At 37.1% G+C, this 144,179-nt stretch overlaps 1 protein-coding gene across 2 annotated transcripts; it reads right to left on the reverse strand.

The window, feature by feature from the left end:
- Positions 1-16,096: 16,096 nt before the first annotated feature.
- Positions 16,097-86,043, reverse strand: RNF180 (ring finger protein 180). Of its 2 annotated transcripts, XM_059874201.1 has the most exons (7): positions 85,813-86,043; positions 80,713-80,851; positions 78,480-78,575; positions 73,845-74,789; positions 40,869-41,094; positions 36,839-36,964; positions 16,097-19,218 (listed from the first exon to the last, which is right to left on the reverse strand). In XM_059874201.1, the coding sequence occupies exons 2-7, from the start codon at positions 80,812-80,814 to the stop codon at positions 19,016-19,018; spliced, it is 1,698 nt and encodes a 565-aa protein (XP_059730184.1). In that variant the 5' UTR covers positions 80,815-80,851; positions 85,813-86,043; the 3' UTR covers positions 16,097-19,015. The 2 variants fall into 2 exon arrangements, with proteins under 2 accessions (XP_059730184.1, XP_059730183.1); XM_059874200.1 differs by lacking the exon at positions 85,813-86,043 and having other exon boundaries at positions 16,097-19,215; positions 80,713-85,577.
- Positions 86,044-144,179: the final 58,136 nt, after the last annotated feature.

A 144,179-nucleotide genomic window follows, 5' to 3' on the forward strand; every position in this document is an offset into this window, starting at 1 on the left:
ATTCCCCAGTCTGTCTGTACATCGAGGACTGCCCCATCCCAGGTGCAGAACCTGGTCCATGTCCTTGGTAAACTTCATATGGTTTATGACTGCCCAGCCAACATCACATCATCAAACTTAGTCTTAAGCTCAACTATGAAAATGAGATTCAGAAATCTTCCAATTTATGCAGTTTGATTCTAAAATATTACTTTAACTGCATAATATATGAAAGCAGATAATAAAAAATCAGTACCCTATCTGTTACTTGCTGACTTCTTGAGAGAATTTGTTGATAAGAGGATATGAATTATATGACATAGGAGTTATATGAATAGTATAGGAATTAATCTGAGGATATTTATTCTTGACAGCTACTCAGTAAACAGTTGGAGACTGTTATTTGGCCGCGTAAAAGAATGCAGCATCCAATAACATTCTGTTTTATAGGTGTTGGGACTTTCTAATTGAAAGGTTAACATTTATTAGGATTTCCTTTTTTATAATTTATATTACTAGTATATAATCCAATCCCTAGACCTTTATACTTGAATTACCTATGTGGTTATTGCTCTTGAGTTTCATTGTGCATTCTTACTGTGAATAAAATATTTCTTACAAAATATTACTTTAAAATAATCAAATTTCTCTGATATACAGCACTCATGCAATTCACAGTCTACCACAGGTACATTCCTGTAAGGCCTATGCCTCAAACATACTGGACTAGCATGTCAAATGCTCTATACAGAGACTATATCTCTCAGAGATATTAGATATTCTCAGAGGGGACTCTGGAGAACACAGGCTAATTTAAATTAGATCACTGGCATCCCTCACAAGGGATGCTAAAAACCACCAAGCATTACAGTAAAACTTTGAGATCTTTAGATTGACTGTGAAGTTGTCAGCAGTCCCTGATCTTAAACCTGCAGAAGTGTTTCTGTTGTTTACCACAGGTGAATTTGTTTTGAACCTTTAACTGGGAGAATAGTTAAGAAAATTGCTCAGGAAATGCTTGTGGGTGAGGATGGTTCCAAGAATGGATTTAAACACCAAGCTATAATCTGTTAATGATTTGATGTACATGACTATGAGCTGTTTTCATATATTCTCAAGTTCTGTCTAAATTCTTCAGTCTTCTCTGTAGGAGTCATTAGCATAATTAGAACCCTTTTTCCTTCCTTTTAAAGAGGAAGCATGGAACAAACAAACAAAAAAAAAGAGGTGATTTTGACTTTTCAAAGCTCATAAGTAAAATTACACGTACTCTTTGCAGGTCAGAACTGATTCCCTGCATGAGAACAAATTCCCCTAGTTCATTCATCTTCCAAGTTGTCTCTTGCCATCCAATCAATCTTTCTTCCTAAGTACAATGATGGATAAAACTATATTTTTTACATTTGGGGAAATACCTTGGGTTTATCATCTTACAGCAAGTCTTCATCACTTCTACTATCTACTATTATTACCTGCAAATCATGTATATGGGATACAATAAAAGAAATACTAGACTGGAATTCCCCCTGCTTAGATTAACTTGAGTGATGTATTTTGTGGCTTTGCTGGTTTTGCTAAATTTCTCATAAGCATGAGCGTTGGTGGCTTCAGAAGTGATGGCACTAATTTAGGGCAAAACTAATGATGCTTTGTATGGTTATTCAGATTTATTCAGGGACTAAAGAGATAATACATATTTTCATGTTTTTGTATTTCTGCTGAAATTTACAAAATCATTATCTTTTTAAAAAAATATTTCTAGAATTAAGGAATGTTTGCTGTAAATGTATATATTGAAAATCTTATTATTCATCATCTTTTAGAAGTAGTCCTTTGCTCAGCTGATAGAGAACTAGATAGTCATATCAATACTGTGAGAGTAGAAAGCAGTCTAGGAAATTCTATAGCCAACATCATACTAGAAGGTGCTTATGCTGGTATAGCAGTAACTACCCCAGATCATCATTTAAAACATTTTTGGAAATCTAAAAATCTTCTGAATATACTAATATTTAACTTTAGAAATGTGTCTTAATGATTTAGTTTGGAGTAGTTCTTCCAAAATATCTGAGTAGGAGCAAAACCAGAAGTCAGGGATTTGTAACACAAAAGGAAGCATTAAAATATAGTTTTATTAAAAGAATTCTCTGAAGAAATTGGGAATTTAAAATTAGCAAAAAAAAAGAGTAAATCTCAATGTTTTATCTATCAATATACATACTGAAAATATCAGCATGTTAACACATGAACTAATCACATAGGCTAACTGCTGCAGGTTATTATTGAAGTACAATATATATTGGTACCTAAATAAACACATGGTCTTACATTAAATAATTTAAAAATTGGTATATATAGGTTATAGTGTATTGGTGAGTCCTATAAATTAAATATCTACTTTTATGGACATTCTCTGTGTAGGTTGGTGGGGGGTTTTTTTGTTTGTTTTTCTTGTTTTATTTTTTTTCCTATTTTTAAATACCACATACAAGAGAAATCAAGCATATGGTCTCTGTACAACAAATGTTGTCAGAGTTAAGAATTCTGCTAGGTTAAAGTACAGCAATGATGTAATGAAACAAAAATCTTGGTAAAATCCTAGGTCTGGTCTTGAAAGACAGATATGCACAAATAGTTCAATTACTCAATCGAATAAGAAGCAATTTGAGAATAAATTTCTCACATTTTTGTATGCTTGAACTGAATCTGCAGGACAATTGTAACTGCCAAACATGCTTGGAGCCAAAATGCTACCAAACTATTTTAAAAGTGAAATTATCAACAAATCTTCATATACAATATTTTTTATGGTATTGCTATCTCTAATTACCTCTTCTTCTTAGCTAATTACTGTCTTTATATAATTGTTATTGTGGAATTATGATTTAGACTTTTCTACTCCATGCTTCCAGGTGTGCAAAATTTTACAAAATCAAACAACATTTTTTTTAAAAAAAAGTCATTAACTCAAGATGCTTGCCTAATTTTCTAAGGCTTTTTAGCACATAAATATGTGTATACATCTTTGTGGTATTGACTCCTACAGCTTTTTAATACACATTGCCTCTCATTTACGATAACCTCAAACCACAGCTGACTTGGTATCTTTCAAAAAGATAATGTATTATTTAGCCAAATATTTATGGAAGAAAAATATTACTAGAAATTTCATAATTATCTGTTTTGATTTTGTACATACCCTTTGTTAAAACTGAGTATAACCTGCCAAAGATTTTACAATGTATGTTCTTTTTGATATCTTCACTGTTTTAGATCCCCTGCTAAGAGTTGGAAATCTAGTGAAAAAAACTGTTGGAAGTTTTTTTAAAGTTGCTTTACAGATATTGAACTCTTGATGGAAAGTCTGTAAAGTGATCATCTAGTCTGTTTGACCTGTGTATATCAAAATTAGTTTTGTTAGATACTTAAAATATTTCACACAGTTTAATTTAATGGTGATAATGGTATAACAAAACTCGTGTTACACTTTTGCAAAGTGTGATTATTTCTTCCCTATAATAAACATTTCTAACATTATTAATAAATAATAGGAATGTAAAAATGTAGACACCTTCCATTTGGCAGTGTATTAACACAGATAATCAGTTGCATACTGCCGGCAAAAAAGGTAACAGCTACTACTTCAAAAACCCTTATAATATTGAATGTTTGGCGCAAGTTTGATGATTAGTCTTATTTTAAGAGTAATGGTTTTTTTTGCTCTGAGTCTGGCTCTTACACTATTGTTCTGAATGGTTCATTATTTGATTTATTTCTTTTTTCTACCCAGTATTTGTGGATAGGAAAACTTCTTAGCTTCCACATTTCCTCAGGTAGCAGGAATAGAATTTGAGTTCCATCCAGATAGAGAACTAGGACATAGAACAGTAGGAGACTCAGTAAAAGATCAGGGACTACCAACATTAGAAGGAGAGCTACATTTACCAACTTGTTATTAAGAAATATATGGCTAATTTAAGTTTTGATATGTTTATTATTATTATTATCATTATCATTATTATTATTATTATTATTATTATTATTATTATTATTATTATTATTACTTGTGAAGCAAGTAAAATATGATTGAGTGATAAATCATGACAATATATTGGATTATAATTTGATGTTTTCTTTTTTTTCTCTATCAGTTTTATATTTGTTGATTTCCTGACACTCCTATATGTGCCTCTAGTTTGATAAATATTCATCCTGCAGAAGACTAAAAAACATGACATTGTATTAAAATTCTCCTACTCCTTCTAGTAAAGTTCACACATGCAAGTACTATTTTTGCATATTCAAATCAAGTATAGCTATTTGTAGTCACCGTCTATCTTATTTGCAGCCAAAATGTACATGTTCAATCTGGAAGTTATTTAAGAAGGTAGCTCCAAGCAATTTCAACTTATTTTTCAAAGGAATAAATTTTAAAAATACTGAATCAAAAATTGAATACTTTTATTACTAATGCTTTTAGAACCTTACAATTTAAAGTAACTTTGAAATAGGCATTTAAATGTGTACTTTTACACAATTGTCATATATGAGAGTGTGACTACTTATTTCTCTGAGAGACTTGGGTTTTATGGTCATCTTTTAATCATCTAGTATATTGGTAATTTTAATAAAGCAAATAAAGCTATGTAATACAAAAAATAGAAAATATTTGGGCACCAGTCGATGGGAACTTCACACACTTTTTCAGAGTGTAGCTGAGAAAAGACAGAAAAGATATGTGACAGCTTTTGAGTACTCGACTCTCTAAGTCCACAGAGCCGCTATGTTAAGAATATGGTAATAATTTCTCAGATAAAATCTGCTTCACAGACTTTTCACAGTTGATCATTCTGGGGCAACCACTCCTGCATGCATGTAGAGATGTGTTCTGAAGAGATATGGAAATGGAGGAGGTAGAAAAGACTCTTAAGGAGGTTAAACCCTCTTTTGAAATCCCAGTCCCCTTGCAGGGATGTGAATTAGACATACAGAAGCTTCGGATTCAGCACATAAGGCTTTCAAGGAACAAAACCTTTCTGAAAAATTTGCCCCTTTACCCTCACAAAGAATCTGTGGCAGAATTTTTTTGCAGGATGTAGGTCTGCTGATACATCCTATCATTGTCACCATCTATATAGATTTCTTTTTTGTCTCTCAAAAACTTGTAATAAAAATCTATAAATATCTTCAGAGAGCAAAGATTCACTGCTCTATCTCCTCCAGACACCAATGGCAGAAGTTTTATTGTACCATGTCTCCCATGGTTACAAAGTTGGAATTAATTTAAAATAATTTCAATGCCAAAAAAGGTTTCAAATGGAGCTATGACCTTACTGTTTCTTGAAGAACACATTCACCTTTATGTACATGAGATTAAGGTGGGATATGGGGACTTTAAGGCCCAACTCACTTGGGGAGGTCTAAAAATTCTCACCTACAATTTTATTCTTTACAGTCATAAATACAGCTCTAAAGGAATTTCTTAGGTTTTTATTAATGGTTGAATGAAGTTGTTTCTTTCCAAGCACTGTTTACTTACAAGAAGGGATTAATGTTGATTTAAGAAATTCTTTAGATGACTGCCATACTTTAAGGTCTTCTCTGTAAGAGACTTTTGCCTCCTATTCATAAATCTTACAGACCTAAATTAATTCTTTTTATTTTTATAACAATAAACTATGCCTTTATCAAGGCAAACTCCCGAGTTTGACATGCAAAAGCTAAAATTTGGAATTTACATAAAGGCACTTTAAGGCAATGAATGAAATCCTTTCAGTTGTCCATAAGTCACATAAATCGTAAGTTTATTCAAAGACAGTGATAAAGGCAGTAGAACAGAACAGCATTTTATTCTGATAAGCACAGCAGAACAACAGCACAGCTGGAGAAATAGATAAAGGATGAAAGTCAGGCAAACAGAACCCATGCAAAATGCAAGCAGGATGCCAGCTCAGCTCTGCGAGGCTGACAAAGCGCAATTTTTACCAAAACAATTATACTGTTCTTACTCTGAAGTGGGGGTTGACAAACAGCCACCTGAAAGGACACCTGACATTGGAGACAGATTCCAAAGAACCATAGAAGAACTTCTGATAAGGGCTGCAACTATGTGAATAAAGTGATATAGACACATCAGATAAGCAGGGATAGCTGATGGATTTGTAATCAATGTGTATGGTAAGCACTCTTCACCTGACACTTGGTACACTCAGTTAGAGGAAGGATCTTCTGAGTGACTAGGCTGCAGTAAAGAATGCCTGCTTTCTAATCCTCAAAACTGTGTTAGAAAATTTCTATCTGGCTGATTTCAGTATCAACAGACAAACCTTTAGTTTCAAGAAATGAGGCATTATTCCTTGTCATCTCCATTTTTTAACTTAAATGAACAGTTTATATGTCATGTTCTAATACTGGCTACCTTGTGTCTTGCTCATTTCTCCGTGTACCCAAAAGAGTGTGTAAAAAGTGCTGTGTCTCACCCTGCAAATCTGCAATGATGCCTCTTATTTAGGATATTGTTTTGCTTCCTAGAAAGGAAATGCAGAATATGGTGCATGGTTTTAAAATGTACTGTACACTGTACAGAGAGACAGAGAAATCACTTAGTAGTAGAAGCAATAGCAAGTATGTTTTTATCTCTTCCAGAAGAGGATGGGGAAGTCTATATTCTACCTGACATTCTGTGATAAGTATGTGTTACACACACACGTTTGATCCAAAGAAGGATGTGAAAAGCAAAGACAGCTGAAACCATTTTCACAGGTCTAAATTATGTAAGCCAAGTGAATGGTCACATGAATGGTGCTTGAAAACACCAAAAAGTCTGTCTCAAAGCATTCATATAAGCTAAAATTGTCTATTTGTAATTTTGGTCAAGTAATTTTTAATTCATATCTGTAAATGTTTCAAAACTTCTTTTGGCAGCAGATGGCTTTATTTTTAGAAAGCATGAAGGAAATCAGGTCAAAGCTACAAAAGAAAACTATTAGGATTTTGCAATTGAGAGCTCTAGAAAATGTAATAATGAATTCATTGCTGATTAAAGTAGATGTCTCAAGGTTCAGTGGGAAACAGAAGCTCCTCATTTTCCCTCTAAACCTTTTCTTTTGCTGCCTTCCCTTAGGTTCATTGGCTGTGCCTCTTTATCTCTGTACTGCTATGTGAATGCCTCAATTCTCATTTTTTTCTCTTTGAAAAGCTAATGAAAAAATGTCATCTTTTTTTTTTCCCTGCTGTACCAACTCCTAGCACAAGCATCTTTTGATGGATGATAAAAGTGGCCTTCTTTTCCCTATTGATCCTCTTGCAGCAAGTCATTCTATTCACAGCCTGGGCAAAGCTAACATAGTCCACACATTCCTTTAAATAGCTCATGAGAACAGTGGGCTGGGGCTCTCTTCCTGGTACATGAATACAGGACAAGCCACCTTATTCTCCCTGTCTGAATTCCATACAGGCTCCCTTCTTATCACCACATCATATTTAAGCTCCTTTTCCTGACAGTGAAAATTAAATTACTCTTTTTCACAATTTTCTCTCTCTTCTTTCTTCTTGTCGTACTTTTCCAACTTAATTTCCTCTGTGAATTAATTAATTAATCATCATATTCACTTTGCACAATGCATGTACTGTTTTGAGTCTGTGTATCAGCAGTTTTTGAACTTTGAAAAGCTCCTGGGCACTAAATGCTCATGCCCACCCTATGCATTAGACTCAGCATGTACAGAGATCTCTAGTCTACTCACAGCATGGTATGTTAATGGTATTTCTGAAGTATCTTCTTGCTGTGGACAAGTTTTGATTGAAGGAGGATATGTTTAAGCCATTTTCCTGAAGCACTTTGGCCACTAAACTGCAGAAAAAGATTACTGTTATCTGTGATTAACGCATGCATTATTATCCATTACAGACACTACTATTCTAAGGGCTGTTAGGTGTCAAGGATCTTTGGTAAGTACAGACTTAATTAATTTTATATTACTGTTCATTCCTCTGAGTAAACAAAAAATATTTGGGTCAATGCAGACACTCAATATCCACTTTTAAAGCAGTCACTCAGAGCAGACCATATGGGCAGTTTGCATTGTCACCTGACCATGCTGCCTGCCATCTATATGGTTCCGAATGCCAAGTGGTACCGCACACAGCCAGCTATGCTGGCTCTAGTCCACATGGGGATTCCTGCACCAAAAGTGGGAAAAGCAGAGCAATTTCAGGTGCAGTATGGCTGTTGCAGCAGTACATAAAATGGCCTAGTGAGAGAGTAGATTTGTCTGTCACAGTACATTAAAAAGAAGGGGCTGATGGACAAGGTTCATTGCTGAATCAGGACTTCATCCTTATCTGTTTGGAAGACTCTCTTTTCTAGATTTGTTATTTTCTCTTTTAAGTCCTTGATTTTGTACTTTTACTGTGACTTGTTTACCGTGCAGCCGTTCAACTCACTGCTTTGCCTTTCAGGAAGAACATTACCCACAGTTGTTGTTGCATTTTGAAGATTTAAAAAAAATTAACACCATCATTACATTTTAATTAAGGTTACCTGATAATGAAACCTGTCAATTATTAATGTTTAAAACCCAAATAATTTTAATAAATTAAATTTTTTGTATTCATCCTATGTAACAGCTGTAATGTTTTTCTGACATAATGCTGATCATGATAGTGTTTTTCAAAGAGACAGTACAGAGTCTATACTAACATTCTTTTGAATAAAAAAGTATGATTGCTTTGATCTCATTGCTGATTACTGATGATGCTAACTAACAATGGAAATTTTTCTTGACTTTGTGTAATAGCTCTTGGGTTGCTTTACTGGTCTTTGTAAAAAAGCTGAGATGTGAAATAAATTCAACTTTCTTTTCAATTGGTGCAAAAGCCAGAAACCCCGTTTACTAAATAACATTGTGATTTTTATTTTGCTGCCTTAAGCAATTTGCTCTCTGCTCTATTTAAGGGTTTAGACATTTTCTCCTTTTCCTGATGAGGGTACTTATCTAAGCAGTATGTGGAAGCTAGGAGGAATCTTCCAGAAATGTCCTTCCAGCCTGTGGGTCACAGACATTCCTGAAAGCCTTTTAATGTTAAACTTTCTGTAAAGCAGTAAATGCTACCCAGGGGGTAGGGGTGTATTGTGGGTTTTTTTTAAAGTAGATAAAGAATTTAGTTAGTATCTGTACAATGCATATATAATATGGCTGCCCTTCGATTTAAATTATGGTAATAAGATAGCTTAGTTATTGTTGCAAAAAAATGTGTTAACCTGTTATATCAGCACTGTAATACTTGCATTCGTATATTCCCCAGTGTTTGTAAGAGTGCCTTTAACCTGAGAAGCCCCAAGTGATTTGCACATTGAACATCCTACTAGACTCTGCATGAAAAATGGAAGTTCTGAACAACTTGTTTTTAGAGATTAAAAACAATGAGAATCAGACCTGCAAATTACTCTGAAAATAAAACAATTCAGGAATAATAGCCAGGGAAAGAGAAGGGTATCTTGATTTATGCTATTGTTATCATTACAGAATTAGAGATAAAATAGTAGTACGGCTTGACAGTTTAATACCATTATGTCATTTTTGTAGTTTGGAATTTAAATAATAATCTACATGACAAATAAAAATTAGTTTGTGAGGCTTGATTCCTGGGTGAGTGTAATAGAAAACTATCAGATGATTTTGCAGGTCTTGCAATTGCTGTTCATGTGAAATTGCAGTATATGCATTGGACAAATCTGTGGCCATAGAGCTGTTTTATTAACTTATATGTTCTTTTAATTCCCAAGTTTTAAAAAAGATAAAAGGTGGAATCCAAATGTATAAGATGGAATCAGAGAGGGATATAATTTGACTGTAACATCAACTTCTTACACACATTCTCTGCTTGATGAGATGTAAAAGAAAATTAGCATATTCTTCCTTCCCTGAAATTTAATTCAAATTATTTTAGAACTAGTTTAACTTCTGACAGCTGAAATGCATACATTAGCCATCTAGAGCCATCTGCAAGGCAAACACATTCTTACCTCATATGTTTCTAATTGGAACGTGTTGTCTTGCAGACACCATTGGATTCCATGCTCTGATCTGGTAATGAATTCTGGAATCATGCATCTCCCCAAGGATTTATATGTCATGGATTAAGGACAGGTTTTTGCGAATTTCAGTCTTTTTCACACTTCAATTGTAAGTGTAAACAATATTTCTTGGGTAGCAGCCTGATTATATGAAGAGTTACTATACTCCAAACCAGGGGTTACTTCAGGTAGGTAGGTATTACATAGGATTTTTTTAAAGTATTACATTTCCATTTTAATTTTCCAGGATGATCAGCTAATTTTTTCTGTCAATATCTAATATCCTTCACTTTATATAGGTAATCCAGTAAAGCTACATGAGATTTCCTATCTCTACAGTCTGAATTTCATTCTCTAGCTCAGAAACAGTGGACTATATTACATGATTAGCATTTTAATACTCTTTTTTTGAATGACAGAGTAAAAAGGATTTGAAATAATTAATTTTTAATGTTTTCATCAGTATCAAATGACCTATCAAGATTCTTTTATTGGTGGCATTTACATTCTCTACTTTATTGTCTTGTTTGAGGATAAAATATTGCATATGAAGTATTTTTAAGTTATTGCCTGATTACATTTTAATGATTTAATGGAAATGTGGAAATACTTCAACTAAATGTTGAAAATGTTTGATGGAAAATGAAATAGATTGTTAATGAGTTAAAATGATATCTACTGAAAAGTCAGAATACAATTACTGCAGTTTTCTCACCCTAAAACCAAAGTGCAAATTTAAATAAGTCTTAACTAAAACAGTAGCATAATGATTTTTATCACTTGTATAACATCAATCTAGAAATCCTGGGAGCAAATGTATTTAATTTGTAAATTAGTATTGAGATGTCAAGGGCAAGAAGCTGAAGGAGTCTTTCATTACATTGTAAAGTAGAGTGGACAATAAAAATGTGGCTGAGGGACGGCAGCATTGCTGTTGAGTACAAGAGAGGTATCTGTAGTATTGAGTTCTAGAATATATTTTAAACTCAAAAACTAGTTAGATAAGTGCACACAGGACAGTGACTGCTGTTACAATATTACAGGAAGTGCTAACAGATAAATTTTAAATTTTGAACAATTGGTGGGGCCTTTTCAGTAACATTTCCTTGTATCATGAACAATCCTGAATGAAGCAGCATGCTTTCCTGACCAAGGACCAATGGGTAAAGAGCCCTTAAGAGGATCAGGTCTAGGCAGGCTGAGCCAAGACCTTGAGGGGTTTCATTTTCACAGACACAATGAGAAACCAGCTCATAAGCCACTCTTCTTTTCCTACCAGCCTCAAACAGAACTGAAAGAACAGTCAGTTGTTTTCTAGGCAGTGGCCAGTAAAATTATCTTGTGCAGTTAACACTGATCTTGAGTTTTCTAAGCCAGGCTGAAGGGCATTCATCCAGTATCTGGCATTGCTACCCAGTACTGATATCCAGTACCTCTCTGGAAGCAGTTGCTTTGCTGTCCTTTGCTTATCTGCTATTTTACACCTTCATGGTTGCTTTCTTGCAAGAAACAACCATACTCTGGCTCCTGGCATCTTTTTACAGGGACACAGAAGTTCCTTTGAAAACATCTTGAAGTTTTACTTATATCTAGTACAACAAGGTGTTCAGTTCCTCTTTGTCATGCATTTATATTTTCCTTCCATTTATATGCCACAACACTCATTAAAGGCTCTGGAATAAGTCAGATTAAGATTCCCACCTGGTTAAAGGTTCAGAATTTTGGGAGAGTGGTATGTCATGGCTTAGCAAAACCAACTGATTGAAATAGAAAAGCAGCCCCAGAGGACAGAAAGAAAAATCACAGTACATCATCTTGCCTTTTTTGGATAGATTCCATCAGTCATAGGTGAACCTAAATACCTTAAGGAACCTGGGAATATTGGGGAATCTTTTAATGTAGCAGAACAGGAAAATCAATGTGTGCCGTCAGATGCTCTGTATAACTCCTGAGGACTTGTTATAGGACTTCTTCTCAGTTGAGGACCCCAAAGTGCCAGGGGAGACTAGAGAGTACCCTGCATGGCACTCAAAGGAAATCCATTTGGTCTCCTACATAACTCTGCCCTGATGAAAGTCTTTCCTTGAGAAGCAAGCCCTGAGCTTTTTTTTCCCCCAGTGTCAGTCTGATGACTTGTCCAGAAGTGTTCCTCTGATCAAATTTGTCGGCTTTGTCAGAACATTTTCTGCAGTGTTCATCAGAGATGAAGTTTTTCATGTAGGATTTGTCTGTAATAAAATAATTTTAGTAAAACCAAATACAGGATTATACATACCCTTGGTCTTCTTTAAGGAACTTCTTTCAACAATAAAAAATCTTGTAAAAATTATGATCAAGCGAAAAGTTGAATGTCCTCAATCATACATGATTACATTTTATGATTAAACTTACACAGTATAATGGTGGAAAATACTTTCAAATAGGTCTACATTTTAGTGCCTCATCAGAAATGTAGAAATATTTCAACCAAAGAAGATGTTTGATATAAAATTAAATAGATTATTATTAAGTTATTTTTAACGAAGTAATTTTACTAAGCTAATACAGACAGTATTTATTATCCAGGATTATATCACAGTAGCAAAGAAATCCTAATAAATTTATGACTCTAGAGGTTTAGTTTAGTTTCAGTCATAGAGTAATCAAATGTAAGTAAATGTAAAATTTGAATTTGTTTTCGTAAGAAATTCTGAAAAGTCCAGAAATGCCGTCAAAATACATTTTACAGTAACACAAAGAGTTTGTGAGACACAAATACAGTTGCAGGTGTATATGAGAAACTAGATTTTTCAATGATGACTGTCATTGATTCTGCTGGGATCTAGATCACTGCAGAAATCCATCATAAATACATATATTTAAGGCTTTAGATCCCAACATAAAAAATCCTAAAGAACCCATTTTGGAGAAATGTGATCTTCAATTCTGCATCAGGTCACTTTAAAAGGAAGGTCTCCTATTGCGAATGACAAATTGAGACAGACAAAATTAGAGGTACTGTTTGAAATTTGAAGTAAAACCCTTACCTGTAAAAAACTAGATTTTAGACTTTAAGATTTAAATAATAAGTTTAGATATAAAGTTGGCATATCACTTTCTGACACTAAGATGACTAATATAGAAATAATATAACTAAACCTTCCGTGATTCTTTCCTTAGTTCTCTTCTGAGTACTGCAGAGAACTGCAACAATCACAGATTTCAATCAGTAGGAAGAAAAATAACCCCTTAAAGATCAAACTGGTTACAGAAGAGAGACTGGTTGTATTGAATCAAGATAACAGTGAAAGAAAAGAAAATTGTAATCAATTCTAGATGGATATGTACAGAAAAGTACAGAAATGGATAAAAATGTGGGCCAAGTTTTTCCAGCATTGTACTGCCTTTTGGTTTTAAGCAAAAACATTATGTTATTCTCAGACATTTCTGTTTTATTTACCCCTTATTGAGGAATTCACTTATTCTAGTCCTCAACCAGTCAATTCTTGCATGAGGACTTTACAGAATTACTCATATGAGAGAGACTTCATTCCCTTAGTCATTTCAGTGGTCCTTTACTGACATCTCACTAATAACTCTGTATCCCTTTTTGTACAGGGCAGCCCCGAACTGAACCCAGAGATGGCCTCTCTGCTGAGCAGAGTGACAGGATCATCTTCTGTGGCACCATTAGCCTTCTTGACAAAAGGATGCGCTGCTGGCTCATATTCAAGTCTACCAGAACTCCCAGGTTTTCTTGTGTAGCACTGCTTTTCCAGCTGCTTTCCTGCATGTATTGAGGTATGGGGGAGCTGTTCCCAGGTGCAAGACTGCTCTTGTTGAACAGCATGATGTTCCTGTCAGTCCATTTCTCCAGCCAGTCAAAGTTTCACTGGACAGCAGCACAACCCTCTGGTGTATTATCCCCTTCTTCCTATTTTGTCCTCTGCAGCTTGCTGAGGGTATGCTCTGCCCCAGAATCCAGGTCATCAGTGAAGGTGATGAACAGGACAGGACCCAGGTTTGTTCTCTAGGATTCACCACTAGCTACTTGCCTCCAGGAAGACTTTGTGCCACTAATCACAGCACTATGAGCTTGCACTTCAAGCCAGTTTAAATCCACCTCAGAGTTTGCTAAGGATCCTATTACTGAAAGAAGGCTTGGCCTGAACTAACATGCAAATGGGACCATATGGATTTTATTTAACAATAAATGGATTTTATTTAACAATAAAATGAGAGTGAAAGAGAGGGAGAGAGAGAGAGTGAGAGAGAAGAAAGTGAGAGAGAGAGATAGCAGAAGAAAGTCACCACCCATGGATCCAGAAGTGTCCTTTTGATCCTTCTTAACCCAGGGTGGTAGGGTTCTGAGGTCATTCAAAGCTTCTCACTATATATACATTTTTGTAAGCAAAGGAACTAATGGTCATTGGTTACACAGTTCTCTTAATCTATTGGTTAAAGGATTCCCTCACTTCTAATGCTAATTAGTCCCATGCTCAGTCTTCCTCTGGGTTGTGAGTTGGTGGCTGCCTGCCAGAATTGCATTTTACCCAGCCTGAGCTGACCTCAGCATAGCTGGTGAACTGGCTTTCTTCGTGGCTCATAGATTCAGCCATTATCATTGATACATTCTTCTACCCCAGTTTTATTTACTTCCCCCTAGGCCGGAGATAACACTCAGACAACATCTTTATCTTGTCTCATGTATTCCTCATGGTGTCTTAATTCACAGCCCAAGTTTCAGGTATACACAGAGGCATGGTGGTTGCAGATGCCAGTTGTCCCATAACCTGCTGATCAGGATCTTTGTTTGTCCAGTAATAAGCATAAGAGCAGCAGTTTCTTTACACACTTTGTCACAGTGTGAATTTTTGTCTGGATTACCCAGGATGCTAGCTAGATCTTGCAGGCTTGGAGTTAGGTCATTCTGTCACTCCATTCTGTGCTTATCTCATGTCAAAGTCTTTCTGTGGTAACTGTGTTTGAGACAGAAAACTGTGATCTTTAAGTCCTTATACTATTATTGTCTGCCTTAGAACTTTCTGGTAAATAAAAGGCATCTCTAAGGATAGATTGGTGTCTTTGTCCATATCCACAGCAATCCAATGCGTCTTTCCTCACAGCCTCTGCCTGGGTATGGGGCTGAACATCAGCAGATGCTCTTGATGTCCTATCTTCCTTTTCTGTTCATCTGTGACCTGGAATTCGCCAGAGGAGAGTGTGCATCTCATAGTTATAATTTTGTCAGGATTGCAAAGAACAAAAGATGCTGAAAACACATCCACAAAAGCAATACTATACACCATGAAGACAGTTACTTGTCAGATGATAGCTACAACAGATAATCTTACTCCCAGACTTTCATGTTATCAGCAATAATTTTCTCTAAAAATGACAAAACACACTGGTTTTTCCTTCTTTTCCATCTCAGTATCACTAAGTGAGGCTGTAGGCATGTGATAAAAACATGAGGTGTGTATGTAGAATACTGGAAAAAGCTTAACTTGGATCTGAGCTTCTGTAGGCAGGCACAAGCCATGAGAGACTCTGTTGTGCTTCACAGCAGCTGCTCCCTGAGCAGCTATTTTTTGGGATTTTTTTTTTTTTTTAAGAATTGTCTCATGAGAGAAGCAAGATGACTAAACCTTTGGCAGGTAGGAGAGCTACAAACATACCCACTGTTTGACAAAAAAGCTCACACACTTCTGAGTAGGCATGAAGGTCCTTTGCCTGTAAAAGTGATACCTGAGTCTTGTCCTGGATTTCTGCTGTCTTCAACAGCTAAATAGTCTTGACTAACAGCACCAGTACTGAGAATTCTTCATTATCAGAATATGTTAAGATCCAGACCATGTCCCCAGATGATTTCTGACAAAAGCTGCCTGGAAAGTACTGAAACAAATAAAAGGCTGCTAATATAAAAAAGTTAATCCCAGTAGTGAAAAAATCAGCAAACCTTTGCTGCTGCCCAAGCAGAAACAAAAGAGATATCACAAATGCAATGAATGAAAAGAAATAATTCCAATAAGCAAAATCTAGTGAAGTGACTGCAAAATATTAAAAACAACTCAAATTTTATTGTAAACATTTTAATACTATGGTGGTTAAGAAATACAAGCTTGCTGATCAGGATCAATTTAACCAGAAAATAGCCTACAAAGGACCTGCTCTTACTCCAAGAGAATATTAACAGCATTTTACAGCAGACTTCAAGGAAAACCAAATTTGAGCATTTAAACTGTTTCTGTATTTTTACAAAAGTATGTATCTCTAAAAACCCCAATATATGACAAAAATGTGCATCTCCACTCTATACCTCAGGTGTTTTCCTATGGAGGATCAATCTCTCAGAGTTGGAGTAGTCTTCATAATGTGCATTTTTAATAATTAATGAATAATCTTCCTCTGGAACTAATAACAACCCATATAAAATAAAACAGTATTGCTCAAGAAATAGCTTAGGCCTTGAAGAAAGGTAGAGTTAAACAATTAGACATGTCCTGCAAAATTGTGAGTCCTACTGACTTTAGAAAAATGTCTCAGTCATCAATTCTTGTTGAAAATGTACAAAAGAAGCCAGTATTAGATTTATTTTTACTCTTCTTTGTGGCCCTTTTTCAAATAAAACCATGGTAACATGCTATTAAACATGATGCAACTTTTTCTTGTATAACTAGTTAGCTTCTATATTACATTTCTTAAGTTTTAATATATTTTTGAATATTTACTAAAGGATATTGTTTTACCAGACTTCCTGGTTAAAACAATTTAAATTACATTATTACTGGAATTTTAGACTATGTCACTAAAAGTAATTTTTCATGACATTTTTTTATTTTGGGTTTTTTGAGATCAAAAGGTAGAAGCAATTTTGTCTTAACAGGGAGTTGGTCCCTCCCTTTTCTGACATATGAGCAGTAATTTCATAAGTCTAGGGAGGCAAAAATTGCAGTTAAAATGGCAGTCCTGGCATACATGTGAGATCTGTTTAAATTTATGGATAATATTTTAGCATACACACCCACACACCTGCATGGAGACAAACAGGAGCCTATGACTTATACCCCCTAGTTTTTAAAATACTTCCACCAAATGTTTTATTACAGCCTTAAAGCTTTTAAAACATTATGCTTAATGCCACTAATAATAAAGCCAGTCACTTTTAGGAAGAGACAAAGTAACTAAGTGGATTATTCTTATTACAAAAATGTATTTTTGTCAAAACCACAAGTATGTGTGATGGTGAATTTCAGTTCTTACATCTCTTTAAATTTGCATATATTAAAAAAGATGACAGATTATTTAGTCTAATCAGTGTAGTTATACTTGTAGTTTTTAATTCTACTCATATATTCCCGAAAAGATTGTTTTATGCAGCCTGTTAGAAAACAAAATATTAGTAGTTGATTTACTGCTGATTTTCAGATTAAGTGAAAATTTATGGTCCTGATCCCTTCATAGCCTATAAGAGGCTGACCATGCTGGAGCTGCTCCAGTAAAGGAATATAAGATCATTCTTAATAAAGCTCTGATTTCATTCCATCACATTTGGCAGATGGCACATTCCACAGCATATTTCTCCTTGTTCTCTGCTAGAACAGGGGAGTACACCACCTACTGAAAAACCACAGGTTTCCCACACAAATTCTGATACTAGAGGGACAATATACCTACACTCACATGCTTTTCTAGATGGAAGTACAGTGTACTTTGAAGAGTCATGCCACTAGAAATAAAAATTTCCTTGTGCTTCCTTGTACCTCCCTGAAAAGTGAAGCCCTAAACTACCTTGTGCCATTCTTCAGCACCTGATTCCCACATTCATTTCTAGTATCTCTTACTATAATAGATGTTCTTTCACTTTCACTTGAAAATACTGTGTAAAGCAGCAAGTCTGGAATTATTGTTGAACTGGCTGCTGTTTGGTACTGTAACTCATCAGTCTGTATTTAGAATAACTATAAAGTGCTTTAAAATAGTTTCACAAGAAAGGTGCAGATAAACACTGTGCCCTCTTATGTCCTTTCCGATGAGACATAAAGTCCTGGAGAGCCCATATTTAAAAGTATCCTCAGGTTTTACAGCAATTTAATAATGACTCTGATTTCTTACACTGGAGAATGCTTCTGTCTCCAGTATTTATTTGGGTCAGTGTCTCACAGCATCATCGCTGGCAGGCCAGCTGCTTGCCCTCCATTAGTCTTGCAGGATCCAAACACACTCATCTGAATGGGTAAAAAAGGCATGGTGCTGGGAATCTGCACAAAATGGTCCTCCTGTTGTGCAGAACTTGTGGTTGTTAGTTGATTCCTTTTGATTGCTATTTGCTGAAAAGATGAACTGGCAGCACACTGCAGTGTAATTTTTCTTTTTGGTTAATAGGCTCAAATTATTACAGTGGAATGATGACAGGTCTATCAGTTTTCAAAATTTTCCAGGATTTAGATCATGGCACTGAAATAGCCCTGATGAATGTCTATATAATGCATGGTACAGCACTTCTGCTCCCAAAAGATCTAAGTAAAAATGGGAAGCATCTTTATTGCTTTTATGTATAAGGAACTGAAGCACCAATGAGTGAGTGAAGTGTGTCAACGCAGAGTCAAACCCCTAAATGTCTCTATAGATTACATTCTTCTGCAGTACACAGACCTCCCCTAAAAACTGGGATTACTTCTACAGAGTAATAATTTTATAACTTAGGGGTAAATTCTTTTCCCATCAAAATTTCCCAAAGGCAAAACTCCCACTGAAGAAGTATGATGTGGATTTCACATCACATTTGTAACCAAATTCAAGTACTTTGTCACATAAAGGAGAAGTATCGAACAGCTTCACAGCATGCTTGATGCAGTCTATTCCAATTCTGAATGATAAAAATGCAGTATCAAACATTTCACCTTTTTTCAATATTTTTCTATTCACAATTTTTCTGCTCACATGACTGTGACTTTCCTTAACTGTTATTTCTACAGCCTAAAGAGGGAAAAAGAAATAACAAAGGAAACAGAAAACAATAAATCCTATTATCCAGTTGACTGAATAAATGTAGATGATCACCAAGTCCATATCAAACCGCCATCCACGGCTATCGTCCTCGAAGTCCATAAAGTCCATCCTGTGAGCAGCATGTGGGAAATGCCTCCTTGTTACAGTATTTGAGCGCCTTCGAAAACCTGCTGAAAAACAGACTAGGAGATAAAAATCTTTTTAAAAGGAACCAGATTGACTACCAAAAAACGTTAACACTCCTTCCTCCAGTTATCAGAGACAAATAGAAGCAGGAAATCTCACACCTCACTGATAAGTTTCATCACTTTGTCGGACAAGAAGCTATCTTTGGAATTGATTTTGAAGGATTTAAAAAGTAACACTGTGTTCCTTAAAAAGTAACTCTGTGTTCATGTCTAGAAAATAAAATGTTTGTTTGTTTGGATTTGGAATTCTTTACCATAATAAAGTAATGATATCTGCGTATGTTACCCAGATCTATGAACACCTCTCTTTTGGTGCCTTGTTTCACTGAGTTTGACTCAGCGATCTAGAAGTGAAAGGCTCCATATACCGTAATGAATCTCTTCAGTAATTAGTTAAGAAGGGTTCCTTAAGTCTACTCATCTGAATTCTTCAGTAATCAAAAATATCCAGACCTGTACATACATAGTCCAACAGCTGATACACACTTGAATTCCTTTTTACTAGAATCTGAGATTCTTTTTCAAAGTTAAATTAAAATAAATATTCTAAATAAATTGTGCTTGCTTTAATATGGTGTTCATTATATTTAATATAATGCATACCAGGTTAAAATTTAATTTTTAAATAACTATTTGTACACTGATAACAGATGAAAACAAGTCAAGTGGAAGTAAAAATCCTGTGTCTCCAAGATGGCCTGAGTGTGGCTGCCAAAAGGTCTGTCCTCTTCATTGTCCCCTAGACTTCTCCACGTAGCAAGAGAGGTACTGTAGAAGCATATACCTCTTCCCTGTGTCAAGGCATGAGGTTGGAGAAGAGTCTGTGCAGCTGTGTCAAACAGTAGCCTGTGGCACAAAAAAGAGACTGGGAACTGTGGTGCAAAGGCTGAAAATCTGTCCCATTCTGATAAAGGACAATTGTACTCTGGATTTTTGCTCTATTTTCACATAATGAGCAATTTTTAAGATGCATTCTGTATTCTTTAATAAATTCTGACAAGAAAAATACCTTTTGCATCTCCAGCTGGAGTGGAAGTAAACCATGTTTCTTAACCATCTGCAGATAAAAGCTGAGAGCTGTAGAGCTCCTCAAAAACTGAACAGCAACATAGAGTAGGGGTTTGAATTATGAAACAGGAGACCTGAGGGAGCATCAAACATCTTCTAATGTATATTTTTACTTCTTTAAAAAATCCTAGCATACATTATTTCAATCCCCAAATAATATGGTCCCCAAATAATTACTGCATGGGCATGTATTTGTGAAAAAATATATTTTATTTAACTTTCTTGCACATGCCTGTGTTGCTATACTCTGAACAAGAACTTCTACTGAAATCACATGAATATGCATGCACAGTGCTGGCAGAGTCTGGCAGACTGTTAGTGGGAACCTGTTACTAGATAACAAAAACAATGTTGTGTGCAAATCACACTTTTATATGCACCAAAGTGTGCAAACCAAAAAGGATTTTCAGTAAGCATTAGTAGGCACATCTGTTGCACTTTGAAACCTTCTGTTGAAGTACTAGCAAAATAGAAAATAAAACTACAAAAAATTAAAATATCCTCCCACTTTTGTAAATTGACCTACTTTTTTTAAACTTGAAAATAGAAGGTATAAGATAGAAAATTTTACTCTAAAAATGTCCCCAAATGAATAATATGCAAGCTACAATAACCATTTACATTATAAGGGCTCAATTAAAATTAAATTATGTATGAACAAGTGTTCTGAGGTTATCAGATATACCAAAGTACATAATTTTGGCACAGTCTCTTCTTTCTGCAGTGGATGAGAAGAGCTATTGAAAGACTGTGAGAAAAAATGCAAGCACAGACTGAGACCTTCCCATATGTGCCCTTGCAGTACCTGGCAGCTTAGTGCGCTAGATCTTTGGAAGCTGTTTCCAGAACAATGTGTTAAAACAGCATTGCATGTGTCTCTGCATGCTTTTGAACCAGATCTCACATTGACTCCATTTACTGCACTTTATGTCCCTTGGTGGAGTAGTTTTGGAGTAAATAAATTGTTTTCCTTTCAGGTAAAACCAGAAACAGAAGATGAGCTCTAAGAGCTCACAAGTGTTCCAGTAATATGCTTCAACCACTAATGGGCATTTAGCCCTTGGGACTGCACGTTGCCTCACATGCAAATGGGAACATCTGACCTCACAGCATCAATTTTTGTGCTCTGTTATAGCTGATATAATTGCTAATGCAAGAATGCCTCTGAGAGACAGTGAATAATCTTTCCTACAACATCTTTATCCCATTCATAATTTTACAGATCTCTTGTTTCTGTTTTCTCTAATAAGCTTTCCTAACAAAAGAACTTTTGAATTTCCTTTGTATGGAAAAAGCTTCAAAACTTCAGACTATCCTTTCCACATTATGCTTCACCCTCCTTTATTTTTCTCTGAGATGATGTAATCTAAAATTATGCAAAATTTGAGTTGTGGGATCACTACAAATCTAGACAATGATATAATGTTTTGTTATGATTCCTGTTTACCTTTTTACTGTATCTGTACATTAAATGTTTTCAAAAAAATAATCCCAGTATTATCTAAATATCTTTTTTTAAATGGCAATAGCTATCTTTCAGCACACTACAGTGAATATTATGCCTTATGGAGATGCATAATGCCTCTGTGTACACCTGCTCCACCCCCTGACTGTCCTCCTAGTAAGTGTTTTCCTTACTTGCAATCTAAAGTTTTCAAATGCCTCAATGTTCATTCTCTTGCCGCACACAACTGTGAACAGGTGGTCTGTCCTCTTGGTGGTCTCCTTATAGGTATGATAAGGCTAACTGGAAATCCTCCCCAAAGCCCACCCTTTCCCTGACCGAAGAAGTCAGTTCTTACAGCCTCTCCTTCCAGGTCAGCTTCTCCAGATCTCTGAGCATCCCAGCTAAACCTGGGTCGCTCTGCTAAACCAGCTCCAGTCTACTTCCCTGTGCAAGGGAGGAAGGCAAAACAGCAGGATTTTAGATGTGGTGCATTGAATAATAGTGGATAAAAGCTTCATCTACAGGTTTTCATACATCATACTCCTGTTCACAAAGCCCAGGATGCTGCTGGCATTCTTCACTACCAGGGCACACTTCCAGCTCACCCACAGCTTGCTCTCCATCAGGATGCCCAGGCTCTTTCCAGAGATCTGTCCCCAGTCTTTCAGTGCTCAACCTGTCTCATTGCCAAGGGCTCTTCCTTCCCAGGTGCCGGTCTCAGCATTTGTCCTTGTTGAATTTCAGAGTCCTTCCAGAATATTTCTACAGCTTGTCAAGGTATCTCTGAATGGTAGCCCTGTGCTGAGTCTATCAATCTGTCCTCAACTTTGCTGTTCTCCATAGGGCTGATGAAAATGTATTCTGTTGCTTCCTTTAGGTCACAGATCAGAAGAACTGTTAGTTGTCAATTTCATATTTACTATCATTAGCAAAGTGAATAATTTAATATCAGTATAAATTTTACCAGCTGTATATCACTTATGAATGTTTTGAACTACACAGACCACTATGTCATTCTGACAAGGTCTCAGTTTGACTTGCTATGTGCTCTTTTACACTGTATTTTCCATCTCTTTTTTGGGGCTGTTTTTCTTTTTAGGTGCCTGGCAAAAGGGTCTTTGTCTGATGCAGCACCTGCATTTCTCCAATGTCTTGTCCTCTCTGAATTGCTATTCAGCAATTCAGCAGCCCCACCACTGAGTCTACCAATTTGTTGTCACCTGCAGACTTGATGACAGCATGGAGGAAAAGAACAAAATTTCCAAATATTATATAATTTTTCAAGAATACAGGTGTTTTTATGTTGCTTTCATGCTTTGACAAATGAGGTATCATCCCAAACTTCTTGCATAAATGCCAGCTTTCTCCCATACGCACATCAAGAGGCATTATATTCTGATTATGCTAACATAATAGCTAAATTGCAAGATCTGCTAGTTAAGATGAGCTGTGAGATTTGTATTTCCAAGAAAGAAAAATCATATATTGCTAGAAAGGTTTATGAGAGAGCAGTACTTATTCTGCATGAATGACGGCAAGCATATCCCATTAACTTCTCATCTCATGCCCCAAGGTCTCAGTCTCAAGCTCTCCACTGAAACTCAAGTTCCCAAAATATCCAGTTCCTTCCCAAAACTAAGGCCATTCAATGAAATCACCATCCTTCTTAGATCCAGAGATCCACTTCTTCTGCATGAAAATCTTGACCCTCACCACCCTCTTGCCTCAGTATTTCAGCTCCATACACCTGTTGTCTCAGAAGTCTTTTTTTCTAGAGAGAGACATATAAAATTACAGACTTTTCTTTCTCCAGGGTGCATACCAGAACCTTCACGTCTCCTACACTGAAACTTCTACTATCATCTTCCAAGGCCTTTTTCACAGCAAAATCATCTTTCCAAACCTCCCTCACTATCCTGCTCTTACCTTCATCTCACTTTCTCTCTGCTTTCTTTGCATATTTGTCTGCTCTTGCCCCTTCTGATTCGACCTGTGAGCATTCGCTGCCTGCCAGCACCTTATACCCATGACTAAACTTATATGATAGCCTAAACATCTCTCCTTTTCTTTTCCATCCCCAAAATCCACCCTACTTTCTGATAGCGGTTGGGCTCTAGAAAACCTAGATGTAAAATGTACTTAAGGTGTAAAAATGTACTTTCCTTTCCTGAAACCATTTTTCATTCACTATGTTGTCTGTCTTACCAGTTATAGACTTTTGCAAAGCTTTTGGTTTTTTTGGTTAAGTGTTAAATTCTGTTGCAGTCTCAGAGAGGTAAATTGTGTTTAAGCAGTAATTTGCACATGATTAAAATGTGATTTATTGAACTCACTGTGCATATGATACAGAGAGCCTCTGCACATGAATAAATCAGTTGCATGCAGTCAATTTTGTGAGGAACACACAGAAACTGCTTTTTAAAGGTGTCAAAGACCCCTATCTAAAACAGTCTAGATAAGCAATCAGTTACTGTGGAAATCTGAAAATGCCATGTCCTGAAGCCTTTCATATGGGACACAAGATCCTATAAGGGACACACTCCTTTCCATAAGGCAGAGCTGGGAACCACTGTTCCAGCTAGATGTCTGCTTTGTGACTTTCATAAGGCATTTCACATGAAAAGGAGAACTACATGCTACAGACAAAACTATGCAGAAATCCCAATATGTGGAAGTCTCACTGATATACATATCATTTGTCAAAACAAAAGGCTTGTAAAAACTTCAGTCCTACAGAATCAAGCACCAGCCAAACAATGCTTCTTGCTGTCTGGAATTAGCAAAAGTATTTGCATTTATATCTAAGAATAATCTCCCCTCTCTTAAAACTTTATAAATCCTTCAGGGATCTGAGAAGAGCACATAACAAATGAACCAGAAATATACAAAATACAAAGGATAAAAAAATCCCAACCAAAACAATTCATAGAGGTTGCAATCACAATGACAGTTCTTAAAAATATTTATTTCATACAGCTCTCACTTCCCATATTATTTTCAAAATTATAAGTACAATTTTTTTGGTAGCTAAACTCAAAGTTTTTCTTCAGAGGTGTGTAAACAAAATAAACCCAGAATTTAAGGTTGTTAACTACAAATCAATACATAAAAGCCATACTTGAATTTAGCATTTCTTTTGATAATTTATGGTCAATCCCTTAAATTAACATCTCTCAGACCTTTAGGGCAGAGGGACAACTTGTCATTTGGGCTTTTTCCTCTGTGAAATACTGTAAATTGCATTCCATCACAATTATAATTATTTTCACTTGACAAAGAAATTTCATGGTTTTACTTTAGAGTGGAAATAAATATAAGATCTACTTCCATTCAAATACAGCTTGTCAGATTTCAGTGAGAATTATTTATAAGTGAAGTTTTTCACACATTCCAACTATTAGTTTGAATTCTAAGAAAAAATATAGCACCTCTTTACCAGTTAACAATGATGTTCAGAATACTAAGCAATCAAGGAAATAAAAAAGTCTGACAGTTACCTCTTGCTATTTTATAGCTATATAATTCAGCTTTTACAAATTAAAATATGAACCCATGAAGTTAGCTTGTATATTGTGAACAATAAGCAGATTGTGAGAAAAGAAAATGAGTAAGTTTGAAAATTATTGCCAAAAGCCATAAAGCCCCATTAAATGCATGTATACACATTTTACATTGGCTATTCTGCATAGCTAAATATGTCACTCATTTATTAAATAAGAAACATATTTACCAATTTTATGAGAATTATTCAATAGCTACTGTGTCCAGTGCCTCTCACAAATTCAAAGAAAAAATAGAACAACTCATAATTTCTGTCTTGGGCTGTTTGTTTTCCTGAAAATAACGGAATCAAGAAATGAGAGGACTGTGGGAGAGTATAATGACCTTAGAAAACATGCTCAGCCTGTGATTATTATCACAGAAAACATAATCATCTGTGATTATTCTATAATTATCAATACTCACAAATAGAAGCCACTTGGCTAGCTTAACTGCTAGGATACGTACTAAAATGGAAGTAATTAATCCACATATCACAGTGTAAAAGTCACTTGACTTTGGAAGACTTGAAGGAATTTTGGAAGATAGTCAGCAAGCAGATATTTTTTTTTAGGTAACTTGGTGAATTACCTGTTTGCTTTTTCTTCTATTCCTCAAATCATAACACATAATGCACCAAACAGAATATTATGTAACAGCTGAGGACTGATATCAAGGAATGAAGCATGGCCTCACACAAGTCATAGAGACCTAAATGCATAAGTTGCTTACATTCTAGACCATAAAATGTCTTGCTTTGATTTTAAAGGTAAGACTTGTACATGTGTATTGATGACATACGAATTACAGCTATGGTAATTTTCATACATTTGCCTTTAAGAAGGGGAGTTGTAATGACTTTTGTTCGCATTTCCTTGTAAATAAATTGTATCTTAACAGTGAATTTAACTTGTGGACAATTTCTCTCTTTGCCATGACAATGCAGACAATGAAAACCGGGGAATTTCAAACAGCAACTTGAGGTTGCTTCTGCTTCTGTAGTATGTGCATCAATAATCTAAAAGTATTCTGAATACTCTAAATCAAAGAGTTTTTTTCTTATTTTTAATCTACTTTCTGCTTCTCTTCCATTCTATCTAATCTCTTACTCATCATCAACATCATTCATCTCTCTCCTGCTGTTCCTACATTTTACCACTGAACATTTCTGTACATCATGTTGTATTTGCATCTTCCCAGATGACCAAATACTGTATTCCAGCTGCCAGAAACTTGCTAAGTTATCATCACAAAAGCCTTCCTCTTATTGCTGTTATGGCATTGGCTACCTCTAGTTTCATTCTTCCCCCACTAAGTACTCACATCTCTTTAGGCTCTGTTTGTACAGACTGCTACCTCACAATATATAGGGAGGCAAACACTATTGATATTTATAGGTAGACTTATTATATAATAAGAGATGACTGAATAAGTATAGAATAGTATAGGAATGTGCCCCCTGTTGACAGAGTAACAAAACTATCCTTTGTCCCCTCAAAAAGGAAAGAAGCCCAGAAGTTTCTCTCCTCGATTAGGTGAAAAAGCCACCTCATAGGACCTTGGGGACTTCACCTCAAACTTAAGGATAGCCAATTGGACAGTAGCCAAAAAGTCCTGCCTGGGGAATTTACTAGAAAAAGAAGAGAACAAAGAAACTAATTGCTTTGGTGAGGTGTTTTACCAGGGGCAAGAACCTCTTGCATCTGGCTCGGTTTTTCTCTCCTTGTTATTTTGCCTTCTATTAAACCATTTTTTTCCAACACTGCAACAGAAGCCATCCTGCTGATTTTATGCCTCCAAAGGTAGCTGAGCTATCTTGGGTGAGTGATAGACCTCCAAGAGCTTATGAGACCTGGCTCGAGGAGGCAACTATTACTGAATAGCATTAAAAAAATATGTCATATTGTTTCTTGTCTTTGATGTGAATGCTACTTGGCATGCTGCTTAATTCTCTCTAGATTCTTATTTTGTGACCTCCATGATTGCTTAATTCTCTCTAGATTCTTATTTTGACCTCCATGATTGCTGTATTTTTTCAAAACATAACATTTAATACTAATGGTGATTTAACAAAAAACTTCGCAGAGTTTTGTAACTACTGTTAAAACCCTTTCAGTGCTTAAGGCTTTAATGTTTTAAGCCAGTGTTAGTAATAACAGTAGATAATAGTAATGCAAATATTTTCTTTAAAATAAATTCATGAATTGGCCCTACTTCTCTTAAGACAGGGACAGTGTGACAGCAGAGATCAGAGGGAATACATGTAATAGGCGTGCCTCATCACACCCAGCTGTAAGACATGGCTCTGTGCATTTACCCAAAACATTCAGTTCATTTGCAAATCTGGCAACATGAGCCCTGTAATTTCTCTGGAGAAACTGGTGAATGACCTTTCTTGGACCCATGCCACTTTCTTAAAAAAAGGAATGTTCAGCTTTACCTAATGTCAATGCTCAAAATTCCAACTTCCCATCTGAGCAAACAAAATAAATGTTCCTCCAGATAATGAAAAATCCAAAGTACAAGACTGTATCTTTAGAAAGCTGGCACAGTTTTTCTGAACTGAAAGTTTTCTGATGCTGACAGTACTTAACCAGTCTTTAGGAAGTTAGCCACCACTTCACAAATGATCTGTCTAAAAAGGCTTCATAGTTGTTCAACATAAAATTAAAAATAAATTTTCACAAAGCACGGTTACTAAAAAGTTAACCAGGAAGAAGTTATTTGAAATAAAAAGAAAATGTTTATGAACTGTTAAAAATTCCTTCCTTTAATTCTTGATTAGATGTGTAATGGTTGTTGTAATATATGTTATTAAATAATTCATGCTTATAGAGAGAATGTATTTCATAAGATATGAAATCCAAATGAGCCTCTGACCGCAAGCAGCCCAGCCAGAAAAATACATCTGAATACACGACTTCCCCTGACGCGATCAACACCGGCTACCGCTCAGGAAACAGTGATTGTCCAGCTCTGCACAGTGAAAGGAACTGTCTTGCATATGCAGAGTTACAAAAGAAATTGGGACTCCTCTGCCTCAGGCATAAAACTATAAAACAGCTCTGCAAGAAGCGGAGCTCATGAATAGAAGGAGGTCTGATGCGATAGAGGTCAGATCTAGGTTCACCCAGCGCCGATCCCAGGCTCGATGCTGTCTCTTTGGCTGTGGACCGTATTTTGGTCATGGAAAAAAATAAAATCTTTTCATATTTTGATAAATTTGGCTTTTCAATTGATCATTTATAACAGTTGTTATCTCTGATTTTTTCTGATGTCATTTCAAACATTCACCTTTATCTACTCAGTAAGTATATTCAACAAAGCTCCTGAATTTGCTCTGCTGTTTGCACATCTCTGACTTCTTTAAGAAGGTTGGGCTGGTATGGCTCTGGAGTAATTAAAATATAATCACATTTTCATGCTTATTATTCTCACACATCACCTTGAGTACTTTCATGGTTCCTCTTTTATCCTCCATCAAATTAAAATGTCACCTTTTGTTTTCACTTTAAAGGGTGTCCACAACTCTGTATTGCCTAAAAAATGTTCCTAGCTTTTTTACAATTATGCTGTGCAAGCACCACATTCTTCCAAAAATCTCGTCAGGTTTCTGTCCAATAAATGCTCCAGGATCAAAGGGAATTTGTGTTTATGTCCAACTTTGGAATGGCACAGAGTTATCTGTCACTTGTACAGATGTATGAAGTAGTAATCACAGGCGTGTTAGGCAGGAAAAACACTGTATGTGGTTGCCTCCCTATCCACTCATTGACAGTGATGAAGCCAACTGATACACCTACCTCTGTTATCAATCCCAAACTATTATTTTTATAGCAAACAGAGTTTCTGTGAGGTATCAAATTAACAGACTGAACACCAGGCAAGCTTAACTTTTGAGTTAAGATGTATTTACACCAGCAGAGTTGAAACTCTTTAGTGGCTACATGAGCACAAACTGCTCTCCTAGGCAGTGCATTTCAGTGCTGGGGAAGAATGTACGACAAAAAAATTACTAAGCATAATAGTTAACAGCTATAGCTAACAGTAACAGCATATAATATAACCATTTTTCCCTATTCCCTATTCTTCTTGGTATAGTTGGCAAGGATTATTCCCCACTTCCACTAAAACACATTAAAAACACTTGCTAATTCCTTTCATTGGTGAAGAAAAAAAGCATCTTTGCTTTCACTTGTTCACAGAGATCTGAACTAATCACAGCAGAATTTTACACAAAATATAAATATAAAAATCAAGAGATATTTTATGTTCTGAACAAATTCTGTAATGAAAGACTACCACTTCAAAAAATTAATAATTCAAAGTTTATCTAACGGGGTTAAACTAAGATTATGTATTCTTTTCAGTTGTCTCCAGAGAGCAAATAGTAAATATTTATGTGATCCTATTTAATAAATAAAATAAAACCCTTTTATGATGGCTTAAATAAAATTGTAATGGAAGACACTATTTTATCAAACTGCAGAACATCTTATAAAACAGGCATACTTAGTAGTCCAAAGATCTTCCTACCCTATCATTCTTTCCCTGACAAGTCAAACTATGAGGAATTGGTCAGGATTGAAAAAAGTAAGAACAAGGTAAGCATATTTGCAACCCTCTTCCCTCTCAGTACCAGGGACTTGCATTTCCAGGATCTCTGCAGACAAATGTGGTATCTTTGAGTTTAACAGAAACAAGAATCTGTCATTATTTGAACTCATGCTTTGGGGTAATGATAATTTTATTTAATGTCTTTTAGTTCTTCTGCAGAGTTCTAGTTCTTTTATTATGAGACAGTGAATAACAGCAGCACACATCCACTTCTGTCATGCCTTTAGTGATCTTAATTACTGCAATCATCCCCCCTCTTTTAGTAATCTATTTCTTTGTGTGAAGTATTCTAGTCTATTTACATAATCCTCATCAGGAAACAATTTAAAACTGACTTTCTCTTTTATCTTGTCTCTACCCTTCCCACTAACAATTTTGTTCTGTGATGAAAAGAAAACAATGTAAATATTGCTGAAGAACACTAGGTACTAAGACAGTCTCCTGCCACTGTTTGCACTTGGTTTTAATTTTAATTATCCCAAATATTTCATACTGTAAGGAAATCTGACATCTTCATATCTTGTAAAAAAATATGTTGGATAATACAAGCTGCAATTTAGACCCATACAGAACCCATGATATCTATTCAGTGAGAAATATTAATTATATACTTCTATTCTTTGTTTGGCATCTTTTAACTGGCTATTCATGCTACAAAGGACTTTCCCTCTTATCCTGAACACAGCTATATTTTATCAAGCATCTTTAGAAAAGGGTCTTCTTAAAAGTTTTTAGGAATTGTAAGCTGCAGAGTCAAAACCATGATACCTCCAACTCCCCTGCAAGTTCATTTGGGTGTCCCATGGCTGTGGGCCATGGCTTCATAGGAGGTCCAAAATGTTCTTAGTTTGTCTCACTGATCAGTATGAACACTTGGCTGCCTAAGCAGAACTAAAGATGCCAATCTAACATCCATTCAGGGACTTGTCAAATAGGAAAAGGCTACAGTATACTTTTTTGCCATGGCCATTCTATCACAACCCTTGGTGTTGCATAATTACAGCTATCATTATTACTGGTACACCAGTCTTACAATATCATGGTTAAATGGAAACAAGCAATCCTGATGACACATACAAATTAGATAGAATTTGATTCCCTTCAGTGCATTGATGAACAAAAGTAACCATAATTTCTGAGTAGTATATTATTCTCCTACACAGGCTAGTGCTGGAAGCAGTCTCTAGGACTGGAACATCCTTTTCAATGAGAATGTGGCTCTGAAGGAGTCCGTAAAAAAAAGCCTCTGCAAAACAGCTTAAAAGATAAACAAGGCTATTGATACACAATGTTTTGTTCTAACACTGTCAGCAAAGTAACAGGGAAGGAAGTGGCAGCCCTGAAGCTGAAGCTTGAGACATCTCTGTAGCAATGACCTTTTTATTTTAAACCTTCTCTTCCATTTTCTTTTCCTTTCAGATTGACTTCTACTTGGCAAGGAGAGGACTTCTACTTGGAAGGAGAAGCATAAAGGCTATTTAGAGCACAGCTGCTCCATAGGACCCAAGGGGGCCTCTGGAATCAAGAAATCAGTCTTGTATTTTTTACCAGCAGGAGCTGACAGAACTTGTGGGAAAGGAAAATGGTTGCAAGAATTAGGGTCCAAGTGCTGACAAATCAGTAAAATGACCAAGTGGCCATCAGTGGAGCTGACCTAAGACACACAACCAGCAGGTTTGGATTCTGTCTTTTCTGTATAAGTGTACTGTAAGCCTAACAGATACTGAAACAACTCTTTCCAGTGAAGTGTGTCTTTTTTAGGAAGAAAATTCACTTTCTGTGAAGACTGCAGATAGCAAATGCATTTTGTGACAAATAGATGTGTGCAAATTACTTTTTTGTGATTTGACAAGCTCTACTGAAGAATCTTGTGAGGAGAGGCTGAGAGAGCTGGGCCCATTTAGTCTAGAGAGGAGAAGGCTGAGAGGGAAGATCAAGAACACATATGAATATCCCAAAAGTGGGTGCCAAGAGGATGATGCCAGATTGTTCAGTGGTATCCAGAGACTGGGAAAAGAGCAATGGCCTAAACTAAAACACAAGAAGCTCCACCTCAACATGAGGAAGAACTTTGTATTGAGAGTGGCAGACTGGAACAGGCTGCCCAGGGAGGTTGTATAGCCTCCCTCTCCAGAGACATTCAAAACCTAGCTGGATGAGTTCCTGAGTCACCTGCTCTGGCTGACCCTGATGGGATGGAAGAGAAGAACTCAAGAAGAATAGTCCAAAATAAGGATTATTCTGGGAGCCTTCTGACAGCATTACTCTTTATAGCTAAAATTAAATGCTGCACCTTCTATTTTCAGTAACACCTGTCTTGTTTTCTGTAGTATATGATAGAGATAATTCATGCTTTGTAACTGTATAAAAATTATAAAGATCCAACCATGCCTCTGACCCCCATGGCCAGAACCAGGGCCTTCCTTTCTATTCAAAAGATTTCCGGCCCAGATAAAATCATGACTATTAACGAATGAATGAGTCCTTCCTGGGCAATCATCAGTCATCTCCCAGGAATGTCCAGAACATTCACAGAAGAGCACTTGGAAGAGATTACATCGGGCAACGTCTTGGCTACAACTGAAAAGAAGACTATCCCGAGGAGCTCGGACAGCCATCCAAACCTATGGACTGACTTTTGTATGGATTGAATTTGTATAGTTCCCTTCATACATAAGTAGGAACTTACAGAAATCTTAGGTAATTTCTGCTCCAGGCAGAATAAACTGTAATAAGCTGGCTACCTGGAGCAGTTGGTGTGACACTCTGGGGAGATGCTGACATTACGTCGGTCTGTCCCAAGTTCACCCAGTGTCAAAGTCCAGGACTGACATTTTATTCTCAGTAGATCACAGTATCTGAACTTGAAAATCAGTATTACTTCATTTGGTTCTTTTAAACAAGGAAGCATTAATTTAAAACTCGTAAATTTTCTTTTTCTAACATCCTGCCTTTGTTGCCTATCAAACTGAAATCACGATAACAAGAATCTTGAATCAAGAAAGTAAATTTTAGTATTGTACCCCCATTTTAAAGACAGAGATATAATGAAATGTACCGAATGGCATTATTAAAAGTTTTCTCTAAAGGAAATTGTTCACCATTTTCTCTAGAGAATGATTACATAAAAGGACATGGCAGATGTGACCTACTGAAGTGATGGTAATTTCCATCAGGTTTTAGAAGGCTTGGAAAACACTCTATTGCAATCCTGATGCAGAAATCAATATTTTTATTAAGTACCTAAAGAGATGAGATCAGGAAAGAATCTGCACAGATTTCATAGTCTGCAACACCGGAGGAATGTTTTCGAGATTAAACATTTGAAAAGATAGAAGATAGAAATAAACATTCTATATTTAACTAGACTTTCAATTTAATTTCCATGTTTTAAATAAAAACATCAGCAACAGGAACTGTTGGAGGGGATTCCTATTAGCCTAGGAAAAATTATGATTCCAAATATTAACCAAGGGCTGTAACTCAGAGGTTTCATAATCCCCTTCAGCTGTTCTGAACGCCTACTTTTACTTTTCTTGAGCCATCTCTACAACCTTACTCTACGTGCAGGCCACCAGCATCTATCTACAATGCTATCATCATTATCCTGACTACTTTATCCTTTATCTCTACAATGTATTTTTATCTCAGATTTATGCAAAAGCTTTAGAAATAGCACTTTTAGGCACAGTGAACCAAATGTCTCAGTCATTTTTAATTTTTGCACTTGATTGCATCAAAATCACTGTCAAATTAAGTATCATATTTGCAATTTAAATTATTCTGTATCAAATTGCTGTTGGAGACCTACCCTTAGTTGGTGAACTTCCTGTGACTGTACAGCTCTTACAGAATGTAATTCCACTTTAATGGCATACAAAGGCCACACTTAAGTTATTCAATTATTATATATGATAAGAGGATCCAGTTGAGTGTGTTTGCTATTTAACTTTTCTGTTCAAACTACACTATTTATCTGGTTTAAAATCTATTTAAGGAAACCATTAATTGAGATGTTATTTCTATTGTGGAATTACAATTTTTAAAGTTGCCAGTACTGAAAAGAATAACTAATATCTTTGTTTATCTCCTATGAAACAGAAGATATTTTAGGGAAATATTTAAAATTAGCTGGTTAACTTTTCCATGTATTAAAAATCTGAACGGGAAAAGAAGAATTGTTTTCCTTCATGAACAGCATTTCCATTTTATCACTAACTTATCCTTGACCAAACACCACATAGACAGCAATACCACAAGCAATGTTTATGAAACAAGTGGGAATCCTGTTGACTATTTTATCAGAAAAAAATACAGCGCAATACAAGGGCAAACTAATCTGGAGCAACTTTCATCAGTGTAAAGCCCAGAAGTGATACAGTGCTTAGGTTTCTTTCTTTTTGAATAAGAACTGAAAAGCTATGGTTGTTTGTACTATTAAAGATAATTCTACATTCCTCATGGAAAATCTCATATGAAAGAAGACTCACATGTAGATTACCAAATATATTTGGCTTAGTGAATCAGTTCAGAAAAAAAAAGTAAGGAAAAAGAAGTGCTTGATTTATCTAGCAGTTCTGCAATGTTCATTAAGTCAAAATAGTTAACCTGATAAATTTTGTATATAAACTTCCTAAGAGCAATTTTTCTCTCCTTATGTCCCAAACTAGTTCTGAGGTCTGATTTTATCTAGCATCTCTAATGAGTGATTTACTGGCTAAGGTTTACTACTTTTATATCTGTGGTATTAAGATTATATTGTGGAAGAGGTTTTGTCACGATGAAACCTGGTATCATACAGAAAGAGCTTCCACATACACCGTGAACACTGGACCTGCTGGATATGAAGGTGAAAGAACATATGCATTTCTAACATGGCTACAGAATTTTTTCTTTGCCAATGCAATATTGTACTGCAGTATCTGACAGTGCACTCCTATATAGAGGTGGTTATTTTCATGTTCAAATTTGCAGGATTTCATTGCTTTCTAAGCACTGTAATCATATCCCTTTTCACTCCAGTCACTCCACTCATGTACCCACTCTGTTCCTCTTCCCATTCTTTATATTTGACTTCTGAAATTAACATCTTATTAGGCTATTAGGTTCTTGCTTAAAAGAAAATTAATCTAAGTACCCTCTTTATCCCTTCATATCTCAGTGGTATCAGGGTTTCCCTTTGCAATGGAATCTAATACGGTGTCAGAAGATGTTTGCTGCCACTATTCTCAGCATTTTATGCCTGTTAAGTTCTAGCAGTGTACTGAGCCAGAGAACAAAACCAGTTATGGAAACCAGATAAGGAACTTTAGGTGTTGCCTAGGACAATTTAGATATAAGCCCAAATAAACAGTCCAGGAAGAAAATACTATATATTTGCATTTTGAAAACACACAAACCTGCAGTAGTTTTTATTGAAATAGAAAGTCAGAAGAGAGACATGGCAGCAATCTTTTTATTTAGGAATGCAAAGACAGTTTCAGGCAGCTTTGTGGTTTGTGTGTCTTATTAACTAGATCTAACCATGTTCCCATTTAGTGTGGGACTTTTAGGCTACACTTTGGAGACACATTCAGAATTACCTTTGGCAAAATTTCAGGTGGCATAATACTGAAATGGTATGATGTCTCCAGATCTTTCTTTTATTTCTACTAATTTATGCTTTGTACAATGCTTAGCATTGTGAGGTATTTATGAAACATAATTTGTATAAGACTGTATAATATTATAATATTATTTTATAATTTTAATATATAAAATTATAATTTTATACATATTATTTGTATAATATGTATAAAACATAAAGGAACTATGTCACATGCATTAAATATATTAAAATAAACCAATAAGTCCAGCATTAACACCCATACTATATTAACTCCCGTTAGAGAAAACAATCATCCTAGTTTGTCCTGACAACAGTTTCTTCTCTGAGTAATACCAAAGATAATCTACCAATCCTCAAATTTCTCAAGTCTGCTATTTTTGATAGCCAGGAACATTTCTTGATATTTTCAGTATTAAATTGTGATGTTACTTGACATGATTTTATAAGTGGAGTTCCAGAATTTATCAAATTTCACCTTTACAAAGGCCTGGGTAGATTTATAAAAGGAATATAAAATGCAAGTCCTGTTTTATTTTTTCCACATACTTTTAGAAGCCATCTGCTCTTACAAACAGGAAAAGTATATCTGCTAGCTAGACTCAGCACTATGAAAAGTATATACAAGTAACTATAAAAGTAAATGTACATGAGGGCTGGTGAAGAAAGACCATTAGACTGAGGGCAGGGAAACATGGGTAAACTGAATCCTACATTAGGTGGTCTAACTTAAAATTTGTTCAGTTCATGATCAGTTAATCATGAAAATGTTTTGTGTTAAAGTAGCAACAAGAGGACTAAGTTTTCGTCATACAATAAAGAGAAAATGAAATGAAAACACCCATACTCATTACTCTATTTCGTATGCATTTTTTATGGAATATTATATATTATTCAAAACTTTTTATTTGACATCTTTCATAAAAGACTGACTCTTTTGATTTTTTTTTTTTTTTTGAGAGGTCTTTATTGACCACACTCAGAACTAGCAACTTTTCTCCTTTTCTCCTAGAGAAATTTTCTTTATTCCACTATGTAGACAGAAATTTTTCTAAGGAGGAAGCTACATAAAATTATACTGATAATGTGCACAGAATTATGGATTCAAAAACAAATTGAAAGCTACATACACAATTGTCTTTTTACAGTTTGCAATTTATCTTTAGATTCAGAGCACTGTGTATGAATCACCCATGAGAATTAAACTAATCTCTACTTTAAGAGTCATCCGTCTGTTTGCCAATGGCATGTATTAATCAAGAGTCTTATTTTCAAATATTACACTTGAGACTGAATGACGTTTAGGCAAAAATTAAAAACCTTACCTTCAAAAACTCTGAATGCTTTCTTGCAGCTTGGTAGAGGCCATTTAGCAGAATTGGATTTTTGAAAATTTTCCTTTAGATTCAAATACTCCATAGGGAAAAAAGATCTGGTAGAGTTATTCAGATCTACAATAATTAAGGGGAAAGAATACATACATCAATGCTCTAAATAAAGCATAATAATAATTAGCATAATATTTTGCATAAATTTATACAAATAAAAATGCCATATCTACTGTGTAATCCTTCTCCTGATTATAACACCTATTTTTTAAATACCATTTACCCAACCATTTCCTTACACACCAATAGTAAGTAGTAAACATTCTGCTTCTTTGGAAAAAAAAATTACAAAAGATGATGTCACAATGATAATTTCTGGCAAAATTATTTATTTAAGAAATCAAGCTATTTACCTTATGACTTTAACTTATGACTTTAACTTAAAACTATGATGATCTCTATGAATAAAAATTATATCCATAACAATGACTGTGGTATTAATTCTCAGCTTTTTGTTAAACATCACCATTTAGTAATAGTCAGTAATGCAAAGGAAGAGGAATAGCCTGAAATTTTTTTGAGATTTTAAAAAATATTTTGGATTAACAGGAAGTTAATCCTGTTAATTAATTATTTTATAAGTTTTAAAGAAAACATTTGTAGGATGATTCATGACACATTGGAGGAGTTGGCATTATGTACTAATCTCAAAAAATCAACATCTTCTCAGGGTATAATTTGGGGAAATACCTACATGATTGCAACTTAAAACTGCCAAACTAATCTATTCGTAGCAATGCAATGGAAAACTAAAACCAACAATATTTTCCTACCATAGAATTGATCTACTCATAACAAACAGGGTTGCTAAGCTAGTAGTTGACAGGAAAAACTTCAGCCCCCTCAACTGCTCATCTATTTGTGTTTCCAAATCAAAATGGCTCCAGATAAATATTAATAGTAACTGGTATCATAATTCTTTCTGTACCTTCAAAGTAAGAAAAGACATTCACAGGTTTTTTGAGAAGGCTTGTGTTTTATTACTTCATGTGGTCCAGTGTAATGGAACATACTTTTCTAATAATAAATATTTTATGAAAGGACAAAATCTTTTCCTCTGGCAAATTTAAGAAAGCTAAGCTTTTGGATCAGGCTCCAAAAAAAAGAAAAATTCCTTTGCTTCCAGTAGCTTTTTCTGTGTAAGAAGAAGACATTAACAGATTCGAAGTTAAAAATCCCATGCTAGTCTGATTCTAAAAATTATCCTTTATTTCACCATGTCACAATGCGGGTGGAATGAAGCTACACAATACCTGAAGAGCACAGAATCTTCAAATCCTCTATCTCGTTATGTGAAAATAGAGCTACTGCACATATAAACTGCTGTCACTGAAGGAAAAAGGGCCTTTTTCTCTCCAAAATGTGAAATGAACAAACTGTGTATTTTTCACTAGTGTTTTTGAAATTTTTGTGAAAGAGCTTTATATGCTACTGAACATATTTGGATTAAGTACTATTCAGATTCAGGCTTCTGATGAGACTCTGCTTGTCTCTCACAGCACAGACATAGAACATTTTATTTTCCTGCTACAGACCACAGAAATCAACACAGTTCTTTCAATTTTATTCAAATTTCAATACTGAAACCTCTGGTGAAGCATCTAATTCCTCACCAGAGTTTTCAGTAAGGCAGAGGTTTCAGAAAAGGCAGTGGTGACAAGTCTTACTGGCTTCTAAGACATCCCAGCTGTAGCATAAGAGAAGTATGTAAAGACTACAAGCAACTTTGCTTTGCTGCCTGCACAAACCTATAGCAGCAGTGACTTTAGCATAAGTTTTTAAAGGCATAATAACTCTTCTGAGTGGAAAAAAAAAAATACTATGCTTTACATTGCTCTGGCGCCATTCATCTTCTTAATGTGCTGATTTTACTAATTTCTCTAAGGATACAATATCATCATCAATACCCCTTAGTTAATTTAAAAGTTGTTCAGTATGTTATGCACTGGAAAATTGCAAAATATTTTTCTTCTTATATATAATAAAACAAAGCTAAATTACTGTACCTATTTTTAAATATATTGCTAAGTCAAGCACATATTGCTATATATTGAAGGGCAATTTACAAATAGCTGCAGATTTGTCTCATCTGAAGTAGTTAATACAAAACATATTATATACTGTTATGGTGCACTATTTATAGTAGACTCTATTTACAAATCTATGACACCATATTTCCTCCTTAGGCACATAAATCCTTTTCCTCAAAAAAGCTACATACCTATTTAATATTTTAAGAGTGCATAAGGTTGAATGGGATGTCTTGAGAACAGCCAGTCCAACCTGCTAAAGCAAGATCAGCTGCACAGGTGCCCAGAACCATGTCCAGCTTGGTTTTGATGGGTGTTTCACAGCCTCTCTGACCAGACTGCTTGATATCCTCACACGAAAAAAAGCTCTTTCTTGTGTTTAGATGGGATCTCATGCGTTTGAATTCGTGCTGAATGGCTCTTGCGCTGGCAGTGAGCACCACTCAGAAGAATCTGGCTCCTTCTTCTTTATTCCCTCCCACCAGGCATTTTCACACATTGTATGTTGGGTACTTAAAGGATACAAATAATCCTTGTAATATTTCTCTTAGACAACTGTAACATGTTGAAAAATTTTGCAAATATATTTTAGGATGCATCTTTATTCTCCTTTTGTGCTCTCCCAGTGGTAATTTTCTGCAGCAAATCTGCTAAATAGGTTTTTTAAAAATTTAAATAGCCCTAGAAAAACCTAACTCTCTATCAGTGAAACACACTTCATCTGTACATCAAATTGAAGAGAGCATCAAACATTAGGGAAATGAAATGAGAACAGCTTGAAATCTCTATACAGCAGACAGGCAGGGGGTTGAGAGTGCTCAGGCTGCAGCTTTCCGCCCATTTTCTCTGCTGCAGTGCATCAGTGCAGGGATAGTCAGTCTCTATCCCTGGCAACCAGCAGCTGCTCAGTGAATCATCTTGGGGCAATAGGTTCACCTGAAAAATGTTTCCTTCCCACCCAAATGAGTTTTTCTTTATCCCAGTCAGTTCCTCAAACTGACCTGCCACCAAATCATACAAAGTTAGGCCTGTACAAAAGCAGAGTCTGTGGACAACCAGAAACAGAAGGTGGGCAGCTCTGCTGATCAATGTGAAACCATACTTCAGTCTGCATCCCTAACCTGTCATCATCACAGCACTCACAACAGCTTAAAGAGGATCTCTGCAAGATCTCTGTAGCACCTAAAATGAAACAAACACTCCTGCATGGCTGAGTCATTTCCATTACTTTGTGAACTGTCTATACACAGTTTTAAGTGCTGTAAATGACCTAACTCCAGATACCATAGTGCAATTTTATCAATGGTACTTGAATCTACCATATAAGCTTTGGACTTAAAAGACTGACTCATGCTGTTTCAGATATTCTATCTGCAGAACTACTTACCCTCTTCTATTTCTATACCCAATCTGACACCAAACATGCCCTACCCACCATATTTTCCTACTGTTAAGAGTAAGAAACACTAGAGGTGAGGGTATAAGAGGCTAGGACAGCAGAATTTAAGAAGATTATCAAGGGTTCTGCCAGCCTTTATTTTCACTTGTGTCCAAATTTAATATCATAAATGAAAAGAGCATTTTTTTGTGTGTGCCATGAAGTGAGCAATTTTGAAAATACTTTTCCAGAAGGCTAGTTTGAGAAATGTTTATTTTGTTTGGAGCTTGTTATTATTCAGGAAGAAGAAACAAAAGAAATCTACCAGAATTCTACCAGAAAAGAAAATAATCAGAATCTCATTTCTAAAATAAAAAGTTCAAAAGCACTCATCCCAAATAGCTTCTTGACATTGAAGAGAACTTGCATGGAATGTTCTTAGGATGGGTTAAATGGAAAGAAAATCTCCTTGGACTAACATTACCAAAATTTGCTCTGAATGAATACAAGAAGGAAAAGTACAAATATTTTTTATGTGTAAAAACTTTCATTTCTATACCTGTTTGGAAAAAGACTCTGGCAATTGTAGTGCGACACAGTGGACATGGAGTGCTGGCTGGATTGTCTTTGGCAAGCATCCTTAAGCAAGGTTCACAAAATATATGGTGGCATGGATAGCACATATAAGGGTTGAAATAAACATCCAGACACACAGCACAGAGATAGCTTTCTTTATCTTCTCTGAGTTCATGCTCATCATCTGTATGCAGGTTATCATTTGCAAGCTGCAAGAAGAAAAAGAGAACACATTTTCACATTCAGCTCATAACTATTTTTGAAAAACCAATTGTCCGCAGGATCATTTTCAGTAATGGTTAAGAAGAGAGTACACGTGATATTCTTAAATTTAATACAGGTTACTTTTAAAAAGATGAAACATAAAACAGGAATGTCTGCAAAAGTCCTCTGTGGGAAAGACGAAAAATCACAAGGCAGTAAAAGAAGGAAGTAACAAAACCAAAAAGGCTGAGTAAAACTGTATTATGATCACATTTCTTCTTTTAAAATTAATTGTTGCAGTTTATATGTATCTTCATTACAAAAATGTAGAAACATAGAATGGTGTGGCTTGAACGGGACATTAGAGATCATCTAGTTCCTACCCTCCTGCCATGTGCAGGACACCTTTCTCTAGACCAGGCTGATCAGAGTTCCATCCAACCTGGCCTTGAATATTTCCAATAATGGTGCATCCATAACTTCTCTGGTCAAACTGTTCCAGTACCTCACCACCCTCACAATAAAATTTTTTTACCTAATATCAATTCTAAACTTACCCTATTGCAGACTGAAGTTATGCCTCCTCGTTCTATCACTACATGTGCTTGTAAATAGTCTCTCTCCATCTTTCTTGTAGGCTCCCTTGAGGCACTGAATGGCCACAATTATGTCACCCTTAAGCCTTCCCTTTTCCAACCAAATACTCAACAAACAAAAACAAACTTTGAACAAACCAAATACTCAGTCTTTCCTCATAAGAGAGATGCTCCATTCCTCTAATTATTTTTCTGGCCCTCATCGGAATCTGCTCCAGCAGATACATGTCCTTTCTGTGCTGGGACCCCAGAGCTGATGCAGCACTGCAGGTGGGGTCTCAGCAGAGCAGAGCAGAGGGGCAGAATCCCCTCTCCAGCCCTGCTGCCCACACTGCTCTGGATGCAGCCCAGGACACGTGTGGCTTTGTGCTGTGAGTGCCCATGGCTGGGGGATGTCCAGCCTCTCAGCCAGCAGCACCTGTAAAGTCCTTCTGGGCAGGGCTGCTCTTGATTCCTTCGTGTCTCTCAGTACTGATATCAGGACTTGCTCCAATTAGTGCACATTTCACTTGATCTTATTAAACCCTCAAGAGATTCCTGTACACCCACTTTTTTTTGTCCATGCTCCTCTGGATGATGTCCCATCCTTCAGGTGTGAAAATACCTTTACTTTGCCAAGAAAGGCAAAACAAAATAAAAATCTCTAAAAATAAACTGTGCATTGTTCTACCTTTGAAAATTAATTTGTAAAGGCCATGTTCCAGCAAGAATGAGTTCAAAACAAGCCACAACTTTATTACTACAAAGCACAATATAAACCTTAGATTAGAAAGTCTAGGAACTCCTATCATCAGCACATGTGCTCCAAATTTCCATATTTGCAGGAAGACATAGCTGGACTTTCCAAATGGTGCTCATCCCATATGAATGTAACAACTTGTGTGCATTGCCATGTTCTGGCTTTGCTCCTGTAAGATGACTAAACCTTTCCAAGTAATCTGAAGATCTGGTAATAATGGCACCCTGGGTTTTTGGCTGTCATGATTTAGGAATGGTACTCTTCAATTTAGTGCTCTCACTGAGATTCTCCAAACCATGTGCCAATCAACTCATTCCTCCTCCCTTCTCTGGAGGGCTGGAGAGGAGAATTGAAGGCACAAAAGGTGAAGATCACAGACTACGATAAGAACAAAAACTGAGAATGGCAATAAGAATATGAAAACTAAGAGCAACATTATTAAAGGCAGAGAGAATAAGAAAAAACACAGTCCTTGCTCACTGTGGAAACTCCTGACATAAATTCCCCACTGCTCCCTCTGGCTCAGAACCAGCGCCACCTGACTGCCCCCTCCAGCTTGGAATCAATATTATCCAACCACTCCCTCCAGCTCAGAACCTGCACCATGCTTACTCAACTAGAAGGAAGCCCTTCTCTTTGGAAGAGACTCTTTCTCTGACCCCAGGAATGACATGAGGTAGAACAAAATAATCCTTGAAGAGCTTAGCCATGCCACCTAAAACACTAATACATTGTGAAAGTCCCCTCCAACACTGCCACACGGGCTTGGCAGGGCTGAGTTAAGTGTTTGAACTTGATGATCTTAAAGGTCTTTTCCAACCTAAATGACTCTATGATCCTATGTAATGTCAAAAACATAATTAAAATCTAGCACAAAAACAAAACACAAGGGTTAGAAAATTTTTGCTAACTGGTTTTGATGAGAATTGTTTGGAAAGAAAATATACCTTGTGTCCAGAGGAGCTGACTGCAAGTTAAATGTCTTTCAAATAGCAATTAAGTAGCTAAGAGAGCTAGAAGCAAAACTGTTGAAGACTCGCAGGTAACAGCTGATTCTGAGACAAGTTTGTAATCATGGTAAGATGCACGGACAGCGGTATCTCAGAAACAATTGCAACTAGAAACAACAAAATTATTCTAATGCACAAACAAGATCTAGTTAGGAGTCATTTTCTTAGTGGAAGAGATGTCTTCTCTACAGCTCTGTGCCCCTTTTTGAAAGATCTATGTAGGCACATGGCATTATTCAGTACTGCAAAGCTAAAACCAGGGCAACTTCCTTATGCAAGAAGCTAATTTTTTAAACAAAAATTTAAAAAGTCTTTTCTTTTTTGGTTTGCAATTAAGTGGTGCCTATTTATATTACTAGAGCCAGGGCTTTAGTGTATGAAAACTTTACAAGCATAAACCACGTTGGTTTTCTTACAGGATTATAGTATGAACAAAATTGAGAAAGTACATGCAAACATCAAGGACAATGAAAGGTAGTCAAATAATAACACAAAAGGCTTGAAATCAAAACTTTTACTCCTAAGAAATGAAGGAAAGGTAAGAGCCTTTCATCTTCCCACATTGATTGGGAACTGCTAATACAGCTTTGACAGTAACCCCTATACAGGGGGACATCTATAGTGGGACATCTGAGGGATATTAACAAAAGAAAAGAGAGAAGTTTTATAGGCTTCTGCTTGAGAAGCCTATAAAGCGTGTTAAGTAACAAGGAGTCTAATAGAAGAGTGGTTGAGAAGGGAAAATATGGGTATTGGAGCTTGTGAGAAGTCACTGCTACTGGACTACAGGAAAGTAGTTGATTCAGTTTCACATTCAGAAAGAATACATACATCACTGAATATCTAATGCAACATGATATCTAATGTATGGTTTACGTGTAATCATGTGAAAGACCTAGACCAAGTGGTCATACACACAAGAAAAGATTTTGTATTAATGTTATCAGTAAAAGGAAGTTCAGAGTAAAACCTGGAAGTATGATTAAAACAGTGGCAAAACCAAATAAGGCACATATGTCGTTTGACAAAGATGCCCCATTAGGAAGAAAAAAACAACCTGCAAAACCATTCATTTTAAAATGACCTATTCAGAATGCTTTGTTAACTCAAAAATGCCCATAGTTGAAAGGAATGATGATGGAGGGAAAATCAGTTATTATATTTCACATGATTATCTTGCAAAGTAAACTGCCTCTAGAATGATGTGTAGCTCTAAACCAGACTTTAAGTCTTCAGTTATAAAGCAGAATTGGAATCATACACGTCAGATCTGAAAAAATGAGAAAGAATTAATATTGATACTGTTTTATGCAAAAACAGAACAAAAAGAAATAAATGCTCCTTGGTTGTTGCTGGACAAAAATATCAGTAGCTTTACATTGTTCCACAACAGCTTTAGAACCTCTTAGTCAATTGCAAACAGAACTGGCACAAGGGTTCTTATATCAAGTACATTGCTTCCTGAAAATGTCTTAAAATTGACAGGTATATTAGGTACAGGGACTGAAATGACTGTCGTTGTTATGACAAAATTTTTAAGTGTTCTTTTGCTTCAAACAGAATTTAACTAGACTTATTTCTGTAGAATAAATCAGTGATTTTTAATGGCATTTCAAAAGTAAACTCAGAAAAAAAAAAAATCCAGTATTAAAATGCAGAAAAACCCTACCAAGAAATGTTGCTAGCGATACTAGCAGAAGTTCTTCCAAATCAGGCCATGAGGTATGCCAGGGTTTGTATGCCTTTGAACACTGTTCCAGTTGACTGGTATAATGAATACAAAAGGACATATTTTTGGGTGTTTGGCAAAACTCAGCTTGAAGCATAAAAATCATAATAGAGTAGAGAGATCTATGCCTATGGCTTAAACATCTTTACAAATCAATAACTGAGTCTAAATTCCCTGCACTCTAAATTTCTCCCCATACAACATTTCAGAAAAGCTCAAAGGCAAGCCAAAAACTTCAAAGCAGAGCCAAGCTGCCCAAGCAGCTCTGAGGAGCCACCTATTGCCATGTTCTCCATTCAGAATCACAGAACTGCAGGATAGGTCAGGTTGGGAGGGACTACAGTGCTTCATTTCAACCAACTTCCATACTCCAGCAGGGAGTAGGATTGTGTCCAGACAGTTCTAGAGAGTCTCCAGTGAAGGAGACTCACAACCTCTCCAGACAACCTGCTTGCTCCCCTGCACAGTGAAGAAGCTTTTCCTCACGTTCAGGTGGAACTTCTTGTGCATCTGTTCCGGGCCATGGCTCTTGACCCATTACTCAGCACCTCTGAGAAGAGCCTGGATCCATCCTTTTGACACCCTACTGTCAGATACCTGTGTACATTGATAAGGCTCCCTCTCAGTCTTCTCTTTGAGGCTGAACAGGACCAATTCCCTAACCCTTCCTTGCAAGAGAGATGCTCTAGCTCTTTGTAATCCTCTACTGGACCCACTCCAGGAGTCCCATGTCTCTGTTGTCCTGAGGAGCCCAGAACTGGATACAGCATTCCAGGTGAGGCCTCAGCAGGGCTAAGTAAAGGGGCCGGATCACCTTCCATGACCTGGTGGCAATATTTTCCTAAGGGACCCAGGATAATCTTGGGCACTGCACTGCTGGCTCATTCAGATTTTCTCTGCTGCATTTGGGATTGATAAATTGCTCTAAGGGAGACAACTGAAATATATTTTGTTCATTATTTTTCTACAGGAATTTCTTTCTAGTCTAAGAAGCTATCAGTGGTTATTTTTGTTGGAGTTTTTGGTTTTTTGTTTTTTTTGCGGGGGTGGGGTGGATAGGTTGTTTGGGTTTTTTTGTTTGGTTGGTTGTTTTTTTATTCAGCCTCATTTAGAAGTTGCCTTAGGCATTGGAGCTGTTCATCAAGGACAAGTACAGGCTGGATGGAGTACTAAGTGATCCAGTCTAGTGAGTGGCATCCCTGTCCATGGAAAAGGGTTGGAAAGTAGATTCCAACCCAAAGCATGCTATGATCTTGAGCGATTAAGTGCATTGCAAACCAAGGCTTCTAAGGCAACTACTGAGAGACACATATACTAGAGTACTTTAAGAAAGAAAAGAATTATAAATTGCCTGAGACATAGCAAGTTAACCAATTTGTCTCAATGAAATATTTTTACTTTGTCAGGAGACAAAGGCTTATTTTATTGACGTGGGAAAAAAAGCTCAGGAAAAAAAAACAAAGGGGAAGAAAATTATCTAGTAACTTTTCTTTTCATTCGTGTCCATACCTCACAGAAAAAAGAATAATGACTATTTTAATTTATTGCTGATTAATATTGTTTTAATTAAGTTGAAACAAGCCACACAAAACTGAATGTATCTTGTGCTAGACATTGTACATAAGTATTATGCACTTATCCCTTTTCTTTCCAAGCATCTTATATAATATACTTCAGTTTCTTATTATGACAGATTTGAAATTATTTAAGCATTTTTTGTTATGCAATTTGGTTAATCTCTGCAGTTCCTTCTAAGGAGTACCAGCATTTAGGCTTTTGAAATACACATCTAAACTGGCAGCTCTACATATTATTACCTTTTTGGAAATTTCTCTAAGAAGAATCATATTTAAGGAACATCTGTAAACATAGCTTTTATGAAAATATCTTGAAGATCCCTGCAACTACTTTATAGACTTATTAATAAGGTTTTACTTCTATTAAAATAATTCAGTTATAAAGAAGAATTGAGAGATGGGCCACTGGAATAAATATTACTCAAAATTCTTTTACCACAATAATATAAACAGGATATTAATATAAAATGATAATCCTAAAAACCTTAATATTCATAATCACCCTTAACTAGTATATCAGAAATTAGTGCAAATTATCTTTGTTTTTATTTTCCATTTCATAAAACACATACATAGTTTATACAGGCATGTAAAGAAGACAATGTCAGCTTTATATTTAGTAGTAAATGAAGCTTTTCCCCCAAAAATAAACATTGAAGCACAGCTATTATTGTCACTAGATCTAAGAATAAAGCAAATATTAACAATTATTCATCTTTTACTGCAACCACTATTTCAAACAAAGAGAAGGAAAATTCATTCCCAGAGGCCTGCAGAAACTTCTGTGAATCTCACAGACCCTTGATATGATGTCTCAATGATAGATAAAAGATCTGTTGGCCGTTCTGGTGTGAATTCCATGCAGAGAAACCTTTTTTTTAACTTTTTTTTTTTTTTTTACAGAAGTTGTTGTATGTTTTACAAACATACTGGAACTGGAAGATCAAATTAGAGTCCTAAAGAAGTGAGCAAATTATTGGTTTTTGCTAGTTAGAGCAAAACAGTTGCTATCAACAGCTGAAGTCCCCCTCTCTGGTACAGTGAGTGCAACTCCTCTCTAGTATAAACCTGTAGTTGTTCTGGTTTCTGGTAAAAAGATATAGTCCTGTCAACTTACATACAAGTGAGATGAAGAATTAAAAAATATTTTGGCTTTAGTTTTAATTTTTTACCTGTAAAACCAGATTTTGTTTTCTTTTTTTTTTAATTTTAGCAAAAAGATCTGCACCCTGAAATAACAGGCAAGTACTTATTTTTTAATTCTTTCTCTAGGATTTGCATGAAAGTATACACTATTAGGGAAAATGCTCATAACCAAACGTCTGTAAAAGCGTATCTTGAACAGTGCTGCTACATTTTGGCAGCTTTGCATAAGTATAGTACAGGAAGAAAGGCATTTGAAATGCTTTTGGTCATTCAGTATAAATTTAAGGCAAATTATAGTGATGCATTACACAATCTGAAGTAACAGCACACAACAGACACTTATTGAAGAATACCAACTCATACCATTTACAAAGGTCTCTCCCCTAGCACTGTACAGCAGAAAGTGGAGTAGGCAGCATGGAAGAGTGTTGGGCAGATGTGAAGGTTCGCTCCTGTTCTAAACAGCACTTATAAACGGTTTATAACTCAATGTCACCCCATTTGTGGAATACTGCTTTCCAAAACAGTAAGATACATGTAGAGATTTTTAGTTTCGTACCAGTCTTACTACTCCTGGCATTTGCCTGCTCCAAGTTAAGGTTCTTTATACTCAAAAAGTCTACAGCAACTACAAAGATTTGTCTGCTAGCAATTAGCAAAAGATCAACATAATGAGAGTTACACAGTTTTTGGCTGCTAGTTACAGAAGACTTCTTAGCATTTGGGACAGAAAGATGAGTTTGCTGAACTGAACTCTCAGAACAAGCTTTTTCAAAAATGACTTCAAATGATTTTTAAACAAATTCCTCAGTATTATTATGTAGCCATTACCATCCTTTCAGTCATCAGCTGTGGTGGTTACATGATCACTCAAATTTTATTAATAGAATAATATGTTTCCAACATGGGTTGAAAGAAGTTCCAAAAGACTGGGGTAGAAGTCACAAAATTCTTACCTTTTATTCATCAGATAGAAGAGAATTGAGTTAGGCCGTATAATCACTATGACCAAAGGAGGTATTCAACCCAGATAAATTAACTCTTCTTTTATTTTTATTCACCGGGATGTGCATTATGGTACAACCAACTCTGAACCTTCTTTTGGACACCTGTGGAAGGTGATATCTTTCTTTCTGGGGTGGGTGACCATTGTGTGCCTTAGATTGAGCTCACCATTCACCCCAAAATCAAGAGTTATGAATCTGCAAGCATCCTCTGTTTCCACAACTGAGGTATAGTTTGTGAGATATCACATTAAAAGAAAGATTCACTTAGTGAGATGAATTGCTTTAAAATAAGTTGTCCTAAAATTAGGAACCTAAAGCCATATTTAGACAATTAAAGGACTGTCCCAGTTTTCAAAGAGTTTCCTTATCTGGCTGGAGCAACTGGGTGATCATCTTTCTTAGAACAATCAGGCCACATACTTAAAGTGTGATGGCTAAGTTTTTAAAAATCAATTTAAATATTGATTACTTAAATAGACTCCATCACTAAACAGTGTGTAGAGGGCAGCATTAAACAATCTGAAGGAAAATTAAGACAAGGAAAGAGTTTAAAAAAAATATATATGAGAAACTTAGGTAAAGGTAAAGAGATTGCATCACTGTTGCTTTTTTTTATATCTACTAAGATGACTATGGAATAATCCTAGACTCATCAGAATCAAATATTTTAATTCACTTCTTATGCAGTTCAATATGACTTGAAAAATTCATATACAGTTTTCCCTTAAAATGCAAAGAAACAAATCACCAAAATATACAAGTATCTGTTTCTACTTAGGAAAAAAATCATTAAAATTACATTAGATTTTCCATTACTACAAACTCACAAGAAGTAAAAATCTGTTTGATTTCCTGCAGAAGCTGTATTGCCCTTTGAGATTTTCTCAAAGTTGTAAAAAACATTTTTAAAAGTAAAAAATTATTTAAGGTTAAGACTCTGAGAGACATCAACAACAAGACTTTTATCTCCATTTTCATAACATAATTATCTGACTCAGTAAAACTTACTATTTGGAATCCATCTGTAGTAGACATTACAATGCTCAATTAAAACAATAAACAACCAAAATACAAAAGTGCTTCAGATGTTCTCATGCAGCGATAGTAAAAAAAATGTCCCTTTTTTTTTCATCTTTTCATGCAAAACTTGGAGACTGACACTGAAATTTTATCCTGAGCTATGGAAGAAAATAATCCAGGAGGACCTGCAGTAATAAAGTGCAGCCAAATTGTTGTCTATATTGTTTTTTTCTGACAAATAATAGCAAATAAGATGTTCAGTTTGGTTAATTGTCATCTCCTCAACTCTTAATCTTTATGATACTTTGTCAGAAAGTCTATCAGAAATATTAGTGTAAACTGTGGATCTGTATTGGCAGCAGTCAGCAATAAGCAATACATTCTCTCCTTGGTATTTTATATTCAAAGTCATCCAAATTGTGCAAAAGCTTATTTCCCTCAAATGTGACTGTTAGATGCCACAATCTGAAAGTGCTAAACGTTGATGGATGCAAAGGGGTCAGCTGTCAGTATTCTGGTACCTGAATAAATTCCCTTTCCAGATACTTAAATTAAGCTGCTGTTATCTTTTCTGTCTGATAAAGAGAGCAGAAATTATTGCTAACTTTTTATCTCATAGTACAAGTGAACATTTCTGTTTGCATGCATCTTTCTGTAATTATTAGTAATTTCATACACATGTCTGCAAACACTTCATCTCATGAAGAGTAAACTACTTTCCCTGAACAGCTATTGAACCACTGTCACTCTATTTTATGCAAGGCATAAATTTTCCTTGTTGTATAAGATATTGCACCCTATTTGATTTTCCCCAGATGTTATTTATGAAGATAGGCCATTTTAAATTTTAGGGTGACATCCTTTCTCATGAGCCTTCCTACAAAAGCCTTGAGGGGTCTAAATAATGATGTCCGAAGATTTCAATCTTTTCTCTTTGCAACAGTTTAATAGCGCAGATTTTCCTTCTAATGAAGTATCCCACAAAGTCTTTCTGAAACCGATTATGAAAATCCACCCTCCCAGAAAAAAAAAATAAAAATCAGAGTCTGTAAAGCTTTTCTTTGGAATTGCAGGATGCTGAAACAGAAAAATCAAACTGAACATCTACTATTTCACATTTCTCTGCCTGGATTAAAAAAATTAGGATACAACTACAAATATTGTTGCAACACACCAACAGAAAACTGAATTTAAGTAGCTGCTACTTACCTTTCAACAATGTTACTACAAATATGATTTGCTTTAGATGAGGGCAAACTTCTTGTTTGAGGATTAAAACTTTTCAAAAAGTAGACGAGAAAAAACCCATAAGCATAATCATAAAACCCATAAGCATATTCATAAAAGCCATAAGCATAAGCATAATAATTCTCATAACCATCATCATAAGCATGGTCATCTTCTCACGTCTAAAATGAATACTTTTGTATTTAGCTCAGCACCAGTAAACATTATCTAAAAAGCTTAACTGCTCATGCAATAAACTGCTATCTACATTCATTAAAATTCTCAAAATACAGGGATTTACTAATGTGAATGCACTACCCTAATACTTCACATATTTGACCCAACTTAGAGACATGACATAATGAATACTTGGATCTGGCTATGACAGCCAACATGCAATAATTAATCATCAAAATGCAAGGGATCTCAGAAATTTTACTGCTGACATCCTAAAAATACTTGCAAGACTGACATCAAGAAGATATAAAGGAGTTTGTAAATTTGTAGAAATACAAAGAAAGTAGAACACACGGCTTACAATGTTTTCATGTGAAGAAAAGTTCAAAATATATACAAGGGGAAAAAAAAAACCTCCAGGAAAGGTTATACAAGACATATTATTCTACATGGTGTAAAATAAACTGCAATTAATTTTTGTGGCAAAGTACTGTACTATAGTTTGATATTAGAATATCAATCCCTTTTCCGAAAAATCCAAGAGATGCCCACTACCATCAACATATTAAGTAAAGATTGTTTCATTTTTAATTATCCATACTGACATAAGCAAAGACACTACATACTTTGCATCTAGTGTAACAGTGAGGGGAAAAATGGAATTACTATAAAAATAATCTTAGGAGACTGAGGTAGAGGACAGACCTCACCCAACAGCCTCCCTAAAATTTCTAGGACTCTCTAGCAAGGTCTTAGAAACTTTCTGATGTTAGCTAATAATTTTAATCTCCTTAATGTGGGCAGCATGCTATGTCCTAGTTTAGTAGGACAGAGAAAGTATTTTCTAATGAGGAAACGTAACAGGCAAGGACAAAAGACCCAATAAAGTGAAGCACACAAATCAAACCAATGCCCTTTAATTTGATTGTGCTGGGTTGGTTGACTCCTTAATGTAAGTTTGTAGCTGACAAACTGTGAGCATTTTTAGATGTATTATTTATGTCAGTTCTTCAGGCAAAAACAGGGCATGTTTGGAGCAACAAAGCTCACTTTTACACTGTTCAAAAGCCTGCCAATCTTACAAAGAACAAAACTTGCTCAGCTACAAACTTTTCATTTTATGACTTTCACAATGCACTCCATGCAAGGGTAACACTTAGTGTTGGATCTTAAAGGACACAAGCTAAAGCCTTTAAGCAGAAGATGTAACATAAAGCCTTTGTGAAGGGTACAACCAGCACAAATTCTTAGAATGCATGACAAATTCAAATCTTCTAGCACCTAACATTCTGTTGCAAAAAAGAAGTTTTAGTACTCAGACAAACCTTCAAAAGTAATAAAATTTAACTGATGGAGACAACCTGAAAGAAAAACTCAGTGATGCGAGCTTTGTCCTGCTTAAGCCTGAGTGCAGTCTTAGTTCTTAAGTCCATCAATGTCAACTTTAGTCATTTAACCGTGATCATTTAGTGGATACGTGGTGATGAAACAGACTCAGGAACTGGAGAGGCTGCTGGGAAGAAAATGCACAGGAAAGCTAGAAGATGTGTCAAAAAATGAACCAAATGCAGAAATAAAATTTCCTTATATATAGTATAAAGATATATGGCATAGGTATATGTCTGTGCTTTGTATTTGTGGCCAAAACAGTGCTGATAGCACACCTGTGTTTTGGCTATTGCTTCATTCCTTGGGATGCCTCCTTTCCTGTTTCAAACAGGCTGACCCTGGGCTTAAAGTTGGGAGTTGATAGAGTCAAGACAGGTGACCCATACCATAGAGTGTCATGCTCAGGGAGATGAGAAGGAAGGGGTGAATGTTTGTGGTTATATTTCTCTGTGCAAGCAACCACTACATGTGCTTCCTAGGAAGCAGTCGGACATCTAACTGCTGATAGAAAGGAGTGAATAAACTCCTCTTTTTGCTTTGCTTGCACACAGAGTTTTTACCTTGCCTATTAAACTGTCACTATCTTGGTCCATGAGTGTTCTCACCCTCCTTCCATTTGCCCCCACAAGAATGGACGCCCTATCTGCCTTTGCAAGAGAGATGAGCAAGCAAGAGGCTGGGTGGGTGAGTGTTTCACTGCTGGCTGGGGTCAGCATATCACAGCCCTGAAGGAACTGAGCAGATATTACTAAGTGTTTAATTATCCATCCAAAGACTGTATCTTGACAGGAATAAAGAAGCATACATAAATAATTTTATTAAAAAACAAACAAAAAAATCTCCCCTGAAACAACAAAGAAACCAAAACAAACCAAAACAAACAAGTCACTTGTTCCATAATGATGGACAATTGTACAATAAAAATAAGAAACCATTATAATACTAGGTCAAATGATGTATAATACTAGGACAAATGATTTAAGTTTTTAATAGTTCTTCAGCCTTCAATCCCATTTCATTCATGTTGCTCCTTACATTACTGTATGTAAACTTTGAATTTGAACAGTTATTTTTTCAATGCCAGAAGAGACCAATTCATATTAAGTGCTTTAAAACATTTTGTAAAAAGATCTTGTCAAAAGCCCAAACCAATTCCATAATAAAACCCAGTGAAATCCTACTTCTATGATTTTTATAAAACCCATTACCATAAGACCCCCAAACTAAGAGGAAGGAAATAAATGACAGATAACATTGGAAAGAAGATTATGAACTTGTCCCTCGGTCTGCACTACATTCCTGCTTTCACTAGTTCAACCTGTGTTCTTCCTGGCACCAAATCTACTCACTAAGCCATTCCTGAGATTGCAAAGATAACGTATCAACACAGAATCTGATAAATTAATGCCAAAATATGATGCCTGCCTTGTCTCTGGGTGTTGTAGATTTCCAGTGACTGGTGACTTTCTGAGTGCCTAAATGTGGTACAAACAAAAATTTAAATCAAATAGTGTAAAAAAAATATCACTGCCTTGGTAGCAATGACACTTTGAAACGAAAGGACCTCAGACATCGCCCTTGACAAAGAATATGACTTTGCTCTCATTTTCCCAGAAAGAGCATTTAATTTTCTGTGTTTACAACAAAAGCACATAATCTGACAATCTAAATTATACAGTTTTTTTGTTCTGTATTTCAAAAGGACAATCTTGCAGGAGTTTAAAAGGTACAAACACTAACATCAAACAGATGCTGGTGTCTCATTTTTCTCTTTACACTCATTTATAGAACAAATACCATAATTTAGCTCTCCCCTTGTATCAAATGAGGTTACTCTATTATGGAAAAAAATATTTTATAATGGTAAAAGTTACTTTATAATGGAAAAAGTACTCTCAAATATTATTTTATAAAATGTGTAGCTGTACATATAGTAAAAATGGTCATATGGCTATCTGATACAGTTCTTTGTTCTAGAACTGCAATTCTTTCAAGAATTCGAAGGTTAACAAGATTCTTAGAAGAACTATGACTCATTTCAGTTAAAAATTACAGCAATTTTTCCAAGGCATAAAAATCCAGGAAAAATCCTCAGAGAACACAGGCTCTTCAGGTTTGAGTATAGCTGTTTTAAGTTCAGTTTTCAGTATAGCAAAACAAATGTGTGTCAGAAACTATCCTTATAGGAAGCTACTGTCTTTGCTCCTAGACAGTTAAGTGTGAATTTGTTTTACCCAATTGACAAAGGTTATTTGCCAATTAAAGCTTTAAATAAAATTACTTATTCCAAAGATATTTGCAACAGTAACCCAGCAAACAATTAATATCTTGGAACTTAAAATCTATTACCTGAATTAGAGCCTTTTAAATGCTTCTGATAATATTTATTTTTAGGTTTTGATTATACTGGTTTTGAGCATCCTGATTTATGAATATCAAAATTAGATATTCACTTAAAACTTTCAAATACAGATAACAGCTCAGTGAAAGCATATATTATAATTTATAGCATAATCAATTAAAACCTTTTTTACCTGTAAAATGAAACTAAATTAATAATTCAGACTGCTCCACATTACAACTATCAATGATCTTTACTGCATCTGAGAAAAATACTACATAAAATTATGATCTTCCAAATTGGAGATGATTTGTGGCTTGCACCAGGCATATACCTATATACAAACATGTATACTAAAGAAAATTCTCGCAATTGGGTAAGATAATCATTCAATCAGTGTTTGGATTTTTAATCATTTTTGTCTCTTGAAATACCCCAGGATTCCTAGTGCTCCAATGAAGTACCTACACTGTACTCAATAGTCTCAAAGAAAATACTGCCTGGAATATGTGACATGCTTAGTTTTGCATCAGTTCAAACTTAAATTTGAATTAGCACACCCTGGTCTTCCAGCCTCACCATAGCATGTCATTGTTCTCACACCAGTCTCTAAAAACTTCCTCCAGCTGTAATCTCACTGAACTAACTACTGGTCTTCAGAGCAGAGCCACAAAGTTGATCAGAGGGCTAGAGCACCTCTCCTTTGAGGAGAGTCTCAGACAGCTGGAGTTGTTTAGCCTGGAGAAGACAAGGCTCCAGGGAGACCTCATAGCACCTTCCAGCACCGGAAGGGACCTACAAGAAAGATGGGGAGGGACTTTTTACAAGAGCTTACTGTGACAGGATGAGGAGGAATGGCTATAAAACAAAACAGGTTTGATTTAAATAAGATATTTGGCAGAAATTGTTTACTGTGGGGGACGTGAAGCACTGGCACAGGTTGCCCAGAAAAGCTGTAGCTGTCTCATCCGTGGAAGTGCTCAAGGCCAAGTTGGATAGAGTTCTGAGCAACCTGGTCTAATGGAAAGTGCCCTGACAATGGCAGTGGCATTGGAAATATATGGCTTTTAAGGTCTTTTCTAAACCAAACCATTCTGATTCTATGATTTCCAGAACACACTCTCTTTTTCAGAGAATATTTTTAATTTTCCAAAATTCTGGCATGACACTAAAAATTTTCTACAGAGATAAAATTAGAATGCGACTGACTCTTTAAGCCTTGAAGTTCTCTGAAAAATGGCTGGACAATTTTTCTGCTATCAAATGTTAAAAATACAGTCAGTTCTCTAATTTCAATACAGTTTTAAAAATGCTTGTAGAGAGTAGTTAATTCTATAGTTAATATGGTTATGATGTACAATCATGTCCACTCAAACCAAATTTAGTACAAAGCAAGGAGCCAAAAACAAAAGTGAAAAACTGTCTTTCCTAGAATAAACTGAGGACTAAGTTCAGTCTCAGGGTTCAGACTTTGATTATCCAACATTATCAACACAAAGGTCACCCAGGCACAACTGCTAGGTAGGATGCCCCTTTTCATTGCTCTTGCATCATTAAGTGTAAATTAAAATTTATTCCCTCTAAATATTTTAGTATCTTAGGAAACACTGGATTCACCAGATACATAGTTTGTATTGTACTTTTGCTGTGTTACCATAGCCATTTTTTAACACAAAAATATGCTCAGTGCCTTGTGGAAAGAGGGCAATTGCTTGACTAGATGAGCAGGCTGTTCTTAGTGCCTAAGTAGTGCTCTCTAAGGTGATAACTGTTAAATACTTTTCATTACAGAAGTGGAACAGGCAGCTGGAACTGGGGGTTCAGATGTGTCCTTTCATAAATGAAAAAGTGCTTAAACTGATCTTAATTAAATTAGAAACAACACATTTTTCCACAATACTGGTTCTCCCTATCCCAGCTCTCCCCCCATCCCTCCTCCCCACCTCCCAGGTATAATAACATTTCTTATATAACATAGGAGGATATTTACTCTGATAGTTTATAAATTTTTAAATAATATTTTAGACTCTATTGCAGAACAAGTAGTCCTTCTCAACACTACCCCCACCCAGTAATCCCTACCATTTCTATAGCAGTATAGAAATGCTATAGAGGCAAAATACAAACTTCCTGACCATACAGGAAAGCAATTTATCACTGTATATGCCATATGATTTAAGCATAGATTGTTAAATACATTAAATATGTGAGGCTAGAAAATCTCAAAAGCAGATACAAAAGTCCATCTTCAAAATTTAGAGAGACAGAAGCTGGATCACTTTCATATTCACATTACAAAGTCAGGGTTTCAATACACAATGATAATACTCCAGCCCTCAACTTAATTCTGTTCACAGTAAATCAGTTCTGGATAATGCCTCATACACTTCCACTGAGAATAATTACATTTTTATAGACATCATAAGAAACATTCAGCAAGTGAAGATGATTTGCAGATAGGAAATAGTATGATTCCAAACAACCAAGACTTAAACACAAGAACATTTCCTATCAAGATTGTTAAGATTATGGAACAAATTAGTAGCAAAAATCAAAAGTATAAGCCATATTTTCATGTTCTAGCTTAGCTAGTATTTGTTTACCTCCAATCACACTCTTCCAACTATATTATTATGCTGGCTATCGCAAACTAGTAAACCCAACAGGATCTAATGTGGCAGAAAAAGCAATAGAGAATTATTTAGTTTTAGTTTTTTTTCTCTCTGAACCAGGGCAATATGGGTCAGATGAGACAAGAGAAGCAGCCAGTTCCGGCCAGAATTGTATGGGAGTTCCTTTTCATCCACTTTAACATGAAACCACCACCCACGCTGCCTACTCACACTACCATTTAAACTAAAAAAGCAATCAGATACTGGTGTGTTTTGGCTCTGCCATGTGGTTCTGATGGTGTTGGTATTTTGAACAAAGAACTGTGCAAGTTTCCCAGAATATAATTCATAAAACTAAATTGTAATAGCGTATCAGCAGGATGGTGAGTCATATACCTTTCATTCATGTTCATGCTTGACAAAAGCAAAACATAATTCCTGGAAATTTCAGGTTCAGTCACAAACACCCTGTGCCCATCCACCATTCTGACAGCCTCGTGTTGTTCCAACAGTCTCAAAAAATAACTAATACGAGCCCTAAAGAAGGGAACACAATGCAGCATAATACAATATCATACCTTTTATTCTTTCTTGAGCTAAAAATCTAGCTTGGTTAGCAAGTTGTCAAAAGGACTATTCTCTAAAGTAGAAGGGAGCTTGAACTCTTGGTGAGCTTCTACAACGTGTCATGGAAGATGCATCTTACACCAACAGGATCTAAATCAGGAAAGATGAGCTACTGGCATTTGATAAGAAGTTTGTACTTCAGCATAAATTTTTAGTGCAACAAAATTTAAACAAAGCACTGTTTTGTTTCTGAATAAATTTGACATTAACCACAAAAATTTTATAAACATTAACATTCTACACTTAATTAGGATGGTTGTGTCCTTAGAAAAATTCCTTAGATCAGACAAAAAAACAGGCGAAGTTCTTGTACAAACTATGGAATGGCTTCACTTCAGTTTTTACTAATATGTCTTAACTTCTTTCTTAAAAGTAAAAAGATAGAGCTAAATGAATAAAAGACATTCTCCATCCTGTGTTCCACATACACCCACAGGTTCCTGGTTTTTTCTTCAGCTTCAACATCAGTGCAAATTGATGGGCATCACCCTGTTTTCTACTTAAATTTCACTGGTGTAAGCAGTTATAGCCTCCAGTGAGCTTGTTCTTCTTCACTCCATTCCCCTTTTATTTTTTTATAGTCTAGCTTCACGACAAAGCACAGTAGAAGCAGGGAAGGTACATGCATTTGCACTCAATCTCCACTACTCCACTACCTTTGGTTGTTCCTCCACCCTCAGCTGCAGTCCCATTCATCCTAGCAAGAGAACTAAAGAAAGAGACAAGAGATAGCTAAAGAAAAAAACCCTGAATTTATTTTCTTAGGCTAAGTGGTCTCACTCTTGGATTCTAGAGGTACAGTTAGTCAATGAACTTCCAATCAGCTCTCTTGTGCCAGGTCTCTTCCCACTCCACACATAAAGGACTGCTTACAAACTAGAATGGGACACAAACAAGCACAGACAGTGACGTGAGTGACATTTGGGTCATAATGCACTAGCTGAGGGGTTTCACTGCAGAGTTTCTATACCTATGGCACTAAAATGCAACAGTTCACATTCCATACACCATGTATATGGTTGGAAAATACTGACAAAGTTTCTTATGGTATCCATTTTGAGGTATAAGAATTGTTTTCTTCCACTACACGCAAAATCCTGTTTTCTGCCTGTTTTTCCTGAAGAATTACTTGAACAATTGAATGCTGCATACAATAAATGATGATAAAAAGCACACTGAATACAAACGTACAGCAATACAGCATATACACATCACATTTGAAAAATGACAAAAGATTGATGGAAGACAAGTAGAAAAATACCCCAAGGTATTTTAAAGTTCAAATAAGAAATTGAAGATAAAATGCTGAGAAAACACATGAGAATTCAAAAAAGCAGCTGCAGTGGTCCAAAGTCTTTTGATATAATGTCGTGTACAGCATATGGAAGGATAAATAAGGTGAACTGCTGCCAAGAACACAAGTAGAATATTAGGTAGAGAAACTTAGATAAACAGATACTGTGAATTTCATCTAATCAGATCACTGGATGTATTGAGATTCAAAATGCCAAATGAAATCTGTCAAGAATTGACAAGAGAAGCAAGGGAACAATGTATTTCTATAGCTGCAACTGATGAAATAGTGGTATAGATAAAGAGAAACAGAGACTCATATAATGTTCTGCAAGAGACAATAAGATGTTCACTGCTGCTGCCCCTAACAGGTTTTACATAAATTCAATCTAGAGAAAATGCAGAACAACTGGGAGCCCATCTCAGCACTCTGGCTGAGCAACTGCATTCTACTGCATCCTTCCATTATAAAGTAAGATTATAATATACTAATAGTGGCTCAAGTTAAGCCAACGACATCCTCAAAACATTCTGTCCCCACTGTGGTGGGTCACATACTGTACTTTCCACATTTATCCCAAAAATTCAGTACTGTGCACACATTTGTATTAAACCAGTTTCCATGCACTAATCAATGTTACATTTATACTTAAGGTAAAGGGAATTGGGTTACTTTTAGAACAGAAGGAATCCAAACAAGCACATCTCCACAGTGGTTAATACTGTTCTAAATGTGGATTCTGTAGATTAACAGATTTCAATCCAGAAAGATTAATCTAGTACTAATTCTAATACATTATTTATATCCTCATAAAACAGCTTTTAGAAACCAGATCAGTCTGTTGTGCTGTGCTGCAGATGGAAAGAGAAGCATATTGTCACAGCAACTGCAAAAATGGTGTTCTGCCTTTCAGTTTAGTGGTTCCCTGATGAAGAGAATTGATTATTTAGCAGAATTATTTATGTTCAGCAATTTTTCTAATGCATAAACCCAAAATTCAGTCTGCTAATACACCAAAAACAGTACTCCTCTTTACCGTAACATAATTGATATAATCAATTCAGTCTGGATTTTGGACCCATCTCAAAAGAAGGACTACTCAATAGTACAACCTGTGCTGTTACACAGCCAAGAGGACCTACTAGGTCTGTCCATGCCTACTTTTTAAACAATCTCTTCATGTTATTTTTCTACAGCCTTGTCTGTCTTGTAGAAAGTGAGATGGAGCACCAAACCCACTTCACAAGTTTTTCTGGAAAAATGCAAGATATAAAAACCAAATGCAATTGTCTACATGCAATGCTGTCTTTTCCTCTTTGCTATTCTAGAATCCTATTTTCCAATACTGTCAATAAAACAAACAAAAAGTTCTCTAAACGATGTATTTGATATGCATCACAGTAGAGGAAGAAAAGCAAATTAATCTGACTGAAGAACAGCAGGTCCTATGCAGGAGGACATGTTGCTTCTGGATGTGCCAGTGCTGACTGGTCTGCTGCAGTGGGCCTTGATATCTGCAGATTTTTGCCTTATGAGTTGTATCTTTCCCTATTACAAAGCTCCTGTACAGCATTTCACATAGGGCATTTAGGAGTCTCCTATGTATATTTCCTAAAACTTCCTAAATATTAGCAGTTATCTGGATAAAACTTACCAAATCATAAATTGTAGCAAGAACAAAAAAAGAGGGCAGAAAACATTGAGGAAACACACAAAAAGGAAGATTGTAAATTTTTTTCCACACAAATGATCAGCCCACAGTTTTTGACTTTTTCCAGAAAAATGACGGGCACCTTCTTCCAAGAATCACAAGTGTGATTCTTCCAAGAATCATGTTTCATGCTATTAATACGTTTGTTGTTTTATTAGCAAATATTTTGCTACATCCAATTGGAGCACCGTCAGAATGCTGCAGTCATCTATTCTTTCCAATTCAGGGAGCCTACTCAATGTAACACTCCACATTGCCTGGTTTTTTCACTATTTAATGCACTTTAGTTCCTTCACCATGTCTGACCTTTTTGATGTTTTAATGAATGTTATTTGCTCTGTTTCTTATTAATTAAATAATTTCCATTACTTATTTCTTAATCTGTAAATTGCTTGGCTTGAAAACTAGTATGACAAGAAAAACAGTGGGATAAGCAGACAAATAGTTTTGTTTTTCTAGTAAAGAGCATTTCAGAGTTGCACCGTAATTCTAGTTCTCCTCTTTCTGAGACGTATTAATTTTAATCTGAAAATGGAAACTGAGATATTCTAGATTACATCTACCTTTGATTTTCTAATTTTACTTTTTTAGAAAGTCCCTAAAATTCTTGTTTCTTAGACAGTTTTGGTGTGTGTGTGTGTGTTTGGTTTTGTTTGGTAAGATTTTTTTTTTTGGTTAGTAATTTCACCAATTTCTATACATCTTTTACCAAAACATCAATTAAAATTTTTGCATTTATGGAAGAAAGTGAGAATCACCTCTCTTCACCAGTTGCTTCCTCTCAGTTTCCCTTAGGTAAAATCCCATTTTAGTTCCCAGGCTGCTAGCTAATTATTTTCAATTTGCTTCAGAATCTGTATTAGCAGGGCACTTTAAGTCTAAATCCAAAAAAAACCTCAAAAGAGTTTTTAAAAGCTATTGAACAAAATACAAATGAAAAAAAAATAATGCCATTACATTTGAGAGAAGCATCAAATTATTTATTTAGTTGAGTGTTCATAATGTCAAATATTTATTTGATTGTACATAGTTCTACTAATCATACAAGACTGATTAGTCTAAGTAGTGCAATCTCTCCTCACACTCTAGACAGAAGAAAATGAGATATACAAAATATGAAAATAAGATATCTTCAACTTTTGGACCTACAAATATTTAGGATTTATTAACCTTTTGTCAAAGTTTTAGATTTTTTTTTAATAAAGACTACAGGGAGAAAGCCTCTTCTAATGAATAAGTTTCTTCAGACTAGTAGCATTTTCAAAAATGTAAGATCTTTAATGAATCAGGACATTTACTTTCCTCATTTTCAATATGTCCAAATGTTTTCTTGCTCACACTCCAATCTCTAGCCTTTAGAAACAATACATCCTATCTCCTAATGCTCAAATGAAGGGTAAAATAACTTTTGATAGAAACTTGATTACAAATTCCTAATAAGGGAAAGTGACAAATTTCTAGCATTCTCTCATAAAGCACATGTACTCTTGACAGCAATTTAAAAGAGAAACAAACCCCCCACATTCCATCCCCCATAATTTTAAATTGTAGTAAATGTTAAGCATGTTTAGCTAAATCATCTATAAAGGAAATCATTCCCTTCTGATGTGTAATCATTATAAACTAGGTGTTTATATAAAACATTAGCAATTCACAAATCATTATAATTTATATTTTGATATAAAGCATTAGATGATCATGTGGTATCAGAAAAAGCAGTGATTCAAATAAAATCTTGGCAACAGCTAGCTTTAGAAAATGACATCACAGCTTTACAGACATAAGGGTGTTACATCATAGCATAGGAAGCTTTTGTTTAATCTAAATTTTTGGTACAAACTTGTTTTTTGGATGTTACAAAGACATTCTTACGCCCAAAAGACTGCCAGCTTCTTTAGCTGTATAAGTGGTTGCTATCTTTCCTTACTTCTGAATCATTCCTTAAATCTGAAATGCTGTTACCATACAATACCTCTTCAGTATTTTGCAATACTACATATAAAAATTATTTTCACTAATTTGTTACTTTAACTTTGCCATTTCCTACTAGAATTACTGATTGCTTATCAACTGCAGAAACAGTTTGTAGGAAATCTGATCTGACCTATTAGCATGATGTCTTTTGGATGCATACAATGACTTTTACTCAGTGACTGCCTGCATAATGAAAGAAATGTCAAGAAAAAATTATTTTTGGGTAGCATTATTTTCTCCCAGAAGAGATGATGATGAAAAAAAAATGCTTTGGAGTTGAATACCACTAAAGTTAATGAGAGGTTATGGATTAATAACATTCATATATGCATTGACTGCTACAAAGCATGAAGAAATAGCTGTGATTTCCTTATCCCTGGAAGTGTTCAGGGCCAGGCTGGATGTGATTTCAGCTACATGGTCTACTGGAAGGAAGACAGAGGGGCAGAGTGGTGAAAATGAGATTATCTTTAAGATCTCTTGTGATCTAAACCATCCGATAATTCTGATTCTGTGAAATAGTAGAGACCTTTAATTCTCCCAGATGTTAGAAATTTTTTCTTAAAAAAAAAATAAAATTGGAGAACCAAGTCCTGCACTCAAATTTCCATACAAGCCACCTTTAATTTACCTCAGTTATATGCATTCAGAGAGTTTAATCTCTGAAAACTAATCAGAAATACAAAACCTACTCAAACTCTTAGTCACTGAGAATGAGTCAGTAACAATTCATAGAAAGGAAGAACTAGGAGCACAAAATTTTGGGGTTTTTTTGTAAAATTCTCTCCTCACTGTGTATTTGATGTTGTTCTTCTGGTTATATACAGTAAAAATCGTAATATGAAAGCACTCTTGTATTATTGTTCCTACCATTGTTGAACTTTGATTTTCATCTGCCACAAAGCATCTTATGTAACTGCAATTTAGTGTGCTCTTCACTCTATCTATGTAATAAGAATCCCTGCTGAAATGATGGGATTCACCTAACTGCACAATACCTGTTCTGTGCACAACACCTACCTCTGTGAACAGGTCATTGTCTTTCTCAGCTGAGAGACTGCGAATTTCATAAATTCTTATGATCTAAGTTGTCTGTAAGCTTCTGGAGAAACTAAAATAATAGTTTCTAAACCTTACAGTTTATGAAAGAAAGAAGTGCACAGTACTTCTATGGTTCTAGGCTGATCATCAGTATTTTCTTGGAATAGCAATCAATAGAGCCTTGGAACAACAGCAAAGATTCTGTGATTATCTATCGAAAAAACACACTGGTTTTTGGTTGCTTTTGTTGTTTGGTTTTTTTTTTTCAGACAGCAATAAAACATGTAATTAATTTCAATGGGCTGTTTCTTTCTTTTGTTGTCTTCATTCAGCAAGATACAGTGCCTGTGAGGATGGATCAGGATCTTATTTGTGGCATGAGATATTACCCCAGCCATTGACGCTTTGGGTTGTAGCACTACGAGTACATTATTATTTAAGGCAGAGGTGGCTGCATTTGCAGACTTTTTGTGTCCCTCTTCAGAAAAACTACACATTACCAAGGATGTCAGACAAATATTTCAGTGAACACTACTGTATCTTAGCATTCTGAACACCAATGCTGGCCTGGCGCAGCAAGGAGCAGATGATCTCCTCTGTCTTTTGCAAGATGGGCACATAATGCGTAACAGCACCAGGAATTCCATTCTGCTGTGATCATTCTATATATCCTAAAAGTATTTTATAGACAAGCAGCTTAATAACCTGTATTTCATTTAAATTAAGGAATAAAGTCACAGCACAGCCAGCTATTTTGGCCTTCATTAGAGCTACTATGACAGTGCAGCTACACTATATTCTAGTCTCAATAATCTAGCTTCAAGATGATAATAAAATACATTAAAATACATACAGACAATTCTGTTTCTATCCAATAGCATCCTGAGCAATTTTCCCTTCTTCCCATCACAAGTGTTGCTTACAACACAACTCATAACCAAATGCAAGCAAAGGCTCCTCCTGCAAATTTGCAAAACTATCTATTCCACTTATTAACAACAAGCTGTGTAGAAGACATGTCAAAGAGTAGATGAAGTCAGGTCAGAAAATACCCTTAAAAGCTGTAATCACAAATAATAGTATAAAAAGACTGCAGCTAAAAGTAATAAAACTCTAATATGTTGACATTTAAATGCTTGCAAAAGGAGATTCAGGTGCACCTCAGAAAACAGTAGCTGTTACATGCTATTTTATGCAGATACAACTTCCACAGACACCATAACTGCAGTTTTACAAAGGTATGTCATGCATTTGGGCATGAATCCATCATTCCTAATACATTCTTCTTAATCCAGTTATAATCAGTGACAGAATGAATGTGCTAATAACAAAGGTCATGTAGCAACAATAGTTATAACCAGAGCAAAAGCTAAGAGAAACTTTGGCTCAGCAGCAACCCACACCTGAAATTTAGTCCATCCTTTATTCAGGAAATCAAAAAAGATGCTACTTCATGTACCCACACAGTCCTGTAATGCAGTATTGCTGCTGTAAGAACAACCGCTAGCTCAGCACTGACCTTGAAAGGCATCAGGGCTGAGGCTGGCCACACTTGCTGTGGCTGCCTCCCCTTGCCCTGCCTGCTGCTTAGCTTTACTTTGTTTAGCTGTGACAGCAATTTCTCTAATTGACCAGATGTCTGCAGTTAATTTGTTTTACTTTTCTTATCTTTCTATGATACAACAACTAACAGCATGCATGTTTTTAGGCCCCCAGCAGCCAGCTGAGAGATACATACACAGTCTGAGAATAAATCTTGTTATGAGCATCATCACAGAAAGAGTGAACAAAATCCAAGTACATAAATGCATACACAGGAAGGATTTGCAATTTCAATAGAAACATGACCGTGCAAGAAAAAGAACTGTAAACTATTGTGTTCATAAACAAGAGACTTACATAGATGAAGATAACTTTGGTCACAAGCTAAACATTGAAAGTCTAGCACTTTCACTACAAGACTCTTGATTGCTAGAAGGTATCAGTATGAACTTGAAAACTCAAGACTGTGGGGCAAGATAACAGCACCTGACAGTGTGAATAAACAAAACTACATCTCACCCACCTGTTTATCCAGAGTTTAGATTATCACTGGGAGCATGAAAAGCAAACTGACTTTTTGAAAACTGACTGCTAACCATCTTTGTCAGAAAAAACACTGATGTTTTGAAAAAGATACAAAAGAACCAGTGAAGTGTCATTAAGAAATGAAACAAGACTGCCAGTATTTTTCCCTACAAATCAAGATCCCTTCCAAGAGGATACTGCAGTTTTGAAGCTGACTGCAGAGCCTTCCTCTATGTAAAATGATTTTGAGAAAAAATGCAATGTATCTGGAGAAATCACAAATCACATTTTTCTGAGATCTTCCAGAAAACTAATACAAGTTTCCTCATTAGCAAACAATGTAAACATATAAGATACACACAAAATGGAATTTATAAAAGAAGTACTTCACTTGCTTAGCTACAGCAACCATAACAAGAATCATTACTAATACTGGCAACTCCTAGACTTAAGCAGCTATTACCATACCCTAGCAATTTACATCTTTAATCTTTTACGTGCTAACAATATAATCACATCCTAACAGAATTCTAAAAATCCCCCATGAACACAAATGTGCACACACACATAAAAAATGCAAGCATCCCCTGCACAGGCATGAAGAGCATCCTTTGCAGAACAGACAGAGGAAGCTTGGGTCCCTCTACTGTTAGCTAGCTAGTTCTGTCCTACACCTACACCTCAGAACCTGCATTAATGCAAGCCTCAGGAGGAAGTGCAGGTCAGGAGCTCACAGAATCACTCCTATGTTTAATTTAATAACAGAGTGCATTCTGCTGCCACACAACGTTTATGGCTACACTTTGCTTTTCTGCAAGACAGAAGAAAACTTTTGACAGATAATTATCTTGTTACAAAATAAAGCAGCCCTTGCTTTATTTATTTACAAAGAAATTCCAAAGTCTGAACAAGTTTGTTATATTAGACTGCTCTCCAGAAAAGCTTTAATTAAAGATAAAAGTGATATGCTCAGTGCTTTTGGGACATCTTTGAAAATATTTACCTCACATCAGGGCTTAGCTGCACTGAAGTAATTCTTAAAAGAGTACTTAAATTACATACTTCTCACTGCCATTTATTAAAACTCTCTCAGACAGACAGACAGAGGTTTATGTTTTGTTCTTCGTGAAGTTTTACTGATTGCTTAAACACGTAGGGTGTGTTAGAAATCATGGTTAAAATGTACCACAGATCAGCTTTCTATTGGAAGTACCAGAGTGACAAAATCCATGTTTTTGGAAGGAGGATTGCTAGAACACCAAAAAAAAAGAGAGATGAAAGCAAAACTTGCAAAAAAAAAAGGATAGCAGATTGACATGAGAGGCAAGCAGCTGTGAAACGGAGTCCATGGCAGAGGACCATTATGACAAGTCAGGCTGTACAGAGGATGTGACTTTCTAGAATAACATTCTCCTGGGAAGATACCTCAGCACTGGGAAACACAGCTGCACTAGCCACATGTGCAGCTTGACACATTCTAAGAAGTAGACCCATTTAAATATTCCATGCCATGATGGCAAACTCTCACCAAGGATAAAATAATCAACCCAAATCAAAGTATCTTCTTCTGAAAGCTACTACTTGAAATCAATCTCTTAGTTTACACACTATTTTTGAAATGTTTGTAATTCACAAACTATGCTTACTGATGAGAACTAACATTTATAAACTGTATATAATTTTCTATATAATATTGTAAGAGACTTAAAGATCAAAATGGCCTCAAACACCGTTAAGATCACCAAAGGACTTTCCTTATTCTGGCAAACCATACCACGAGGCAACTGCTCATTGGTTACCATCCTGTCCCCCTGCCACTCACTCTGCCACTGTTAGATATGCCTTTGTGATTTCCTGGAAATTTGGACAGTAAAGTCACATGACAGGAACTGGAGATAAGATAAAGGTGGTATTATTGTCCAATTATCTCTCACTAGGAAGAGGTAAACAAGCTGGGGGAGTACTGATAATGAACACAAAGCATCCACAAGGAAAGTCAGCTGAGCAACTGCTCTGACAATTAGCTCTGACTGGGTTCAGCTCAGAAGGAAGAGGCCATGGCCCACTGACTCTAAAGAAGAGGAAAACTGAGCATGGAAACAAGCAGATCATTTAACCAAGAGAATGGGAGAACTGTGTATCCAATGAGAATTGATTCCTTTGTTTGCTAAAATGTACAAATGGGGAGAAAGTTTTGAGTGACTTTGGACCCCCACTACTGAGAAGACCAGAAGAGAACCAGTGGAATGATGTCTGGAACCACGTTGGTGATACCTTTTTACTTAATCTGTCTCTCTCACTCTTTTTCACTCCCCTCCTCTCTTCTATTTCTTTCTATTTGTCTCTACCTCCCATTTACTGTTAAATGAAATTCATTCTATTGCCTTCAGTATATGGTCTCATTTGCACCTTAATTTGAGCAGAGGCTTTTCTCAAATAATGGGATCTGAACATTATTTTGTCATAGTTGGCAGGATACTGTTCTCTGATCTGAATTGCGTTTGACAATAGTACAGTTCCCTCTACGGGGGGTTATGTGGTTCCTTCCCTGGGAACACTTGGAAACTTTGCCAAGCTTTCCTCTGAGGAAGGTTATATTTTTTCTCCTGTGGGAACTTTTGAAAAAAATGGCTGTCCTTTTTTGGAGAAACTTTTGAAAACAAGGGTAGTCAGTGCAAAAAAAAGTATTTTTTAATCTTTCCTTGAAAAATTTGTTAGTTTCCCTTCTAAATGACAGGTGGATTGAAGCAAGAAAATTAAGCTATTGGTTCCTCATAATGAGCTATTAGTTACTCAAAAATAGGAAGGTGAAATAATGGTATCCTTACGAGATTTGGTGAAAGACTAGTACTTTCAGTTAAGGAAAATGAAAAAAGAATGCAAGTAGAGGAATTGCTAGCTGTCAAGCATGATGATGCCCAAATGCTTCAGGCAGAGCTTTGGAATATGAATGAGAAAGAGGGAGAATCTTAGAAGAATAACTGCAGGATGTAGAACCCCTAATATTCTCAAAAACATGATCTTGTAACTTGACATTATTTTGTTCAGTGGAGGAGTTGGGAGACAGTGCATGAGTCTGTTGTTCTGCTAAAGAGCAAAATGTAATGTTAACATTGACGTCTGATGACAAGGCAGTAGCATGTTGATGCTTAATTAAAATTGAAACCACAAATGACTGCCAGGATCAGCCAACAGCTACTGAAATGGTGCCTTATATATCTACTAAGATATCAAAGCCTGGTCATATATCAGGCAAGACTGAAATCCAATAATATTAATCCATTGGGATACTGAAAATCTGGGTATATTTTCAGGATGGCAAAGAGGTAAAATCACTGGAGTAAACAGAGCCAGTGTTATCTGCCAAACTGATAAGGTAAATTCATGGCTCCTGGATGAGAAACTGAAGTCTGCTAATCTTAACCCTAAAAGAAATCTCGGCTAAGCCATTAAAGCACTCCCTAATTCACAAATTCAACACTTCTCGAATTTTTACAAGAAGTCTTATTTTCTCCAGACATGAAATAAATTGGAGGGATGCCTCATGAAAAGATGAGGGAAGAAACAAGAGGAGTGCACCAAACACTTCATGAAACAGAAGTTAAAATTCTAAGGGGTAATCTGCCGGGAAGTTTGCGTTGCTTTCTTTTTCTAGGAGTGCTAGCATTCCCTGCCCAAACTGAAGATCAAAAGAACCAGCTCAGAATGGGTGAATCAGTGTATTTACATGAGAAAGTTAGCAGAAGTCAGCTAAGAAGATACAATAATGACTTTTCCTCTGGGGCCTTTAACCTCCCTGCTAGACATAGGATCTCTGAATCAACACTGGATGGATTTTCCATCCTCCTAATAATCTGTCTGTAGTAAGCTGAATCTTTACTTTTCTTGTTATAGGAACCTGCCAACATATGAGACCAAGCTGCATGGAATTGATGAAACTTTTAATTGCTACCATAATTGCTTGTAGTATCAGCTTATTAATGTTTGTGATTTGTTTGTGTTTTCATTGCAAGTGAACTTGTTGTGAGACCATATATTAGTCAAACCATTTAATGTGTTGTTAGTTTGATTTTTTGCCAAGTTTATTTTGTCTTTTACTGGAAAATAGTGGTGTGGGAAGAGCTTTTACTTTTGTCCCATAAATGTATAATTTTGTCTAAATCAAATTTAGCCTCGGAGTTGGCATAATAATTTATGCATATTTGGAATCATACAAATATGTATTAACCAGTTCTGCCTCAGAAGGCTTTAGATTTAGGATGATTTGGCTACATTTTTCATACATATTAATGAGTGAGCTGAATAATCCTTACAAAACAAAAGAAAATGTTCCATGGGAAATGGGTGACCATTTCCTTTCTAGACCAGAAGGACAGACAGATATGGACCAAAAAAGGGGCAAGGCTAAAATACAAAAAGGCTGTTTACCAGATCTTACTCAACTTTACTTGTGACCAGTTTTGGAACCAAATATGCTATCAGCCATGAGACTTTCCAAATCAAATCAGAGACTTACATTCCCTGTTGAACATGTCTGATATACACTGACTTTCCAACTGTGTGTCCTAACAGAGTATTTTAACTTTACCTAATTTATTTTATTTATGCTAATCAATATGTTTTCTATTTAGATCTAGTACATTCTGCATCACATGTGCTTCTCAGTTGTGGGTGAAATTTACTCTGGCAGCAAAGAGGGCCATTTGCAACCCGAAATAAAAATTAAAGAAAACAAAACCCCCAAAAACCCAACCAAACAAAAACCAACAAAAAAAAAAATACCCAAACCAACCAACCAACCAACCAACCAATCAACCAACTTCCCTAAAACAACAAACAAGCAAGCAAGCAAACAAACAGAAATCACCCCCCCCCCCCCCGCCCCCCAATTAAAAAGCAACCTGGCATAATTTAACTAAATCTGAAAGTTTTATTCTAGAAGTTAATTTTCCATGGTTTATAGAATTACTCAGCTGGACAGGAACATTGCCTATAAAATTCTTTCAACTACATGTGGACATGGCTGAAAGAAAACACTATTTTATAAACTTTGAAGTATGTAAGCATACCTTCTCAACAAACCCTTTCACACTAATTCCTAGTGTGCAATTGTGTAATTGACTGTACTAAGTGACCTGAAAATCTGCTTCAGAGTAGGCCAATTGACCCATCTTAATACATACTGTATGTATCTGTTGGGGATACTGGCCTATGGGATTTAAAAATCAAGGCCCCCCTGTGTAATTCTATGGCTTATGTTGGCCTACATCCAACAGACACAGAATTGTGGAATCCATCACATCCACTACCTATTAAACAACACTCAGATCCTTGCGTGTAACTGGAAGGGGGCAGTGCCTAATCAGGATTGGGTTGATAACTGGAATTGGATTTGTATTTTTAATGATTGGCACAGCTATAGTACATGGTATGATTACTTGTGTTATCACTTCTGTTTGTTTCTGCATTTTCTTGTAGGGGCCCCTATCTCTATCACCCCCATGGACAACCCATGAACTGAGGAAAAGTCCCTGGAACACAGAGTTTGAGCCACAGGGTGGTGCAAGAAAAGTCAGCTCAACTGCTCTGACAATTAGCTCTGACTGGGTTCAGCTCAGAAGGAAGAGGCCATGGCCCACTGACTCTAAAGAAGAGGAAAACTGAGCATGGAAACAAGCAGATCATTTAACCAAGAGAATGGGAGAACTGTGTATCCAATGAGAATTGATTCCTTTGTTTGCTAAAATGTACAAATGGGGAGAAAGTTTTGAGTGACTTTGGACCCCCACTACTGAGAAGACCAGAAGAGAACCAGTGGAATGATGTCTGGAACCACGTTGGTGATACCTTTTTACTTAATCTGTCTCTCTCACTCTTTTTCACTCCCCTCCTCTCTTCTATTTCTTTCTATCTATCTCTACCTCCCATTTACTGTTAAATGAAATTCCTTCTATTGCCTTCAGTATATGGTCTCATTTGCACCTTAATTTTGGTAGACGCATCTCTCCAATAATCAGATCTTAACAAATGTAACTAAAATAATGTTGGAATAGGTTAAGCATGTCTTAACAAGAAAAAGGTCTGAAAGTATCTTTCTTCCTCAGCTATCAAAAATTCAGAAAGTCTGAACAATGTCTTTTTCTTGAAATTACATCTAAAGATTAAAGTGTCTGGAGACACTGTAGGTGACATGATGAAAATAAAAAATACACATTGTGCTTGTACATCATCATTTCATTTACCAAAACAATGAGATCTACAATTTTTAAAGCCATTAGGATCTGGATAGCTAAGAATCTTTATAGGCTTATTAGAAAACAAGTATTCAATATTAAGACATCCAGATTCTTAGCTCTGGAGATGCATTTTACAAGAAGAAGTTTTCAAAAGGTCTCAATAGCAGTTTAAGTCTTAAAGCAAATCAAAAAGCCTTCCTAAAGAAGAAACAATATATGCACACGACACTGAAAAGACTCATACTATTTCCCAGACTCATTACGTTTTCAAGCTGCTTCTCACATTTAATTGAGAGAGAAACCCTTTAAACAGAGAAACTCTCTTAAATCTTGAATTCACAATGACAAATCTACTTGAAGGAAGAATACTTGCTTGAGTAGATACTACTTTTCTGATTAGTTAGTAAGTTTGCTCTTGCTTACCACCCAGTAATTTTTGCAGGTAATTTATGATGAGACATTTTCTTTTAAAGGCATATTTATCATTAGTCATTCTACTAAATTTGAGAGCAAACCAAAACTCTGTTAGTCATTTCATGACTGGCTTTCCTTCCCAGCCTTCCACCAAAAAGTGTGACTGCCTATTGCCTCTAATTCTGTTCTGCTTTATATGGTTAAAGAAGGAAACCATTACGGTACAATTGATATGTAACAGTTTGTGTAAGATTTTCAGATAAAATATTTACCTAATAGGGACTAATATTTTAAATAGCAGTAATCTACTCTTTACTCATAGAAAAATATTTTCTTATAATAATGATAATAATAATATCTTACAAGAAATAATAAAGGCATTTAAAACATTCTTAACTATAAAGTTAACTCAAAACACCATTAGTTTAAAGTTAATAAATTCTGGCATGGTAGGGTTCCTCATTTAGAAGATTGAAATTTTTAGTTTTTTCCTTAATGCCACAGATTAAATTTCACTGTTTTTTTTCCCACTTCAAATTATTATTACATCACAAAACAATAAGAAGGCCAGTGAAAATGCACCGTGTTTTGATTTTGCACAGAAAAGAAACCTGGTATGATGGAATTTGAAAAAAACTACATGTAGAAAGGGTTCATACATCTTTGCTTGCCTGATACCTGTTTGCAGGTCAGGTAGGAACTGCAGACAGTTCCACATTAAGCCAGTATTAAAAGACAACATAAAAAAAAAAATCAGAATTATTTCTAAAAGCAAGTCAAACTTTACCAAAAAAGTAGCATAATTAATTTTAAACACTTACTTGCTTCTGCAGACATTGCTCTCGCCTTCTTTGTTTTGTCCTCAGGCTTTTTGACTTGTTTCTTTCCCTCTTACTCAGCTTTTGGTTGAAGGAGATACTCGTAGGCTGCACAAGACCACCAGGTGTGATGTATTGTTTGTCTTCTACAGCCCTTGTAGGCGAGGAAAGATTCATCACAAATGGTAACCCATCAGCAATGACACTCCCAGAAGATTGTCCAGTAACTTCAAAATCACACTCACTTTCAGTGTCTCCGCGTAGTAATGTAGCAACAGAAGTAACTTGAAATTGGTTTTGTAGTGTGTCAGCCCTGGAACTATAGAGATCCTGAAAAGAACTATCATCTTTCCTACTGGACTCTAATTGCAAGCTCCCTTGTACGTTAGCAGGTGAATTTTCATTTTTGCCACGGTAAAGTGTTCCCATGCTGGAAGTTTCATATAACACAGGTGACAAAACAAGTCTTTCTCTGACATTTAAATCCAAGCTATGTGATCTGTGAAAAGGTTTTACAGTGCATGAATCTCTTATGGGATAGGAAGAAGGTAGATTTCTTTTTTGATTTAATGCCTTTAAGGAAAGCTTTTTACTTTCTATCTCATATCTGGGAGCTCTTACTTCTAGACAAAGTGCTTCTGTTAATCTTCCAGAACCATTATTACTTCCACCTGTGTACGAAAGCCCTTGATTTATGATTTCCAGAGTTGCAGTTACCACTTCATGGCAGGTATCCTTGTTAAAACCAGACTGAATTTTGAGAAGCAAATGTTTCTCTGATGATTTTGACAATTTAACAGAGAAAGGTGGCTGATCCTCAGTCCAAGTTTTGAAGAAATGTATATTTACTAACTGTCCACAGGAACATTCTTTGTTGCAAACAAAGTTAAAGCCCCCTAAGCAGGCCTCACAGAATGGACAGTGCAGTTTTCCAATTGTCCACTGTGCCTATTGACAAGAGAAAAAAATAAAACACACAACATGTTCACTGAAAATAAATGAGCAAGAAATAATTACTGAAGTTATTTTCTCCTTTAGTAAGAGGATTTTCTTCTTGTTTTTCAAATAGAATAAAAGACACTTCACAGCAGAAAGCAAAACCACCATAAATAATAGTGTGGTCAAAGCCTGGCTTGCTGCAGGGATAACTAATTCTAAGAAAACTAAAACACACATTGTAAAATGTTTGAGCTTTGTAATATGTTTAAAATTTGTCCACAGATAGAATAATGCTGCAATACTAATGAAAATATTAGATCTTTAAAGTAGTGAAATCAATTTCCCAAGTTAATCTGGAATTGGCAAGCACAGCTTCTCAGCTGAGTGTTCTGAGCGCTGACACATTTCTTGCATACTAAGTACAGTAGAAGAAGATTTCTTACGAAAAGAATATAGCTTTTCACTTTGATTACCCCACAAAAGCTTAAAATGGTATTTGTATTTTGGTGTATGTAGCATTACAACATAATCTCTGTGCAGAAACCATGACAAATCCTTAATACTCTAATATAAGGAGAAAGTTATTTTCATTATTTATAATTCTATGAATTTCTTTTCAACGCTGAAGGCATTTTTTCAAAAGGAAATACACATAAAAGATCTATAAATGCCTACATATTAATACAACTATGTGTCCTCCTATATCTTTAGACAACTATTAGTATTTTCAGCAATTATGTTCAGCAATTATATCTGTCAGCAGTACTGTTGAGGACTAAAGTTATGCAAGTGTTTGTAGGATCCAAGCAAAGATGAGAAACATTATTATCAACTCCAGCCACACTTAACTCACTTGAGTGTCTAAAGAACAATGAATACAGAAGCTGCCCAACATTTCTAGTTTAAACATTGCTTTCAGTTGCAAATGTCCTTCAAGGTGATTTGGATAGCTATGTCCGTAACTGATGCTTGTCCTGTTGAAAGCTACAGAAAATGTCAGAAAGACCTATTTAGCTGTTTCGGGAAAAAAACTCCAGCAACTTGTGTGGAAAAAAGAGTTAATTTTCACACACAGTGCTAGAAGTTCTGGAAACACTTATTTGAGAAACTTACTCCTGCCTTGTGGGTTAAAACCTCAAAATTACACAAAGTATCAAAGATGTGTCTTTCATTGCACCTATGAGAATCTATTTAAATCCAGACAGTTTTTTTTTAACTTGGAGAAAAAAGAATAGCTTACATATAATTGCAGGCTTTCAAATTCTTGAGAATTGTGTAAACATGCACAATTGCTCTCAGTTTTTAAGACTGACCAATGTGTACACAGGCCCAAAAAAATTGAGGTTTTTCAGAGATTTGCTCTTAAGTCTCCCACAGTCCATTTCCCAGATGGCAGGGGCTAGACACTAAAACTAAGATAAAAGTACTTTCTCATGATTTTATTGGGTCTCTCTGGGATGGAATAGCATCCAATCTTCAAATGGAGAGGTGGAGTGATTCACCAAAATTAAGAAGACTAGAAGCCTGGAAAAAATGGACACACAAGACACAGGAGGCAAAAGGACATCTCCATGTCCCATGTGCACAGAGACTGGGAGATGAGGTGTAGTAGCAAGGAGCCTGGGACTGATTTAGCATGAGTTTGGCAAAGGAGTGTGGAAGCACTGACTCAGTAAAAGAAGTAACAGCCTACAAGTGGAGGAGGTGGTAGGGGGAAAATCAGCAAGATCTGAAAGGGAGCTGAGGATACACAGATTCAGTGACGGACTGCATAAAGAGGAAAAAATGGAAATGATTGGAAAAAGAAACCAAACCAAGTGATAAATGATGGGTAACAGAAAATCCAGGTCAATAAAGGTCACTAGCAGCACTAGCTACATATTTGTAACTATTGAAGATTAACTATACTAATATGTACACGAAATCCAAGGAGATTGGTTAAGAACAGGGACAGATGGCAAAAAAGAACCGGCTGGGAAGCAGTGGGTTTTTACAGCCTGCAAATAGACCTTGCGCTTATGCAAAATGATTTAGCCTTTGATTCAGGAGTCATACAGGAGAAAATAACACACGATCACAAAATTATTCAGAGCTCAGGAGGATCTGGAGATAAGTCAGAATTGTTTAACACCCTGCACCCCCCACACCTACCCACTAAAACACAGGATCTTGCCAGAGGAGACAAAGTGAATGAGGCAAGAGTTCTGAGGATATTAAGTGACACAATGAACACAAAGAAGTCAAAGGTGTACACAGAGAATTGCATTGTCTGCCTTTTTCACGAGAGGAGAATTGCTCCTCGGCAGCCGCAAGCAAATGTGTCAAGCATTCTATGAGTTTTGTAATTTCTTGATCCCCAGTTTGACCCTCCAGGTCTTCAAATTCAAAAGCTAAAGGTGCAAAATAATAATTTGAAAGCTAAAAGTGAAAAGAATAACACAACCATCAATATTGAATTCAATTATATTAAAATAATTTAAGAGTCAAAAAAACCTGTAAAAAAATGCCTTCTTATTATTAAAGACTCATGGTTAGGTGATATTGTAAAGTGACTCATACTATAACTCATAACTCGTGAGCTGCAATTTTTAAACACACCTCCAAGATTAGTGTTTCGAACATAACTATTCTGTTATATTCACTGAAATAGAAGAGATCACTAAATTTAAAAAGTTTAATTAACGTTTAACAGAAAAATCCCACATAGAGCAATACAAAGAAGGAAGATGAAGGTTTTCTAAATATCTGTATGCTTAGCTCTACAGTCATAACAATTTGTTTTTCTCTTTGTGCATCATTTTCAGTATGGGTTTTCTTAGGGCAGAAATTACTTAAAATACAGCAAAATTTTACAGTGAAGTCTAAGGAGAAGTCTAAGGAATGCAAATAAAATTTACTTATCAAAATCAAAGATTCATAAAAGAAAATCAGTAAGGCAAAAAACCACTGCTTCTGCTTATTAGCATCTAAGCCACAACATTAACGTCTAGATCTAAAACAACTTAGAGAAAATACCAACTGAAGCAGTCAGTACAACAGGAAATTTATGAGATGGTTTGTAATTTACAAATGGGCAGTTAAAACTCAAAAGCAGTGACACCGGCTTGTCATTGACCTTTGAATTTCCAGAAAAGTATCTACTTTATATTCATATAACGTAAGAGCACATTAAGTATAAAAGACTTAAGTATATCACCATCCATGATATATACATCATATTCCAAAAACTGATCTCTTAACAAATCTGTAGTCCACTTTTATGGGGAAACATGCTTCCTATTGTCAACCTATATGTTAGTACTGCAAGATATGATGATCAAAACAAAGCAAACCCCAAAGACTAGGTAATAAATATAATATTAAGCATTTATAAACATGCAGAGATACCCATGACAGTTATCTGGACAGCCATAAACACATTCATCTGTTAAAGAGCAGGAAATAAAATTTATCACTTGTAGCACTCCTGCATATCACTTGTAGCACTCCTGCATATATATAAACAAAACAAAATTAAACAACATTTAAGAGAGAAAAAAAAATCTGTAAATGGTAACGACAGAAGTTCCTGAGAAGAATTCCCTCAGTTATAAGGTCTCTGTAACATACATGGACCTTGCCAGAATAGTGTCCTTGAAATTTGTCCCTCTTAATTATTTTACACGCCAAATAAGGAAGATGCAAGGAAAAAAAATCTACCTTTTCAATGACACATTTCACCCACTCTGGAATGGCTTCTAGGCTCACACGCCATACATTGCAAGAATTCTGAGAAGTAGCTGAAGGTTGTGATATCTGTTAATAAAACAATTGCCCTGTTACTCACAATTTATGTAGACTTTTTTCTTTGAATATAGCCACAAGTCAGTTCCCCAAAACCAGTAAACAATAACAAATAATAAATCTCAAATACGATGTGCTTCTTTAAGCTAAAATTCAGGTAGATATTGTCAGTCATTTTCTATTTCTGAATCTAAGAATATTGGGCAAATTCCTGTGGAAATGTAAGTGTCTGGAGGTGGTTTTGTTTTGTTTAAAAGAACAGAAAGTATGCAGTTGCAGGCCTTTCAAGAATATCTGGAAACTGATTTTAGAATCACTGTCAGCTGGCATATTTTTCAGTAAAGACAGAAAAATATACGTTAGAGTTTATGTGAAGACTGTGATGCACAAATGCATTGAATGAGTAGAATAAATTTTCTAATTCTTTTTAAAATAACAAACAGAGTAACCAGGTAATCTTAGCAACTTTAGAGTTTTTACAGCAATAATGTGATCAACTGAAGAGAAAAAAATCTAAAAATCTGTAGCATTTCACTAATTGATACTAATATAAAAGCAATTACCTAACTAAATTATTGTTACAGAGATGGCTAAAATTATAAGGAAAGTCTGGTGAGAAAGTTCTAAAATCAGCTGTTAAAATTTATGAATAAGAAAAGTTGTCGACGCCCATGTTACTAAAGTCATTGAAATAAAAATTTCATTCTGCTGAAAATTAGAAGTGGGGTTATAGACAGAAGATAGAAGCTTTTAAAAATTCCAAGTATTGGCAAAAGACAGATAGATCCATTTATCATGTCTGTTCTGGCTTTTTGTCCTATCTGTGAAGACCCCCTGCACTTCAATATGCATTTAATTATTAGTGTTTATACTGTGTTTTTAACTTTAACATTTGTTTTATAATTTGTTCCACTTTTTTTTTGCATTCATTATTCAGCTACGTCTTTGTCTGAAGGTCTAAAATTCATCGGTGAAAACACGATGAAAACATTAATCTTCTCATCATAGTACTCTCTTTCCCTCCCAGCCTCTTTAGATACAGCGTTAAATTACACTTTTTTATTTGCCATCTGCATAAATGGAGAATAAGCTATCTCAGTCGTGTGCAATGATGGGCGGATCTCCGCACACAACTAAAAGCTCCACCATGGGGAGCTTGGACAAAGATATCTTTTTCTTTTCACTACATTTTTTTCCATGGAAGGAGTTGGAATTTCCGCATTCCACCCTGAAAATCACTTCAAACCATGCACAAAAGAACCATCAAATATAAAGTGTGAAAATTATTCCAGAACTTCAAGCTCTGTAAGCAGAGTGATTAAAATGGGGTTTATTGATAATACTACCATGATCTTAAAAACTAACTTTGTTTCTACATCTATTGGCTGTACCCCTCTCTAGTGTGCAAAAGAATGTTATTGCATTACCAACACATTAATAAAAAACATCACCACCTTCTCTTCTATTTGCTTTTTAACTTTGATTCAAGAGGCTACAAGCCTTTTTGGCACATTTGGAAAGACCCTAGCTCTTCATGATTAGTAGCTGTCATTATAAAACAGTGGGAAATACTCTGTCATGGTTTTATTCTGTGTAATTATCCTCCTTTTTATTTTAATAAACACAATATAAATTACTGAGTAGGGTATAACCCTGCTCAGGGCAGACTTATCTTTTGAGCTATTTTTGTGCACAGACTATGGCCCAAATTTAAAAAATGAAGGGCAAAATTTTCTGATGTAAGGATATTTTACACACAGTTAACTACCACAGTGGAAATTAGAACCAGTCTTTAAAATATACCTTATGCACAAAGGGTTGTCCATTAAGAGATAATAAACCAAAACAAGTCTGCTTTAAAACCATCAAAACCAAACCCCATTTTTATATAAGAAATGGTAGTGCTCTATGCAGGCTAGTACCCAAGTGACCATGAGCACCAGCCTGCATGTGGCAGACCATGAAGGTGATCACTGCCTACTTGGCTTCACTAAAATTACTTCCTCCACTACTCTCTACAGAACTGTCTCTACTTAACTACATACAAGAGATTAATTACAAAGTGAGGCTAAGTCTAATACTTCTCCTTAATTTAAAATAAATGGCATCAGAAGAACTTACAAACTCCCTCAAAAGAAGCTATACTTACTTTGGACATTTTTTTCCCATTACATTTTGCAAGAAAAACAGAATTTGCTATATATTTCCTACATCTCCAGCAACACAAAACACCAGCTTCTTGGTTGTTCATTATGTCAGCTTGGGATTTTGCAGCTCTGTATGTTGACCTGTAAAGATGACAAAGATTACAGTTTGGTCACCTGTTGAAACACCACTTTTATCTTGAGACCTTGAAGTCCATAAATATTCTCACCACTGTAGAGGAGACTAATACGTTACTTACAAACATATTCCGATCTTGTATAGCATGCCATCTAGATGTTTTAAATAGTAATGTGAAAAAGCTGGTTTTATTTCCAGGTTGCAGAAAGAACTAGAAAGCAACAACAATAAGAAAACTAAAACCAAAATAAAATAAAGCAAAACTGACCAATCAACCAAACAAAAGGCTTTTCCAATATTTGGAGAAAAGATAAAAGAACTCCAGTTTTTCTGGAATATGCCCATAGTAGTAAGTTATTGCTACCCTAAGCAATAAATAAACATACACATATATAATGCCACATAACAATAATGAATGCCAACATAAAACCACAGATGACAGATTCTTTTCTCAACATGCCCCTGGAGGCTTGCTCCCTTAAATTATTTTGTGTGCAAGGAAGAGCACTACTGGTGCAACCATTTTTCAAGGACCTGTATTAACCTCTTTGTGAAACAAGACCTACATTAAGACACCAGAAGGACAAGACAAAAATTCTATTTTTCTCTTTTTGTGTTTTGCTGCATCCTGATTGTCTCTCTGGTCTTCTCTAGCTTCTTCCAAAGTCTTCCCTTTTTGTCATGTTTTCTCCAAAGATCTTCCAACTTTTCTTTCAAAGTATGTATGTTTTTCCCCCTTGTGCTAGCTATATGAAATAAAAAGAGAAAATCTTTTTCATCTACATGTCAACTCAAGTCCTATTCTAGAGTTAGGCCTACTCAGAGTGCTGAAGTGCACAGCACTCATTGATGGGCATGCTGGACTATAAAACTTAAAATCAATGTAAAAAGTTTCAGAGTCCAAACATCTAATTTTGCAACTATTTTAACATTTAATTTTTTTTAGTTTTCACTAACTAAAGAAACTTTGAGGTCTTCACTAAAGGCTGTCTGAAGAGCAGTTTGCCTTGTTGAAACATACAGACTTTTTGCATTTTCCCCATTTCTACCTTTCCTTTTTCTGCCTTGTTTTCTGATTTAATCAAAGACAATGAAACACACAGAGAGGTTACTTATTATCTTTTATTTACATCTGAGGTCTTCATTCATCACATTTTTAACTTTTCTACAAAAGTAAAGGTCTAAAATGTAGTCTGACAAGGACAAGCAGAAACGTATACATACAGCAGACTCTGAGCTCAAGTATACATGCAGTTTTTTAACAATCAGATCCACTCTCAGCTTAAGAAGTGAAATTAAGGCAAACATTAAATATTTCCTTGCAGTATCACAATTAAAATGAATTTTTATTAAGGGTCCATTAATGAATCTTAAGACAGACAAGCAGAGGATCATGCAAGAGACAATGACACAAAAGCTAGGAACTTATACTAGTAACCTGTCTTGTTCCTGACAAAAATAGAATGATTCAAACACTTTGACTTGAGCAGAACCTCAGTTTTTACTTAACTAAAACTTAGTTTTTACTAACCTACCTTTGTCAGTGCTGCGACTTTCTGTATCAGATACATTTCAGAATGTAACATTTAAAATAATGAACCTGTCTATGAATGATTTTTTAAAAAAGTAAATTCATACTCTGAAAATTTTTAGAAGTACTTTGTATCCCTTTGCTGTTATAACACTAGGCATCACAGGGTATTGAGAGAATGATTAAATCAGTTTTGAATTTCTTTATATCACTCAAACACTTTAAAGCTGTTATAAGGAATTTAATCTTCACAAATTCATAACACACTTCTAGAATGAATTTAATTTTACAACAGTTCAGTGTGAGCCTCAAATCTAAGATCAGCCAGGATGGACTGAGAGATATTTTGCATACAGCTAGCTCAGACATTCTTTAAGGGTACAGCCATGTCCTTATCAACTCAAATACCTTCTTGATATGAGGTGATACATACCTTGCATCACCTTTTATGCTGTATTTTTTTTATCCGAATGATATATTTAAATCTCTATATACATTCTGTTCCCCTTAGAGAAGAGGATGTCTTTCTATCTTTTGAACAGCTGTTTCATTTGAAGTTGATGACTGGAGCAGGGCAAAAAACCATTTGGGGACAGACCTCTCAACAACCAGATAAAAGACTGATGAATAAATGCACCTGCTATATTTAAAAGACAAGGTTCAAGTCATGCAAACAAAGGCCCTCTAAGGATCACTGGCATTTGAGCTGATGTAAACTTCTATATAACATCTTCCAAGCCTTATTGCAAAATTAAAGGTCTTTTATTTATTTATTTTGTTTAGTTAGTTATACTCTGAGAAGTTCTTCTTAATTCAGCATATACCTTTTAATTAAAATTACACTTACATAAGAGAAATTAATGCATAGTGTATGTGTAATGACACACATAACATAGTTGTATTTTGCTGTGTTCTGTGTAACCAAGGGCGCTGATAGTGAACTACATGGAAAAAATTCAACTTAAGTGGATACTTTTTAAAGTATTATGGTACAGCAAGCTGAAGTGTTCTTCTGGCCTAGGAGTATTTAAAAAGTAAGTAGGTGTATTAAAAGTCTGCATGTGTGTGTCTTTTGCAGTCCTCACAAAGGACAGAAGACACTCTACAGATGCATGTTAATGCATTGCAGAGGTTTCTACACACATCATGTTTTTCATTTATTGCATTAGCATGCATTTTTGTTTTGTTTTGCACATAAGTTCAAATAAATGCATATGAACACAGGATTTTGAAGGTTTTCTGTTTTGTTAAATGCAGTTAAACCTTAGTGTCTTGTACTCCTTCAGCAAAAAGTTCCTACATAAAAAGTTTTTCATTTAGAACTCCAAAAATAGTGTCAGGCCTTATCTCAGCACTGGGTTATGTGTGTCGTGGCTCTACTGCTTTCAGGTTGGTTGCTTTGCATGAGCTCATGCCTGCCTCCCAAGTACCATGCAGACATATCAGAGTGTTTAAAAGCCTATATTCTTCCACGGCTATTGTCAAATGACCTTCAAACTCTTTTTTCTTATTTAGTCCCAGTTAAACCAATAGCAGAGTCCTAAGACCTCCTTTCCAAGTCAGTCTCAATTCCCTTTATTGGTCTAATCTTCTCTTAGAGACCTTTGACGAAGATTTTACAGCCTTCCCAAACTACCTAATTGTCTTCTTATCTTTTAACTTTTCCCCCAATATTTAAATCGAATTTTCTTCTAATTTCCCTTATTTGTTGTGAATACAGAGAACAAAATTGCTCCTTTTCTTTTGTGCTGAACATTCTAAAACTTTAAACAGTTATTAGATATTAGCTTCAATCTTGTATTTAAACTAAAGAAATCTTTCTTTTTTTCCTCAAACATAATGCTTTCTTGATCTCCAACTGCAACTGCTATTTTGTGAACTTCTTCAAACGGGTCAGCTATTCTTGCTGAATGCAAGTTCTGGACACAGAACTCACTGAAGTTTTACCAGCTGAGAAGACTAGACAGATTACAAAAATTATCTAAATTATCTTAATTTCTTTAGAAGTCTAGATTGTAGAATATAGTACACTTTGGTCATTCTGTCTTCAAAAAGATTGCTAAACAACATGAAGTAGGACTCCTATTAAAAATTCTCATATATTCACAGTGAAGAACTTAACACAATTTCCTAAATTTCTGTTGAAATCCGGTCTAGAATTTCAACTAACTTGCCCCTCATTCACAAATACATAAAAATGAAAAAATAAGTGCAGCAGTTATCAATGCCTTTTCTTCAAAAACACCTATGACCCCTTCAGAACATTGCAGCCATGAAAATTACAATAATAATTAGATTGAAGTAAGAAACTAGGGCACTGAAACTTCAGCAACAGTTACTGACAGTCTTAAAGAAATTAGATGAGTGCCAGCTTTGTAGGAGGATGACAGAGAAAAGCTAAAATGAGCTGTCCTAGCCAACAAGAGTCCATATCCTAAGTTCCTGTTCCCAGAAAAGGAGGAACTGATACTTTACCAGACAGAAAGACAACCATGGAAGACATTAGAGTATGCTTTAAAAACTTCCTGCTATTTTCTGATCTCCAAAATATTTCTGATCAAAGCAATGCTTTAAAAAACCTATTTCAACAATGTTTCTCAATAAAATAGCACTTAAGATGGGGAGACAGAAATTTCTGTCTCCAGGCTGCCAAAGAGAAGCAGAAAGATGCATCATCTTCTGTGCATCTCCTTCTCGACTACAAACTCTTCTAACAGTTCAGCCGTTGTGTGATCAGCTTCCGTATGATAGAAGTTAATGTCAGACGGTGGCCAGTGAGATACTTTTGTACCAAGACTAACCCAAGTAATAAACGAAGTTAAAAAAAAAAAAAAAAATTACTTACAACAAATTTCTTAACTTGCTAAACCCCCTGCAGCATACTGCCTAAGCCAACAGGTCGTCCTGGCACAGCTAGGATAAGGAGTGTGTAAACGGCTTTGACAGGGAACAGACCCGGAGGGTCACTAGAAGACCACGGATCGGCGTGTAATCTCGTTTTCCCAAGAGATCCAAGGTCAGAACTGCCTGTTTCACGCTCTTACACATACTGGCACTAGCTGTCGCACAAAGTAAAGACCGAAACGAGCAGGAATAGGGTGCCGCTGTCCCAGCACAGCCCGGCACGCCAGGCTGTGCACTGCCGCAGCCGCTGAGCCCGGACACCCCCGCGCCCGCCCAGGCCCGACCGGGCGCGCCGGCTGCTGAGGGCCGGCGGCGGCCCCGCCGAGTTAACCGCGGGTAGGAAGGCACGGGGCTGCCCCTCAGCAGGGCGCCGGGCTCACCCGGGGACGGACAGCCCGGCCGCACCCCCGGCTGCGGGCGGGTGTCCGCACCGCCGCGCTCACCCCGCGCCCCCCGCGCCCCCGGCCCGGGCCCGCCTCGGCCCCACGGGCGGCTGCGGTGCCTCGCGCCGCCCGGCCCCGCTCAGCTCACCGGGCCGCGCCGTGCGAGGCTGCGAGGAGGAGGCGACGGCACTGGAGCGACCGGGCGGGCGGGGAAGGGGCTGCGCAGCAGCAGCAGCGCCCGCGAACGGGAAGAGACGGGAGACAAACGGCGGCGGAAAGCGCTCCGCCAGCGCGGCACCTGCCCTCGGGAGGCACACAGCGGCAGCCCGGGCCGCCCAGGAGGCTGCTGCAGCCGGCGGGCGACCCTCGGCGGCGGCGGGGCCGGCCCTACTATCGCGGGGACGGGGGCAATGCCCACGCCAGCCTGCGCCGCGCCGAGCCCTGAGGCTGGCACGTCCTCTCGTCTCCTGACTGGCAGAGATGGATCAGGGTGGGGTCAGCGCCGGCGGCGAGCCGTGACCGGGGTCAAGAGAGGCGGAGAGAATTAAGGTTAAGGCAATGAACGATAACTTTTCAATGGGCACTGGGTAAAAAACTACGTTGATTCCCGAGGAATCAACCCAATCCCAGAGATCGTAATCTCATAGAGCGAGGCCAGGGACATGGCAGGGACGGGCGAGCGCCCGCCGGCCGTCATCTGGTAGGCTGGGTATCCTCATGAGCCCCCGACTGTCCTAATGTACAGCAAGAGAAAGGAGGAAGCATTAAATGAAATGGGGCCAGGGAATGAAGAACACTTATGAATCGGTGTAAGAAACTGCTGCACATCAGGCGGGGCTCCATGGAAGGAAGGGCGGCGCCCCAAGTGAGCGTGTGTGCCGTGGCAGCCAAGGGAAACGAGCTGGCCACTTTCATCCCTGCGGCTTTTTTTGCACCTCAGTGGGGATTTGGGGTCTTGCGGTGACACTGGGATTACCGGGAGCTGATACGTGCTGACGATCTGCTCTTGATGCTGATGGCAATCTTCAAACGCGAGAATGGAGTAATTTTAAAGCAATGTGAGAGTAAGAAAGGCTGGAAGATTACTAACGAAAATTAAATTTGTGTCTGTTCACTTTGCTTGTGGAGGTGATTTGGGAAACTGAAACCTTCATTTCAGGCTTTCTCCTATATTAATGATATATAATTTCTGTGATCTTTCTCGTATTTCAATATACAATCTCTGCAGGTCAAGACAAGATTATATTATCAGGTAGTTGTAAAATCTGGGCTCTCATGGACACCAAAGTGCCCTGCAAATGTTACAAAGTGCGCAAAGATTACAACGTGAAATGTGGTAATTGCTACTTTTTCTTTCTTAGTGTAGACCCTGTAAAGAACATCACAAGTAGGATGCTCCCAATAATTAAATTATGTTGTACTCTGCAATGTACCGTACAGTAACTGTATGTGGAAGAAATGAACTATTATTTTCAAATAATTTATAGTGTGCTACAGTATGCTCAAATTTAGACTAAAATGACTGTTAGAAAAAGCAATATTTATCAGTCATAAAGAATTGCAGCTTATAAGGTGAGTTTTAGCAAACTTAATTGATAAAGCTATAGAGCAACACATTAAATAGATGAAGGGAAGAAATAAAATACAGATTAAAATAATGAGTTCAAGACATTTCAAGCCTCAACTTCTGACATAAAATATTGTTGAAAATATTTGGAGAGAGATATTTTAATTTTTTTTCATCTCATTTGCTTCAGTTTAAGTAGGATGTAGGATGGGACTACTTAAATTTAATGGAATTCTACAGATAAAAAGAAATAGTCATGAAGGTGGCTCTGGGGTTAAGAGATGAAAAGGACTGTATGGCTCACATCACAGCAACAGCAAATGGAATGAGGAAAAATGAAGCTTTGCTGCTGGCTAAAAGACTATATTCAGAGCCATTCAGCTGTACTGTGGGGTTAACTGTATTGATTGTCTTATAGATAGCATTTGTCTATCACAGGGCAGCTGGACTGTGGAATACTAGAGAGAATGAATTGTGCTGTGGCTTTGGGACTCTTGACTGGCTGGTGCAGCAGTTAATTCCAAGGCAGGCTATATATGAAAAGCCTTTTGCTGGGACAGCCCCTTCAGGTGGGAGTTCAAGGATCAGTGCCAAACTAACAGAGTAAGTCAGAAACTAGAGTGTGTCTTTGCTGTTCTGAGGCATTTATTGTGTCTCAGGAAGACTGCATTGAAGGCCTGTGCAGTGGGTCATTGTGCACTGAAGCACCCTGCAGGGCTGTAGTGACTGGTGCATAGGCAGTGGCACATTCTGTTTTTGTGTCCGTGACAATGGAGAGTGTATCCAGCTCACAGGTGCTCTATGGGAACCTCTAACAAGTGGTCCAATAATCACAGCAGGAACATGTCAATTCTATTCCAGTTGTGTAGATATAACTGCATAGGGGGAGGATGACCTAATTGTCATTCCTGTAGAGTTTCTTTCTTTACCAAAATACTTCTTCATTACAAGAAGTTACATTTTCTGCAGCTATTTGGTAGTGCACTAATGACTATCCAAGGCATTAACCCAGTCTGTAAACCCTGGTTCTTCAACCCATTAGGCTGCTCCATTATGTGGGGTCATCTCCAAGACCTAGATATCTATTATTTGGTCACATGTTCTGGAAAATGGCCAGAGAGGCAGCATTAGGAGAAAAGAATGAAGAAATAGAAATTGTTGGATAGAACTTTTGGGACTTGATATGGAGCACAGAAGGAAAATCATCTTTGCCATTACCTGCTGGGTTTTTTTGTTTGTTTGTTTGTTTTGGGTTTCTGGTTGTTTATTGTTTGGGTTTTGTTGATTTTGTTTGTTTGTTTGTCCCACCTCCCCCCTTTTTCTTTTCTATTCTAAGCAGCTTGATTATTTGAACAGCATTGTACCAGGAGAAGCCCAATAAGCAACCCTGGCCTCTTTCACCCTTCACTATTGGATTAACTGTTGGATAAATTTTGTTAACATTAGGCACTGCAATAGCCATCAAGCATAACATTTTTACTCTATGGAGATTATATTTTTGTGTATTTTTATTCTATTGAGAATACAGCCCAACTTTCAATTCAGCAAAAATATTTAGCTGTTGAAAAGCTTTTCCTATTACAAAGTAACATGTAAGAAAATGACACTTCATACTCTTTTACTTGAAGATGATGGTTTATATTTGATTTGTAAATCTTGTCATCCTCCTATAGTAAACGTAAAGTCTATACAGAATATCCTTCAATTAACAAAACATTTGCTTTGCTTTTCTTGGCTTTGCTTTGCTCTGCTTCTTTTTGAAAAATAATTAAAACCATCTAAATTTGTGATGATAGGCTGGATTGTAGCAAGGAAAAACATTTTTTCAGACACATAGGACTAGATCTAATAAAGTAATTCTTAACATAGTTTTCTCAGTTTGTGGTTGCTTATTCCCTGGAATGGAATCCAGAGCTGTGTTAAATGTAGGGATACTTTCTGGTTTTCACAATACTGGTGGTCAAGGAATCCTGCTATCTTGAGAGAGAACAAAAGAAAACACAAAATGCCATATACTGAAAATATACTGAATTTTATTGCTTACCTTATGTTGAAAGCTAGTTCCTAGAAGGGAAACTACTTATACAGAAAAGATTTGTGAGTTTATCCCATATTTCCCATAACCTGGGAGAACATACTAATTATCCAGCTGAAAATAAAAGCACTGTTTTTTTTTTAATCCGTGGTGGCATGGTTTCAAAGAATTTGTGTTCTGTGGGAATATACAGGATGGAAAAAAACGTCAGTGCCCAAAGAATTGTGGAGCTTACATCAGAAAGGGAATGTCTGGGATCTTCAAGGAAGAACTTGTGTTTTTCACTAAACAGACATAAAATTGCTCTAACAACCCTTTGAAGGGGGTTTTGTACTATGTGATATTTAGTCTGTGTAAATAATACCATTAAGCCAATCATTGGAAATTTTCATTGGGGCTTTTGATTAAGTTGGTTCAGTTTAGTTTTTAGTAAAGAAAAGCAAAAGTCTGTTTTCAACTTAAGCTTGACTTGTAAAGTGAGTTTACATAAGCTGAAGAAATTCAGCCAATCTGAACTGCTCCTGAATTTGGGGAAGATACCTGAAATTGAAGTTAAACTTGTTTAAAAACCCAAGAATTTATATCCCAGCAAGGATAATACTTTCAGAAATAATGTTAGAATGAAATGCATTGTTACTTGAAGCAGTATTTTCAACAGACTTTCAACAAATAGGAAAGAACAGAAAGGAATCAAAAAATACTGATCAGCAGATGACATCTTTTTTGAGAATGTGGAATAGCAATTAAAACTGCTTAAACTGAAGCTGTATTAGAGCTTACAAAGAATATAACTTTATAACCTTGGCTGTCACAGAGTAGGAAAATGAATGAGATTTGGGTGAATAATGTATAAGTTTATGCACTTTGAGATTGCTGGCAAGAATTTCTGCTATCAGGTGGTGACTCATCAGTTGGAAGAAATAAAGAGATTAAGTAATGGAGTATATTAATTGATCACAGGATGTCTGTGCATTGACTGTGTGAGGTAGCTCTGAAAAGACTAATTCTACCCTGGACTGTAGGTGCATTTCCAGTACATGCAGGTGAATATCAATGCTCTGGTAATTTTTAATTTGGAATAATATGGATAGGGATAATAATAATTTTTTTAAAGTTAATTTGGGCTAGAACAGGCATAAAACAAAATACTAAGGTGATAAAAAATTGATAGAGCCTGCCTTACGGGAAAACAGAAATGGCTTTCCTTACTCAGTTCAGCAAAACAAATGCTGTGCAAAGTTTTCCTTGATAGGTCATCACTGAGGAAATAAAATATTATTGCAACATTATATAACTTTGGAAATGTATACCAAAAAAACCCCAAAAACCCGCCCAAAATTAATTGACCAATATGAAATTTGATTGTTGAAAAGTTGTACTTGTTGTACAACTTTTGTACCATGGAGATAAGTGGAAAATCTTCCTAAGAAAAATATTGGAGAAAAAAAACCACTGACTAAGTTTTCCAAAGTTGGGGATGGTACTTTAATTTTAAATTTTATGCTTTTTGTGAAAAGAAGATTATCTTTGGTAATTTGTTACCTTATGACTCTGTCTCTGTGTTCTTAGTCCTGATTTCCTTTCCCATGAGAGGCACTGCCTTGTCAGTGCTTAGTAAAATATAGTGATAACATTTCCTAAATAGTATAAAAATATCTTTTATATCCTTCAGAGGGAATATAAAGGAATTCAGGTTTTTATCAATGTTGCTGTCATTCAAATATTCTGAACAGCTCTACAGGGTAATTTCTATTTACTGAAGTTTAATCTTTCATAACACTGCAGCATCATCCTCTGTTTTACCATGGTCTAAATTGCATCTTTGTAAATATATTTTTATTGCAGCATTATATGAAGCAGTTTGAAATGCATTTCTTTTCTAGAATTATCAGTTTAACTTTTCAATAGGAATGGGTAGAAAAGAATGAAATTTTCCTTCAGTCATTAGTCCTAGTACCTATGTGTACCAGGCTTGTTCTTAGGCTGAGATATAAAGAAATTAACTATAGAATGCTTTGGATTGAAAAAGACCTAAGAGATCATCTGGTTCCAAACCCTTCTGCCATGGGCAGGGACATCTCCCATGAGACCAAACAGCTCAAAGCCCTGTCCATCCTGGCCTCAAACACTCTCAGGGGTGGGGCATCCACAAAGTATGTGGACAACCTGTGTCTGAAAACACTCACTGTGAATAATATCTTCCTAATATCTAATCTAAACCTGCCCTCTTTCAGTTTAAAACTGTTACCCTTGTCCAATTGCTACTTGTTCTTGTAAAAAGTCCCTCTCCAGCTCTCTTGTAGGCTGCCCACTTTAGGCACTGTAAGATGCTATAGTCTCTCTGGAGCCTTCTCCTCTTCAGGCTGAACAGCCCCAACTCTCTCAGCCTTTCTTTATAGCTGAGGTGCTCCAGAAGTCTGATCATCTTGGGTCTGAACTCATTACAACAGAATATCTTTCCTGTGCTGTGACCCCAGAGCTGATGCAGCATTGCAGTTGAGGTCTCAGCAGAGCAGAGTAGAGGGGCAGAATCCCCTCCCTGCCCTGCTGCCCACACTTCTCTGGATGCAGCCCAGGACACGTGTGGCTTTGTGATCTGTGAGTGCACGTGGCTGGGTTTTTTCCAGCTTCTTGCCTGGTTACTATGCTGTTAAACTGAAAATTGCTTTGAGTTTAGCTTTTAAAGTAGTGTTTGTCTTTTATGTATGCCTAATGTATTTAATCTTATTCCTTACAAATATTAAATAGAGAGTAAGTAGAGAGAATTATTAATTTGGCTGACTCCTGAAGAAAAAAATGTTACCTGTTGTCGGGGTCTCTAGCGGGTCAGAGTGACCCCAAGATGCATTACAAAGTCTCTTTTCCCAGCCCAGCACTTGAAGAAGGAGTCAGAGCTCTTCAGTTCTCACTCTCAAGGTTGTTTATTGTATCTTATCTATAATATTCTTTCTCCTGTCCTGCCGAGGTCCGAGGTCCGCTCAGCAAGACAGCCCAGGACACTCTGCCTGCCCCCAGGGCAGTGTTAAGTCTTTACACTAAAAACTACACATACAAAGTTTACAATTACTTTCCAATACCTGTCACCCATGTTAGACAGTGAGCTTCTACTCTAAACCAATCTAAAAGTGCCAACATCACAGCAGAAGATGGAGGCCAAGAAGAAGAAGGAGAAAGGCTGGACAGGCCCAGATCCCTCCATCTTGCCTCCCTGAATCCTCATTCTAAAAACCCCAAAATCTACTTTTTCACCCCATGATAAATTCTCTATCATTCTACTTAATTTGTGGTGGCTTGCAGATCTTCATCTAAGGTTGGTAACTTGCTCCACGGATCATAATCAAAACCACAGGCCTTTTTTGGCTCTGTGCCAGGGTCTCTGAGACCCCTGGCAGGGGTCTTGGGCCCTCCAGGGCAGCTAGAAGAATTTCCTGGGCTCCCACAACCTGTTTTTGATTTTAGAAGACACTCCAGCTTAAGGAATCACATTATCCTTGAGAACAGATCAAAGTAATAATTTCATATGACCTGTTTGAGTGGAAATATACTGTGAACAAAGTATTTTTGCAGAAATAATGATTTCCACATGTTTTTATGTTGTATTAAATTATTTTTTTATTTCCTTTTAATGACATTCCGAACTCTATTCTGTGGATGTGCTGGAACTTAGCAGATAAAAATCTTGGTACATAATAAATTTAAGTGCAATGAATTTCTAAATTACTCTGGAATTAGCTTGCTTCAGTTTCAGTTATATAATTATGAAAAACTTACTTGTGTAACACTCAGAAGACAATATCCTCATTCAGATACCAATTTTAGTTGAGGACATGGAGAATTTTAAGATAATTTCTAGCTTTAATTTTTTGAAAATTATTTCTGTTTCAGTTTCTGAGTTGAGAATTATGGTCTAAAAAATTCTATGTTGCACTTGCTATTTGCAGTTTGATGGCACAACAAAACCAAAATGGAGATCTTTGAAGCTTTCTAACATGAGACTGTGTTCAAATACTCTTTTTTTGTAGTTGAAAGAACCTCCTACACTCATCCCTGATTATGCATATTATTTTCATTATTACTGAGAAATGATGCCTAGGAATTCTCCTGACAGATCTCATAGAGATCCAAAATTCTTATAACAGAGTAATCTAAAATATGTAATATAATATGATGCTACAGTAAATAGTGTTTTACTTTAGTTATTTATCTCTTACCAGATTCTACATAAGTTGTTTTCTCACTGCTTTTGCTATGGAAGTCCTTCTCCAATCCTTGAATCTAAGCTCTGGTTTTATCCCAACAAACAGGCCTGGTAAAGTTACCACTTCAATTGCCAAAAAGTACTGATGGGCTGAAAGGAAGCTCTCTGCTTTACCTATTCTTCTTGCAGGGTCAGTGCAGAGCAAGATTCCTCAAAACATTCTCAGTTCCAGCACCGAGTAGGATGCTTACAAAGCATCCATCCAAGAGCAACTATGTAGCTATGACTCTGAACTACAGGTAGAAGCAGTACTGCCACAAACTAACACTGCAGTTGATTTTATTCCCTTTGACGTGGTTTAGTCACACTCTCACTTCAGGTTTAAGCCATAGGACAAGTGCTTAAGGAAAAAGCTATGTCCCCCACAATCTCTGAGCAAGACATTAGGCTTAAATATTTTAAAAAATCTTGTAGTTTATATTATGGGCGTTATAAACTGCAGACAATTTAGGAACTGCTTAAAGCTGGTCTTTTGAGTCTCTTTTTCAATTTTAATACAAGGCTTGATTGAGATACCCACACATATGTCTTCAGTGCTACTTCAAATTCTTTCTTGTTTATGATGTTTAAATATATGACATGGTCCTCTAAAGCAGCACTTAGAAGCCGGGTTTCATACCTGTGGGCATGTCATATGGCTCCAAGAGTTTATTTACTGGCAGCTGAATATTCTGTTGAAGTGTATCTGAGATGTCTAAAAAGTAACTGTTCTTATTTGCCTAAGTATTTAAGTTTTTAAGGATGACTGGGAAAACAAATTCAGAGAATGTCTTTTTTGGACCTCAGTCTCCAGTAGTGAACACCTCTGCTGAGGTTTCTGCTGAGTCCAGGGCATTTTCAACAAACTATGCCTTTGTTTTTGAGCTTCCTAACAGGACTTAGTAGGTCCCGTAGATGGAGCTTGGAGCTGTTTGTATGGGAAGAGCTTGGGAAGTGTTTGGGCCATGGGGAGCTAGATAAGTATCCTTCCTGAGGTACCTTCCTCCCCTCTGTGAAGCAGTGAATTAAAATGGTCTTCTCCACTCTGCAGCGTGTGACTGCTGTTGTGGTGCTGGCTAAGGGGAGCAGCTCCTTGTCCTCAGGTTTCTCTGGCCTGTTGCAAGACACAAACATGGTTGTGGAGACCGAGTGGTGCTGCCCACTGCTCCACTGGATTCTGCTCAGTAGAATCTTGCTCAATAGAATCTTGCCTATGTTATTCCCTGCTTTACCAGTCCTGCTTGGGAGGCATTGTGTGGTGGACAATGAGGAAAACAGAGTTTCCCCCTTTTCAGGCAAGCTGTAAACACCAACATTTACTCAATGTAGTCAATCTTTGGAGATGGCTCAACAGCACCCTCAGATCCATCAGCTGTCAGCCACCAGGATCACCAGGTGCTGTGGGGCAAGAGCCCAGGACTTACATGGGTGTCTTTCAGCCTGATGGCCCTGCAGACATTTTCTAGAGCTGCTCAGAGATCCTTGCAGCCCTGCTGCCCTGGCTAAAACAGTTGCTGTATGGGGCCACTGGTGGATGTGGCTTTGGCCATGTAGATGGCAAACAAGTAAATCTGAAGCACTGGGTGAGGGGACCTTGGTTTGGAAGTTGCAGCCCTTTCTACAAAACCAGACAGTCATTTTTGCGTGTCAGCTCATCAATATTGCTGGAGGCAAGTGCCCCACAAAGAGGAGGGCCAGCGGCACCCAGAACACCTCCAGGAGGTCATACCTCTGGCAACACTAGGACAGTGAAGCCAGGGGCAGGTCAGTTCTGGGAAACGTGCTGGCACCTAAGAAGACCTGAAGGCACTTGTAAAATAACATAAAACCATGAAAACTGCCGGAAAATCCTTGGTCTCCCATTAAAATAGTGCAGCTTGTATTGCTATGCCCTCTTGTGAAGTCTTTTTTTCTGGGTGCTGTGCACACCTTTCCCCTCATGTGTCTGCAACCTGAGATGGATGGGGCCTGTCTGGTGGGATGGGGTACAGCCATGTGCTCCTTTGCCAGGATAGGGAGGCCTTCAGGTCCAACCTATGCCTCATTGCTCATGAGCCCAGACCTAGCCTCCTCCATGTCTCACTCTGTGCTGACACTTTGGAGCTCTTCTCCAGCCTTTGCTGATTACTACAATCTTGATATGGTGGCACTCAATACTTCCTTCTGCACAGGAGCACAACTTTTTGCTGGTCTTTGTGCAGAGCTGTCCCTGTACTCTGATAAGGTGAGCAGGACTACAGTAGAAGCACCATGGCTGCCTGGTCACCAGGGAAAGTGTTATGGCAGCTCAGGCTGGTGGCAGCCCATCTCCAGGCTGGCCAGACCACATCCTGGCAGAGCATTCCTGAGCAGTCTGTCTGTGAGGTCTTGAGCAGAATGCAGAGCCTGTATCTTGCTGCTGGCAGTGGCTGTGGCCTGATCCTCTGTTGTGGGGCCCAAGGGTGGGGGTGTAGGATCTCCCTTTCCACCCTAGGCATGTGGAAGGCAGGCAGGGTGGGGCTCAGATCCTGGGAAGAGCAGAGGCACTATTTGCTGTCATCTCCTGGGCAGAGGATGGGAATGACTTAAACCAAGCTCTTCCTCAGGAATGCTCTGGATTTAGCAAAGGTGCTCTTCTCTGTAAGAACCAGACAGACCCAGCATAATCTGGGGAAATTCATGTGGAACTTTGCTGTGCTATAGGAAGCACTTTGTGGTGTGTGAAAAGAGAGCTTTTCTAGTCAGGAACCTGTCAAGAGCTTCTGCATATATGGGAACTCATAGCATCTGCAATCAGTCTGTACTGTCTTCTCATCTCCCCAGTCTTTGCAAGTGTTTGTGTGGCCTTTTATGGGGAGAGACGTGCTGTTTCCATCTAGTTTTTCAAAACCAATGCTTGCATCCAAAAATGCTTGGGAACTTGCTCTGACCTGACGATGGAAAAACCACACAGTTCACAAAAGCCTAGGTACTTGATCTGTACTATCCTGGGGTCTGTCCCTTATGTTAGCCCTCAAAAGCCAAATGTCTTCTCTGCCTGCCTCCTCACCAGAAGTGAGAACCCAGGGACACTGTCCTTCTCACTGGAGCTTTTTACTGTTGCATCATTTTTGAAGGGTGTCAAAAATCCACCTTTAGATCAGTAAGGTAGGAAGATTTGCTGTTTTGAAATGTAGGTTGTATGTGGCTAGGTATGTCCATTAAGACCAATAGGAACTCTTTCCTGGGTTTCTTATATCCAGAGAAAATTCCAGCAATTGCAGAGATCATACGGGACTTCGGATACAGCTTGGTATCACAGGTAATTTCCCTCTTTTGTGTACGTATTAAAAACATGCCAATTAATTTTATAATGAAACTCAGTTAAGCTGAGACCATGAACTTTGCTTAGTGTCAAAATTTTTAACAAGGCACAGAAAAAATATCTGCTGTTTATAGTGGGGGAAAAATCTGCAGATAAAAATCATTCCAAGGAAGATAATGAAAATATACCTCTGTCTGCAGTTAAGTTTTATTTCCGTCTGCTTTCACTCCCCTAACTGCTGCTTGCTTTGCCAAACCCAGACTCTAAAATAGACTAAGGAACCTGAAGTTAAGCAGCCTCATTAGTCCAGTAGAGTCAACTGTATGCATAATACATTTCATACTGTGATAAATATGATTTCCTGTCATGTCTCAGGACACAGATACTGTTGAATGAGCCCAAAATACATAACAATTAGTCACAACATTTTGTATACAAAAGTTTCCAAATATGAGAAAAATATCAGGATTCATAGTGAGCTGATAGGTGATAAATATTTGACACATATCAGAAGAATCTTGAAATATATGGGCCAGAAAAGCTATAGCAGACTGAACTTCAAGAAACTTTTTCCTGTCTTTCCTCATATGTTTGAAACTTGGTCTAATTATCATGATTACCATAAAATAAATAGATTTAAAAAATTGAAAGGATGAAGAAATAGAAAAGAAGGAAAGGGCAAAGGAAAATGAGAAGAAGGAAGTGAAGGAAAAATGGAAAATAACACCATTCATAAAGTCTTGTTATGTGGTAGCATGTTTTCACATCCTGGCCTATAAAATACATTGTAGGCGTTTTGTAGATGAGAAAAGAAAAATTGTTGAATTTTGAAATATGGGAACTGCTCCAAAGAAATTAACTTTGGTACAAAATGAACATCCAGACACTAGCAACCCTTTCTAATTACTGCATTTCTCAAGTTTTAATAACAGAGACATGCTCCTTATTAAAAAAAAAATTGTGTTGACTTTCAAATCTATATTTTCTACTGGGAAAAAATAATTTAAACTCAGAGACTTTTTTTTATGATAAATCTGTATATTTAAATGAGATTTTTCTTTTTAGAATGATCATCCAAACACCTTACTGATTTCGACAACGAGTAAACAAATCCATCAGAAAAATATGTGTTAAGACATCCAGTAACAGTAGACAAGGAGAAGATTGAGGTACTTAACAGCCTTTTTACCTCAGCCTTCTCTGACACTCTTTTCACATCTCTAAAGTGGATGGAAGTCAAGGCAGCATCTGCAGGAGCAAAGTCACACCTGCTGTAAGAGAAGGTCAGGTTTAAGACCACCTGAGGAAATTGAGCATACTTGAGTCTATGGGACCTAATGAGGTACATCCCAATTGGCCAATGTAGGGAATTGGCCAATGTATTTGCCAAACCTCTCTCTGTGGTACTTGAGAATTCATGGCAGTCAGGTGATGTCCTGGGTGTGTGGACAAAAGGCAAACATGGAATCCATTTTTAAAAAGTATGAAAGGAGCTACCAACCAGTCAGCATCACTTCTGTGTCTGGGAAGATGATAACACATCCTTCTAGAAGCTGTGCTAAGACACATGGACAACAGGGATGGTTGTGGACAGCAGTGGTTTGAGATTGCCAGCATGGCTTCACAAGGGCAAGTCCTGCCTGATCAACCCACTGGCTTTCTGTGCTAGAATGACTCAGCAGACAAGAGAAGAGCTACAGATGTCATTTATCTGTAAAACCTTTGGCAGGGTACCCCACAACATCCTTCTCTCCAAGTTGGATTTGATGGATGGACAGTGGTTAAGGAGTTTTCTGGATGGCTGCATCCAGAGGGTGGGGGTCAAGAGTTCACTGTCTGTACAGAGATCAGTGGTGACTGGTGTCCCATACTGGAACCAGGACAGAGAGACCAAGTGCACCCTCAGCAAATTTGCAGATGACACCAAGCTGAGTGGTGTGACTGACACTCCCTAGTGATGGAAAGTCATCCAGAGAGGCTGGGACAAGACTGAGAAGTGGGCCAGCAAGAGCCTATGAGTCTGATATGTTAGGCAGATAAAATGCCCCCAGAAGTATCTGAGTTCATAAATACCTGCTACAAATAATAGGTGGGAAACTGAGTCTGTTCGCAGAATCACAAATTTGCAGAATGGGTGGGGTTAGAAAGGATCTCTGGAAGTCATCTAGTCTAATGCCCTCTTAAAACAGGTTACCCTAAAACATGTTGCATAGAATTGCATCCAGTCAGATTTTGAATATTTCTGGGGAGGAAGACTCCATGACCTCCCTAAGCAATCTGTTCCACTACTCTATCACTGTCACAGTAAAGAATCAGAGAATCACAGGATGGCCTGGGTTGGAACTGACCTTAGAGATCATCTAATTCCAAGCCTCCTGGTGTGGGCAGAGATACTTTTCACCAGCCCAGGTTGCTCAGAGCACCATCCAAACAGGCCTTAAACACTTCCAAGGATGGGGCAGCCACATATCCTCTGATCAGCCTTTTCCAGTGTCTCACAACCCTCCCAGTAAATAATTTTTTTGTAATATCTAATCTAAACTTACTCTCTTTCAATTTGAAACCACTGATGTGTCAAATAATAGCATTCCCCACCTACAGTTTGTAGGGAGAGTGTACTACTGTTTGTAGTACTCCAGGAGAACAGCTGGAGAAATTTGTGGACTGGAGTTCTCCCTCCTAGGCACATGCTTGCCCTAAAGTTTTCTCTTTCTGAGTAGTCAGCTGTGTGTGGGCAGCACATCTGGCACTGCTCTGGATGCTTCTAATGATCCTGAGACATAGGCACCTTTCTGAAGCAACCCATCTGTGCTGAGGCCTTCTAATGTCACTGACCAAAAGAGCTAAAGATGCTATTTCTGCACCAGCTGGCTATTATTGTCTGACTTATGTCCACAACCATGTTCACACATCTTTTAAGCTGGGAAATCAGATGTATGCTTAGGCCTATTTTTAGCATTACAATTTTGAAATACAGATGTCAGGAAAATTGAATTTTCAGCGACTCATATTCTTCCGAGAAGCTGAATTGTCAATGGCTGACAGCAGTACAGCCTTGATGTAAGCTGATTGTCCTGCACAGTTAGGATCCTGCACTGCACAGGATACATGCATTTCTCACCTTGCACATGCTTGAGGTAGCCACAGAATCACAGAATGGGTTGGGCTGGAAGGGTCCACAATGATCATCTAGTTCCATCCCCCCTACCATGTGGTTTGAGACAGCCAGCATGGCTTCATCAAGGGCAAGTCCTGCCTGATCAGCCCACTGGCTTTCTATAATGGAGTGGCTCTATCAGTAGATAAAGAGAAGAGCTACAGATGTCATTTATAGCTTCCACTAGACCAGGTTGATCAGAGACTCACCCAACCCTGCCCTGAACACTTCCAGGGAAAGGACATGCACAACTTCTCTGGATGACTGGTTCTAGTGTCTCATCTCCCTCACAGAAGATAATTTCTTACTAATAGTCTATATTCCTAGACCTAGTCTTTTTTCACTTTAAAGCCATTACCCCTAGTCCTAGCACTACTTGCCCATGTAAAAAGTCCCTCTTCTGCTTTCTTCTAGGCTCCTCTAAGTTCTGGAAGTCTGCTGTCCAGTGTAGTTATGTCCTTTTGGGGTTTTTTTTGGTTTTTTTTTTTAATTTTCCATGTTTCACCTAATTGCATTTTTTAGGAACTTCTGATACCTGATTAGATTCTGTGTGTTTTCTGTAGTATCTGTTTTAAAACATTTTTTCCATTTGCACATATATCCCTTATTTTGGCAAGGTGTTAATATTCTTTTGTTCTGGTTTTTACCGACCACCATTTTCTAGTTTGTGTTCAATTTTTTTATTTTTTTTTTTTTAATTTGTCAGTGCTTTTTTTCTTTCATTTATTTACAAAGTATCTTCTCTTTCCATTAGACTTCACTCTCTCTTAATTTCTGAGCCGAACAGAAACGCGTAGATTGTATCTTTTGCTGCTTACCGGAATACATATGAGATGACTACTTGCTGTGGTTTCAGCCGGCCACCAGCACATAGGGAAATGTAAACACCCAGTTGATAAACGCTGGATTGAGATTGCAATAAGAGCAAGAAGCTCGAATATCCAGCAGAGGGAGTGATTTCCTCAGCCAATATCCCTCTGCTCGGTATGCCTTGACTCCAGCTTCAAGGAGAGAGCATCAGCGTGTCGGCAGAGGCATGAGAGCAAAACTTGGAAGATGTGCAGCAAAAAGAGAGAGCTAAAACATAATATGTAAGCTACCTAAACGGAAAGAAAGAAATATCTTGAAATGGCTATAATTTTTATCTAACTAGTAAAAAAGTTTGAAGAATTTAGAAGGAAAGTTTCAAAAATAATGATTAGCTGGCATGGTGGTCTAACCCCAGTGGACAATTAAGTACAACACAGCTGCTTGCTCACTCCTCGATCCCCATTCCCCTGGTGGGGAGGAAAATCAGAATAAAAGAAAAGTAAATTCGTGTTAGGACATAAGAACAGCTTAATAATTGAAACAAAATAAAATATTATTATGCTACAACAACTACCACAAGTACTGCTGCTGCTACTACTACTACTACTAATAATAATAATCACCATGATGAAAAGGAGAGAGAGAGTGAAATAAAAGCCAAGGAAAGCAAGTGACCCACAATACAGAAGGTCTTACCAGCTGCTGACCAATGCCCAGCCCAGCCCCCAGCAGCAGTCAGCCCCTCCAGGCCAGCTCCCTGCAGTTTACATCCTGGACACAATGTTCTGTGGTGTGGAACATCCCTTTGGCCTGTTCAGGTCAGCCGTCCCGGCCACGCTCCCTCCCAGTGCCTTGGTCACTGATGGGGAGTGGGACACTGAAGGTGCTTGGCTAAGGGTAAGCACTGCTCAGCAGCGCTAAAACATCAGCATGTTACCAACGTTACTCTCATGCTGAACCCAAACCACAGCACTGAACCAGTGACTAAGAAGAAAATCAATTCTATGCCAGCCAAACCCCAGCTAACTAGAAGTGTGAAGTATTGTGCAAGAAATATTTTTAGCCAGTGATAGTGATATTTGTCTTCACGATTGCTACAAATCAAATATTGGTGAAGTGATATTAAGTCTGTAAAAGGGAAGTTTATTTAATTACTGGAAAATGTAATTTATACCAGTTCATTTAAATATTAACTGAAATGCTACCTCTTTTTGTTGAAATGCTTATTGGTTAACAAAAATTTTACCACTATGATAATTATATAAATAAATTATAAAAAAACAAGGAACATATAAAACTGATGTATGTAAATAAAAATTAATTCACTTGGTAGTGCCTGGAATTTGTTCAGTATATACTGACCAACTAGCAAGGCAAGGATCTCTGAGTGTTTTGCATAATGCTTGTTATTAATAGCTCCAAAGATTTTCCTGAGGTAACTTCCTGGGAATGAATGGAAAAGTCTAGTTGATTTATCCATGAATTGTCAACATTTTGAAAGCAGTCATTGATCTCTAGGTGTAATTAGCACTAAGAAAGGTGGTGCCTATACTGAAGTATTTAGCTATTGCTTTCTCTCAGTTTTGACTGGGAGGAGGCAAGGGTGAATAGAGCTGAGATACAGACAAAGTGGACTAACCTGAAAAGTAACCCCGCAATTAAATTGACCCAAATCAGCTTTTGATTATGTTTAATATCTTTCCTCCCTTCCATAACTTACTGAAATTAATTTTCAGTTCTGTAAAAAATAAGGCTGCTGGGCAACAATCCTTTAGTACCTCTAGATTGGAAACATAACTTAGGTTGGAAACTTGGTTATTATGAGCTAAAAAAGAAATATTCAAACTGTTTTTGCAGAAGTAAGTTTCAAGATTCAAAAAATTTCAATGTTAGAAAAAATACAAACTTGTTAATGATTCAAATAAAAGTTTAATGCATGGATTGTCAGTGTTCTAGGATGCCATTTTAGATCAAAACACAAGATAAAAGTAAATTATAGAACAGTGTGTCCATTTTCAAAAAGCATAGGGTAGCAAAGTTTGTTAACAATAGGGAATGTTAAGTCACAGCCTAAAACACACCTAGTGGAGTTCTGGGTAACTAATCCAATCTGTCATATGTATAGATTGATTGAAACTTGGGCAATGTAAGGAGGCTTGGTCTTGTTGATCTTTAGGTCATACCAAATGCCAAAGTAATACTTACTTACACTCTTGTCGGTAGGATGGGTAGTAAAAGAATATTTTATTTTGTTGGAGAAAGGATTACATTGTTTTTAGAGCATTTTCTCAGTTTATGAAACTCTTGTTGTAAAGTGTGCACAACTGTTACTCATTTAATATTTGGAAATACTTCTAGAATTCAACACAAAACAGATGGAGACCCCCGGCAAATTTATCTGGAAATTATCAACAGTACCTACTTACTTGCTATGTTTTTGTTCAGCATCTGCCACCATAGAACTTGGCATGGCTTTGATCATTAGGAGCTACATTGAGGATATCTGGTATTAAAATTCAAAGGAAGAATTCAGAAGCATCTTGCACACCACAATTATTTGCAAAATATTGTGGTAATTTCACAGTAGCCACAGCTGAAGCAGGGAGGCAGATTGTGCCTCCTTCCACATCAAGACAGAATGTTTCTCAAAAATCTCATCTGAAACTGTGAACCATCAGTGAGTAATACAGGTATTATCATCTAATAAAATAGAAACATGATATCAAGTGATGAACACCTGTGACTTATTTTCACAGTCTGTTGCAGTCTGAAAATAAGGCTTGGAATTAGCAGTTTGATAACATTAGCCAAATTTGTATTCTCCTCAGAAAGAAAGGTGATACTAGATGATGTTTTCCTTAATTTCTTTTTTTGACTAGAATACCTATAATCCAGATCTAATCAGAAAATCAAAACTTAAAAAAAATAAGGGAAATTGAAGTTGTTAGCAGTGATAAGCAATAAAACTGAAGTACTAAGAGTTAGCAAAGACTGTATGCACTGGAACTCTCAAAAGTATGTGATGATTACGATGAAGATTTCTGCATTATACCATTTGGTCTGGACAATATGTAACATTCACGAGAACAAACTGAAATACTGACAGAGTGATAACTGGTGGGTGATCCACTAGCTATTTTTGATTCTACCTTCTGTAATTAATTTTATATAGAACTAAGGAAACCAATTCTTATGATTTTTTTCCTACTATAAATATAGGGTTTAAAAGACATAGTATGATATTAATATGTGAAGGAATGTTTCTGACAGAGTGAGTGTTTGGAAGTGTTTTGGCAGCAGGTGTCATTCTTAGGATATTTTTTAAATTTGAGAGACTTCCTTTTTTTTAAGGGAGAGGGGGAACAGGTTTCTGAGGGAGGGTTTGATAGCTTATCTTAGGCTAAATTATATTATCAGAAAAAAAATTAAACAGTGTTTCAGAAGGCTGCTCTTCTTTAAAAATAGATACAAACAGACTGAGGAGAGCATCCCAGTACCATGATGTAAATGGCTTGGTATATGTGAGAACAGAATCAATACAGAGATTTTATTCAGACATCTATCTATTCTTACTTCATCCTTATCCACAGGGATATTTTGACAAACTGTATGAATTTGCACTGATTTTTGATCCTCAAAAATTGTCTCCTGCAGTGTCACCAGAAGGTTAATTAAGTTTTTGATAATTGTGTAATGAAATACCTTTTTTAAATGTGACATATATCAATGACATTTTAATCTTATATGTTAACTCCTGTTGTTGACTCACCACCAAACTGTCTCTAAAATATCCTCTGAAATACAGAGTGCACTGGCATTATGGCATAGTTTATACTCTAGGGATACTTTTTCCAAGGAAAATAGTGTATGTTGGAGAGGACTGCTAATGCAAATTGACCAAAAAGCATGTATTCAACTTTTGTATGTTTTCAACTTTTTGTGTATTTATGGTTTGTGAAGTGATTAACACAGTTTATCCTTGCCCCACCCCCCCACACTGCCCCCTGGTCCCAGAAATTAATAATATATTATTCATTAAATACTTGTGGCAGGCTTCAATGGATAGCAGAATCTAATTAAATAAATGGGAAAACCTAGTATTTATAATTAGGTCTTCCCAAGTGCAACAAGTACTAGTAAAAACTGGTGTTTTCAGAGGTGCTATTTCCCTATTAGACTTTTCTGAAGCACTTTCCTTGCTCTGTCAAGCATTGTTCTAGATAGTTACCCAAGGTATATTTAGTGGGTCTTGTTAGATTTTCTGTAGTCATCAATTATATTTCATATAATTTACTGTCAGCTCAATACCAGTAATATTTACCTCAAGAAGAACTTGTAGTACCTTTGAAAGAAGATGGATGCTTTTGCTTGCCAAATTTGTATCATGCAGCCGTAGAATCACTGTTAATGTTGGAACGGGCATCCAAGATCATTGAGTCCAAATTTTGACTGACACCACCATCAAATAAATGGTAGCACCAAGTGCTATGTGGGGACTCCACTGCTTTCCTGGGCAGACCAGTTCAGTGCTTGACAGACCTTTCAGTGAAGAAATTATTCCTGACAAGATACGGACTTTTATGTCAATTTAAAATATTTAGTGCCCATGAGCACACTGTTAGTAGAAGTGTCATGTAGCAGCAATATGTTTGCAAAGTGCAGCAATTGTGTAGTTTCAAAAAGCTCAAACAGAGCAATGTTTAGGAAGTTAGGTCCAATAATGAGAAACTCTCAAAGAAATATTCAGTGTGTGAATTATGGTAAACAAATATTAGCACACATAGATATCAATTAACCAAAAATCTTGCATGTCAGTGAAAAGAAGTGATATGGGTTAGCAGTCCTTTACAAAAAGTCACTTGTGTCCCCTTGCAGACCAGGCAGTATCTTTCAGGAATATATACTGCTCTGGTCATTTTGGGGTTCTTTCCATAGGCTCCTAAATGTTATGACCTGCTCTAAACTGTAGAGGTATACCAAATCTGGCTTGAAAATCAAGAACTGTCCACTGGAAGCAACATTAATTTAAGAACCAGTATTTGCCAGGGTAAATTAATTTTCTGCTGAACTGTGTGACTGTGGCTAGACTGTCAAAGGTTCATGAGCTACTTTCTTTAAAGTTGTTGTGATGATTGATAGCACCTATGCTGAATGGGGGTGAGTATTCACAGACATGTAAACGTAAGGGTTGCCCAAGCACCAAGCTTTCAGAGGTTAGACATCAAAAATACAAAAAACTTGAAGAATAACCCTTCTTCAGACACCTCTAAATATCTAGTGTGTCTCTTTAAGCACAAACTGTAATGTGCCTTGGTACAGGGTGCTCCAGGGGTGTATTTACTAATTTTTCTGGCTTGGACTGATTTCCTGTGTAAAGTGTGTATGGATCTGGGTCCACTGTGATCGGCTTCCCCAGCATGCCTGCCATAACTTTTGAATTTACATCACATCAAACAAAGAGAACAAATCAATACATAATTCTTTGATTATTAGCTCTTCAGTACTGTTCAGAAGCCACAGATTTTTCTGCAAATAGCAAAAGACCATGATGGGCCATCAATGGTGTGCAACGAACCTCTTTCCTTCCAAAGTATTGCTGAGGGAAAAAAACTAAAGATAGAAGCCCCTTTTCTTCAACAAAAGTAAACCAAGTGGCTACCAGGAAGGGTGATGGCCATTATAGCTCATCTTAAAGCACTTCATAGACCAAAACAAGTGGCACCACAACCATCACTGTTTTTTAAGGGCTAGGTACTGGCCATCCTTTTCCTCATTCTGAAAATATGCAGGAGGACACTGAGCCATAAATTGTCAAATAGAGCCCTTCTTAAAATTCTAAAATTGATACAGAGTTTGCGGAGCTCTTCTAGGATACTTTTATTTCAAGAGTATTTCTGACTTTCAGTGACATATTCCAATTCTTTTTCTTATTCTGAAACCAAATGAAAGGCCCTTACTTCTTCATAGGTATAAAGGTATACTTGCCTTCATCTTTGGCCGAATGAGTTTGCCTTTTGGCTGCTCCTCCCTTATCTGCAGAAGTCAACTACCTGAATGAGGAACAGCACACACAAGAAGGGGATGAAGGCATTGAGAAAGAGTAGAAGTAATAATACTCCAGCTTGGAATGAAGACACACAGAGGAGATACTTGTCTTATGGTGCACCCAAGAAGGCTTCTTGAAGTTGCCAGCTGTCTTATGGATTTGAGTGAGTGGATAAATGCTGATGTTAATGCTAATTAATGCTAATTTACATGAATATTCTTAAAAGTTTATGGTTGCCTTTCCCCACTTATTTGGAGACTTCAAATCCCAAGTCACAGCATATTAAAGACTAGAAAACTAAATAAGTTTGCTAATTTCTTTAATATTATTTTAACTTTTGGTTGGATACCCTCTTATGTTAGGAAGGAGTGCCCTGCTCTTTTGGAACCTGTCTTGGATTCATTACACTGAGACCTAACCTTTCTTGCATTCCAATTGAGTAGTATCAGTAATCAAAACAGAAGGATGGTAAAATTGAAGAAGCACATATGGTAACTAATCCTCTGAAAAGAAAACAGGCTATAGCATAAATCCACCATCTGCTCTAAGATTTACAGCCTCCCTTTTTGCTTGCTGGATGGCAAACAGATTACCCACCCTATTAACGTATGATGAAAAGAACTTTTCTGCTGTCTTGTTATAAAATTAGCTGGGCTGAAATTTGCTTCATACCTGGGCTTGGTCACCTGAGCTTCCTGAATGGATGGAAGAGGTTTAACATGTTAATTCTAGACTGCAGTCTCCCCACAATGAAAGGTCAAAAGTCATTGTGACAGCTAGTGGTTTCTTAAAGCATAGTGAAAGGGAAGGTGGGCAAAAGCATCTAGTAATAAGGCAAATCAGCTACAAACACACATTTACAATTTAGAAAATGCAGGAATGAGAGCATACTGGTGTCCTGTTTAGGTTATACTTCACCTTGCTGTGGCTATTTTTTGAAACTGGGGTCATGGCACAGTAGAGTCCTTTTGTTCTAGGTGTTTCCCAGCAACATAATGTGGCTGCTTCTACATATAGAATATTTATATAATATTTATATAATATAATATCTATATAATATTTACCTCTGTGCACAAAGAGACCATTCAGTGCTTTGTACTTTCCAAACCCTCAGTTAAAATTCCATATTTTTGAAGTAGGTTCATGCTGTAGAGCAAGACCAGAAGGAAGCTATTTTCCACCTCTTCAGAAATGGTTGCTACTTACTTGCCTTTCACAGGATTCTGTTCCTTGAGCATGAGTTTGCTGCCAGAACTATTGAAAACATGTGGAATAATCTCAGTGCTGTAGAAGAAATATGAATCAGTATATCCAAAGCTTAATTCTTCCAGTTCTACCCTCTGTTAACTGTTATAGTTCAGCGGGGGACAGGAGTCCCCAGCCCTGGGCAAACACACCAGTGTAACGTCTACATTTCTTCCACTTCTGGAGCTGGCAATTGTATTCGTAGTGGGACATAACACCCTGAAGGTCTAATGATTTGTCATCTCCCCCCCTCCCCCCCAGAATGTCCTTTCAGGTTAATTTTTCTCATCTGAATATAACATAATTAACAGTGTTGGTATTTCAAACGTTTACATTTGACTCCACATTTCAGACCTCAGCCTTAAATGAGCCATTTGAAGTCTTTTCTCAGAACTTTTGTTCCCCATCACTGATCTGCATTCTCATTTGGATCAGACAGACATTTCAAGCCCAGAATCACAGCTGCATATAGAGGAAATAGAATCTGAAAGGCCTGATCTGAAAGACTGCTAAGCACACAAAATTTAAGGAAGTCCTGATAGAAATCTTTGAAATTCAGAAAACATTGAGAAGTTTCTCATCTTCAGTAAAAAAGACCAAAAAAAAAACCAAGAAAAAAACGAAGAGGAAAAAAACCCCCAACAAACAACTGGAAAGAGGAAGTGAGAAAGTTTAGATACTAGGTAGAATTTTAAGATATACAAAAAAAGCACAGATAGACCATTGATCTGTTTGGTTGAACTGGATTTTCATAACATTTGACATTTATCTCTCTTACAGTATTTTCTCAGTGAAAGCATCATAAGTAAGATTATTTTACTTCTTTTTCTGTCTCATTGAAGGTTTCTGCTGGAAAGCTCATTAGTTCTACTTTTTCCTGGTTTGAGAATTCTTAGTCTCATATGAAAATAGGAGATGGCCTAGAAGGTGGATGGGAATAAAAAAAAAATCATTCTGAATATATCCTTTTCATCTTTAAGATACTTTTTCCTTCTAAATGCAGCTTTAGCAGTAATACCCCAAATACTTTTAACTTTCAGATAAGCAGCAAGGGCATGGATCATAAAGACATACTTAAGTCAGTTAAAAGTTGAACTTTTTAAATATCAGACCTTTTCTTTTGATTAGAATATCTTTAGGAATTCAGAATGTTTCAGACTAGGCTTTTTTCCCCTTCTTTCTTCCGTAAATTTTGAGGAAACTCTAGAAATCTGTTGCTGCATCAGGGACTGCCTGGTTCTCTGGCACTCTGCACAGGTGTGAATAGGAGTGTTCTCTGGCACTCTGCACAGGTGTGAATAGGAGTCTTGATACTGTTTACGTTGTAGCTACTAGTATTCTTGCACAGAAATTGTGTAGAATTGCTCATACAAGGCTGCACTTATATCTATAAATTTCTTGTAGAGAAAACCAAAAAACATCTTTCTTTCATTGTGATACCTACCTAACACACGCCTTGTCTTAGTGATTTTTATTACAGGAAGTGAGTGTAGCCATTACTTTTCATACTCAGAGACATTTGCATCGCTGTCTAGATTGTGTTAATAATGATATTTATTAACTGAATAAACTACCTCAAACAGTTGTAAGGGACACAAGAAAATCACGGTTCTTGATGAGTTGTCTTTTTGAAACCTCTAGTAAATTGAACTGTGCCGGGGAGTGCTCCTGAGAGCTGGAATTCAATTGTAAATACTGTGAAATTTTTGCTGTGGTTCTGTTGGGGTTTAACAGCAGTCAGCAATCAAAGCACCACACAGCCACCTGCTCACTCCCCCACCAGCAGGATCTGGGACAGAATCAGAAGGGTAAAAGCTGAAAAATTCATGGCTTGAGGTAAAGGCAGCTTAAAAGGAAAAGCAAAAGTTGTGCACACAAACAAAAAAAAACAAAGGAATGAATTCACTTCCCGTGGCCAGGCAGGGCAGGCGGCATGTCCAGGAGTTCAGGGCCCTATCATATGTAACAGTGACTTGGGAAGACAAACACCATCTCTCCAAACATCCCCCCCGCCCACCCCCCCATTTTTCTCCCCACTTTGTATACTGAACATGATGTTACATGGTCTTTCCAGACCTTGTGCCTTTTCCATCCCTTTGGCCAGTTGGGGTCACCTGTCTGGCTGTGTCTCCTCCCAGTGTCCCAGGAACCCTCAGCATCCTCAGCAGTGTGTCAATATGAAAAGCAGAGAAGGGCTTGGGGCTGAATAAGAACTGTTGAGTGATTAAAAAAAAATCCTTATATTCTTAACCCTTTGCTCAGCACAAATCCAAAACACATCCCCATGCAGCCACTGTGAAGAAAATTAACTCTACCCTTGCCAAAGCCAGCACAAGTCATTAGTTTATCTTTGTCCCACACAAGATTGCACTGTTCCAAATAATTTCCAAGCTCAGTTTGTGATATATTATGGATCATTTCCACTAGTCAGTTTGCATGCTCCCAAGTGGCTTTATAGGCTAAAATTATTTAGGAAGTAAGCTGTTGTCTCCTAGCTGTTGTCAGCAACCATAACTAAGGCACATTTATACTTGCAGTATATGAAATGCCTCAAGAGAGACTACATGATTTTTTACCTTGGCATAAGGAAGGCCTAGTAATGATCTCACTTTGTAAGGCTCACTTATTCCCCTTTTCAGACTAGCCAGCCAGAATGACCTTGTCTCCTTGTTGTCTGGCTGAGTGCCTTAAGACCAGCTGATACACAAGTCTTATCTTCTTCCTTCAAATCTAAGCTAGAAGTGACGATGCTAATTTTAAAAACTCTTTGCTTGCTAAGGCAGGAGAAACCTGTTGCCAGCTTTTAATCATAAGATTTACTAGTGTGAAAGTAGTGATCCAGTTTCTTGAATTGCATCTGTGAATGCCTTTTCTCATTCAAACTAAAAACACCAACCTAAAATTGCAAATGTACACTAAAAATAACAGACAACATAAGTTATTGCAGGAAAGCTTGTTAGGTCTTATAAGAGAGAAATCCCAAAGACATAAACCAGGCAGTGAACAAGCTATGTTTCAGAATATCACTTTAAAACAGGCTCCTGTCTATTCTGTGTGTAACCATCCAATTTAGGTCAACTGCTAAAGATGATCAAACTGCATGCTACTCTTACGTAAGGGACTCTGGAGAGATAAATTAGTTTTACTTAAAAACAATTGCTAATACAATGATGTAGCTGAATGAAAATAACTAACTTATATTCTCGAGGACAATTTCCTACATGCTTAGATATAAAGGTATCAAAGAAACTCTTGAGCACAGAGAAGGCAAGAGATTTACAAATTAATCACACCTGTCAAAGTTAAATAGATTCTACAAAAGTCCAAGATAAGTAGTCAAACATTTCATGTCATCACCAATGATAGTAATGGAATTCCTTTTTTAAGACACCAGTCTCATACTGTAATTGCTGGTTCTTAAGGCATTCTTGATACCTTTTCCCGCTGTCTTCTTACATCCTGGAGCAGCCTCATCCTTCCTCCTGAATAGCACAGTATTCTGCTTGTCATATACTACATTTGTGGTGTTGCAGCTTCTAGCTAAAAAAATCATAGAGCCAAATAATGGAGATACAGAATCAAGAGTGGCTAGTTATTTACTGCCATAAATGTGGGAAGATCTGGGACTATTTCTCAACCGCAATTATTTGTCTTGTCTGGAAAACTATTTTGAAGACTTCAGTAATTTCAAGGATTATCTATTTGATACCAGTTTCAAAATTTTCTTTCCTTCCCTCTAAAGATTATTAATACAAAATATAGACAAAACTGGAATGGGGATTGCACATTAGTGTCGTGTCTGTTCATTGACAATATCTGTATCTGCCTTTAATCTATGTAGTATTTCTTATTAAGTTGAATGTATTTGTATAATTTCACCTTATAATTAAAGTCATGCTAAAATTGCATAGGGATGAGGTATTAGGAAGTCTTGTGAAATACAATTACTTCTTTTGGATTGACAGAAAGGGAGGGAAAAATATTGCAATATGACTGCAAGTCATATATTCCACAAATAGTAAACACCTAAGAGGAAGTACACAGCCATGTCTCTTATGCAACTGCTCTTGCAATCCCTCCTCAGTTTTATCTTTTCATCATTCTCAGACTAGTGTACCCTGAAGAGAAGCTAAAGCAAAAGCAGTTGGACTCACAGATAGAAAAGATTTGGAGCATAAGGAGAGCTCTCTTGATCCTTCTCCTTATGTAAAGTATGCTGTATAGCTCTGGAGAGATGAGCAGGAAACTGACTGATCATCAGTAGCTCAAAGCATTAATAAGAAATATTAGAGTCTCCAGATTAGGAACTTTCAGTATGAACATAAGGAAAAGACGATGGATGAGGAGAAGAAATACAGTATATAGTCAGTACACAGTCACAAATGTTATTTTGTTTATATGGCTACATGGATTATGAATTACAATAAAGTGGCTGGCAAATTTGTCTCACTGAATGATTTTTCCCTCAACTCTTGACATATTTGAGTTTCGTCATTGCAACTTTTTGATTACTGACATCTGTGGGAGTCAGACTTTACATATGATCTAAGAAGTCTAACGAATACAAAAGCAGACATCCTTCCTTGCTATTCAAATGGGAAAGCACAACTGTGCAGAATCCTACTAATTGTTTAGTCCACTCTTATATAGAGCAGCAATTGTATTATATTGATGACTCTCTTGAATTTAAGCTATGGCTTTGTATAAGAACTTTGATATTTTGATTTTTTACTTTCTGATTTTTAAAGAGGGCCCTTCAGGTAATTAAATCAAAGCACTGCATTATGGACAAAAAAACAAGCTGAGCACTAAAGATCCAAGAAAAACATTATTATGAGGACTCTTTTTGGAACAACAGTACACCAGATTTTGTATTGCAACCTGGGCAACCTTGGCTTGGAGCTATCTGTCTTCCTTACAACTCATTTGAGGGTCAAATTTATTAGGCGAATCATAGGTGAAAAAGAAACTTCTTCCCACCACTTTGCTTACAGTCACAGTGGCATTGAAGTATTCCTTTTGTTGTTACATTTGAGAAATTATCTGTGAGGAACAAAGTTCAAACTTTTCAAATGTTGCATTGTTGTTGCTGATATCTGACAAAGTAACCATGAAGGACTCATAAAAACATTGCAGAATGAAACAAATAACTAGAAGAACAATCTTAAGGTGATGTAACTAGCTAAAAATGGCAACTATCTAAAATGAATATGGTTTGAGAAAGAGAAATTATCAATAGTTTTCTGTGTGGAAGAGTAAATTATGAAGTGCCTCTGTATCTATTGCAAATTATTTTCTAATAGGAAATGCAAGAGATAGTTGCTACATGGTTGAACATGTTCTGATTTCTCTTTTTCAACCCCATCTGTTGGAGTTTTGCTCCTTTTCCTGCTTTCTTCCATTTTGTGGTCTCCTGGTAAAGAGCTGTAGACAATGAAACGGACAGCCCTTTGGACTTTGTACATAATTTATTTATTCTAGTTTGATAGAATAAGAATTTGATACCACATGCTTTCTTCTATTTCATACTATATTAATATCAAGTGTCTGTAGTTATGGTAAATACAATGATACTATTAATATTTACTATGAATTATGATTATGAAAGTATATTAGAAGATTATAATGTAATAGAGTCTTAGAATCGTAGAATATCTTGAGTTGAAAAGGACCTCCAAGAATCATTGAGTCCAACTCCTAGTCCTGCACAGGACATCCCAAGAATCACAGAATCACCATGTGCCCAATAACATTTTTAAATGCTCCTTGAACCCTGGCAGGCTTGGTGCTGTGACCACTTCCCTGGGGAGCCTGTTCCAGTGCCCAGCCACCCTTTAGGAGAAAAAACTTTTACTAATATCCAACCTAAGCACCCCAACACTGCCTCGTGCAGTTCCCTTTGGTCAGAGAGAAATCAGTGCCTGCTTCCTCTTGTCCTCATGAGGAAGCTGTAGACTCTGATGAGCCATCCCATCACTTTGGTCCAGGCTGAGCAGACCAAACTGTCTTGCTCAAGCTGCTCTTCAGTCTGCCCTCAAGGCCCTTCACTGTCTTCTTTGCCCTCCTCTGGACACTCTTCAATAGCTTTCTGTCCTCCTTCTGCTGAGGCACCCAAAGCTGCAGATGGCACTCAAGGTCAGTCTCCAGTACCAGTGCAGAGCAGAGTGGTAAAATCACCTTCAACTCTGCAGCAATGCTGTGCTTGACGTACCCTAGAGATTTTCCACATGTGGGAGAGCATGAAGCAATAGATTTGTCTGGCTGGCTTGTCCATATGCTCGCATTCATATTTGAATTTCCTCTTTGTTCCTGCCCCTTCAAACCATTGCAGTTTGAGCCAGTTCTTAGCTCAAATTGGAGCAACATTGATTCTTCCAGTTACAGAAATCCTTCATTTTGTCCTTGTGTGCCGAATGGCGGGCAGCCTTTACAAACTGTGATCCTCTTGGGTTTTCCACATATGCAAAATGTTACAGTAGGGCAAACTGAAGTTTACATGGAGCAGTTCAAGGGCCTAAAAAAAAAAAAAAAAGGTAATTATAATTTGATTGATTTGAGTCTATAAGTTACTCATGCAAAACAGATGTAAACAAGTATTCAACTAATTTAAGTGTCTCTACATTAAGGGCTGTTTTGCAGTTTGGTGTGACCAAACTACAAAATAGAAGACCAGTATGTAAAAAATGTGAAAATGCTCATCTTCAGAGGGTCAGAAAATGGAAGTCCAGTAAATACGTTCTGTGCTTTAGAAATCCAATCTTGTTAGGGCTAATTAGCAGAAGTACACAGAGTCAAAACACTTTCCAAAGAAAGATATTCTTCTTATTCTGCAGTTTAGTTAGAATTAAGACATCCCTGTGCTGATATAATAGGCTGCACTGAATAAACCATATAAATCACATCTTTTCTCTACACTTACAGACTCTGCTTCCCTGTTGTCCTGGTTTTTGGCCAGGACAGAGCTAAAATTTTGCAGTAGTCTTGAGGAGAAAGAGACTGGAGGTGTGTGAGCATGTTTAGGTTTTTATTCTATACCACCTCATGTCATGCCCAGGCTCAGAAGAAATGGATTTCTTGCATAGGCAGAGAGGGTCCATCCATCATGGTTAACTGTCTCAGGGTGGTACTGCATTGGATCAGCTGGTGAGAGTTTTTTGCTTGTAAGACACCCTCTTTTTGTACACTTTTCAGTATTGTTTCTGTTACTGTTAATTTACTTGTCCAGTTGCTGTTTCTGGTAAATTGTTCTTATCTCTACCCATTATTTCTGCCTTTTCCCCCTCTCATTAGAGGAGAAGGGGATGTGAGCAAGCAGCATTTGGTTTTGGAGAGTCTTGCTTGGGTGGGGGGACTCAGCTGGGGAGTGCCATTCCCAAACCATGACATCTGTGGACCTCCATGGACTGCAGAGCCTCAGATGCCTCTCCACGTTCTTCCCCATGTGCTGCAGGAGAATCTCTGCTCCAGTGTCTGGATTATCTCCTTTCTTTCCTTCTTCAGTGACCTTGGTGTTTATTGGGCTGTTAGTCTCACATATTCTCACTCCTTTCTTCTGGCTGCAATTGCACAAAGTTTTTTCCTTCTTTCTAAAATACATTATGCCAGAGGCACTACCAGGGTCACTGATGGGTCTGGCCTTGGCCTGCAGTGGGTATGTCTTGGACCCAGCTGGCCCTGGCTCTGTCAGGCATGGAGGAAGCTTCTTGCAGCTTCTCACAGAAACCTGTTGCCCCCCTGGCTGCCAAAACCTGGCCATGGAAAGGCAATACACACGGTTCCAGTAAAAGCTAGCTTTCTGTAAAACAGTTTCATCATATTGATTTTTCTGTAAGATAGATTTGCCTGTGGAAGATACTACTTTTGATGTCTTTTTAAGAGTTCTGTATCTTAACCAATAGATTGTAAATGAGATTTTCTGGGATAAAAAAAGGAAAAAGGAAAATATTTAAATAGAACAAAAGAGAGATATGAAATCTCTAAAAGTTTGGCCAGGGAAGGTGTGTTAGTGCTGCCATCATCAGCCTATCATGGGCTTTGTTCTCAAGTATTCTTGGCCCCGAGTTTCATCGTCTTTATCTAGCTATTAAGACAAAGATGTTTTTAATACCCCACTATCTATTCACCAGTATAAAACTGAAAACCTATTTTCTAGTACATGTGAAACCTGAAGGATAAGAAAATATTACAGTAATAGAGTTCTTTTATTTCTCAGTGTTCTGGAAGACCTTTCTGCTAGGATTTGTTAGTATTCAACTGTCGAGGACTAATTTCTGCTTGTAAAATTTTTATATCAAGTTAACTTATCCTAATGTCAGATACGATTCACTTTTTCTGAAGTAACATTTATAAGGGGAAATATCAACAGAATTTAAAGGAAAAATGATTGAGCTTTTATTAGTCACTCAAAAATGTACCATTATTTGAATAAAATCATTTTGGAGGGATATCTTTCTAGAGTATAAATCATATCTTGTTTGAGCAATTTCTGCAATCTGATTTCTAATTTCTTTCTTGTTTTCTTCACTTTTGCATTCCATAGGACTTTCCCAGTTGCTTTTACTCTAAACAACTCCTGATATCCTGAATCATAACAGATGTCTGCATATTGAAAAACAGTTTTTTATTATGAGATAAGAATCTGTTGGATCTAGAAGACTGTGCAACTTTACCCAAGCTATGTACCAAGGTTGGATTTTTGTTTCCTTTTTCCTTAAGGCAAAACACAAAACTTTTTATTTTTTGAAACATCATGGACTCTTCATTTTGTAACTGGTGTAAAGAGTCAAGTTAAAGATACAAAAAATCACCTCACTTCTTAAGGATCTGTGCTACATTATATTTATTAATGGGTTTTATGGCCAAGAAAATAAACCAATATCTTTGGGTGAATAAATTGATTTAGATTTTTTTCAAAAGATAGTTATCTAAATGTGACTGGACTTTAAAGGTAGCAAAACTGCAGTAAATGCTTAGTACAGAATCATCAGGGAAATGTTCCTACAGTTGGAGGGAAGTCAAAAGACCTGTTTTCAAAGGACAACCTAATCTTACTCTTTAATTTTATGACTCTATGCCAGTGAACCGCATAGGAGAAATCACTCTGGATAAAATGGAGGTGAAGAAAACATCAATGTGTATCAACCATGAATTTTGATCAAATACAGGACAGACGTGCAGAATCACATGTCTGTTAATGCATAAGAGAATTCTGCATTAATGCAAAAGTTCACTCATCTGTGAACTTTTAAAGAGAATAAAATTTTATACTGTGGATACAGATACAAGTGTAAAAATATACAATATTTTCATCACTAGGGCTATAACTAAGCCCTATTTTGAGAAGAAAGCAATTATTTTCACTGCTGTGAACTGTGTACAGAAAAGAGGCAACTGCTCATTATAATAATGTCATTTTAATGTTTTGTTTTCTATTTTTTAACTGTGCAACTTTTGGAGACATTTGCTATGTTTTCTGCTTTTCTGAGCTTTGGGAAAATACTTCCTGCATATATTTCACTTTGATCTCTGTCCATCTTCATGCAAAACCTTGCACTGCAATGTACTGGTGAATAAAAATATATTTATTAACATTTGCTGATGGTTCAGAATCCACCTCAGCCAGCGGCAAACATTGAGAAGGAAGTCTCTTGACCAAAGCGAAAACAGACCCTGAAGTTCTCATGGGAAGAGCACATGAAATATATTAGCATGCAGACATACATTTGCTTTTCACAGATAGTACTGAAAATTCTATTCCTAGAAGATTATGCCACAAATATGCTTGTGTAGGTCACTGTGGAAAACTGGCAAATATGTTTGGGATTTCAATGTCAGCTACATTTCTTCAGTTATAATTGTATAAAACTGCCCACAAAAGTGGTAAATGTCATCATCAAAGACACAGGCAAAAGAATGAGAGAACAGAGCAACCCAGAGGACAAGGGGCAAGCATTTCCCACAGATTAAATAATTTAGTTATAACTGGTTTTATTAACCATGGAATTAGCACCTGTGATAACAAGGTTTTTTTTTTTTTTTTTCTGAAAGGATCAGAACATCTGCTAAGGAGAAGACACACATGATGGCATCTCCAGGAATTACTTAACCCAGCAAAAATCCCCAAGCACACTCTTAGGGACTGTAAGGGAAGCATAGCTGTTCGATGGGAATGTGTATGACATGCAAGATTCATACTTACACTTTTCATAAAGACATGCCAGAATTTGCAGATTCCTGCTGAATTTACACCTGGCAAACATTAAAACAAGGGAAGGATTCCTCTCTCATGTCGTTGTATTGCCATTTGGATTACCTGGGGTGCATGAAAATAGGCCCTGGGAAAATGCTAATAACACAAGTGGAGACTTGTGAATGGATGAGTCCTGCCAGACATCTGGGTGCAACACCCTCAAGGGATCTAATGACAATCCTGCTGTGGCATCAGTGTGGCCTTTGGGATCCTGCTGACAGAAACACAGTGGTTGCCCTGTTTTGAAGGATGTCACAATATGTTACAGATCTACATGCTGAGAAGGAAAGAGGAATAACTTAAGGGGGTTTCTCCTTCCCTATTAATGAGATTGATTTGTAGCAAGCATAAGGATTGTTAATGGAAAGAGTTTTACTTGAATGTTGTGTGTCTGGCTGTGTAGTTGACATGTCTCTGGCTGCATAAAGTTTGTATAGTTCTGAGAAGCTGTACCTGCCTTATTTTTTCTGATATCCTGTTCAGCGAGAAAAATATCAAGAAACAATGAGACTAACACAGCTTTGGTGTTGCATCTAGTAGGTTAATTTGACTTACATTTCAGCCTTGAATAAGTATTTTAGTCATTTCATGCAGATGCTGTAGAAACTAATCTATCACTAAACATGAGTTCCACTGTAGAGATTATTATACAATGGCTGAATAAACCTATGTTAAGGAATAGACCCTTTCCCCCACGTGATGCATGACATGCAGCTGTATATTATTTCTATAATCATTAAATACTGCAGAGAGATTTCTAAAAGATTAGATACCTGTGAAAGATATTGCTGACAGCTTTTAAGTGTTGCATAGCAAGAATGATTCACCACCTTTAGGCAGACAAAATATGAGTGTCATTTTTCTATTCTCATTTAAGAAATGTGAAATAGAAACTTCTTTATTGCTACATTTTATATGAAGATTTGGCCCTTAACAGAGGAAGTCGCTATTACCATGCATAATATGGTATGCATCAAAGCAGAAGAAACATAAAATACTTCATCTGATATTTGCAGCATTTCAGATTTTCTATGTATTATTGTAAAGTGGAAAATTTTATAGGTAATAAAGGATCAAATAATCTTCTCTTCACAAGAAGAGAAATAAGTTCTTTGTAGTACAGACTTATGAGTGTATGAGTTTTTAAAGATTATAAACCTTTGTAGTATTTGAGCACAAGTCTGTCTGTTCTGCCCTGTTACACTGAGCGTGTATGAGTTGCATAGCATAAAGACAAAAACTAAGTCATAAAAACTTGTCCTTTTAGCACTAGGAGAACCCAGAAGTACTTAGAGACAGGCAATGTTTTAAGTTTTCACCAACTGGCCTATACTGGATATGTGATAAAACCTAGGTGCTGCTAATGCTCAAATTAGTCTTCAATAAGACATGTATAGATGGATTTTTGAACAAATCTGCTGCTGAGCAAAGTCCTAAACTAATGGCTACATAGAGCTGAAATTTGTAGTAGTCCTGAGCAACTCACCACAGTTGCACCCTTTTAACATATCACAGATGATGTCACAGCAAAATCAAACACCTTCCTGACCTCACTTTCCAGCCTAGCTCCTTGACAGCCCTGCTGCCTTTAAAGCAAATCCTCCTGACCACTCATAAATTATCTTGGTTTTAATTTAGCCTACCAAATTAGTGAGAATATTACCTCTGTGAAATGCCACACCAAAGCATCTTATCTACCAATCATGTGAATGTTCCCCCAATATATAGCATAGTACATAAGTAATCCACAGACTACAGAACTATTACCTTTCACCTTTTGGCTTGAATCATCTGTGTTTTCTTGAGATAAGGGATAACATAATTTCTTCTCTTTTTATTGCAAGACACAATACTGAACAAATCTGGTATTGTTCTGAATTTGTGTCTAGAGTCATTTCTAGGAAAAATAAACAGATAATTAGGAAACAACTAATTGGGAAACAACTGTTTGCTAGTAGGAGGTATTTGCTAACGCATTATATCAGAGAACCAATTGGAATAACAATATTCTTGAAGAAAAGGGAAATTCCTTAGGGAAGAGGAATTACATAGCAAGTAGAAACAGTTTAAACTCACATATTTAGGAGTCATAACCATGAAAGCAGAAGTAAGAATACAGAAATTAGGAGTACTTTGATATAAAACAGAATTCAGCTGTTCTTATGTTCCTGCAAGGACCCTGAATGAATGTAAAGAGCTAGTCAGTGGGCTCTCTGCACGATCATTTAAAGGAATATTTAGGAGAAAACAAGTATAAAAGAAAATTTATTGAAATCAGGATGGCAAACTGACTTGCTGTGGAGGAAAAAAAATTAGTAACAAAAAGGGAGAAGTAGGGGTGCATGTGCCGTTTAATGGATGAGAAAAAACAGATATGCAAGGTAAGAATTAAATAAGCTCAATGAGAATAAAGGAAACAAAAACCCCCATTTTGAATCAGGCATTATCTCTTATTTTGTAAGAGAATGAAGCTGAAAGTTATTCTGTAAAGGGGACTGATGGTTAAATAATCATCAGTGCAGGAAAGGATGAAACAGCTGTTAAAGAGCTGTTTATTACCACTTGGTTAATGAATTCTCTTTACAATGGTAACCAGACCATAACATAAAGAAAAATAAAATATGTGGATATGCTGCATGACTACAGGTTGCAAGAGCTGGTGAAGCTCAGTTTTGTTTGTTGAAAAAATCCTGAGCATTCTTGAAACTGATCAAGATTACTGCTTCAAGTGTGGAAAAGATGTGATCCATATCTGGAATACAACTTGAAAAGTGGCAAGAAAAAACTTGAAGAATTTTAAGCTTTTCAGCCTAATGTTAGCATTGGTTGAAGTTCTAGAACAACCACTTTTGTGAGTGTCTGTGGGACCAAGTACCAATTAACTGTCCTAAGTAGATTTCTTAGAATCAAATAGTGGAACACAATGTAATTCCTCTTTTGGTAGAAAAGACTAGTAAACGAGGGACAAACAGTTTGTATGAGGTACTATCTTTGGTCATCATCCTGCTTGACATTCTTATTTGCAAGTTAAAGAAATTTGGTGCAGATGAAATGGTCATCCAGTGGGAAAACACTGCACCCCACCCTTCTCAGTCTGGGAAGTCATTCCAGTCGTGCATAAGCCTGTCTAGAGCATGCTTCTGTTCAAGATTTTAGTTAATGGCCTGGAGGGTGGAAAACAGAACATATTGAGAAAGTCTGCAGATATTTCTGGAATACTGAGGGTTTAAAATGTTTTTGAGGGAAGAGAGGAGAATTGGCATTCAAAGTGTTCTTATTATAATAGAGTTGAAATTGCATAGGACATTCCTGTGATTCCTTTTGTGAATCCCATAAAAAAAAAAGCAAATAATATCAGTTTTATTTGTATAGATTATATTGTTAAAGATTAGTTTTTCTTTAAATTAAAGGCGTGAGTATATAGACGCTAGAAAAAAATGTCTTAATTAGCAGTCAGTCACCTTTGCAAAATTGAGTAACCCTGGTATTCACTGCACTAAACCCCACAACAAGACAAAGATGTCTATATATCTTTTAAGGAATATCTGAGTAAGATTCACATTATTAATTGAGCAACTGATGTGATTAAAAGCTGGTTTAACTTAACCCAGAAAAACAAACCGGGCTGGTTGGCTGAAATTAGCTGTAGAGTTCATTTAAGAACAAGCAATCAAGCATAATTACATATCATATGAGCACAGAATTAGAGAATCACAGAATATACTGAGTGGGAAGGGATCCATCAGGATCATTGAGAGAAACTCCTGGTCCTGCATATGTAAGATATGTGGGGGAAAATCACAGAACTGATTACTCTGAGGGGAGATACTATTGGAATGTGATGGGAGGTGAACAGAAGGGATGGAGTCTATTATTACAGGATGACAGCGAAAAACCAAATTTGAAAGAAGAGCTAATGTCCTCTTCTGCACAACAGGCCATATTGTTACTGCTAGGGAGAGGATACATAAACGCACCATCAGGCTCTCTAAACTGGCAACACCAATTTATACAAATGGAGAATAATTTTATCACAGCAAAACAAGATATTCCTGATATCTGATTTTCCTTTGTGGATTTTCTCTGTGGAAAAGGGCTTCTGAAATCAACTGTGAACTTTTTCCCAATTGTGTTTGGTATTGCAGACTCTTTTTGTGCTCCCCCAGGGCAGCTGCATTGGTTTTTTTCTTGGAAATGCGTCAGTAGAGACTCAGGCATGTCTGATCACCTACCATTTGGTGTGAAATGGAGGAATACAGTCTGCAGTGGTGTTCCACGTAGTGTGAATCCGAAGTTTTTTTCATTAGAATAAACAATGATGGGGAATCCCTTTAACATTTCTATCTGTCATTTTTTTTGTGTGTGTATGTTTTCTGAGCTGAAGGGGCAAGATATTGGGAGAACCTTATGTACTTTCTCTGCTGTAAGACACCAGATTAGTAGAATCTTGTTCCACTTTTCCTGTAAGGGCTGTAAAGAGAGTGGTTTGAGACCAGGAAAGCTGTGTGGACAAAAACCGTCCTTCATCATTGTGCTAGACTTCTCCTTTGTGAATAATGTGAACAATAGTTATCAGAAAGATTTCACAATTCTTCATGATAGGGTATGAAGAATCTGCTATTTGAATTCATGCTAAGAAAGAGTAAAAGAGTGGAGCAGAACATTGTCCTGCTTACACAATTCCCAAGTCAGAGAAAGATTCCGGTTTATTGTACCCAATCTATACTTGAGTAGAAAAAGCAGTGGACAATTGAAGTATATGTATGTGTATATAGCAGAAAAGGTGGTATTTGACTCGACCACCTCCCTTCCCTCCTAAATTCTGTATAATTGGAAATTTTACCATCTTTTACTGAAAATTTATATCCGATGTCAGAGTTAAAATAATAGTGAGATTATTGTACCACATCTCTTTAATGATTTTTGTTTTAACGTGTATCACTCTAGAGTGAGACCATAGCTTCATAATCATCAATACTAAGAAACCACATTACTGAAACACTCATTTATAAGAAATTGATTCAAATCAACCATGCAGTTTATGGTTGTGTTTATATTGCTTTAGCTACAGCACACTCTGAAATTCATGGCAGCTTTTGGCCAAAAGCCAGATATAAAAAGTAAATAATACTGGCCTTATGGTACAAAGTCAGCCCATCAGAAGGTGTAGAAATATCTCCAGCTGCCAATAATTTGTGCTGGTTCATTGCTTGGTGTCATGTGATGGTAGTGATTTTGATCTAGTACTGGGAGCTCTAAAGTCAGACTCAGTATGTCATGAAACTGGACTAAGGCCTTAGTTGCAGTTATTTTCACAAGTACATCCCAACTAGTACAAAAAAGCCCTCCTTTCATGTGTCATGGTTTAACCCACACTTGAGTACCATGCAGATGCTTGCTCACTCCCCTGCTGCCTGCCTCCCCTCCAGAGGGGAGGAAAATGGAAAAGTAAAATTTGTGGGTTTAGATAAGATCAATTTGATAATTGAAGAAAAATACCATTATTACAATAATACTAATGATAATGGTAACAATAATAATAGTAATGATTGTTGTGAAAAAGAGAGGGAGACTGAGAGAGAGGAATAAAACCCAAGAGAAACAAATGACACGCAATACAAGGTCTTAGCCCCTGCTGACCACTTCCTAGCCCATTCCCCATCTTCCTAACGACCTTCCCTCAATTTACATCCTGGGCATGATGTGCTGTGCTATGGAACATCCCTTTGGATGATCCCACCAGTTTGGACCAGGTCTCCTGACCATGGTCCCTCCCAGTGTCTTGAGCACCTGCCTGTTGACAGAGAATGAGAAACTGAAAAGTCCTTGATTTAGGATAAGCACAAATTAACAACTACTAAAACATCAGTGTGCTATAAACATTATTATAATGCTGAATGCAGCACTGTACCAGTTAATAGGAAGAAAATTCTCTCTGCTTCAGCCAAAATCAGGACAGGATGCATGCTCTTATTTCTACATTGCAGATTGTCACCTCTCACTTTTGGCATTGCCAGAATGCATGAGCAGGGCTGCACCCTGGGCCATGGGAATTGAGTGTACCCCAAAATGTTTTCCCTTGTTTACTCCTTTTTAGACTGGGAAATTTCAGTGGTTCAGTGATTAAATCTGCAGATTCCACTGAGCTGTACAAAACCAAATGAGGTGTGAGGTAGGAATGAGTAGTCACAGATGCGTGTAGCATATCATGCACAATAAAACTAAGAAGCTCTTCTGGCCAAAACAAGGTTTATTGTGGGAGTGGTGCTAATCCATATATGACAACTACTAAAATTACCACGGAAAGAAGAAGGGAAGGGGCAGAGTAGCATACTACTGATTGACTGCAGCTAAACCCTTGTCTTTGCCCTGAGTCTACCAGTTTTCAAATTGTCTGAAATGCCCAGTACTCTGCAGATGGCCCCAAAACCTCTGCAAAGCAAATTAGTTACTGGATATCACAGGTTTGGGTTTTTTTAATTTTCAGAGGAGTTTGTGTATGAAATATACATTTCTCATATCCAGCTAGTGTGGATATAATTTACAAGTGATTATATATTCACACACTGGGAGAGGTATTGTTAAAGTTAAAAATGCACTAAATACAGATTTTCCTTGAAAAGAAAGGTGGTTTTGAATGTGTTTATTTTTAAAATGGGTGAGTACTTTAATGATCCAACAATAAACCAGGGGAAGCAGCTGAAAGCTTATGAACAGATATAGAAATACCTCCGAACCTACTGGTGAATATGACTCTTTATGGAGATGTATAGTGAAATAATGTACCACAAAATTTTAAAAGGCTTTTCAAAACTGGGAGAGATGATTATTCTAAAAGTTACTATAATCCTTCAATTTGCCTGCTGTGGAATTGTTTACAGCTAAATATTCTTTTCTCTGTCTATATAAAAAAAAATAGAAGTATAATTGCTGTAAATTAGAACTTGAAGCTGAAGTGAGACTAATTAAAACTGGATCTTGATGATGGGCTGTAACAAAATAAGTATGAAATATAGAAACAAACTATCAAAGTTTTGGGCTTTTTTTAATGATCAAATGCCTACAAATCAAAATTATTTGGATAAGTGTTGGGGTAATTGGCAGAAACAGTACAGCCTGTGCCATGTAAAAGACCAGGCTAAATGATCAGAAATTCCTTCAGGATTTATTGTTAAAAATTTCTGGAAGAAGTTGGTGTTTCTTTCACTACTGCTAAACCTGCACTTTCACTAGGTGAGGATTCTGCATAACCAGCCATTGCACATTTTCTCATTTTATAGATATTGCTAATTGCAGCAATATCCCATTGCAGCAATCTCATGCCAAGGCGGCAGCCTAGTTTAGTGCCAATGTGAAACAAAATGAACAGAAGAAAATCTGGGTGTGGAAGTGAAGTAGATAAACAATATTTAGAGCTATATGAATTTGTTTCTGTTTAAATAAAGGAGCAATCCCTCTGCTTCCAGAGTTTGGGCAGTTCATCACAGAAAATATTTGAAGTGTCCAACTGTAAGTATTCAGGTTTGTATATAGGGGTGTGTAGACAACACACTGGGCATCAAGTTACAAATTCACAGAATCACAGAATGACTAGGTTAGAAGAGACCTTCAATATCATTGAGTCCAACACATGCCCTAACACCTCAACTAAACCACAGCACTAAATGCCACATCCAGTGTTTTTTTGAACACCTCCAGGGGTGTTAACTGCACCACCTCCCTGGGCAGACCATTCCAGAACTTTATGACTATTTCAATAAAAACTTTTTTCTAACATCCAACCTGTATTTCCTTTCGTGCAGCTTAAGACTGTGTCTGCTGGTTCTGTCAGTTTTTGCCCGGAGAAAGAGACCAGCCCCCACCTGGCTACAGCCACCTTTCAGGAAGTTGTAGAGAGGGATAAGGTCACCCCTGAGTCTCCTTTTCTCCAGGCTAAACACCCCCAGCTCCCTCAGTCTTTCCTCACAGGGTTTGTGTTCCAAGCCCCTCACCAGCCTCGTTGCTCTCACTCAAGTGTCTCAAGGTCCTTCCCCAGCTGAGGGGCCAGACCTGGACACAGCACTCAAGGTGCAGCAATGTAGCAATACACCCGAATTAGCACTGCTTCCCAACTGCTAAAACGTGCCCATGCACTGGAATTCACTTTCCCTCAGATGTACTTCTCCTGGGATGCCTTCATCTCTGGTCATTTGCACTTCCAGTCTATTCCTGTGCCTCTGTGGTGTCACTAAAAGACATTTTGTATCAACTACTACCTTCAGGGTGCTAAGAGTTTGTCAGCGCAGCTGCGGGCCTTTTCACACATCTCGTTCTGGTGACCAAGAGCATTCCAATTTAATTGACTGGAATAGCATGAGCTACCTGCCTCAGTTTATACTGAATGTGGTTATGGAACTAGGTGCTGTCAATGGCTGATGATTCCCAAATTGTTTAAATTATTAATACAAACTAATAACTGAAGTAGTAATTAAATACAATAAAATGCCTACTTGTTCTGCTACTGCTTTCTTTCCATTAGAGAAACACTTTTAGCTGTACTCAGTATTAGCCTAATTTCTTCCCCTGATATCCATGAAATTCCCAGCCCATAAATAATTATGCACTACAAATATGTGTGTTTTACTTCATATCAACTGTGACCCCACATCTCAGAATGATAAATAGTGGATACATGTCGCTGAAAATCGATCAGACATATTTCTGTCCATTTTCTCACCATTTGTCAAAACTAGCCTGGCTTCCTGAGAGGAGATGATCCTGGAGAGTACACAAACATGTGAACTGGCTGTCCCTTGGTCCTAGCACATAGCCAGATTCTACAATGTTTGACCTCTATGCCTACAGGAATGAGAATCTTACTGAGTATGGGCAGAAAGGATTTCTGGAGCAGAGATGGTGTTGTGTTTTTGACTCACAAGCTCCAATATTTGCATATATAACATATAAACAAGTATATTCTCTTACACAGAATCATTTGATTAATTTCCTTTTTAAAGGAAGGACTGTTCTTTAAATTATGACTTTCTTTGATGGTAGATTATATTCATTTCAGCTAATAATTTTTATTATACTTCTTTCAACTCTAGCTGTAAAATGCACATAGCATAAACCCTTGACCAGGGTATTAAAAGTTCAGTTACCAATAATTTAGTGACAAAGTTCTCCTCAGCTTAATTTTGCTATGCTCACAGACTTACTTGCATAAGAGATTAATACCCTACCAGCTTTTATTTGTTCATTCATTTTTTTTTACTATTTCCACTCTGTGTATATGAGGAGCATTTGGCAGTTTCCCAGCTAAACAATGAATTTTAGCAGCTCAAGTCAGCCAGGACACTTCTTTCATTAGAGTGCTGATGAATTGATTCTTCTACATTCTGAAAATCGTTCTTGATGTTTCTACTGTCTTTGTGAAATTGACTTCCTGAAATCTGTAATCAGTTGGTTAGGTTCCCTTTTAAATATTTACTAACCTAAATTCTCCCAGTCCCATACGCACTAATACCAAATATACTTTTTATTTTATCAACAGAAAAATCCCCCTTCCCAGCCCCAAATAAACAAGTTGTCCCTAGACAATATGACATAAACTGAGCTCATCTGATATTTAGATCTATTTCAATGTATTTCACTGGTACTGCAGGGCTTGGATCACTTCTGTTAAGACAGAAACGGGTTGTGTAATTTCCCACATCAATTTCAACCCATTTCAGTGTTTTCAGGTGCACGTGAGGGTGTTGGCAGCATACCTGGCAATTCTTTTTACCTCATTGCAGCCCAGGCAATTTTAGGACTTTAATTTTAATTTTAGGATTACTGTTTTAATTTTAGGATTACTAACTGGAACTGAAATGATGACTAACAGAGAGCAAAATGTATAGGAAGATTACAAAATTTTATTAGTCAAGCTCAAACCTGAGGTGTTTCATCCTGGAACTTCTGAGGATTAAGTATTACATACTCCAAGGCTTCTTGCATTTTCCCTAATAACTGATTGCTAATCACAGGTGTCTGAAAGGGAAAACCAAAGATGCCTCTCTGGAGTACCAGACTGTGTTGCTTCATGCCAGCCACTGTTTGCACATACATATTCAAGGCATTCTCACCTACCTTTGCTTCAAGACTCGTGCTTGTGTCCATATCACCATTTAATGTGTTGATCTGATTTAGAGACTTGACAGATTTATGTGCTTCTCTAAGGCAGGAATACCACTGAATCAATGAAGAGTACTGATCTGTAACATCAGGCAGACACGAGGTGGTGTGATTTCATTCACTAGCGCTGAAAAATGTAAATGCTTGCAGTTTCAAACTTTTATAAGTATTTTGCTGAATCAGGAGCTATCTCACATCATTCAAATAATCCCTGGTCCCCAGAATCGCTATATGTTAAAGGATATGTTTTGCTACTCTAATTATGGGCTTTAAACTCTTCAAAAAAAGGCTTGCCAAAAGCAGAACATCTACCATTCCACTTCAATCTCCGCATTATACCTTTCTGAAGAGAACTGGCAGAGCTTTTGCTTCTTCAGTGCTCTTTTTCACAGCTATTATCTGAATTCTAAATGGAATTCTCAAAATTTGGATTGCCTTCCTGCAGCTGAGATGTATTTAAAAATTAATTAAAAACTGGCAGTTTCTGTTTGCCAGGTGAAATACATTTAAGCACATTTTCATTCAATTTCAAAAGATGGAGTTCCTTTCTGACAGCTTGTTACCTAATGCATTCCACCAGACCAGTGTCTTTCCAGCAAATAAAACATATTTTATCTTTCTAAGGATGTGCATTGATCTAACTTCCAGTGTTCCTGTTTGAAATCTCGCCTGTCTTTGACTTAGAGGCTGCTGCTTACAATCTATATTTGATGAAGAATTTTAACCTAGTGGGAGTGTGTGAGAACTCTGAATTTCAATGGAACTAGGATTTTATTCACAAGTTTCATACTCTTATTTATTAGATTATTTTTTGTCCTTTTCTGGCTTCTTTCTCTGACTTACAGGCATTTTGTGTTGTATGTGGTGCCCACAATGACCTCTACATTTTCATATGCATTTTGTATGTTGGCAATTGTTTGACATGGTGACACATGATGTCTTTGCAGAAAAAACCAGCTCTGCATTGTTTTCCTGGGCAACAAGTAGAGCATTTACTCTGAGCTATAGAAACCTTGATGGCAGATCTGGCAAGCTTTGCCTCATTACTGTTGTACACTTTAAACTGCTGAATACTCCCCAACATTTAAAGAATAATGCAGAAAAACATTTTCTTAGATGGTGACTTGTAAATTACACAAGACTTTGCTTAGAAAAAGAAACAGTAATGACAGAACTTTAGGACAATGGTCTTTAGAGTGGTGTGTGCACCCAAGGGTGTGAACAAGAAAGTCTGTTGGAGTGTGGGAAGAGAATATTTCTTGTGCCATTAACAAATAAAATAGTACTTTAAACTCTTTTTATTTTATTTTATGTTTATCCTCTTTCTTTTATTTTATGTTTTACGTCCATTTTATGCAGCTATGGGCTGCAGCTTGGTATTTTTGAAAAACACAAACCCTACTGGATACTTAGTGTCCAGTGAACAGATAAAGAGGCATGACCACATACTTGTAACAGGAATTATTAGACATTTAGTCCAATTTAGGATCCTGTTGTGGAAAAAAGAAGATATACTTGTAGATATCCAAAACTTCTGGTGTCTTACACAAATCATAGTTTACCAGTCTAAAATCACAAGTGTAGAGACAAGTGTGCATTCTGGACCTTTGAAATCAGGCCATTACCATGAAAAATCCAGAGAAAGATGTTAAATTACCACAACTGATCTGCCAGGAAGAAAACACCTATCTAGTTTGGCTTGTTCTAAATTTTTGGAAAAACTCCATCCCAGTGCAGAAATGTGGATTGCAATGACTGTGAGATGTCATTGCAACCTGTTGGAGGCAGTCCAGAGAAGTCCAGAGTTGATCAGAGGGCTGGAACGCTTCTGCTGTGAAGACAGTCTGAGACAGCTGGGGTTGTTCAGCCTGGAGAAGAGAAGGCTATGGTGGGACTTTGTGGCACCTTCCAATATTGAAAAGAGAGATGGAAAGAGACTTTTTAGAAATGCAAAGAGTGATAGGATAAAGGGGAGTGGCTTTAAGCCAACAGAGGGTAGATTTAAATTAGATATTAGGAAGAAATTAATTACCAAAAGTGTGGTGAGGCACTGGAACAGGAACTTGGAGAAGTTGTGAATGCCCATCTCCCAGAAGTACTGGAGGTCAAGCTGGGTAAGACTCTGAGCAACCTTGTGTACAGAAGGTGATCCTGCTTGTGAATAACTCTCCCTGGGGACTAAGAAGTCGTTATTTATTTACAGAAATTAAAATACTTTTGATCAAGAGAAAATTAGGAAGAGAAATTCTGGCTCTGTACTTCTTTTACTATTCTTATAAATTTAAGAAATGAGAAATAAGTTAGTGCCGCCTAGCAATGATAAACATGAAAATAAAATGTTGAAAATAAGCCTGTCCTCACTTAAGACAGTGAAATGATCTTCAGTGCAAAACCATCTCCTTTTTAAAATGATCAGAGCTTAACCTATTGTTTTTGTCTGAATTCTGAATATTTTGGGGTGACTTGGCTTACCTGTATGTATCAGGTAAGAAGAACTATATGTTTTATTATCTATTAACTATCATGCAAGAAGAACTATATGTTTTATTAGTATTACATATGTGCTTAAAATGCTTGGCAAAACCAGCATACTAAGCTCTCTCTGGCTGAAATAAATACCAGTTGAGAACAGAAGAAAATGACTGGGTGTTTGGTGAAGACTCTTATTCCAAGAATCCATTTATTAATTGATTTTTGCTTACCTCAGTCTTTATTTTAATGTAGTTCTGTAGAAAAATTGTATTGAGAAGCTGTGCATATATACTTGGTAAACCTGTTGCCCTTTTAGCTGTAGAACTTACACTTAAATAAGTGGTACTTTCTCTGAAGCACAAATTGCTTTAAGTTATGACTAACTATATTCCTGCTATAGTCATTCTGCAACCATCACCCTATGAAGAATTGTAAGATCTACCTCAGGTATGAAGGAAAACAGTAATCTAATATAGAATAATTAAACTAATAAAGATTTGCTTTAGCAAGCAAATAAAAAAATGGAAAAATAAGTTAGAAAAAGTAGCATGCACATACCATAACCAGAACTTTTTTTGAGGTGGCCTTAATTAAAATGGTCCCCAAAACAGGAGGCAAACAGACTTGTATATAGGTCACAACAATTATAGAGAGGGCATTGGTTAAAACACCATCACAAGGGCATGACAAACATTACAGTAAAAATTGGTATTTGCCCAAAATCATGGATGTAGCTCTAACAGAGGTGATTCTGTGGATGAATAGTGATGTGTTCAGGGTTACAGGCATCACAGAGAAATAAACCACAATTTAGAACAGTTTGCAGTTGGTCTTGGATATATACGTTGGATTTTATTGGTCTTGGATATATGCATTTTCAAAGGAATGTGCTTTAAAGGAATGACACCTTTGCACTCAGCATCTTGCATCTGATACTATCCCCTTCATTTGCATCTCATTAAGAAAGGTGGAACATGCCTAATTAGATGAAAAACACACAACTATTATTGTGGTAGAAAGTAATCAAGAAAATAATTCAACAACAATTTTTTTTGGTCTACCTTCTTTCTTCATTCAACTGACTTAAACATGGAACAATGTATTAATATGTACAGCAGCCAAGACCTTCATCCTACACTCACTGACCAACTCCAAGAGTGTGCTACAATGTTGTCTGTGTCCATGTGACTGAGGATATTGAATTTTAGCTGTCACAGACTCCATTGAATCCTACTGTGTTCTCAGGTTTGTTATAGTTTGTGGCCACTACATTTTGATTTAACTATCCTGATTAACAGTAGCTAGGAAACCAAGCTCACATTTCTTATTAGTTAGATTTATTCCAAATAAATTTCACTGGTTTTAATCCAGGAAAATTTTTCTAAATTTAAATAATGATATGAATTTCCATCTGCCCTCTCAATTAAAAATATGGCCAGTGTTACTACTTTTGAAAAGGCTTAAAATAGATTTCTGTACCTAACCATCAAAAACATGGGTGCAAGAGAAACCAAATACTGTACAGAAATAAAAGTTTGCTCCAAACTACCTTCACTGACTAAGGTAGTTCAAGGAAAGAGAAAACCTGTTTATGGAACTAGTTACTGATAATGCTCTTCTGAATTTGTTACTGGAAACAGTAACTAAATTACCTCCTCAGGTGAATATTTCACATTTATCAAAGCGAAACCTCTCCGGAAAAAGAACTTTACAGGCTTTTTTCTAATGGGACAATGTTTGAAGAGTCGCAACAGAGAATTACGAAACAGATAAAACAGGGATGTAAAATTTTTTCTAGGCTTTTCTTAGTGTACAAATAGAAGGCTTGCTATTAAAATTGTAAAAACTCATTTATAATCCTTTATGCAATATATAATTAAACTATTCAAACTTTACCAAATACTAAATAAGGGCCAAGAGCAAAATATCCTTTCTTTTTGAACCTGATGTTTTAATGACCTTAATTACATTAAGGTAAAAATTGTATAGAAAGATATATGAACAGATTATGTCTTGTTTTTGAATATACATTAATCATTTACTGTGGGGGAATATCTCAAAATTTCTCCAGTAGGTATATCGTGCTTAATTGCCCACTGGGGGCTTATGCCTTCTGTTGAACTCCAGTTTGTGGTAACTTAACTATTATTTGTCTCAAGGCATGGAGCTTCTCCCCAATGCAGTAATTTCTATACAACTGACTTGATTTTTTGCACTCAAGTGCTGGGGAGAGACACAAATGGTGTTTGGATCCCTGAGGACTTAAAAGAAAGGATTCCTACTGATAGAAAGGAAGGATGGGCATTTATCATTTTTGAACCTTATTTACTTACCTACCATGTAGTGAATTGCCAGGTAGAATCATGGAAGAATAGAATGATCAAGGTTGGAAGAGACCTTTTAGATCTATCATGTCCAACCATCTGCTCAGCACCACCACTGTTATCTCTAAATCACTAAACCATATTGCCCAGCAGCAGATCTAGATGCCTCTTAAACAACTCCAGGGATGGGGACTCCATCCTCTCCCTGGGAAACCTATTCCAATGCCTGACCACCCTAACAGCAAAGAAATGCTTTCTAATATCTAATCTGAATCTCCGCTGTCTCAGTTTAATGACATTTCCTCTAGACCTCTCACTGCAGGCATTGTAGGAGAGACCAGCCCCCATCTGGCTACACCTTCCTCTCAGGGAATTCTAGAAAGCAGTGAGGTCCCCGCTGAACCTCCTTTTCCTGAGACTAAACAAACCCAGCTCCCTCAGCCATTCAGCAAGTGATGGAGACACTCCTTGAGTCTCCTTTGGTCAATCATGTATTTATAGAAACCATTTTTATTTTTAGGTGTAGCAGCCAAATCAAGTTGTAATTGGACCTTGTTCCTTCTAATCTTTTTCCTACATGACCTCATGACATCCTTGTACTTGTCCCAAGTCACCTGACCTTCCTTCTAGAGTCAAGAGATTCTCTTTTTTTCCCCAGGTTCCCACCTAAGCTCTCTGCTTAATCAGAGAGGCTGATTAAGGCTGCTTTTTTCCCTGGTCTTTTCTTCCTACACCTTGAGACAGACTGCTCCTAAATATTTCACAATTCCTTTTTAAAGTACATTAGCCTTTCTGAACTCCTTTGCCTTCCAGGACTGACTTTCATGGGACTCTGTCAATCAATCTCCTAAACAGGCCAAAGTCTGCCAACCAGAAATCCAAAGAGGAAGGTGCCCCTCTTTCCTTCAGCCAAAATTGAAACCTCCAGAATTTCTGGTGCTCCAGACAGCCACTGAGCAGCACATCACCCATCTGTCCTCTTTTCACAAAGGTCCAGCAGAGCACCTCCTTGGGTAGACTCATCTTCCAGTTGTGTAAGGGAGTTCTCTTCCATACACTCCAGGAACCTCCTGGATGCTTCCTCTCTGCTGTGCTGTATTTCCAGCAGGTATCTGGCGAGCTGACATCCCCCATGTGTACGAGGGCTGGTGATGGTTCTGGCAGCTGCTTGCAGAACGCCCCAAGAGCCCGTTCTCCCCAGCTGGCTAGCCTGTAACTGAGTCCCTGCAGACCTGTGCCCTGCTGGCCTTCCCCAGACTTCACCCAGAGGCTCTCAGCTGTCGTCTTCATCATCACCAAATTCAATACAATCAAAGCCCTCCCTAACACACAGTGCTATCCCACCACTTCCCTCGCTTCACCTGTCTCTTCTAAAGAGCTTATGGCCATCCACTGCAGCACTCTGGTCACGAGAGTCATCCCACTACCTTTCTGTGATAGAAATCACCACAGAGGAGGATGCAGCCACACTTTAAAACATGAATCTCTAAATGAACATACAAGACTTGCATAAGTAAGAGAACTGGTAATTGTTTTTTCTTGCAGTCCTCTGTTGTGTGTTTAGAGACAGATTAACCTGAATGATATTGCAGACACAAAGAGGCCTAAATGACATCTTCTGCAGCTCTAGTCTCTGTCATTGTCCTGTAATAAATACAAATAAATACAAGCTAATTTATCCCCAGGACGGCAATGTTAATCTGACATTAAGATAAACAAAATCTATGTGCATTTACGCAGGAATATTTTTTTGTTTGAAAAACCAGCAAAATTACTCACTACAGCCTTGCACAAACAGAAATGGAGAATAAGCAAAATGCAATTGAATTGAAGGGTGAAATCAGAATGTTGGTTTCTTCCTAAAATGGAATATAGTGCAGAAGAGGACTGATAGAAAGTGAACAGTAAATGTGTGACTCCAGTGCTGATTTTCATGGAGTTGTCTTTAGAAAAAACTAAGAATAAATTTGTCAGTTAATGAATAAACTACATTTTTTTTTTAGTTTACATAATCAATGTTGAGTGGGGAAAAATAGAATACCCCACAGGGGAAGAAATAAAGAGGCTTTTCCCATATTCCTTTTTTCTAAAGGAGATGGACAGAAACAGGTAAAACCTCTTCTCTTTTCAGTAATGCAATTGTGTATTGCACCAGACTACAAGTTAAAAAAAGCTTGTCTAGCTTTTCATGACTAACATAAAATTTGTCTTATCAAGAAAAACTGTGATGAACCTTGAGGGATACATGATGTACTGGATGCATAAAACATATCGTGACTCTTTTGTGTGAACAGTCATTAAGAGAAAATTATTGGAGAGAATGGAGAGAAAGGGTCTGGTTTATTAAAATTTTCTTAACACCTTGTTTTCAGGTTTCTTTGTTTTTGTTTTTTTTTTTCATTTATTTTGGTTTTGGTTCCTTTTTTTTCTTTGTTTTGGTTTTTGTTGGTTTTGCTCCTGCTTTTGATTTTGTTCCTGCTTTTGTTTTTGTTCTTGTTTCTGTTTTTGTTTTTTTTTTAGTAGTGGCAAAGGTACAGGTACTACAGTGATGAGTTCTTTTAGGTAAGTGATTGGAGACAGCCTACAATCAAACCAGCAAGCTGCTAGCTTGCAACTGAGTTCATTGCAATATGTGTCTGTGGTCAAGATTTTAACTCTCAAACAGCCTGCTTGTAGATTCAGATTCCTAAAACTTTTAGCAGGATATTCCACTGCAATTACACAGTTGTAATGTGCCATTCTGAGAGTTTTGAGGGTCATAAAATCTGATCTTAACTGCTCAGGTGAGATTAAATCAAGGGATTTAATCACCCCTGATTAGGTGATCTCAGTCTAAAAGAACCCATCAGTTTTTACTTATTTTGAACTTAACTGAGCGACAATAGAAACTGTGAAGAGGGAGTTCAGATGACTCAGCTAGAAAGGGAATGTCTGTGGTAGGTGTGATAGAGGTCCTGAGAGAACAGAAGTTTTGCTTAGAGTTTAGGAATTTATAGACAGTGATTAATGGGATAGGAAGCCAGTGGGGGAAACTAAAAAAAAAACAATCCAAAAACATTGGGAAATACTTAATGTCATCAAAGAACAGCATCAGTACCTAAGATATAGCCAGAAACCTCCCATACTCTTTCACTAGTGTTAAGATTTGACCAAATCTCACTTCAATGTAGCAGACAGGATCTGCATGGCTTATCTTGATAGCAAACTCACTCATTAGGTTATAATGTGTTACTCTCTCTGCTTCCAAGTGCCATGATCAGCCACAACCGCTATTTGCCCACATTGCATGGTTTCCTTTGCTGATCTCCTTCAAGGCCATCTGGTGAACAGACTGGAAATGAGGTTGGGGGACACTGGCCTGAGCTACTCATGGGTATCCTGGTCTTCTTCATGTTTTGCTTCCCTCATCAACCTAAGGGGGCCCACATTGTTGCTGTGATGAAGGCATAGAACTGATTGTTTCCTAGCAACACTGAGGACACCTCTAAGATCTGTCTGGATTCACACACTGAGCTGTGTCCGGCAGGTTTATTCCAAACTGGCTTAATCCCATACAAACACAACCAAGGCAGGGTGGCAGTGCTGCCTTTCCTCACTCTATACCCAAAGCCCCAGGATTTTTAAAACTGTTTGAAAATAGACAACAATGTCCGGAGGAGAAAACAAAAATTTCTCTGCAGATGCAATTTGCTCCTACCAAAGCTGAACTGCTTTGGTAAGAACAGGCCAAAAAAGACTCTTCTTAATATTGGATCATGGATGGATTAAGGGGCTGCATGCTCAAGGCATCAACTTTTGTGGGTCTATTTTTTTTGGGTTGCTGAACTCCATTTGTTACATAGGAGTGCTGGGTGATTAACTTAACATGAAGCACACCAGTTAGAAGGGTGTTTAAAAGTTAATGAGCAGCAACTAAGAATGAACCCTCATAAACTGGCAGCAGGTAGGGGATGCTGCTGAGGGGGCATTTCTGCCTTACACTGTCCCTGGCTGTACCCTCCAGATGCCTCAAGCACTAGCATTTGGGCAGAGCCCAGAGGTTGTACCAGGAGAACTCATAAAGAAAAAGAAGGCATTGGCAGCTGAATAATTCCTCAATAGAACATTTACTTCAGCAAAAACTCCACAACTTTTCTCCCTGACAGGGACCTGGATTCTTTGGAACACATGATGGTTCACTACTATGGTGCCAACTAATGCCCTAGGTAAAGGAGATTAATAGATCAGCAAAGACAATATCCTCATGGCCTTTGTCAATGTCACAGTCTGTGTGGGCCTCTCTAACTCCATGTGATTCATCTCTGTGAGATAAAGCAAATTGCTTTTCATTTGAAAGGATAAAGTTAGTTTGCAAAGACTAGACATTTATCGTCTCTGCATCAGCCCAGCTTTTTCCAAGCTGTATTTTTAAAATAATAGTGTTATATTAATTTCAAGGTGCGAAAATTGAAATGAAATCATAATAACATATATATTTTTTAAACTGGCATGGACTAATATACTACTGAACTGCAGGCACTACTGTTGAACTCCAGCCAGTGTGCATAAAATTGGACAGTTTATAGCCTTTATAAGCAATAATTTTGAAATTCTAGCTTCTGTCTTTGTTGATAAGGAGACAATGATGCCATGTAATTTATTTTCAATCTAATGTAGCATTGAAGTTCTGACATGATAAGAACAGAAGAAGTCATCAGTTGTTATACTTGTAACTCAGTTGTAAGATTCATATACCTTAACTTAGTTTTGGAAAATACTGATAAACTCATTTAGATTGGCCTGATGGTTAAAGGTGAGGCCTGCAGAGGTCTAGTTAGAGATGTTTTTCCATAACTTATTATTCTTATAGAATATTTCTTTCTTTTTGTCCTCTGAAGTGAAATACTATACTTACATAAAAATGGTAGAAATTACCTTTGCAACAAAATTCTTTAGAGCATAAATCCCTTACACTAAAATTTATCTTAAATTCTGTTAATGTTAATTGTTTTGAATTCCTTCTCATTTAGAAGCTAGTCTTTTTCAGAGAGAGGGCATGGAGTAGGGATAACAAACACAAAAAAAATTTGAACGTGTCTGCTAAAATGTATCCATAAATAAAGTCACTAATGAGAGAAAAACTAGAAATTATTACAAAACTTGGAATATATTGGCAATCCTTGTTAAACAGTTATGCAAATATTATATAAAGCCTGTGAAGATTGCCTAAGATCTAGAACACTTCTGTGAGTGGGAAAGTATTTTCTGCAGATAGTTAGACAGTTATGTATTTTGCTGTAAGATGAATGTGAATATTAAGTAAATGCATTAAATAATCTAAATTAGCTATAAGAAAAAGCCAGATTTAACCAAGAAGTTGTTCAGGGCTAGTCAGCAATTTTAGAATTGTATATTGGATGTTATTAAGATGATTTATTTTGCAAACGTTGAGAAAGTATGAATTGTGACTGAGTATTTTTAATTAGATTGCAAATATCAGAACACAGTTTTTAAAAAACCATTCAGGCAACATTCTGGATTCTTGGGACTGCATTGCACCACACAGGTGATTCTCAACCAGCTCCTAATGCACCAGTTCTGTGCATTGCTGCCCCTTGCCTCTGACATGGGTGTGCTGATAAAAACCTCAGGGGAGCTGGAACATTGCTTTGTTCCCCACAGCATGATTAGAGATGACTAAGTACATTCTTCCAGAGTTTCTCTGAAGTCAAATTCATTCTTAGCAGCTTTAGTACCAAGAATGTGCGCAAATGGTTAAAAGACATTCTCTCAGCTCCTTCACAGTGCACCTTCATCACAGGTGCACTGTGCTACAGAAGGGGCAACACAGAAAACGTAGCCTAAGTTCAAGTTCTCACAGAATGTCAAAATTCTGAGAAGTCTCCATAAACTTATGGAAACTTACATTCAAACAAACATGCTTGAAAGTCTCTTTATTTCACAGAGGGAGAATATGAAAGCAAATAGCTTCTAGAATTGATCTTATACTTCTGCACTTGCATAATATCTGCCCGATGATTTAGATAGCTAACATCTCTAGTAACTGTTTCACTTCAGTGATATTGCTTGAATATACCTAACACTCATTTTAGACGAAATGTTTACCTCCTCTTCTATTACTTCTGAGAGCGCTAGCTGAAATGCATTATCCCCTTTTGTGAGCCCTGCTGAGTTATGCTGTAATTTTAGTTACTACTGTAAGCTCTTGGCAGAGAAAGGCAAAAGTACCAAATAAATATGTGTGTATGTTATGAATAATTAGTATCTGTCTAATAAAAATGATGACCATAAGGTTGCAAGTAGTAAGGCAGTAAGTTTGCAGTAAGGCAGCTGAATGGAAAGAGAACAGGACACAGGAACTTACCACCAGCCCCACGGTTTTCTATTATGACAGTGTCAAGTGGTATATCTGAAGCAATGGAAAATATGGTCAGTACTATGGGAGAAAAAAATAGGCATTTCAACATTCTGAGATGGTAGTTATTCCTGCTTCTTACAAATTATTCCTCTGGGTTGACAGGCCCAGATTACTGATCTGCTTCTAAGTATGCAATAAAGACGGAACAGCAATCTGACTGGCTTTGGTGCAGGGCCACGTGAAGCTGAAACTGCAGCATGTGAACCCAGCTGCACCATCCTCAAGACGTCTCAGAGCCATGAAGCAGTGCTGCTGCTTAGACATGTCTGGCATGGAGCTAACAGATCTTCCAGGCCTGACCTTGGGTGTCATTGTCCTGTGTTTGCAGAGCTGGGAGTGTTAAGGAGCAGCCTGAGAGATATCTCAGTACTTTGCAGCACTTAACTCAGCGCTGAAGTTGAGAGATTTGCTCATGCTGTAGCCTATGTTAAACCCCAGATGATTCTTACAGGGCCACAGGAATATCTCATTGCTGCACAGATCCTAGTGGGCCACAGGTTGCCAGCTCTTGGCTGGCTAGACAGGGCTTTGTGGACAAATATCCAGGCCATTTTCTTGCTCCAGAAGAGGAAAAAATATTAAAATGGCAAAAAGGTGATTCCGAATTTGAAAATTTATGCTTCCTTGTTGTGTTATTGTACTGGCTTTGTAGTGTATTTACTCTGAATAGACTAATTGTAGGATTCATTAATTTTTTTATCCTGTTCAGAAGTATGAGTTTGACTACCCAGAATTTCACAAACTAGCAATATACATATGAGATAGGACACAGGGAACAGTTCTACTACTGATAGAAAAAGTAATTTAGTTTCCTAGCTGATTCATTTTGTCCACAAAGTCAGGACTAAAGAGTTTCCCAAATCTGGACTCATTATGATCCAGAATAGCTTGGCTGAGAGCCATGGAGTTACGACACTAGCTTTGGCCTTAAGATTTTCAGTCACCTTTTAATACCTTTAGGTTTTTTACAGGAGAAAGCTTATTTTTTTTTAACTACTGTGAAATATTTGGTGCTTTATGAAATGCGGGAGCAGATATCCTGAAGTGGATCTCATGGTGAAATACATGTCCTTGTGTGAAGAGGATGCATTTCAATGATACAGCCACTTCAGACATTAAGTTCCTGTTTGCTTCTCTGTATTTTAAAGTTACAGCTGTTTCTCAGAAGGTTTTCAGCTGTGTGGAGTAGTAAGAATTCCTTTTGAATACGCTTACAAGATGCCTAAATAGAAAATTCAAGAAGGCACTATAGGTTGCCTTCACTCACACGTTTCCTTTCACCTGTTCGGAGCTTCTCTCACAGAAAACTGTACACACTCTATAAGTGTCCTGAAATAATTAATTTCCTTCTCTCCCTGGTTCCTTAACCCTTTAATTTTGAAAGCATTACTGGAATATAATTTCTCGAATATCACAAATACTGTATTTTTTATCATGGTGAAAAGTTAAAAAAACAAACCCAAGATTCATATCCTTTTCAAACCAAAGCGTAACACGCAGGAACAAAAGTTGTGATTGACTCGTGGCATTTCAGTTTTACTTTGACAAACAGATAATACAGTCATAATCTGAGAGCATCAAGAATACGTAGCGTCTCCTTTTCTTTTCTTGAAAATTGTGGAATGAAATTGCTACGAAAAGACTATTTTGACTCCATTGTTAATGCTTTTTCTTTTTGTACTTACTGAAGACCCCCTTGTTTGCTGCACTGTATCTGAACTGAATAATATTAATGCTTTAATTTGACTTTTTAAGGCTGTGCGTGTTAAGTTTCCATTTAGTCTCAGGGCTGGATTGTATAAGAATATGATTTCCTTAAGAATTTCCCTGGGTACTTTTCCTAGGTCATCTAAAGACACTAGGACATCATTTAGTTGCTTAAAAGTTTTAGTGGAATTTTGGTGCTTAAATTCTTAGAAGGATTAAAGACACTCTCACATCAAAAGAGTGATTTTTCCCTTCTTCTACATCTTCCACCTCCTACTCTCTCCCCTTCATCCACGGTTGCCTAAATTGCTTCTTAATTTAATTCGAAGAGAAATTACTTTCAAACTCTGAAAAAAAATTTAAAAATTGAAGCTGATTTAAAATACTTCAGTTGAAATGGGACCCTGTGAACTTTTTCTTATTGGGTTTCCTGCCAAAATGTGTCTGGGATTAACTTCACTTGGCTGTGTCAGTGCAAAACATTTCTGGAAACGGTTTCCCCAAGAGCCTGCATCCCCTGTGCCTTTGAAACGCTAATTAAAAGATAATCTAATTAGGCTAATGACTTGTCCACCACCATACAAGAAAGTTGCATGAAATCTCCCTGCCTTCCAGACTTGCATTTTTATTATTTATTTTATTTTATTTTATTTTATTTTATTTTATTTTATTGTCGCCCTGATTTTTTAAGATTTTCTAAGCCTTCTGATGTTGACATTCTTGTAGAGAACTTCCTCACACACTTTCTGTAAATAACACATTATTTTGCATTCTTTTATGGAGAAGAAGAAATTTGATGGATTGCTGGTTTGTCCAGTGTCATTGGAGAGGTGGCACTGTCACCCTCCAATCCACTGTCACTTTTGGAAAACTATAAATGTTGGAGTCAGAAAATAAACTTCCCTTTTTGCTCTTCACCTTGAGAGCAGCAGTGTGCACCTGTGTTCTTTCGTGTTCCATAGTGACTATTTTATTATTTTATTTTATTTTATTTTATTTTATTTTATTTTATTTTATTTTATTTTATTTTATTTTATTTTATTTTATTTTATTTTATTTTATTTTATTTTATTTTATTTTATTTTTTATCAGGCTGATGCTAAACAGCAAGAAGTACAAACTTTGATTTCAAGGAAGGAAAACACTCTTCAAAGAGGTAGTTGCTTACAAGTCAACAATGCAATGCATTTGAGAGGACATTAAAAAGAAAACATGTGGTGATAGTGAAGCCATAATGCATACTTATATATCGATTACATTTCGTCTGTGTCTCAACGGCATTAAGGCTTCATTCAGTAGAACAGAGTTCTTGTAAACGTTAGTGCGATCGGCTGAGACAAACGGCATGCGAGGATGCAGCTCTGATCTAGTAATCTGGCTAATCTCTATGCTTTGGTCATTTACAGAGGGGATTGCAAGCCTGGGGGCAGAGAAATGCAGTCTCGACCCCTCCTAAAAAGGAACTGGCCGGAATCTGTCCAAATGTTTTGAAGCTGCAAATTCAACTTGAAAGGTTGACTGAGAGAAGGTGAAGGAAACCTGAGGCTGTGCAGATTCTCTGAACCTCATCTCAAGTTTGATAATGTCAGAATCAGAAAATCTTTCTATTAAGCAATTGTTTGGCTTTTTGCATTTACTGAGCTTGATGGCAGAATTACAGAGCAGAATGAAAGATCACTAAAAATACTGAGCTGCAAGATAGTATAAAACCTGTTACAGAGTTGTGTTGGAGAACTTTTGTTTGCCTTTCACGGACAGAGTGAAGTCTACCAATATCCCTCTTTTTTTTTTTTTTTTTTCTTTTTAAATTACAGATTACTCCCAGGTTTATGACTGCTAGTTCTATTTACCAGATAAAAACTGAATTGCTTGTGACATGCCAATCTGACACTCTTTTATTTAAAATTATTCTCGGTAATATGTTTCTCATTTCACTTCCAGACAGCGTTTCCCCTCCGATGGGATTGAACTACAAACTACAACGTTTTTTGTTTTGGGATTTCTTTAGAAATTTTTACAACTTTTTGATGCTGTCGCTGCTGTTGCTGCCGTGAGAGGACAGTCGTTTCTCTAGTGCGCTGTACCGTAGTTCGCCCATCGGAAGGGCCGGGGGGCAATGTCGCCGTTCTACGGGCAGCTGGGCGGGCGGGCCGGCAGCCGCGCCCCGGCGCGGAGCTCCTGCCGGCAGGGCGCTGGGCCGTGGGCATGAACGACCACCAGCTGGGCTTCCATCGCTGGATCAGCGGCTGAGCGGGAGTCCCCTGCACAGGGGTCCCTCCCGACACACACACGAGCGCTGCCTCCCGCGCTCCCGCTTCCCTGCGCCCGCACGGCCGGGCCCGCTCCCCGGGCACCCCCGGCAGCTCGCTGCGGCGGCCAGGCAGGGTGGAGCCGCACGGCCGGGCCCGTCCTGTCCCGGCGGTGGCCGGCCGAGCCCCCCGGGAGCCGCGCCCTCGGGCGGCCAGCGCCTGCCTGCAGGTGGCGATCGGCACCTCCAGCGCCGCCGCCGCCAGCCCCGGGCAGCCCGGGCGTGCGCTGCCCTCGTCGCAGCGGCAGTGCCTGCTCGCAGAATGCCCTCTCCTCTCCCTCCTCTGCCCTCCACCCCGGAGCTGGTCCTGAGGGGTAGCCCAGAGCCACCGCTGCCGGGAGCGGAGCTGGGGAACGATTTGTAAAGGGCGGGGGCTAGGAGGGGGGAGTCGTGGAGAATTTATCTGCGGTGTCCCTCCAAACGGGAGGGGGCGAAGGGGAATGACATCTGCGCCCACCCGACGATGGCGACTCAGCGAGACCACCGCGGAAAGGGGGGAGGG

This window comes from Haemorhous mexicanus, chromosome Z (assembly GCF_027477595.1).
Source record: "Haemorhous mexicanus isolate bHaeMex1 chromosome Z, bHaeMex1.pri, whole genome shotgun sequence".
Taxonomy (NCBI): Eukaryota; Metazoa; Chordata; class Aves; order Passeriformes; family Fringillidae; genus Haemorhous; species Haemorhous mexicanus.

What these genes read in the sequence shown, in the direction of transcription:
- RNF180 (XM_059874201.1), bottom strand. Translation starts at nt 80,814, where the DNA reads ATGAACAACCAAGAAGCTGGTGTTTTGTGTTGCTGGAGATGTAGGAAA. An exon ending in TGAAATGTGTCATTGAAAAG is followed by an intron (nt 74,790 to 78,479) that starts GTAGATTTTTTT and finishes TCTTGTCAATAG; the next exon opens with GCACAGTGGACAATTGGAAA. An exon ending in AGCATTCAGAGTTTTTGAAG is followed by an intron (nt 19,219 to 36,838) that starts GTAAGGTTTTTA and finishes TCTGTTTTTCAG; the next exon opens with CAGGTTTTCGAAGGCGCTCA.